This window comes from Sceloporus occidentalis, unplaced genomic scaffold (genome assembly GCF_023333645.1).
Source record: "Sceloporus occidentalis isolate IW3139 unplaced genomic scaffold, rSceOcc1.0.p SCAF_1, whole genome shotgun sequence".
NCBI lineage: Eukaryota > Metazoa > Chordata > Lepidosauria > Squamata > Phrynosomatidae > Sceloporus > Sceloporus occidentalis.
In genome coordinates this window covers 238,988,601-239,110,983 of record NW_028316981.1, presented here as the reverse complement: position 1 = coordinate 239,110,983, position 122,383 = coordinate 238,988,601, and the positions used below count along the sequence as shown (strand labels likewise).

Here is a 122,383-nt window from a genome sequence, read left to right as displayed (position 1 = left end):
GTGCGGATTGGACCAATGATAGCTATGCTAGCTTGCTGGCCATCCATGCTTCATTGTTTACTGTGAAGCATGTGTAACACAGACTTTCACACTGATTGCAAAAGTATTTTATAGCACCTTGAGACAGAGAGGTTGGTATAGACTTGAGGTTACTTTCTCAGATGCAAGTCTAGGAAAACTTAGGCTACAACTTCCTTTGCTCATTTAGTCCCAAAGCTGCTACAAGATCTTTTTACCTACTGGGTTTCCAGATCAAAATGCTATGAATTCTGTCACATGGAAACTACAGGGTTGCACTTTTCAAGAGACATAGGGCTGCATGGGCACTGCATAAATAATCCAGTTTGACACCATTTTAACTGAATGCTAGGGAATTGTGGTACGCTGTAGTTTTGTGAGACATTTATCTTTCCCTGTCAGAGGCCTCTGGAACCAGAAGACTACAGTTCCCAGAATTCCACAGCATGGAGCCATGGCAGTTGTGTCAACCTGAAATATTTCCTCAGTGTGGAAGGAGTTAGTACCCCCTCACAGACACGGGATCCTGTATGCCTGCTTTTTCTGGCCTACATAACTAGGGCACTATTCTGTGGGGAGTAAAATTCAAAGATATAGCCGTGTTAGTCTGTAGGATCAGTGTGCAGAGAGACCTTGTGGCACATTTGAGCCTGATTGAAAGAAAGAAGTTGGCAGCAGGAGCTTTCCTAGACTTTAGTCTACTTCCTCAGATGCATTTGGTGGCGTGGAAAGCCAGGGACAGACACATCACACACATCAGTGGCATATATAAGTCTACCCCTGGCTTTCCACGCCACCAAATGCATCTGAGGAAGTAGACTAAAGTCTAGGAAAGCTCCTGCTGCCAACTTCTTTCAAAAAACACGCAGGGGTAGCTGCGTTGCCCATTTAGTAAATTCAAACAAAAACCCACCAAATGGTGCTATACCTTTAGTGGCCAACTGAAATGCACAATATACTTGTTGCAAGCTTTTGAAGCGCCACTGGCTTCCTCATCAGGCACTGAGGAAATAACCAAACAGGATCAAAATTAGCGATGTTAGTAAGATGCCTGCATTTTGTTGTTTCTGTCCTTAGTTAAAATGGTCCTTAATCCTTAGGTCCTTCTGTCCTTTACTAAGGACAGAAACCAAAGAATGCAGGCCTCTCTAAGTTTTCTCCTATTTGGTTTGTAGCACCTTGCCTGATGAAGAAGCCAGTGGAGCTTCGAAGGTTTGCAACAAGTCTATTATGCATTTTGGTTGACCACGGAAGGTACTGCATATCACTGTTTGGTGGGTTTTGGTTTGAACTGCTTTCTTTCAGTCAGTCTCAAAGGAGCTATATGGTCTGTCTGCTTACAGTGGTTCTCAACCTCTGGCCCTTCAGAAATGTTTGACTTCATCTCCCAGATTCCCTCATCATTGGCCATGCTGGCAAAGGCTTCTGGGTGCTGAAGTCCAAAACAGCTGGAGGTAAAAGCACAGAGGCAAGGGCTGAGAGAGAGCGGCCGGCAGAGGGCGCTGTTAAGCTCTGAGCAGCGCCCCTCCCCTCCTTCGCCTTCTTTAGAGCGCGCGCGCTGCCCCTCAAGCCCCGCCCCCCAAAGCGGCCGTTGGGGCGAGCCACGCCCCCTTCCCCCCTCCCCCGCGACGGCGAGGCGCTCTAGTCTATGGCCAAACGGCGTTCTGAGCCGTTGGCGCTGGGCTCCTCGCCTTGCCCGCGCTTCCTGCCCCCGAAGCGCTCGCGCAGGGAGCTCCAGCCGCCATGGGCCGCGCGCTGGCTGGGAGGCGGCGGCGGGGGCCAGAAGCGCAAGTGGGAAGAAAGTATGGAGCCCCCAGGAGGAGGAGGCAGGAGGAGGGGCAACCACGGCGACCAGGAAGAAGAAGAAGAAGAAGAAGTAACGGTTAACTGCGAGCGTCCCTCCTCTGCTGAAGAGAGCGCGAAGGAGGAAAAAGGGCAGGCACTCCTCTGCAACGCCTCCCTAAAGCCTGAAGAGGGCGCCTCGAAGAGGATAAGCCCGGCCCAGGAGGAGGTAAAGGGGGCGGGGCCTCACTGGGAAGGGAGACGCCATTGGACCCTGGAGGCTCGAAAGGGGCGGGGCCAAAGGGTCCAAAACACACTGCAGGGATAATAATAACAACCCGGTTCGATTTAACTCTTAACTGCAAGGTTTCAGCCCTTTGTCATGGAAATGCTGAGCATGCGCAATCGCATGGATAGTATTCCCAGCGCTGAGCTATGGTGCCAATCATCACAACACAAGAGCTAATTAGCCGTCAGTCAGTCTTTTATCTCTGTGTTGTGTTTCGCTGTCCTCAGACTGTTTGTGCAGTACTTCCTTTTATCTGGGTTAAAATCTCCAGTGAGGAGCCATTTCCAAATTGTTTCCATTCCAAAACAGAGCACTCGACGTGACCTGGAATAACAGCCCCAGCAGCACTGGGCATTTTGTTTTTGAACTCTCTAGGTTCAGACGTCGTTCTTTCTGCCCCGTAAAAAAGGGACGACAGCTTATCATTTGGAATGAAACATCAATATCTATTCTTTTTTCTCTTTCATCAAGATCAGCAACGTCTCTGTAAAAAGTGACATTGCTTGAGTATTTATCTAAACGCCACCCTCCCATGGCTTAGGTCCAAAACACACTGTGGAAATAACCCAGTTTGAGGCCGCTTTAACTGCCCCTGGCTCAGTGCTAGGGAATCCTGGGAATTGTAGTTTATTGTGGCACCAGAGCACTCTCTCTGACAGAGAAGGCTAAATGCCTCACAAAACTACAGTTCCCAGGATTCCCTAGCACTGAGCCAGGGGCAGTTAAAGCGGTCTCAAACTGGGTTATTTCCACAGTGTGTTTTGGACCAAGGTCCTGGGAGAGAGTGCAGTGGAAGGGGCAGTGTTGTGTTGTGGGTCCTCAGAATCCACACAAAAACGGTGCCTTGGCTGGTTTCCAGCTTAAGGAACATGGCTCTGTGAAACCTGCCCTCCTCTGGACAGCTTTCTGACTTTGCCCTTCCTTTCCACACCCAAAGGGCTTTGAATTCAAACTGGCATCCTCACACACCAGTGGCATAAATGGGCCTGTCCCTGGCTTTCCACTCCACTAAAAGCACCTGAGGAAGTAGACTCAGGTCTAGGGAAGCTCATGCTGCCAACTTTCCTTCAGTAGAGAGATCTTTGTTTTGTTAAAAAAATACTTTATTACCTTAAAATATATACATATATACAAATAACAACCCCCCTTATAAACATATAGCACATAACATCCTTACATAACAATACATATACAGACAAACACACACACCCTTGATATTCATCAAGCTTCTTGAACTAATGTTATCTGTAACTAAATTCTTTCCGTATGTGGAGAGATCTTGTCGCACCTTTGAGACTCACTCTAAGACCAACTGAGACCTAGAGATTCCCAGAGAGGCGTCCTCTCAGGTAAAAACATGGTGTTTTTGTTAATTGCGGTTTTTTTATATTCACTGGGGTCTTGTGCCCCTAACCCTAGCGAATATGGAGGGACAAGTGTATTCTCATATATATATATATTATATATGATCAAATGCATCTGAGGAAGTAGACTTTAGTCTATGAAAGCGCCTGCTGCCAAGTTCTTTCTTTCATTGAATCTCAAAGGGGCCACAAGGTCTCTCTACACACAGATCCTACAGACTAACATGGCCATATCTTTAAATTCTTCCCAGTTGGGTTTACCTTACAATCCAATTAATTCTCTTTCTCCCTGTGAATTTTTTATGAGGTCAACTGTATCTTTTCCCATTTTCTACTTCATACATATTTCTTTCTATATTTTTACATTCTATCCCTATTAGTGGTTTCTATATGTAACTGAATTTTTTTATGCAATTCTTGTCCTCAGATGTATTTGGAAGTAGACTTTAGTCTATGAAAGCTCATGCTGCCAACTTCTTTCTTTCAGCCCATCTCTCTGCATACTGCCCTCCTCTTCACAGTCTGTTTTCATCAATAGCTATCCAAAATCCGCCAAACAGGGATACCTTTATGGGGCCAGCCAAAACGCACAATATATATGTTGGAAGCTTTCCAAGCTCCACTGGCTTCTTCATCAAGCCAAAGGTGTTAAAAATCGCACAGACAAGTTGGGGGAAAACTTACGACTATCTTAGTCATAGGCCTGCATTTGGACAAGATGTTGTGGTTGTTGTCATCAGTTTAGAAGGTATGGAAGAGACATTCATGCAGGTGTGTCCCTTCTCCTTCTGGCCATGTGGGTAGTGGCAGATTTTCAAAGTCTCTGAAATAAAATTTAAATTCTGTTTGGAAGACAAAAAGTGCTACTGCCTTTTGAATGACAAGGACCATGCTATTGTTCATATGATCCTAAGGGTTTTATGAACAAAACTGAATGGGCCACTTATGTAAAAATTAACAGGAAGGAGGATGAGGGAGAACTAGGAAGGAAGATGGGAAGAAAATAAGTAGAGCAGAAGCTCCTGAGGCAAAGAGTTTTCCAAAATTTGTATTTCCAGTAAAGGGTGTAGAGCAGTTCCAGGTCTGTGGTGAGATAAAGGTTTGCCAAAAGGTGGAACATGCTCCTTAATTACCTAACTCCAGGAAATGAAAGAGCGCAAGAACAGTTCCTTTGTTGTGTTACCATTGGTCCAAAACATACTGCAGAAATAATCCAGTTTGAGACCACGTTAACGACCCTGGGTAGGTGCTAGGGAATTCAGGAAACAGTAGTTTTGTGATAGAATTCAAAGATATAGCTGTGTTACTCTGTAGAATCAGTATGTAAAGAGATCTTGTAGCACCTTTGAGACAGACAGACAGACCTTTGAGACTCACTGAAACAAATTGGCAGAATGAGTTTTCGTAGACTGAAGTCTTCCTCAAATGCATTTGGTGGAGCAGAAGCTAGGTAGAGACATATACAGTGCGTCCGCGTCATATGCGACTTTCAGCATACGCTGAAAGCCGCGCAGGGAGGAAGGGGTGGTGCGTCCCATAGGGACGAATGGAGCGCACACCAATGGTGCCTCCACGCTGCTTCATGCACGAGCCCCATTCATTTAAATGGGGCTCAAGCATACACGTTACTTGTTTTACATGGGGGAGTCTGGAACAGATACACACCCCCCCCGGTGAAAACGAAGGGTGCACTGTATGTGCCATTGATATGTGAGAATGTCAGTGCAAATTCAACATTTTGTAGTTTTGGGAGACAGTTAACCTTCTCTGTCAGAGGGCTCTGGTGCAACAGTAAACCACACCTCCCAGAATTTCCTAGCATTGAGCCAGGGCAGTTAAAGCAGTCTCAAACTGGATTATTTCTGCAATGTGTTTTGGACTTCTGTCTGTGTGTGTCTGTGTCTGTCTCTCTCTCACCCACCTATATTATAGTGCACAATAGGTAGGAAAGGGAGTTTTGTTGTTGTTTTCTGCCTCATTCCAGATTTTGTAAACTTCTGTTATCTGCCTGCTAATTGCCTTTCTTTTTCTCTAAACTAAGAAGTCCCAAACTTTATTTATTTTTATTTTTTTTTTTTTTTTTTTTTTAAATTTTATTTATTTTTAAAATATCTTGTTTGGGTTCTTCTTTTGGACAAGGGCTTAAGAGCAAACAATATTCCAAAGATGATCACATACAATGTGGCCATAGTACCCACTGAGGTTTTGTTCCAGTTTATACCGAACACAGGTGTAGAGACAAAATAAACCTCCACTCCTCCTTTCTGTCTAGAAAACATAGTATTAATCTGTTGGTTTTATTTGTGCTCATTTGACACTTGAATACTTTGCAATCACCAGAGGCAAAGCAACCCAAAATGTTTCCTTGTCTGAGCTAGAAGAAGTCAGATGGACAAAGAGAGGTGGGCTTTGTGTCTGTTCCTGTCACATTCTGCAGTGTCAGGATGTCCAGCAAATGTGACTTTGCCTCTTATGTCCATCTTGGGGTGGGAGGGAAAAGCAACAAACAAAAAAGGCAGATGAGCTTGGCTTTTGCTTACTTGACAGTGTTAAAGGCCTGAAACAAGAAGGAAGGAATGACAGCTTTTGGTTTTGGTTTTTGAAGAGCTTAGCATATATCAGACTTTTTCATGCACACTCTTTTCAACTTGGTATCTACATTTGATTGCAACTTAATTTTGTGCATGGAATTAGTCCCTGCCCAAATAATGCTTTCCTGCTTTTCTTTTGTATTCCAAGTATCCAGCAGACAGAACCAACCTAGCTACCCATTAAGATGGTCTGCCCCAGGAGGCTTATGGATCCTGATGGATTCCTGATGGCTCTTGGGGAAGTTTCCTGCTGCCTTAGCTGGTGGTCCTGTTGAAGCCCTGGTTGACCTCTGGAATGGAGAAATGACCAGGGCAGTTTGACACTATCACTCCTAAGCGTCCATCTCACGGAGTGGAGCTAAATCAGCCTCTTGATTTTCTAAAGAGCTGGCAGCAATGAAGCGAACAAGACGGAGACTAGAGAGACAGTGGCGGAAAACTCAGAGTGAATCTGACCAAAAACAGGCTAAAATCTACCTGAAGACGTGTGGCGGTGCAGTAGAGGCAGCAAAAAAGGATTTTCTGACTATAACTATTGGAGCTGCACAGAACCGATCAGTTGAGCTGTTTTGAGTGGTCAGGGATCTGTTGTGATCTGGTCCTGAGGAGAATGTAAGCCACTCAACAGCTTGCTGTGAAGAATTTGCCCATCATTTTGCTCAGATTCACTCTGTGTTTGAGAAGTATAGCAGCAACAGCAGTGACATCCACTCTGCAGGAGAAGGGCCTGGTCCTGACAGTCACAAGATAAGCCAAAGTTGGTGGATTGCTGGCAGGCTACAAGATTTAGGTTATTATTTAAAATATTGATTTATAGAATATTATGTTTGTGCTTTAGTTAATCCAGTAGAGGGAGTGCAAGCTAAACTATTTTAAGACAGTTACATTTAATGGTCGGGAAGAATATTTTTTCTCTGTGTCTGTTAGATTGCTAGCCAATAATATATAGAGAGAGATCTTGTAGCACCTTTGAGACTAACTGAAAGAAAGAAATTGGCAGCATGAGCTTTTGTAGATTTTTATCTACTTTCCCAAATGCATCTGAGGAAGTAGACTGAAGTCTACAAAAGCTCATGCTGCCAATTTCTTTCTTTCAGTTAGTCTCAAAGGTGCTACAAGATCTCTTTATGTATTGATTCTACCGACTAACATGACTATATCTTTGAATTCAGCCCATAATATAGTAGATCATCATCCAAGAAACAGCATCTGCCCCTATTTCACTGAAAAGAAGATCTGAAAAATAGTACAGCCCTCTGCAGTGACAGTAGCTAGAAAAAAAACTTTTTCCTACATTTGTGGTACATATCCTTCCTTTCTTAAACCATAGGACCCCATAAATGTAAAGTTTTTATTAATAAATTTATAGATTATCTGCAGAGGGTTTTTTCAGTGTCATTTAATTTATTGCTGCAGTATACCTGTTTATTTTATTTTTATAGAATGAAGATGATGTTTGGCGCTACAACTCTTTCCAGTACTGGAGATCTCCTTTACCTACCATCCATCTGTCTGATATTCTGGATTTAGAAAACAACAAAGCAGTAGATGAAAGAGAGACCAGCAGTATTGGCATGTCAGAAATGGAAACCTGAAAAATGACATTTTGGCAAATCTACTAACATAAAGACTGTACTTCAAAGTTAGTAAACGGAATTTGAATAGTATAAAGCATGCAGCCAGCAGAAATAACATCAATGAGATCTGTACTGTCTTTATTAGAAGTGCTAATCCAATGATGATGATAATGCTAGTAATAAAAATCCACACTTCTGTGCAGAACGAATATTATTGTGGCAGACGTTTTCTCCCAGTAATGACCTCTGTACAAGTTTTCTTCCACTTGATGCTACAATTGATGCTAAGAATTTAGTCAAATACATATACCATAATGGACAAGGAAAGGAAACCAGGGCAAAGAAAAACATTTGAGCACACTTTTCAGAGCTAGGTGATGGAGATGTTGGTCCTGGAGAGTTCCAGTGCTGCCCACTTAAATATATAGGATTTTTTTATAACTTGTATTATATTTTTACATGGACTTTAGTGTAAGTGTTCTTTACTATTGCATCAGTGTGACTCCTGAAATCAAAAAAATGTATCTTTAAACTTCAGACAGTTGTTTCATTTTCAGTCAAGTAATGGGCCATTATTTACAGTAATACACCATAACTTTGGCATATTTTATAAAAGCCTTTGGATGGTATGAAAAAAATTCCACTAGTTTTATTTATAAAGTATGTTGTACTATTTATAGTGACAATGTCATTTTGATAATATTTTCCCTGTGGACATGGATGCGTTGTCAGTAAACATTTTTTGAGGCAGAGGAGAGACTGTTTCTGATATTTGTGTTCAGTTTTGATCACATATGTTTATATTTTTTTCCTTTCTGCATAAAAGAAAATATAGTTAGACTTGTGTGCAACTTGGAACGTGATTTTTTATTTGCTTTCCCACTGTCTAACGGTGCATACTTCTGTTTGTATCTTTGTCCACATGTAATTCAGTGTATACTATGTATATTTATACATTAGAGAGGTTCACTGTGACACACCTTCTCAAAACAAGCCCAATGAGTTCATATTCATAATTTCGGTGATATATGTTCAATGGGGCTTGTTCCTAGGAATTGTGATTGCAACCCAATCAGGACATAGATGTACATGCATATTTATTCTCCTTGTGAGTATAAGAACATGTTACATGTGGATACCCAGCTTCCTTTTCATTACTGTATTGAAGCCAAGCACCCTGCTTTTTTTCCTCCTGTGAGCTGGATTTGGGAAGGAAATGCACTCCACTTTTTCCATCTGTTTCCCTCTTCCTCCATCTGTTCAGGAGTGCGGGATGGCTATTGTAGGATCTCTGGATTGGCTTAAATGTTCTCCTTCTCCCTACATTGGCTCCTTGTTATATCAAGAAAGCAAAAATAATCCATTGGAGAAAATAAACACAGGATACAGAAGTGACAAACATGAGAGTCAAAAGGCCATCTTTGTTGAAGGAACTACTGTTTAATAACGTCACTTGTTTTCTATAGGTAACATGTTAATTGTTCTTGAGCAAGTTCAATAATCGGGATATGTGAGTTGCCACATTTTCTAGTTAGAAAAAAAGTGGTATGCATGCACTGTAATTAGGGCATGGAATTTCCCCCCCTGGTCTCTAGATCGTCATCCAGGGTAATCTGGCAAACTGGTTTTTGCAGTTCATAGATTCAACCTGAACATCTTTGCCTACAACAACAACAACAAAAAAGAACATTCTAGAAGTAATTTTTTCAGCTCATTTTGTGGGAACTACCAACATTTGTGAGCAGTCTCACAAATGTTTCACAGTCTTGTCCATATACAGGGAGAGCACACACATATGGTATATATATTAACTATAAATGACTGCAGTCGAAATTGTCACTTGCTGCATATAAAATGGATATCTATAAACATTACTCTTTAGATGGCAATAGAGAATCCTAATAAACTTCAAATTTAAAATTGTTTTCATTTGAAAGCTTTTGTTCGGAAACAAATTTTTGAAGCTTCAAGCATCACATTATGCATGTTAATAATTCCCCTAATTGTGGTATATAAACTTGAAACCCAATCAAGTCACATGTTCCTGATTACAAGGTGATAGTCTCTTCAGTTTAATTGCAGTACAAATATTTCACCAGAGTTTTCAGAGTCCATCTCTTTCCTCTCTCCCATTAAAGCTTTTAAGTGTAAGCACATGGAAATTTGTAATCATTGCTTTTCAGCATTGTTTCCATTAGCTGCCAGGGCTAAGCATGCTTTATCTGATTGTGAGGTAGATGGAAACTTCACTCTGAAACCCACTGGCTGAAGGTTTCAAAAATGTTATCTTTTAGTGATGAAAATGAAGAAGGTAAGTAAGCAACTTTTCTACTGTACTGTTTGGGAGTTTTGTTACTGAGTAGTACTTTTTCAATAAAAATATTTTATGAAGTGTTCTAACTGGCTTTTGTTTGGGATATGTGTTCTTTTTTAAGTAGAAGTGCATTTTTAAAAATTGCTAATAGAAATTCTATGGGAAGTTAAGGACAAGAAAAAACATTTACAATGAAAACACTCTTGTGCTGACAACGTTGGGATTTTGGTTCAACTTGTAAAGTGATGCGAAAGAGATTGGAAACAGTTTTAAACAACAGAGGAATATATTACCAATAAAAGGAAACATCTTTGATCATCAGAATAGTCCATTAGTATTAATTACTTAGATTGTCATTTTGCATGCCTATCTCCAGTTAAGCACAAGGACCTATTAAGTAGGGTGAAAAATTTGGAAATTATAGTCTATATTGTGCTAGTGATTAATTTGATCCTAACTAAATAAAAAGTCAGTCAGACCTTATGAAAAAGACACTTCAGTCTGGTACTTTTGCTTATGTGTGGCATGCTAGTGGTTCAGAATTCTTTTGACAGCTATTCAGACAGTAAAGCAGTTTGCTAATTGCTAATTTTTCTTGTTAATGTTAAAGCTTTTTTCTTCTGATTTGTTTTTATAGTTCCTTACAATAAAAAAGAGAAATATTTTCATATATAATAGTTAAATCCTGAAAAAATATATTCTGAAAAAAAGTAATTAGGATATGATGAAGATAATTAAAATGCAGCCAACTTTTGAAACTTGTAGAGGAATTATGGCAATGGGATTTAAAAATCTTGAGCATAGTCTGTAGGAATATTGAACAGACTTCACAAGGAAATAAATCTCACTGAACACATGGACTTCCAAGTAAGAATGTAGAATTCCAATGTGTGTCACTAAATATGTGTGGTGTTTTTAAGTGAGCCACATACACATACGTATTGGAAAGAAATAAAAATTGCTACATTTTTGAAGAAATTGCTACTTTTTGTAATGTCAAGGATTAACGTGACATTTATGCAGAAACCTGGGTTATGTGCTTCTCATAGCACATAGAAATCAACATTTGAGTGATTGGCATGCAGGTGTGAACTAGATGAGTAGCTTGTATTTGGTTACTTTTTGATTTAGGTGAATGAGCCGGTCAGATCTCTTGACTGGAAAAATTATGAGTGAATTAACTTGTAAATTTCCATATTTGTTGTTCCTAGGAGATAGGGTAGATCTCTAGTAACTCTAGTAACTTAAACTGTTTCTGGAACCATGCATTACATTCAACAGGTTTTTGGGTTTGTTTGTTTTTAACTATCAATAAGAGGCTATGAATTCATAGAAACTTAGGCAGCATCTTTGTATCAGCTAAACTGGTTGTCCAGTATTATTTATTATTGACTGGCAATGGTTCTCCAGGATTGCTAACAGTGATCTTTCCCTTTTCCAGCTGCTTGATAGCACACGCTCTAATACTGAACACGGTGATCCCAAGTTTTAGCACAAGAAGGCAAGAAGCTTCTTAAACTTTGAATATTTTGTATAGGATGTGGCTAAATGAAAAAGGTTTAAGAAGGAAGCCTCTTGCATTTTATAAAAAACTTAGGATTATAACTGAGTTGCAGAGAATGTACTCTGCACACAGAGGGCTTCAGGCTCAAGCAAAGAGCATGTAATGGGGGTAGTCTGAAGCTGTGGGATCTTGCCCTCACAGGAGGAAAACCATCAGTTTTACAAATTGGAATGCTCAGAAAACAAAATGAAAGGGATAAATGGGTCCTGTCCACTCAAACTTGGGAAGCTCTTGGTTTATTAGAAGTTGTGTTTGTTTAGAGTTTAGATGATTGAATTTTTACCCTAGTGACCAAGATGACAGTTGATCTGTGGAGAAGGAAATGCTCCTTACTGGTTTATTTATGCAAATATATCCCAGGATGTGAGTTGCTAGAGAAGGAAATGCTCCTTGTTTGTTTATGCAAATATATTGTGGCTGAAATGATAAATATTACCGAGGAGTCTTCTAGATGTGTTGGAATGCAGCTCCCATCAGTCTTTGCCAGTATGGCTTGCTAGGGATCATGGGAGCTTTGTAACATGGTAGGAGTTGTCAGATTTTGGACACCTCCTTGACAGAGTTCTTACAAATGAAGCTGTGTGTACACGCACACACCATGTGCTTTCAAGTTGCCTGTCAATTTATGGTGATCCCATGAACTTCATGGGATTTTCTTAGGACAGGAAGATTCAGAGGTGATTTTGCCTGCTCCTTCCTCTGAAATATAACTACTGAATATGGTATTCATTGGAGGTCTCACATTCAAGTACTTAACCAGGGCTGCCCCTACTTAGCTTCCAAGATCAGATGAGATCTGGTACCTTAAGGATACTGAGAGATCCCAAAGTTTTATTCTTCCTTAATCCTTTCATTGTGTTTAGAAATCTCTGCTCTTTGAACATCACAAAGCAACTGTGCCACAGTTCATGGCTAGGCTTTCAAACCATGTGTTGCAGAGAATCTTGAAAACGTGACTGTATCTCACAGGCCAGCTCCCTTTTTAAAGTGAAATCTGAGATTGGCTGGCTGGTTGACCTGACCCAGCCCTGCTTGACAGGTTCGCAATAAAGGCTCCTTTGAAACTCCCTCATTTATTGTTTTAATCTGAGAGTACTGAAGAACTCCACAGTGAAGAAGCAGCATCAGTTGATGATTTATATAGAACAAACTGCATAGAGCAGTGCCAGCCAAATTCCACCATACACCTTGACCTGTCTCTTGCTTAAGTGTTGTGCAGTGAAGAAACTTGGTATGTAATCTACCAAATCCTTTGAGGAACCCAGCCATAAAGACAGCTGTCAATCACTAATAGGGAAAAGTGGAACATTAACCATCCTCTAGTGTGGTGCAAGGATCAACCAACTTCCTTGAGGTTTGAATGGATTTTCTTCCTGTCTATACTGGGGAACCTGCAAGACTGGAAAAGAGACAGAGGGAACAACACTGCTTTATAAGTGCAACCCTGACCTGTCGAGTGCCAGGCTGAGAAACAGCAGAACAAGATGAAAGTCCAAGTGAAGGTAAAATTTGTCCACCTGGCTATGTGGATAAGTTTTAATGGGGCTTTCTAGCTAGTCCCCTTAGTGCCTCTTGTTGTTAACCGCCCTCAAGTTGACTGACTTATGGTGTTGCTATGAATGAGAGACTTCTGATCATATTGTTATCAGCTAACCTGTTCGGGTCTTGCAGACTCAGGGCTATAGCTTCTTTAACTGTCCATCTGGAATGTGGTCTTCCTCTTTTCCTACTGTCTTCTACTTTGCTAAGCATTATTGTCTTAGCAGTTACCAATCCAAGTTGACTTGTGTTTTGGGTAAAATAGAGTGTGTTAATAAACTTGCTGGCCCTTTCTCCCCTCCATGACAGGTAACTTTGCATGGATTATAGATTAGTTTATTGGCATCGCCATTTGTTAACCTTGAGGAAAGAGGAAAATGTAGAAGCTATTGTATATGCATGTGAGTGTTAATGCAATGAGAGGAAGATAAATTGTTTTTTATAATTTTGTGGCTTCCATAGTTCAAGGGGTAATTGAATATATTCAGACTTTTGCCCTTGTCTCTAACCTAAATACGGAGGAAATACCTGTTACAGCATTTATGACTTGGCAGTGTATTTTAGTGTTCCAGGATTGCAAAACAAGGTAAAGGTAAACTCTGAGTAGGTGGAAGAAAGAACAATCTCCTTCACCTGGCACTACTTGTTTCAGCAATGTTAATTTCAATAGAATAGGTATGGGTATGCTCCCCACCCCCCACCCCAGCAGGCTTTTTAATTTTTAGCACCTATTAGCAGATACTTAGTTCATGAATCTTTTGCCACTAATTTGGCTCATTGTGTAGAAAAGTGTCATCTGCCAACTTTTTATGAACCAAATGTAAAAAGAGCAGGATCTCTGCCAGATAAACAATTGCAAACCCTTCTTAAAAATAAAGTTGTCAGTTTTCAAGTCAAGGAACCTATTTATCCCTTAAATGTCCCTTGTACCCAGTTTATTTTGCTGTGGCAAGCAGGATTCTGGGTTTGCCCCACAACAAGGGGAAGAGGAGAGTAACCAAAAGAAATTGGTGCATAATAGGGGTGGAGTATACTGGTTCATTTTTTCTGAAACTCTTGGGATGTTTAAAGGCAGGCTAAAGAAGATCACTGTTTGATCTGGTAGCTGTACATTATAAACACGTACTGTATTTGAGGCAGATCTTAAGTGTACTTATTAAAAGGTAAAGCCCAGTTTATTCAGTGTAGATCAACTTTCCAGATCAGGCATTCACCTGCAAGAAGTGCTAAGCCAGCCAGTTACTGGAGTGCATGTCTGCCTATTAGTTATTGTGTCACTGCAGAAACACAAGGTAAACTATGATGTGAATGCTGGCGCTGTAACAATGTTAAATCACAGCTGCAAGTGCAATTATTTGTTCTGAGATTCTCCCTGCAATCTTTTACAGTATTACCTTTTCAGTCTGTTTGAAACACATATCTGCTACATGACATAAATGTTCCATATCAAATATGCATCTAGATAGGTCCTGTTCCATATGAACAATGTTTAAAGTACACTTTTACTAGACTATTTCAAAGTGTAATTTAGCCTGAAAACAAGAACAAAGGGTATTCTCAGTACAGAATCCCATATTGTCACCCATCTGTCCCTTGTATAAGCAATATGGTTGTCATAGTGTTTTTTCTTCATTTCCTTCTGCTTCTTTCATTTACTACTTTACATATTGAAACCATGTATAAACACAAAAGTATAATGCAAAATGCATAATATAATGTAATAAAGAAGAATTGATTAAACATTTGACAAAAAATGATAATGGAAATAATGGAAAGAATTAGTCTCCTTTGGAGGTCTTTAAACAGAGCCTGGATGGTTATCTGTTGGGGATGCTTTGATTGTGAATTCTTTACAACTGTGTGAGATCATTACAAATTGCTATTCCAACCTGGTGCCACCCAGCTTTTTCAGACTACAGTTCTTTTCAGCCACAGCTAACATAGCTAATGGTGAAAGAACATGGGACCTGACCTCTGAAACATCTGGAAGGCTGCAGTTTGGGGCAGGCCGGATTATACTACAGTCGCCCCTCCTAATTTGTGGATCTCCTAATTGGAATATCTGTGGAGGGGCGACCTCAGCTATTTCCAGTGGTGTACACGCATGGGGGTGTGCCCCATTCAAGCCTATGAGGCTTGAATATGTGCAAGCCTCCATTTTCGGGGGAGGGGGGGCTCCAGAATGGATCCCCCACAAAAATGGAGGGCCAACTGTATATGCAAGTTAATGGTAGTAATATTAGTTGAGCTGCATCTTGCACGCACACAGCCATGCCACAAGCACAAGCCCCATTATATCCAATGGGGCTCGAGCATACTTTTTGCCTTACATGGGGTGGGTGGGTCCAGAACGGATCTCCTGTGTAAGGTAAGGGCCCACTGTAATAATAATTAGAAATGGAGAAAATCATTTCACAATTAGTACATAAAGTTCTGTTGAGTCTTCGTCATGAAGTTGTTACTTCTGTGATGAATTGCTAGTCAGTGGCAGTCAGAGGCAATATTTCAAGATAGGAAAAGGTAGAAAGGTAGCAAAGACGGCTTCCTCCGGAGTTGAATAGCCGTTTCGACTCCTGGGCCTTCTTCAATTGATACAATAAACCATCTCAGTTTAGGAATTCAAAGTTTTAAAGTACAGTTTCCAACTTGCTTTTCCATTTCTCTCTCTCTTGAGACATGCCTTTTACATTTAGCAAAATCAGTTTGTCAAGGGAATTCTGGGAACTATAGTTTTGTGAGACATTTACCCTTCTCTGTCAGAGAGCTCTGGTGCCGCAATAAACTACAATTCCCAGGATACTCTAGCATGGAGCTAGGGCAGTTAAAGCAGTCTCAAACTGGATTATTTCTGCAGTGTGTTTTGGATCACTGTTAACTTCTGAAGGATGGAAGGAAGGATGGAAAAGAGATTCCACCTCAACATTAGGAGGAACTTCCTGACAGTAAGGGCTGTCCGACAGTGGAACACACTCCTCCCTCAGAGTGTAGTGGAGTCTCCCTCCTTGGAGGTCTTCAAACGGAGGCTGGATGGCCATCTGTCGGGGATGCTTTGATCTGGATTTCCTGCATGGCAGGGGGTTGGACTGGATGGCCCTTGCGGTCTCTTCCAACTCTATGATTCTATGATATTGAAAGGAACTGATAGCTTCTATCACAGGCTGAATTTTTTTGATTGGTCCATATAATTTTTACAATAGCATAACACCCTTAGCAGATCTGTTGTGAAAACTGAGCACCCGTAATGTAGTGTAACCCATCTTCTGGACTGTAGATGATTTCTATTACTTAAGAACCATTTGCCTCTGATGTATTCACCCTGGCTGTTTATCGACACAATCAAGTTATTTCGTAATATTGCCCTGACACAATCTTGAACCTTATCTGTTTTGCATTGGGATTTACAGGGCACTTCCCTTCCTTTTAGATTATCTCAGGACAATCACAGGCTGCTGTTCATTTCTTGGAAATTCAGTACATTATTCATTCTCTTCGAGGCACAAAACTTGTGACTGTCATTTAAATGTGAGAATGAAACAAAGATGAACCAAAGGTTCCTGACTTTACCAGGAATTTCCATAACTTACTCTTCTTTGTCTAGCTTATCAGTCAGTCAGTGAAAGGTATCAGAAGATAATAACTATCAAAAGAATAGTACATTTTATTTGGCATACACTTTGAGGAACAGCAACTCCTTGTAAAACTATATATTTAGGATTATAAATCCGCTCAATATAGTTCATTGTTGCAGTTTAAGTAGTGGTCTACATTTGTAGCAAATTAATGACCTCGGCTGTAAAGGGTTGGAAACTGCAGTACAATGCAGCTAAATTGTTCACTGCTTTTTCCTCCCTCTTAAAGACCATAATATTATGGTGAAATATGTTCACTATATTACAGCTGTCTGATAAATCTAGTGTGGTAAAGTGGACAAATAGATGAGACTTAGTTCTGAGCTCTGTTTCTGCCATGGGTTCACTGCTGTTCATTGTGACCTATCTATAGACTTTTGAGGGGCACAGTAAAAGCTCTAAAGTACACTGCAAATGTTTAAAAGTGCAATTTCTGCAATGGCAGCAAGAATGCATGACTTTCCATAGCCATTTGGAGATGCATCGCCGTTACTGATGCAATTTAAATATGTACTTCTGTAAATTACAAAGATGTGTCAAATATTTTACCAGCTTTTCCTAACATCTGGCCATTCTGCTGCTAAACATTAACTGACATACCTAAGTAATCAATAGAGAGATTTTCCTCCTCTCCATACAGCAGGGATGCACAGCCTTCACAGTTATAAGGACTGCATCTGGTGTCAGATGGAGGGTAGGGTTGGAAATGCATCCACAGTTCCACACCCACATAAGTATACAAACAACAGAGCAGGTGATGATCCCCACTCAAATTACAGTTTCCCATTACTATTAAGTGAGGGGGAAAAACCAACCCTAACAATCTCTAAAGACAGGGAACATTTTTTCCCTGCAGAGCTCAGCAGTGGAAAAGGGGTCTCCAGATTTGGAGGTTGACGAAGGAAGGAGTGACCAAAGACTGCAAGATCCCCCAGGATCTCAGAATAGAGATATTGCTAACTAAACAGGGCTTGTTAACACTTTTGAGAGATTGGGTTGTGTTCATTCAGTTATAATTACAGCAGACCCACTAAAACAGCAGGATTTAAGTTAGTCATTTTTGACTTAAATCCAATTTATTTTAAATAATATAACCCATTATGGTGGTGTGTGCTTTTCATATTTGTACGGGTTGCATGGCTGCAATAAATTTCAACATGATTTGAATGTATAGTTTACCTTTCTGGGATTTCCATTTATGCTACACAACATGGCAGGGTATTCACAGTTGATTTAGAGTGCTATTTCCTCAGCAAATATCCCAAAAGTCTTCTACTTGAAATAGAGGAATTTACCAGTATCGGCACCACCATCATCATAATCTGGACACACAAGAATTCCTTGAAAAATTCCACTAGGACATCAACTAGAATCAACGTTAGTTCTGGATTACTCTCTGCAACATGTTCTAGATACCAATAGTGTCACTAGAGTGGTGTGGGGTGTGTGGAACACACCAGATAACACTCTAAGCGAGATTGAAACCACTTCTGCTCAAATACCTATATTTTGGCAGAAGCATTGTGGCATTTGCCTATATCTCTTTAAAATGCCTTAAGAGATGGTGGGAGTGAGGTGAACTTCAGCGGGAGAAGAAAGGAGGACCTCCACAATTTTTTTAAATTAAAATTAAAAAGTCAACATTTTTTTTTATTTTTTAAAATTATTTTTTAAAAATAGTCTTTTAAAATGTTCTTTACAAATGTTACATTTTAACCAAATATTCACTATGTATATGTAAATACATTTAGGTTATGCATATGATACTGTAATTGGAAGGTATAATTTTAATTTTGCTAGTTGTTTATGTCACAACTATTAACATTGCATTCAGTGCAAAAAAGCATAACTAAGGATTCTATATGGTGAAATGGGAGGTGGAAGTCAATGAGGGGAGTGACACTATGAGTGATTGCGCTGGGTGGCACCAACCCTAGGGATGCCACTGCTAGTCACTACAGTGCAACAACACAAATTATGAAGTTCAACGCTTTCATGGCCTGCATCCATAGTTTTCTGTGGGTTTTTCGGGCTACGTGGCCATGTTCTAGAAGAGTTTATTCCTGATATTAAATAATAAATAAAATTTAAAATTTTTATTTGTACCCCGCCCTTCCGGGTGATCAGGGCGGCTAACAAAATGCACCGAAGCGCAAACAAGATACAAGATTAAAAACATACATTAACAATAACAATCCTTAAAAACAATAAAAAATCCCTTAGCCCAACCTCACGGCCACGAGAGAGGAGGGAGGCCCACAGGATGTTTAGTCGGGGAATGCCTGATTAAATAGGAAGGTTTTTAGACCCTTCCTAAATTGGGCCAGGGTGGTAGATGAGCGGAGCTCCGTGGGCAACGTATTCCAGAGGGCTGGGGCAGCTGTAGAAAAAGATCTTCTGGCAGTAGCAGCCAACCTAGCCCCAGGCACCTTCAGGATTTGCTGCCCAGATGTTCTGAGGGTGCGAGGCGGAATGTACGGGGAGAGGCGGTCCTTCAGGAATCCTGGGCCCAAGCCATTTAGGGCTTTATAGGTGATAACCAACGCCTTATATTGCGCTCGGAAGCGAATGGGCAGCCAATGGAGATCTTTAAGCACGGGTGTTATATGGCTGGTCCTGGGAGCACCAGTGACCAGCCGCGCTGCCATGTTCTGCACCAGTTGCAGCTTCCGAGTTTGGTATAAGGGTTGCCCCATGTAGAGTACATTACAGAAATCCAGTCTCGAAGATACCAGAGCGTGTACAACAGTTTCAAGGTCCCTCTGAGCCAGGTATGGGCGCAGCTGGCGAATCAGCCGAAGCTGATAACAGGTACTCTTGACCGTCGCATTCACCTGAGCAGTCAGGTGAAGGGAAGAGTCAAGAAGCACCCCCAGACTGCGCACGGAGTCCTTCACGGGGAGCGTGACCCCATTCAGGACAGGTGGAACCACCGTCATTCCTGGTCCAGGGGAACCTATCACTAGTACCTCCGTTTTTTCTGGATTAAGCTTGAGTCGGTTTTCCCTCATCCAGCCCATTACTGACTCCAGACAGGCCACGAGAGGAGAGACGCCATCCCCGGTCACTGCATCAGTCGGAGACATAGAGAAAATGATTTGGGTGTCATCAGCGTACTGATAACCCCGCGCCCCATATCTCCGGATGATCTCTCCCAGCGGTTTCATGTAAATGTTAAATAGCATGGGGGACAAAATGGCTCCTTGAGGGACCCCAGTTTTAAGGGCCCGCTCGCTGGAGCACACGTCCCCCAGCTGCACCATCTGGGACCTCCCAGAGAGGTAGGAGCGGAACCACTGGAGCGCAGTGCCCCCGATTCCCACCTCAGCCAGGCGCCCCAGAAGGATACCATGGTCTATGGTATCGAAAGCCGCTGAGATGTCCAAGAGCACCAACAGGGACACGCTTCCCCTGTCAATGCCCAGACGGAGATCATCGACCAAGGCGACCATGGCTGTCTCAACCCCGTGACCCGCCCGGAAGCCAGTTTGAAATGGGTCCAGATAATCCGTTTCATCCAAGACCGCCTGAAGCTGGATCGCAACCGCCCTCTCAATCACCTTCCCCAAGAATGGTAGCAGCGACACCGGCCGATAATTATTATGAACCAGGGGGTCAAGGGAGGGCTTTTTTAGGATCGGTCTTACTATGGCCAATTTAAGATCCGATGGAAATCGTCCATCCCTGAAAGATGTATTAATTATCCGGCGTAACAAAAGTGTCACCGCCGGTCCCCCCTGGGCCGCTAACCATGAGGGACAGGGATCAAGAGAGCAGGTTGTTTTCCGAACACTTCCGAGGATCTTGTCCACATCCTCGGTACTCACCGACTCAAACTGATCCAGTATAATATAGTCCACGGAGGCTCTGGACGCTTCTACCCTAGGTTCTGCCATAATGTCGGCGTTCAGACCTTCGCTTATACGAGAAGTTTTATCCACGAAAAAGTCGTTAAACAAGTCGCAGCAGGCCTTAGAGGGTTCAAGGATCTGGTTCAGGGCGGGAGGGAGCTGAGTTAGCTCCCTGACCACCCTGAACAACTCTGCTGGACGCGACTCCGCGGACGCAATACGAGCACCATAGAACGAATTCTTTGTTGCTCGCATTGCCTCTCCATAGTCCTCTAACAGTCGGTCTAGGAGAGTCTTGTCGCTTAAGCGAAGGTGTTTCCGCCAACGGTACTCTAGCCGTCGCAGAGCCCGCTTCCTTGCCCGGAGATCTTCCGTGTACCAGGGCTTGCGTTTGGAAGCGGGCCTGAGAGGGCGCTTGGGAGCGATTCTGTGTATAGCCCCAGAGAGACCGGTATTCCAGATACCGGTAAGGGCATCAACAGAGTCGCCGTCATTTCCAACCGTGAGCCCCTCTAAGGCTTCTTGGAACCTCTCAGGTTCCATCAGCCTTCGAGGGTGGACCATCCTAATCGGTCCACCACCCCCGGGGGGGATCTGGGTAGAAGCCTTGATTATCACCTCTACCAGGAAATGATCCGTCCATGACAAGGGGGAAATATCAACTATTTCCACCCACGGATTTTCCGCCTCCGAACAGAAGACCAAATCGAGAGTATTACCTGCGCAATGCGTGGGACCCTGTATCAGCTGGGACAGGCCCATGGCCGCCATGGTCTCCATGAATTCCCGAGCCGCACCAGATGGAACAGAGCTTGTCGTGAGGGAGATGTTGAAGTCACCCAGGACAAGAAGCCTGGGTGCCTCCAACATCAGCTCAGCAACCAGCTGTGTCAGCTCGTTAAGGGAGTCCGCTAATGCACGGGGTGGCCGGTACACTAACAGAATCCCTAGACTGTCCCTAGCCTTTAGGGTCAGGTAAATACACTCGATATAGGTGGTCTGTCGGAGGTGGTTCCTGGTGAGGGACACGGTGTTCCTATGTACCAAGGCCACACACCCCCCCCCGCCCACCTAACCTGCGCTGGTCCTTCACCGAGTACCCGGCAGGGAGGGCCTGAGCCCACACAGCATCCCCTTCAGGCCCCAGCCAGGTCTCGGTAATGCAAGCCAGGTCACACTTTGAGTCCTCCAGGAGATCCTGGAGGATGTGGGTCTTGTTATTAATAGACCTGGCATTGCACAGGAGCAGCGACAGGGTTTGTGGCACGGTTGGAATGACCCTCAGGTCCTTCAGGTTGGGAGGGGGACAGGAAGGCGAGATAGATATGACGCATCTATCCCGTCTTCCCCTGGAACGAAAGTCCCTTCTCCCACCGCCATACCTCCCCCTGCCCCACACAACCTCGATTGGGGCTCCGCCCACCAAGGTGTTGTCCCCGGCCCAGGCATCCCCCACATCTCTATCCCTCCCCCACCCTCCTATGGCTGTTAATGGAGCAGGGGCTAGCCACTGTAGGCATTCCCAGCTCCTAAGGCTATTCTAGCCTCCTGCACCCGCAGCTGCGCAGCTCGAAAAACCCCGGGAGGAGGCCGCCCGGCGAAAGGCACAATCCCAGCGGCAGCGGCGTCGGCGGCGTCAGTGGTCCCTTGCGCAGAGGAGGCAGAGGAAGAGAAGTCCTCCTGGGCCGCTGCCCAGATGGGAGGGGGGCGAGCGGCAGCGTCTCTGGCGGGGAGGCCGGGAGCCAGCTTTATGGGGCCGCTCTCACCGGCCCCGCCCCTCCGAAAACGCCGCTCCAGCGGCGCAGAGAAGTCCTCCTGGGCCGCTGCCCAGATGGAAGGGGGGCGAGCGGCAGCGTCTCTGGCGGGGAGGCCGGGAGCCGGCTTTATGGGGCCGCTCTCACCGGCCCCGCCCCTCCGAAAACGCCGCTCCGGCGGCGAAGAAAAGTCCTCCTAGGCCGCTGCCCAGATGGAAGGGGGCGAGCGGCAGCGTCTCTGGCGGGGAGGCCGGGAGCCGGCTTTATGGGGCCGCTCTCACCGGCCCCGCCCCTCCGAAAACGCCGCTCCGGCGGCGCAGAGAAGTCCTCCTGGGCCGCTGCCCAGATGGGAGGGGGCGAGCGGCAGCGTCTCTGGCGGGGAGGCCGGGAGCCGGCTTTATGGGGCCGCTCTCACCGGCCCCGCCCCTCCGAAAACGCCACTCCGGCGGTGCAGAGAAGTCCTCCTGGGCCGCTGCCCAGATGGGAGGGGGCGAGCGGCAGCGTCTCTGGCGGGGAGGCCGGGAGCCGGCTTTATGGGGCCGCTCTCACCGGCCCCGCCCCTCCGAAAACGCCACTCCGGCGGCGAAGAAAAGTCCTCCTGGGCCGCTGCCCAGATGGGAGGGGGCGAGCGGCAGCGTCTCTGGCGGGGAGGCCGGGAGCCGGCTTTATGGGGCCGCTCTCACCGGCCCCGCCCCTCCGAAAACGCCGCTCCGGCGGCGAAGAAAAGTCCTCCTAGGCCGCTGCCCAGATGGAAGGGGGCGAGTGGCAGCGTCTCTGGCGGGGAGGCCGGGAGCCGGCTTTATGGGGCCGCTCTCACCGGCCCCGCCCCTCCGAAAACGCCGCTCCGGCGGCGCAGAGAAGTCCTCCTGGGCCGCTGCCCAGATGGGAGGGGGCGAGCGGCAGCGTCTCTGACATCTTCAGATGTAAGTACTTGTAAGTAATGGGACTTGCACCCACGGCGCGCACCCCATTAGATCTTCTCAGGCGCGTGACGGGCTCTTCCGGTGCAGCTTTCAGCGTATGTGCGTTGTAGTGTGAACACTGGTACTTGAACTTAGATATGTTGTTACATTATCATTGACTGATTTGCCAAGCAAGACATTAGTGTTGGGCCAGATCATGGGATTTAAAGAGAATGGCATACAAGTTGTGACAGTCAATGTTATATGAGCGTATTTTGCCAATGGCTCTTTAAAAAATGCATGGCTCTTTTTGTCCAGTGGCTCTTCTTGTCTTTTTAAAGTTGCCTTCCTCCAACCTAGACTTTTACCTACATGGGCTGTTGCTGTTGTATGTCTTCAAGTCATTTCTCCGAGGCTGAAAAAGTGTGACTTGTCCAAAATCATCCAGTTTTCAATAATCTAGCACTCAAACCACTGTGCCACTCTGCCTCTTACATGGACTACTAAGGCCATAATATAATATTTGCCTAGGTGGGAGTTAAACATTTGAGGGAACTGACAGGTGGGGAAGACTGTCCACAAGCATTGTACAATTTCTCAAATTCGCTTGGTCATAACTGCACCCCTCTCTTCTTTTCACCCCCATCCCCAACACATACACACTACTAACTTTTCAAATGCCTTGTTTGTTAAAGGTTGATAAAATGATTTATTTCAGTTGGGGGGCATTGATCCACTGCAAGTATAGCAATGATATGATAGCCCTGTATTAGTATTTAAAGGGGTGTCATGTTGAGAATGGAGCAAAAAATTTCTGCTGCTCCAGAGACTATGAATGCAAGCTACAGGAAAAGAGATTCCATCTCAACATTAGGAGGAACTTCCTGACAGTGAGAGTTGTTAGACAGAGGAACACACTTCCTCAGAGAGTGGTGCAGTCTCCTTCATTGGAGATTTTTAAACAGAGTCTGGATGGCCATCTGTCGGGGGTGCTTTGATGTGTGTTCTGCATGGCAGGGGGTTGGACTGGATGGCCTTTGAGGTCTCTTGCAACTGATTCTATGATTCATATGGACTGGAGTGGAGAGGGCTGAAAAGATCCCCCCTCAAGGCTCAAGGGCCTTGGTTTTCTGCTAAATAAATAAGCCACTTCCTCTACTTCCATACAAGGCTCACTACTATTACTCCTCCTTCTTCTTCACATTACATATTTTTTCTTCTTCCCCAAACCTAGCTTTCCTCTGTTCCCAAAACAAAGTTATTTGACCTGGACTCTCTCCCTCACTCCCTTGCTCCCTTCTCCCTGCCAACTTGCCAAAATGATCACAGTTTGGCTGCTGTAACAACAGAAAACAGGATTTGAATCTCCACTCAGCCACAGAAACCCACTGGGTGACCTTGGGCAAGTCCCACTCTTTCAGCCTCAGAGGAAGGCAAAGGCTTGGTACAAATCTTGCCAAGAAAACCTCGTGACATGTTCACCTTAGGGACACCTTGGAGAAGGACTTGAAGGCACACACCAACAAAGAAGGCATGTTTCAGCAGTTCTAATATATCTTGTCCTAAGGCACCAGACGCTCCCAGCTAAATGCATGAAATGTATTATCAGTGATATCATCATCATCATCATCATCATCATTCAATATGAGAGAGGGAAGTGAGGAGAAGGAATTGGGAACAGTTGCCTGCTTCATGGTAACTTTGCTAATTCAAATTGTGGCGATAAAAAAAATAACCTACTAGACATTATTTAACCTTATTTTCTCTCCTCAAAACAACAACCCTGCTCATTTAGAAGCAGGGAAACCAGGTCTGACTGACTTTAAAGCCAACCCATTGGCAACCTTTTCTTCACCCCAGGATAAATCAGCTTGTGGTATAACAGGCCTAGAATACTAATACTTGTAACCTGGTTTTTTCCAGTCCACCAGTCAATTTCTGAACAATGCTCATTTATATCCATACTCGTGCAGACATGAATTTATCAAACTTAATTCCAGAGCTGCTAAATACTTGTTATCCCTTGCTTATCAGTGTTTAATTAGTGTACTGCATCAAAAAGCTCTGACTTCCGGTATAGGATCACCATTGTGTCAATTACTTGTATGGTTTAATACAGAAAGTCTAAACAATGAGATCATGTTAGGACAGAATAAATGGCATAGTGAGGTTCAGTACATATGACCTGCTTGTTTGCAGTGGCTTTTCCCTCTCTTCTGCCCTGACAGCCCTTGGGGTTGAAATTTAGTTTCAGAAGCAGCACATGAGATGGTAAACCTGTGTCTGGATGACACCACTTCAAACTAGATAGCAACTTGCAGGGCTGAATGCTTATCTATATGTATAAATATTCATACATATAGGAAGACTCCATGATATATTTATGTGAGTCAGTCCCAATCACTATTCAGGAAGTATCTCATGGGATATTTGTTTTTCTAGACTTTCTTGATGTGAGATTTTAACTGTCTGTTCATTGCTTTTTCTTACTGTGTTCTTTCTCCTACCCCATGTCTGCCGTCTTAAATAAATAAATAATAAAAACTTTATTTATATACCGCCCTTCGAAACATCAGGGCGGTTTACAGCAATAAAACTACATTCAATACAATACAATTTACAATTTAAAAACAATACAATTAAAACAATAAAAGAACTTGTGCCAAATCGTAAGTTGCTAACAGAGGGGGGAGGGCTCTCAGGGGAAGTATCAGGGGTAAGCCTGTTTAAAAAAGAACGTTTTCAGCCCCTTCTTAAATTGGGCCAGGGAGGTTGCTGAACGGAGCTCGATGGGCAGCGAGTTCCAGAGAGTAGGGGCCGAGGTGGAAAAGGCCCTTCTGGTGGTGTTGACTAATCTGGTCTCTGGAACTCTTAGCAGATGCTGCCCAGTAGATCTGAGTGTGCGGGGCGGATTGTACGGAGAGAGGCGGTCCTTTAAGTACTCTGGGCCCAAGCCATTTAGGGCTTTATAGGTTATGACCAACACCTTGTATTGCGCCCGGAAGCGAATAGGCAGCCAATGTAGGTCTTTTAAGACCGGTGTTATATGACTGGTCCTAGGTGTATTAGTGACCAGTCTTGCTGCCATATTCTGCACTAATTGCAGCTTCCGGGTATGGTACAAGGGTTGCCCCATGTAGAGCGCATTGCAGAAATCCAACCGAGAGGTGACCAGAGCGTGTACCCCCCGGCTCAGGTAGGGACGCAGCTGGTGTATCATCCGAAGCTGATAGCAGGTGCTCCTGACCGTCGCATCCACCTGAGATGTAAGGTGGAGCGATGAGTCAAGGAGCACCCCCAGACTGCGTGCAGAGTCCTTCACGGGAAGCGTGATCCCATTCAGGACAGGTGGAACCACCGCCATCCCTGGGCCAGGAGGACCTATCACAAGTACTTCCGTTTTCTCTGGATTCAAGCTGAGTCTGTTTTCCCTCATCCAGCCCATTACCGACTCCAGACAGGCCTCGAGAGGAGAGATGCCATCCCCGGTCACTGCATCAGTCGGAGACATAGAGAAAATTATTTGGGTGTCATCAGCGTACTGATAACCCCGCGCCCCATGTCTCCGGATGATCTCTCCCAGCGGTTTCATGTAGATGTTAAAAAGCATGGGAGACAGAATGGCTCCTTGAGGGACCCCAGATGTTAGGGGTCTCCTGTCGGAGCACACGTCTCCCAGCTGCACCATCTGGAACCTCCCAGAGAGGTAGGACCGGAACCACTGAAGCGCAGTGCCCCCGACTCCCACCTCTGCCAGGCGCTCCAGAAGGATACCATGGTCGATGGTATCGAAAGCCGCTGAGATGTCTAAGAGCACCAGCAGGGACACGCTTCCCCTGTCAATACTCAGACGGAGGTCATCGACCAAGGCGACCATGGCAGTCTCAACCCCGTAGCCCGCCCGAAAGCCAGTTTGAAATGGGTCTAGATAATCCATTTCATCCAGGATCGATTGGAGCTGGATCGCAACCGCCCTCTTGATCACCTTACCCACAAATGGCAACAGCGATACAGGCCGATAATTATTATGCATCAGGGGATCAAGGGAGGGCTTTTTTAATAAAGGTCTTACAATGGCCAATTTTAGTTTTGATGGAAATTGCCCATCCTTAAAAGATGTATTGATAATCCGGTGTAACATTGAAGTTACCACCGGTCCCCCCTGAGCCGCCAGCCATGAGGGACAGGGATCGAGAGAGCAGGTCGTCTTCCTAACACTCCCAAGGATCCTGTCCACATCCTCGGTACTCACAGACTCAAAGTGATCCAGCTTAACCAAGTCCACGGAGGCTCTGGGCACCTCTATTCTGGTCTCTGCTCTAATACTGGCGTCCAGACCTTCGCTTATCCGAGAGATTTTATCCACAAAGAAGTTGTTAAATCGGTCACAGCAGGCCTTAGAAGGTTCAAGGATCTGGTTCGGGGCAGGAGGGAGCTGAGTTAGCTCCCTCACAACCCTGAACAACTCTGCCGGACGCGACTCCGCGGACGCGACACGTGCACCATAGAACGAATTCTTAGCTGCACGTATCGCCTCTCCGTAGTCCTTCAAGAGATGGTCTAGGAGAGTCTGGTCAGATAAGCGCTGGTGTTTCCGCCAGCGGTGCTCTAGCCATCGCAGAACCCGCTTCCTTGCCCGGAGATCTTCCGTATACCAGGGCTTTCTTTTGGAAGCAGGTCTGAGAGGGCGCTTGGGAGCGATACTGTGTATAGCCCTAGAAAGATTGATATCCCAGATATCAATCAGGGCATCAACAGAGTCTTATATCAGAGGTGGACAAAGTGTGGCTTGTGGGCTGCATGAAGCCCTGGAAACCCCTAAGTTTGGACTGGGGGACCCACCAGAACACCTGTCCAGCTCTCTGTGTGTATTGTGTGTTGTCAAGTCACTTGACAAGTGTATGAGTATGTGACTTGACAAGTGTATGAGTATGTGATTTGCCAAGACTACCTAGTGGGTTTCATGGCCAAGCAGGGAATCGAACCTTGGTCTCCACCGCCATAGTCCAACACTCAAACCATTATGCCACTATCTCCCCCCTTCCCCCTGGCCAAACCTGCTGTAAAAAGCAGTGATTCTCTTCAACTAATCCTCCCAAACTTCCCCAAAACACCAAAAAGAGGGGTGAAATTGCCCTTAAATTAGCCTAAAGGGCAGCCAGAAGTAACTAGATGTGAAGAAGTTACTACCGGTTTTAAAACAGGTCTCCCTTGGGCCCAAAATGCCCCCTAAACCCCCTAGAATTTGACTTCTGAGGTTGACAAAAATGGCTGATGGGCTGCTTTTTGTCCACTCTAGTGTAGATCTTTGGGGAAAGGCATTGCCTCTGTTCCACTTCCATCACAATCATGTTGGAAAGAACATGAGAGAAAACCTTCCTGGGGACTGCTTCCAGATTGTGTAACTCTTTCCCTCTCTTTCCATCAGCAGGCAAAGTACTTTTTTATTTTAGACAGGTCTTTGACTCTTAGGCTGTATCCAAATGGCAGAAATAATCTAATTTGATATCACTTTAGGCTCATTCACACTATGAAATAACCCGGTGTGGAACCCAGGTTATTTCATAGGCATTCACACTGCCCCTGACTGCACTCAGTGCAGTTTGCGGAGGGGGTCCCCACTTGACCAGAGACATTTGGCATCAGGTCATCCAGTGAGTCCTTTTCACGGCGCCACAACAATCCGGATCTTTGGTAGTGAGAATTCACTACTGGATTGATCTGGATTGCGTGGGATCATTTTGAAAATGGAGGTGCCTCCATATTTAAAATGATCTGGTGTGTCTACCACCTCTTCTTCCTCCTCTTCCTCTCCCTTGCCACCGCTGCATCCTCTTATGTCCTCCTTCATCCTCCTTCCTCTTTCTCCTTCCCCCTCTTTCTCTCTCCTCCTCCTATGAGCTTCTTCGTCCTCCCTACTCTTCCTCTCTCCCCTCCTGCCACGATTGAATCTCTTGTGGCATATTATCCCTATGGCCATTCCCCCAAGTGTGGATGGCAATATGGATTAAATGCCACAGAGAGTTTTGATCGTGGCAAACCATAGTGGGGACTTTGATCTGGTATGGGATCACTGAGGAGACCCAGATCTCCTCGCTACAAAACATAAGTGTGAATGACCTCTTTAACTACCATGGCTGAATTCTATGAAATTCTGGGAGCTGTAGTTTGTTGTGACACCAGAGTTTTGCTGTCAAATCTCTGTTAGGAGTAAATCCCAGCACCTGGATTGATCCCACAGAACTTGGAGCAAGTGTGAGAGGACAGCCATAAAGCTGACATTGCATTCATTGCCTCTTTGGAAATTAGGGTTGCCAGGTTAGGCCAAAACCTAAGATCTAGAGATGTCCTACTGTGATGTTACAAGGCTGATGCTACATGGGAAGACCCTGGTGATGTTACAAAGGGTGATATAAAGAACAGCCCCTGGTGATGTCATTGAGCATGATACCTTAAGCACAAGACTTTTAGCATCAGTCTCAGTTGCAGAGACGAGGCTATTCAAATAAAACATACCAAGTGTATCAAGTGAGGACTATAGCCAGCCAGCCAGCCATATATACATGCTAATCTTTCAGGGCAATATTCTCACCCTGATAATTTCCCCCACTAACCCTGAGGACAGGAGAAAAGGTGCCAAGTCATGAAATCTGGGAACCTACTGGTAACAGATTCACCAGCTCCACAGAATTTTGGAATGCTATGCCTCCCAGTGAAAATGCAGGGGGAGGGGGATTAAAAGGCAAGTAGCCTAAATATTCCAGAGACACCAGATCCTGTCTGATCTTGGAAGCTAAGCAAGGTCAGATTTGGTTAGTACATGGATGGGCCAACAAATCCTAGATGGTGGAGGCTTTATTTTAGAGGAAGGAACTGGCAGAACCCCCTTTGATATTGCTTGGTTAAGAAATCCCTATGAAATTCATGGGGCCTCCATAAGCCATAAGGCAACTTGAAAGAATATACAGACAAGTCGACACCCGTAGGAGTCATTCAAACAGGAAAAAGAAAAGATGGAAAGGTTAAAAGGCCAGTGAAGCCTAAGTCCACATTTACTGGTTAATGCTGGAATCTGATGTTCAACCCTGTCTCAAACTATTTCTGGAGAATAATGAAGACCAGATAAAAACACCAATAAAACTTTTTTTTCTTTTTGCCTGCAATGTTAAATTCTCTCTCAAAAAAAGGAGGGGAAAATATGTCCATTCCACAGAAAACAGCTACAGTGATTACAACTAAATTTAGACCAGGAATGGGAATTATGCAGTCCTCTAGATATGTTTGGACTGCATGTTTGGACTGCAACTCCCAGCAGTCCTACCCAGCATAAGCAATGATGAAAAGGGGCTGCATTAGTTCTTTCCTTAGCTAATGGCTCACAGGAGAAGATAACATCATCTGGAATTGTTCAGAAATCTGAAACACTTTGTTAATCCATTGTCTGTGCCACAACAGTTACAGCTTTTTTCTGTTTTTTAAGATTAACTGCACCTATAACATTTGGCATTACTTATTTTTATTTGTTCTCAACTAAATGAGCAAAAGAAAGATATAATGTAGAAGAAAAGGAATGGGAGTGAACTGCTGTGTGGATGTCCCCTGCCTTTGTACAGATTACATAGAGCTACACACCTTAAACTTCTACCATTCAGAGCCAGATTGTTGTGGGGAGACTAAGCAACAGTGTGGCTGAGGGCATTCATAGATTGTGTGAGGGAATTAATTCAGAAAGCCCTGTGTATATGGTGTTTTGTGGGGGGAGCTATCCAGCTTTTTAAAATGTTTCATCACTTGCAGAAATAAATAGTAAATTAATATGCATTTCAATTAGATGTTAGGACTGATAGGTTGCATTTTTTTTCTGTTTTCCTTTCATTGTCATTGCTACAGTAATAGCAGGTGGGGGTAGAATGTTTGTTAGAAAATAAGACTGACACCTCTATGTAATAGGTGGCACCATGTTATACACTATAACCATACAGTAATTGCTAGGCATTAATAGATCATCATCTTGCAGGAATCAGTTTTGTCAATTCAGCATTTCCCAGGCAGAGGATGGTGAAAGAGATTTCTAGACACAGAGTCAAGTCAGCGCAGACTAAACCATCTGAGGTAGTAGGCTCAAGTCTATGAAAGCTTATGCTACCAACTTCTGTCTTTCAGTTAGTCTTGAAGGTGCTGCAAGATGCCTTTGCTTACTGACATAGCAAAGAACAAGGTTGTATAAATCGGTGTAATTCACTATATTACAACTGTGTTCAAGCCTGGATCAAAATGCAAACATCGCAAGAAGGTTCCTATGATCTAATACTGTAGAACATCTGTTTTTTAAAATCTACTAAAATCTACTAAAGCATAGATAGCATTTGAGATGTAATATTTGTGTTCAGTCCCAGAAATCCTGGATTGAGGCCGTCTTCAGCAAAAGAGAGTGTACAAGAATTGTACCAAGTTCCAAAGATCCTCACAGGTACTTTGCTTCTTTTTCTTTATTTTGACTGAATTGTACAAGCAGCGGTAATAGAAATTTTATTTTAAAAAACCACATTACAGTACTAATATGCACTGTAACAATGTTAGAATTAGAACAGCCATCTTCTAACTTGGTATCCTCTTCTTCTTTTTCTTTCCCTTAGAGTGGCAAGCACCCTTTATAAACTGCTAATTTAATCAGCACACAGTTTGTAATCCATGAGTTATTATATTGCCATAATACCCATCCAGTTAGATCTTGCACTACTATTTGCTTAAATATTGAATGAAGAGAGAGATCTTTATCACAAGTGCCTTGTGGAATTGTGGAGCAGTTTTAATAGCACTACAAAGTGTGGTAGTTACAAACTAGAAAGTTCAGCTTGACAGAGCTAGAATAAAGCCAGGGAAGACATGATGATAACTATACCGTATATACTCAACTATAAGTCGACCTCATGTATAAGTTGAGGGCAGGTTCGGGGGCCAAAACTATGGATTTTGATATGACTCATAGATAAGTCAAGGGTAAAACCTAGGGTCATGTAACAAACAATCTAAAGGATGAAAAAAAGAAAAACAATGCCAAAGAACTTAGAAAATTCTAGCAGGCATAACTGCACTCATACTAAAGACTGGATGGATGAGAGAATGGAGGGAGGGGGTCAGTGGTGCAATACTACAAACAATACTATAATATGAAAACTGTGCAACACTGCTTAATGCAAACATCAAAAGGGGTTGCATCCATTCAGCTTTGCATGTAATAGGAAATGGACAATTAAAAAGTACCCACAGCAACTTCAATAACACCTGGGTCTGCTTGTTTGATAATCTGGGCTAGGGTAAAGTAAGCTTTTGCAAGGCATAGTCTGCTGCTTGACTGTGAATGAGAAAGGATTTAATATTGCCTGAAGCGGCTGTAGCTCTTTCCATGGGTACATAGACTTTCTGGGGGTATGAATTTTGGAGCTGTGAATTAAATGCTCAGAATTGTTTTTAAAATGTCAGCAAAGAATCACCAACAACATTGTTAGATGTCTCTGCTGCTCAACATGAACTATGTTTTATGAACATCAACTATATAGAAAGCATGTTGTCTATATACTAGTATTTTATACCTATTTCCCCTCTCAGGTGTCCTGCAGGCTGTCAAGTATGTCAGAATTTAATCCGGTAAGTCCATGTACAAATGGAGACTGTACTTTGTAAAGTAAGCAATAGGCATTGAATGTTTATCATTGAAAATGCAATCACTGTATAACCTTTCCTTATTAATCAGACTTTCAGTTCAATAAGTTACTGACAAATTCACTCAAGATTCACTTTGGAAGTTAAACTAGATGCTAGAATCTGAAGACCTCTATGCAAATAGGTATTGTTTGTTGGATATTGAAGAAAAACACAAATAGAGAAAACTGTTACACAGCTGCCAGTAAGACAAAACTGTATTTTAGAGAGGTTTGGAATAGAACAAGGGTGGCAATTTGTGGCCCTCCAAATGTTAATTTCAATGGGGTGTGCATCACCTCTAGTTAGGTTTTCAGGCTTTCCTTTTTCACTGAACAGTAATGGGAGTCTGGAAACTCCCAGGTATTACTGTACTATTTAGATATATTAGGGAGGAAATCAATATTTTCCTGTGCTTTCCTTGAATACAGTCTGATCTTTCCTGTCAGAAAGGTATGAACTGATTATTGATGTCAATATGTTAATATATTAATATTTTAATAATCTGTCGATTACTTATTCAAGGTTTCTGCAAAACCTGATCACCATGCAGTACATTAATGTGGTTGTTTTTATGTTCAATAGTTCAGAATAACACTATTTGTTAGATTGAAGCTATTTTTATTTGACTTTTTGTTTAAGATGTTGCTGTGGGCGGCTAATTGGTGACCATCCAGGGATAGATTATAGCTGGCCTGTCTTTCAGTCTGCAAAGGAGAAAGAGAATGAGGAATGGTCTGTTCAAAAGGATACAAAGACAAGCCCAACTGATGCATTTGGTACTATCAGTTTTCAAGATGGTGATCATACTTACCATGCTAAGGTTTGCATACATTTTAAAATGGGATTCTAATAGGTATAATTGACTTAGGGTCCAAAGAGACAGGCCAAAATAAAGTTGCTTTGGGTCACTTTGGAGGTATGCTGTTTAAATGACACACACATCTTAAGAGGTCAGAAGCTGTTCCAAAGCTGTGCTCCAGTTCTTAGGAGTGGATCGTGGGTTTGGCATGGCTTCCGGCCTCTTAGGACACATGCAGCATTTAAACAGCATACCTCCAAAGTGACCCAAATTAGCTTTATTTTGGCCTCTCTGTTCAGGCCCTTAGTTATATAATATTAAGACTGTAAAAACTTCAGGTACTGATACCTGTGCTAAACATCAAACTGTTGGAGTTAAATATTTAAAGATACGAGAATGTATGAATTTTCTTCATGATTTCTCATGAGCCAGTTTTGCTATATCAAGGGAAAACGAGCATGTGCAAAATTGATCAGACACTTCACAACATCTCAAGAAAATACTCTTTCCCTTCAGATTGTATACATTTTTCACCATTTTCATAATATTTTGTACTGAAAGCTATCGCTGTGTGAACTCTGAGCAGAGCCCAGAAACATGGCCAACTCCCTTGCTAGTGGGGGATTATTCGAGCTGTAGTGAAAATGTAACTTTTCCAAGCTTTGGCTCTGAAACATGAGTCAAACTGCATGCCAATCTATTATTTATAATCTCAGGATTTTAAGGATCAGATAGGCCAGTTTGCCCCACTTTTGGTATGTTAGACTCTGGCTATCATTACCTGCACTGGGGTGTGCAAAGTATATTCCCAAGGGCTGTTTTTGTGACCCCAGGCCCTTGTGGTGTATTAAACAAAAACACTTTTGCCCCAAATGCTCTTTTGAAGGTTGTGGGGGCATTCCCTCACTTGTTAAAAAGGCCTCCCCAGAGCCTAAAATGCCATGGGGGAGTCCAAAGACAGGGCAAAAACACCCCTGGGATGTATTTAAGAGCTTTTGGGGCCAAAAAGGTTTGTTTTTTTTTTCAGTTGCCCATCCTGACCTATACAGAGGCCAGGATGTTGGGGTGGTAGTTTGGAGGATGGGCAGGATTAATTTTGACTGTGCCAAAATTAAATGACATCTATGACAACACCTTTTAGGGAAAAAATCATAAAAGAATTCAGTTCCTACTTGTATTTTAGAATTTGGGGTGTGTGAAAGGCAACTTTACATTATGCTAGCTATGAAGATTATTCCTCCTCCTCCTCCATAGCACAATTTTGGCAGCTGATGACAATTTCAGGCAATTGAAAATTAAGACAATTGACTAAATAGTGTTGGAACATGCCTCAAATGGAAGTATTTTCTTTTCTCTCTGTATGGATATGCATTCTAATAATCCTCCAGTACATCAGAACTTCTTGGGATACAAAATTGGACCACTTGTTGCAGCTCATGGTAAATGAATGGCAGATGGAATTGCCAAAACTGGTCATTTCTGTTCATGGTGGAATCCAGAACTTCAAACTTCCTGCTAAACTTAAGCAGCTTTTTAGCAAAGGTTTGGTCAAAGCTGCTGAGACTACAGGAGCATGGATACTGACAGAAGGCATCAATGCTGGTACAGTAATATCATTTTTAATTGTAATATTCTAGAAATATAATAGAGCTAGCATGGTAGTAGTTTATACATTGGACTATGACTCTGGAGGGCAGGGTTCAGATCTCTTCTTGGCCATGGAAACCTTTGATCTTGAGTGATTTTGGGTAAGTCATATGCTCTCAGCCTCAGAGAAAGGCAAGGACAAACCCCCTCTGAACAAATCTTGCCAAGAAAACCCCATGATAGGTTTGTCTTAGGATCCCATAAGTTGGAAATGACTTGAAGACACACAACAACAAGGAACAGAGAAACATACATAGCTACTTAATTTTGAACTTTGTGTTTTCATTAGTTTAGACAATTTATAACTTGTACTTCTCCACTGTAATAATCACATCTCCTTTAATATTTATTGTGGATGCTTATAATGTGTTACTCAGTTTGTAATTTGGAAGTAGGCTTATGTTCACTAATAATTTTTAGAGCTACATTCTATGTTACCAAAGCCAACTATCTCATAGTGAAGTTGTTGACTTTTAATAGCAAAATAGCCATTTTTCTGTTCTGAGGTGGAGGAACCAGACTTAAAAACAAAGCCTCTCCACTTGATTTCTGTTTGCTGGAGCTGTATAGGCAGACACATTTTTGATGAATTTTTAAAATCTGAATCTTGACAGATGGAATATGATAGTCTTGTCCAATCACTTTTGTTCTCCTATAGTTTTAGAATTAAATGTTTCCCCCAGTAATGAATACACTATGTAAACTGTCAGTATATAGGATATCATTTTACTTACAAGAAGTAATGCTATACTCTGTATGATGCTAAAAGGATGTTTTAATTGAATACCCTGTGACCAGAGATTTTGTCTTTGTAGTTCAGGATATTTATACACTTGCTTCTGTACTGTAATTTCCCCAAAGGATGATTATAAAGATAGTTGCATCCCATTATGGAAGGTTCCCTGGAAGATCTGATTCAGTTCTTTTGAAAATATATTTAAATGGAAAGAAACCTTTTATTCCTAGTAATGTTGGCAAATTATTGTGGTTGATACCAGGCCTAGAGATCAGCAGGCCTTGGAAGATCATTAGTTCTTGGAGTGATTGGCCCCATAACGGCTGTTGGCTTTCTTTGCTATGATCAAAATAAATAAAACATTTTTGTAAGAAATGCTTCTTCTTATTTGTTAAGGTGTGTCCAAGCATGTGGGAGATGCATTGAAAGTCCATGCCTCCCAATATTTAAGAAAGATCTGCACAGTTGGAATCCCCTCTTGGGGTATAATTGAGAACCAGAAAGACCTCATTGGAAAAGATGTGAGTTAATGAAGGCTCTTTGTTTTGTTTTGTTTTTATCTAAAAGTGTTGTTTGCCTTAAACCAAAAGCATGTACAATGGAGAACTAGGGTTCCATAGGTACAAATGTGCATCATTGGCAATAAGGGGCTGGCATAACTTGTAATCAGATGCATGCATGTCTGTGAGCCAGTTTATGTATACAAATAGATACATATACTGATGTAGGAACAGGGAACCGATTATTGTGTGTGTTACCCATTTCCCCTCTATAGTTCAGATGAAACTGCACATCTTTGTTTATTTATTGACATAGGAAAATAAGTCACTTTATTTCAAAAGACATGGCACATTTTAAAGATAGCTGAGGTTTGCAGTTTAATCTGCGTATTGAACTGAATTGTTTTCTTTGATAATTCATCTTTTTAGGCAAATACATAGCAATAGCATTTAGCATTTACATTCCTATACCGCTTAATAGTGAATGCATTCATCTACAGAACTGAGTCCTGCTTTTATACTTATGAGCTTTACTGTGAGTTACCTGCAATCTCACAGTACAGAAAGTACAGAAAAAGTATTTGTAACTCAGTTTTTAATTATACAAGCAAGCACATTCTAATAATTTTAAATATAGTAGCCAAATAATCCAATTTGAAGTGTTTAATTTATATATTTAAACTGAATTATGATAAAATAACTTCAGTTTCTAATACACTCAGAAAATGAATTAATAGTGTCCGTCCCGCACACTAAGGTCCTCTGGAAGAAATCTACTACAGCCAAAAAAATCTAGGCTAACATCTGTCTCCCAGAGGGCCTTCTCTACTACTGCTCCTAAACTATGGAATGTTTTAATATTATTACTGTTTAATTCTGTTTTAGTACTGGGAATGGGGGTGGTGGTAGGTCTAGAGTTTGATTTTTTAACTCTATTGTAATTTGTTGTATTTTATTGTTGTAACCCACCCGGATTCTTTGTGATTGGGCGGGCTAGAAATAAATCTATTATTATTATTATTATTATTATTATTATTATTATTATTAGCAGCTAGTAGCACTGAAATGCATTCTACTAGGTTCTTAAAAGGACAGGGAGAAATATTGTCTGTCACCATACATATGAGGGAGGGAAATCCGTCTTCATCTAGTTTCCATAGTTTCTATGCTAGCTTCCTCTGAAGAACAGCCTTCTTCCGTGATAAAGGGACTGTATGTGTGTGTCAAAAGGCCTGCCTTCTCCCACAACCTAGAGTTACCCTGTTTAGATGATGCAGATCAACAGCCTTGGCCTGGGGTTGGACAGACCAGACATCATTCTGGCAGACTCAGCCTGACCCCAGACCAGCCAGTCCTTAGCACAGTCTTAAAGAAATGGCTGTCTGCAGAGGAGTTTCCCAGAAACTCTGTCGCAACAGACAGTACACCAGGTGGCCAAATGCACCTTACCATTCTGCTTACAGCCCCCATTTGCAGTCTGTGATGTTGCAAGGTGATGCCAGGCCACATGAGATTTCACTTCCCATGGAATTATGCCTGACTGCACGGATATTTGCAGACAAAAAAGAATGCCCTGAAAATTTAGCTCACAGTAAAATGTTTTGCTGTAACAATAAGACCTTTGTGAGAGAAATACTTCCTTTATTAGACAAAGAGATTACATGGTGGATGTCTCACCCTCTTCCTCACCTGGTTCCATCTCTGACCTAGATATTAGGGCCCCACCAACACATTTTGCTGCCTGATTTGACACATTCTGTGTAGAAAAGTCAACTATGCAGGAAAGTCAGGTGGGGTACAGACCACCAGAAAGAGGTGGCAGGGAGCTGCCTCACTTTTTCATGTAGCTGCGCTGCAGCAACAAAATTGCACGGCGCGGTTGCGTGAAAAAAGGAACGCTGAAAAGCCGCTCCTTTTTGCGCCGTCACAAACGGCCAGTGGCGGCTCGAGCACATCGCTGCTGCATGGGCCCATCTGAATGAAGCGCAGCATGACGTCATAGCTGTGCATGCCATCTGGATGATGCCGCACAGCTATGGCATCATGGCGACGTGGTTAGGGTTGCGGGGCATGTTCACGCGCCACCCCAAGACAACTCTAGCACATTGCCATGACTCTGCAAAGGGTCTGTCTGTACAGGGCCTCAATTTCCTTCAACACAATCCTTAAGTGTGGTGCCCTACATTGTTACTGAGGGGAGTAGGCAGCTTAAGGTCTGCATGACAGGTTGTGGGGAGCACAGCTCTCTTTTTCAACATGTGCTTGACACCTCCCATTACCTGCTACTGGAGGTGATCACCTCACATCATTTTATGTTGAGGCCACCCCTGTTTTAAGGGCAATCTTCAAGACAATATTATAATGTTTTGGAGGAGCTGTCTTTAAATTTGATTCTTCTCAGGTAGTCTGCCTGTACCAGACACTGGGCAACCCTCTCAGCAAGCTGAGTACACTCAACAGCATGCACTCCCATTTCATACTGGCTGATGATGGCACAGTGGGCAAGTATGGCAATGAGATGAAGCTTAGGAGAAATCTGGAGAAGTACCTGTCACTTCAGAAAATACACAGTAGTAAGTAATGCTTATTCCACTTTTTTTCCTATAAGTTGTTTCTCTCAGCACTTCTTTTAGGGGAAGGTGGGCTCTTTGACCCTCCAGATACTGGAATGTCCATCAATCCTAAGAATCAAAGCCAAGGGTGAGGGCTGATGGGAATTGCAGTTTCATAGTCCTTATCCTTGGTCCAGGAAGATAGAGCAATATGCCTTTGAGTATCAGCATGACATATTTTCCACATAGGTGATTGATAACTGAGGCATGTTATAACCTTGTTTGATAAACACCTTGAGTATTTTCAACCCTTGCTCATTATATGATCCTCTTTTTGCACAATGTATATAGTTCACCATTAAACTGACTTAAAAGTCATTTATACGTGTATTATAGTGGGAGAGATCATCCAGAGACATGGGGATCATCAGTACACTGATGACACCCAAATTTATTTCTCTATGCCCCCGACTATTGCAGTGACTAGGGATGGCATCTCTCCTCTGGATGCCTGTCTTGGATCGGTAATGGCTGGATGAGAGAGAACAAACTCAGACTGAATCCAGAGAAAACAGAGGTACTTGCGATAGGTATCCCAAGTCCAGGGATGGAGTTTTGTCACCCAGTCCTGGACAGGGCCACACTTCCCCTAAAGGACAAGGTTTGCAGTTTGGGAGTACTCCTGGATCCGTCCTTACAATTGACATCCCAAATAGATGTAATGGCCAGGAGTGCTTGGTATCAGCTTTGGTTGATACGCCAACTGCGTCCCTACCTGGACTGAAAGGACCTTGAAGCAGTAGTACTTGCACTGGTAATCTCTCAGTTAGATTTCTGCAATGTGCTCTACTTGGGGCTACCCTTGTACCAAATTCGGAAGCTTCAATTGGTTCAAAATGCAGCAGCCAGATTGGTCACCAGAACATCTAGGTTTGACCGTATAACACCAATACTGAAATTTCTTCACTTGCTGCCAATTAGCTTCCGGGTGCAATACAAGGTGTTGGTTATTACCTTTAAAGCCCTACATGGCTCGGGCCCAAGTTACTTTTGGGAGCGCTTCTCCCTACATAATCTGCCCCACACTCTTAGAACATCTGGGAAGTTCTTACTAGAATATTATAATACCAGGTTAATGACAACTTCACATAAAGCATTCACTGCCACGGCCCCAAGATTATGGAATGACCTACCGGAAGAGATCCATCTCATTACTACCTTAGAGGCCTTTATGAAGGCACTCAAAATGGATCTCTTCTGGCAGGCTTATCCAATGAATTCCATATAAAAAGGTTATGATGACTGCTCTTCCTTGACTCTGATTGTTGGCTAATGGATGAATTGTAATTTTTAGAGAACTAATAGGAATTCTTGGTAAATTCAGTGTTAGTATTTTATTGTTGTATTGATTGTATATTATACTTTTAAGGTTGTAATCGATCCGTGGAAGAGGCAGGAGATATAAATAAACTATATTATTATTATTATTATTATTATTATTATTATTATTATTATTATTATTAATGTAATCCCACCTCAATCTGTGGGAGAGGTGGGGAATATAAATTAAAAACATTATTATTATTATTTGCAATTATTTCAAATATAGCTAAACAAAAGTTAGTCCTATATATCCATGAAAAAGATTTTCACCTGAAAGCAGCTGTTTATTTTAGAATCTCATCCCTTCTCATCTCTATATCTGAAAGCTTTTTTCATTTCTATCTTTAAGTTCCTCTGGACAAGCCAAAAGCCTTGGAAACAATTATACCTGTACTTATTTGGATTAGCAAAAGATATTCATATCCTTATAAGGATTTTAAACAATATCCAGTCAAGGGCAGGAGCTGGTTGGTTATTTATTTATTTATTTATTTATTTATTTATTTATTTATTTATTTCCCCTTTTTCTCCCAAGTGTTTTTTATACAGGCAAGAATAAATTTCCATGTCTGTATCTGCTGTCTCAGTTTCACCTGTACTGTGTTTAATGTGTTATTAATGCATAAGTGTAGGTTACTGCCCAACAGGATTCCAATTGATTTCTTTACTTATATTCAATTTTGTGGAAATTTAACAGAGATTAGTTAATTTAATTGACTGAATGTTTTATTAATCAGCTAAGGTTTCTTTAACCAGGTAACAGCAGTCTTTTCTTCCATTTCTCTCCCTATTCCCCCTGATGGGGATGGCAATGGATTATAAAGCTGTACTAAGAAACTTTGCTTGATATTACTGGTTACAATTTGTGCTGTTTTGAACAGGAATGGGACAAGGAGTACCTTTAGTTGGGCTGCTGGTGGAAGGTGGTCCAAATGAGATCTTGACAGTGTGGGAATATGTGAGGGACAAACCTGCCATCCCTGTAGTAGTTTACGAGGGAACTGGGAGAGCTGCTGACCTCCTTGCTTTTACCCATAAGCACACAGCAGATGTGACGTGAGTACTCTCAAGTTATAGATTTGTTTTAATCTAATGTATTCAAATATTTAGAAAAGTAACTAAAATTAATTTTGCAAAGTAGGGGAGCTGAGAGAACTTGCATTTAGTACTAATCTAAGCTTTCCCCTTAAATTATGTGATAAATATGCCTCTTTGAATACCAGGTGAATGCTCCTTCCTTGTGAGCATATTGACCTCTCCTGGGGAATGTCAATGTAGGAGCATAGACAAGTTTTCAGAGGGCTTTTTAAGTGGTCTTTTTCTGGGCTTGCTGCTGATATTTACTTCTTTGGCTATATCTTTATTATGTATTCATTTATCATGTGTTGTTCCTGTAATATACAATTTCTGTTGGATCCTGTAAAGTTAGTTTTCATAGGAATTAATTTTTGGCTTCATTCACACTCACGTTTTTGCACTGGATTGGTTCATATCGCACGATCGATTTGACACTGAATAGATAATAATAATAATAATAATAATAATAATAATTTTTATTTATATTTCCCACCTCTCCTGATGGATCAAGGCGGGATTACAACCATAAAACAGCAGTTACATCTGGATTACATACAATAAAACAATACATCACTCAGAAAATGCAATTTAAAACGATAAAAACATCATCTAAAATGCACAATTACAGCCAGAGTGGAAATTTTTTAGGTTCTTTATAAAAGATTGGGTGAGTAGGCCCTCCAAAAGAAATCAATTTTAAGTGCCTTCTTGAAGGCATCTAAGGTGGTAATAAGACAGATCCCTTCCGGCAAGTTGTTCCATAACTTGGGGGCTATGGCTGTATACGCTCTATGGGAAGTTGATGTTAGCCTGGTCTTTGAATATTGCAATAGATTCTTCCCAGATGTTCTGAGAGTGCAGGGTGGATTATGTAGGGAGAGGCGTTCCTTCAAGTAACTCGGGCCCAAGCCATGTAGGGCTTTAAAGGTAGATGTACACACTATGCTTGCAACAATTGAAGCTGTCCGTGTTCGTATTAAAATTCACATTTAAATTTGTAACCAATTGAATATCGCAATTGGATCTGGCACCCAGGAGGGAGGGGCAGTGGGCAGAGGGTGGGCAGAGGGGTGGAACATACCCATCCCACAATTCTTGCCAAATCACCAGTATTTTTCCCCTCTCAGGGCTCGTGGTTCCCTGGGGCTCTTTGTGATTTCAAATTTCCTATGCTGTCAAGTGGTCCCTTTAAATCACTGTGCAGCTGTTTTCTGCTTCTGCCAGTAAATTGGTTTCCTTTTCCCTGTTGGCCAGAGGTTGGGGAAGTCGGGGGAGGGAGTTCCTTAGAGGTGCATGGTGCGCCTTTAAAAACAACAACAACAACAGCTTCTGCGCACTGTCGCATTTGCGTGGGTTTGCTGGGGCAGGCCATGGATGCTGTGGGGGGATTCTTCCCTGGCATGCATGGATTCATGCGTGCTGTGGAAGAATTCTTTTCTGGCATGCATGGATTCATGGATGCCAGGGAAGAATCCCCCATGTCACCTATGGATGCATGCATGCCAGAGAACAATCCCCCCACAGTACCCATGATGCCCTTGTGAACCCACACAAATGTGACAGTGTGCAGAAGCTGTCTTAAAAAAAAAACAACATGTCATACCATGCCCCCCCCAAGGAACCCCTCTGACTTTGCTGACCTCTGGCCAACAGGGAAAAGGGAACCAATTCACTGGCAGAAGCAAAAAACATCTGCATGATGATTTAAAGGGACCACTTGACAGCGTGGGAAATTTGAAATCACAAAGAGCCACGAGCACCAAGAGGGAAAAAAGAATGGCGGTTTGGTAAGACCTGTGGGATGAGTATGTTCCACGCTTCTTCCCACACTCTGCCCATTGCCCCTCCCTCCTGGGCGCTCCAAATGTGATTGGCAGCACATTCACATTTGTGGCAACCCGTGTCTTTTCAAAAGAGTTGATAAAAGACCCAGAATCAAAAGAACTTGTTCAGGCAGGCTTGTGGCGATTCACCCCGAACACACTAGCAGGTGTAATTGACTAAAGTGTGAACAAGGCACCTATAACCTGGTTTGCAAACCAGGTTAAATCATAGTGTGAATTAGGCCTTAAGTGCCATTCTGGGTGGGAATGGGTCTGAGAGCTGCAGTCCAAAAAATAACTTTTCCAAACTACTTCCTGCTGAAGGTTGGTGCTGAGTACATGTTATACCCGGCCAATTTAGGATTCTTTGGTTATTCTTTGGCCATTGACGTTTACATCTTTATCTTCTAATTTTGCAAGATGATTCCAGAGAAGCACAGGAGTTAGCTCATCTAGCAGTAACACTTTTAAAGCTGATTTGATGGTCAAGTTGTGATCCCAGTGGTGTTATGGCTACAATATTCCCAAGAATCTGATATCTCATTTCAATCGTTTCAGGATCTCATTTCAATCACCTTCCTCCAGCTGGCTGCCCAGTTTTAGTACATATTTCACCACTTAGTTTGGAAATATTTTCTGATGAAAATTGATTTCTCATCTGGTTATGTTATATTTTTGGCAATATCATGAAGCCATTATTTTTTCAGTACCTCTCTCAGTACTTCAGTACAGAAGGAAGGGAAAACTGCTGGCGGCACCAACTGTCTATTTCATTCACATTTAATTCTATCTGGCTTGTGCCCAGTCCACCAATAAAAACAAGCAAGTTGGACTTAGGTCTTCTTCCTCTGCCAGCTACGCATATATCAACAAAAGGAACTGGCAAATAATTTACTTCTGAACCAGTCCAGTTGCTAATCACTGTTGGGTTTATTTACTGGTACTTACTGTACTTTGAATTCCCATAACTAGCCATGTACAAAGCTGAATTAATTTAAGTCAGAACCATTTGCAAGTAATCCAGAGATGCATCCTCCATCACCTTTTGTGAGCAACCTGTTTAAAGATGGGATGGAGATTATGCTTTAGGTGTTACTAATTTGTTCAAAAATATTTATTGAATACAGATCAATGACAATAAGAATAAATGATGTAATATTATTATTATTGTATATATATGTCTTTCCAGGAATCTGAGTCCTCAGTTTAGAGAAGAGATTTTATTAATGATTCAGAATATGTTCAGTTTGGGTCAGAAACAATCCCATCATCTGTTCAAAATTTTAATGGAGTGTATGGAATACAGGGATTCTGTAAGTGTGATGAATTAATTACACCCGTTGTTATTGATTTCATTCTCTGCAATGCCATTACGTTTTTACTTAGGTTGAGTGTGGTTCCACTAAAGTTATCATCTTGAAACGAATTATCATAGTGCAAAGTTTATCCATAATCAAGTCCTTTTAACAGCAATGTGATTGCATACTTGAAGATAACATGAGGTCATTTTGTGGCAGAAATAATAACTGTGAATACCTATTTACTGCATGCAAGGCCTCTGAGTATTATAGACAATTGCCTTCTCATTTCTGACAAGGTTTGATAAAAACTGTTGCATGAGTTACCAACCGGAATTACACAAGTTACCTGGATATGTGCTTTTAATTTAGAACAAAGGGCAGTGTTCTCATAGTAACCTATCAAAAGGCTTCTTTCAACCTTATGCTGGGAAGAAATCTTGTCTAGGAGTTTCTCGTGCTGTTGGACAAGCATTGTTGCCTTTCTTTTCCTTTCTATCAGTACAGGACCCAGCCAGAACTCTATCTCTCCCTAATCTTATCCCTAACTCCCAGGAATGGTTCAAATATAGTCATCTGCGCATAGTTACCACTGAAGAACTCTTTCTTGTGTTTCCAGTAACAAGTGATGAGAAACATGTGCTGCTCCTGATGTTTCTGACTATAAATCCCATCAGTTCTAGCCAACATAGTAAGGGATGAAGGGAGCTCCAGTTCAACAACATCTGGACTGTCACATTTCCCCCATTCTTGTCCACTTGTTAGTTACCTTTAAATTGTGTGCTCTACAATCTTTCTCCAGCCAGACAATGCAGCCCTTGATTGTCTTTTTGTTTGTTCTTTTCTTTCCCTCAGTAAGATGTTTTCCTGTTTTGACAGATAACAATATTTGATGCAGAGTCAGAGGAACATGAAGACATTGATCTGGCCATCCTGATTGCACTATTGAAAGGTACCTACATGCCAGCATTGCTGCATCTTCCTCCAAAGACATGCAAGTGTACATTTAAATCTAAGAGAAGTTTTGTTTGTTTATAGGGACAAATATGTCAGCCCCAGATCAACTAAATCTGGCACTGGCCTGGAACAGACTGGACATTGCTAAGAAGCATATATTGGTTTACGGACAGCACTGGAAGGTGACATTTACTTTCTTTATTCTGTTTGCAAATACTTATAATTCTTAGTTTTTTGTGGGTTTTTCAGGCTACCTCTTCTAGAACACGGCCACATAGCCCAAAAAATCCACAAAAACTATGGATGCCGGCCATGAAAGCCTTCGACTTCACATTTATAATTCTGCTTTATTGTGACTTATTCTGCTTATCTAGTCTAAAGAGCATCTTATATCTGAGTTTTGTCCCCTGATTTTGGACCCTAGCATTTTAAAATATAATAATATAAGGAATAAATATTTTTCTTCCTTTGTATTTTCTTCCATTATTTGAAGGTTGGGTCATTAGAACAAGCAATGCTGGATGCTTTGGTAATGGATCGTGTAGAATTTGTCAAGCTGCTGATAGAACATGGAGTAAACCTACACCGTTTTCTTACCATAGCCCGACTAGAGGAACTGTACAATACTGTGAGTGCCTGGAATTCACCCAGTTAACTTGTGTGTGGTGTGTGTGAGTTTGTGTTTTAAAGCAACTCTACAGTGTAATAATAGAAAACCAGTTCTTAGTCCATTGATTTGATCCAAATGGGGCTATTTGAAATGACAAAGACGTGAGCCTGCCAGACTTTTAAAATCTTCAGGGGAGGGTTTTCTCTCCTTCCTGTCATCATCCCAGGGCCATTTGATGAAGATGTGGAAGAGGGCCTTCTTAGTGGCTCTTGTCAAATTTTGGAATTCTCTCAAATGTGGCCTCCTTTCTGTCTTCTTTCTACCAGCAAACATTTTATTTAGGAGGCCTTTGTCTTCTAACTTACTGTGGCATAAGTGTCTTTTAATGGGGTTTGCTGTTCTTTTATCCTTTTTACAATGTTTTAATGTGTTTTTTAAGCAGCTTTAATTCAGCATTTTTAGTAGAATTGTTTATTTACTGGTTTCTAAACCTTTGTTTCAAATAGGCTTTAACTGTACTCTTTTTAAAATTGTTATAAGTCACCTTCAGTCATGTACTGGAGAAAAGGAGGATAGAAAATAAATGAATGAATGAGTGAGTCAATGAATGCTTGGACATCCCCAAAGTTAATATTAGGAAAATGACAACCAGACTTCCAGAACATTTGAAGAGGAGTTCATGCAAGTCCCAAAAAACACTGTAAAATTTATAATGATACAAGATGATGCAGTAGGGATGAAAATGAATGTATTGCCATTTACACTTAGTAGCCCACTTCTTGCTTAATTGAAATAATCCCCTCTCCCCACAAATAAGCAGTAGTAGACAGTAGATGGACAAAGCAGTAAAAAGGAATCTGCAAGAATGATGAATTTCTAACCAGTCTTAGCGAGGTGATGAAGTTTTCTGACATGTTTGTTTGGAAAGTGGGTGAGGAGTGCAGTTGAACAATGAGCTGTGAAGTTTCTTTTATAGAAGTACAACTATTTTCTGTCCACATCTTAAACCAGAATTTTGTATATTATGACACAGCTTCTGATAAGGGTTCATGTACACAGATACAGGCTGTTTTGATGCTCCTGACTTATTCTTTCATATTTAATTAATTATATCTTATTTTGTTTCTTATATTTGTTTCATTTATTGTGTTCTTATTTTTTACTAACTCCAGAAACAAGGGCCAACAAATCTTCTTCTGCGCCATCTTGTCTGTGATGTAAAACAGGTAACCACCATTCCAAACAATGAGGAGCAAGGACTCTTTTAGACAATAGCTTTTGCACTGGAGATCATTAATATTTATCACAGTTTGCTAGCTGCTGTCCTGTACAGCACCATGAAATTCCTGATTCAAACTCTGATTTAGCTGTGAACATACTAGTTGGCCTTGTATACTGGTAATTCATTGTCTTTAAACCTAAAACTCTCTATTTGCAACATCAAGATAATAATATGAAAAATAACCTAAAGGATTGAAAAGATTCCTGAGAATATGTGACACCTGACTAAAACTCTATAGGTTTGCTAAATATTTATGTATTGCTACATAAAATGTCAAAAATTTATCTTGCAGAGTACTCTTCCAGTGGGCTATAAAATATCACTGATAGATATCGGGCTGGTAATAGAATATCTGATTGGTGGAGCTTATCAGAGCAGCTACACAAGAAAACATTTCAGAGTCTTATACAACAGCCTTTACAGGAAACACAAGGTACATTCATTGAAAAAGCAACAGTTATTTTAATGTAGGTTTAGAGGAGATGGCCAACCTATTAGTACAATCTAGGATGGAAATGGGATTTTATTAAGCAAACAGAACTGGAATACTGGTAGTCCAGCATTCAGATGTCTTCCAGAGGAGTGTTTGTTGTGGAATCACCAGAGCTAATTCACTCACATTTTACAAAGGATCCATATGCCATTTTAATTCATTTGTAATCCTCTACTGCTGCCCAAGTGCTGCTTCTAAGTTTTTTATTGCCCGAGAAAATCAATGTTGTTCTCCTCCTCTTCCTCCTCCTTGTTTGCACCACCACCACCACCACCACTACTACTACTACTAGTAGTTGTTGTTATCTCTTACCTGCCTCTCCCTATGGATTGAGGTGGGAACAATAACAAATAACATTACATGTAACATCAGTTAAAAGAGCATATAAAACTAATGCATATTAAAAATCCATCAATGAAGACTTTAAAACTCATAATATCAAAATTATATGGATAGACCTGCGAGGACTGGCCTTTACTGCTGTTTTAAACTCAGTGCCTCAAGCTGACAAACCTCTCCCAGCAGGTCATTCCACAATCTGGGGATGGCCAAAGAAAATGTTTCCTGAGTAACTGGATGTCCCTCAGAGGACTACAGTGTATAGAAGGGTATAAGAATACTATATCTCTATAGGTGTAGTTAGCCTTAGTGACATCCCCTATCTCTCCGTGTGTGTTTGTGTTTTAAAAGAGAAGCAATTTTGATCTGGACAGTGACATATCGATAGGTGAATATATTCTACACAAGCACACATTCAATCTAACAGTCTAAATCAGCAGTGGGAGTTCTGTAGCCCATGGACTACAAGTGCCCCCCATCCCTTTCTGCAGCACTTGCCTTACAAGATTATTGTGAGGATACAGTGGAAAAAGGAAAGCCATGTATGTCTTGATCTTATTGGAGGAAAGCTGTGATATACATGTAATGAATTTTAAAAAAACAACAAAAATAGTTAAAAGACATTGGAAGAGCAAGTAATGTAATTTCATCCAGTTTAATCACATTTATTTTCAGTCTGAAAAATAATGTTTAAATAGAATTGTGGAGATCAATACTTAATGGATGTCAGTTGGAATATAATTATTTGTTTGCAAAAAAAGCACTGTCTGATTTGTAAAACAGGATCATTTTCATATTGTTTGTTGACACACTGACCTATAGACCTAAAAATACTATTTAGGAAGCTATCTATCTGAGCAAGATAAGATGAGGTGCACACCTAACACAGCATAGTTGCGCTGGTTCTTGGTGTTGCTCAACCAGTTATGCAGTAAGCACCAAGAACATGCTATACATCTGTTATACAATGATTAAATAGTTCCCCACCACCAAGTCAAAAAGTGAAGGCCATGTGTGTCCTTGCAGAAAAATCAGCTGCATTGTGGATCTATGCACACAACTATTGTGCAAGTGCTTGTGCAATTATTTTATTTTACAGTAGTGTAGTTCCTCAGGAGGAATCCATCCCTTGCATTTATTTCTTTCCTGTTTAAATAGAATCCTTTGTCTATGTGTAATTTTTCTTTCTTTGAACTCATGGGTTTGGTGGAGTTATCAATTACTGCTAGTATATCCCCATCATTGGCCTGCAGTCATTTGTTAAATAACTGTGTCTGGCAGTATTTTAAAGCATTCTTGTGGTAGAGTGATGGTGGTTCTGAAATCTGAAGTAAATACTTTTGTCCTATATGAAAATGGTTGGACAGGGTGTGCTTATAAAGTGAGCAAATTCTTTTGATAAAATACACAGCTATAGAAGTGAAGATAAAATTGGTGTATTTCAGAAAACCAAATGTAACCATGAGTGTTTTAGAGCAGTTGAGGTTTTTTTTAGTTGCAAAAGAGCAGAAGAGGGAAATGCTGATTTTTAGACACTTTGGAAGTACAGTTATAAAAGAAACAGAAGTCAGTATAGAAATATAAAGATATTTTAAATGTTTGAAATCATTGGTGAAAAAGAATGCTAAGGCACCTAATTAAAGACAACAATAATAACTCTGTAATTGCAGGATGTTTTTGTTCTAAGAATGAAAAGAGGTTTTCTTCCCATTTTAGTTTCATATTATGCAACATACATTATTTTTCATACAAACATCATTTTTGTGAAGAATTGCAAAATGCAAAAAATACGGACAAAATGTGCAAAATCTGTCATGATCCTTTCCAGCTAGCAGAACACTTCTGTGTGCACGAATGAATAAGTGAAAGTTTATAAACGTAATCTGACATATAATTTTGATCCATTCTTTAACACAGTGTGGCTTAACTTAGATTGCAATGATGATGATGATGATGATGATGATATAATGCTAGCACATTCTATACCTAATATATTTCTTTCTCTTTCTTTGTTTCATGCAATTTCTTTGGAACCAGAGAGCTGTCACCAGTCTGGCACAGAATTTCTCCCTCCACCATCACAATCCGATGGGGAGTAAAAATGGATCTGCTGAAAATACCTTGCATTCCCAGTTCATCAGAACAGCACAACCATACAAATATAAAGTACTGTGGTGCTTTGTTTACTCATACAATTTGCTAGAAAAGCACTTGATGGGGGTGGGGGAAATAATGTTTTCTTACCCGATTATTTAGACAGATTCAGTGTGTGTGTGTGTGTGTGGCAGCTCTGACTCCAAGGCCTACTACAGCACATAGAGGTTCAGACCCTTCCCAAATCCCATCACATGGTGCACAAATATTTATTGGGAAGGGCAAGTGGCAATTAATGGGCTTCATCTGTTGTTCCTGGCAATTAACTGCCACCTACCCTACCAGTGAGAATGATGCAAATTATGGGCAGAAATAATGCTGTTATCTCCAACAAGAGAGATCAGTTTCACTCTTTATCTTCCTTCCTTCTGTGAGAATGAGGAAAGAGAGAGAGAGAAGCTGGTCATTCTCAGCTGGCATTTGCTGGTGCTGCCTGAAACCCAATGTAAGATTGAGCTGGTACCAGAGTCTGTTCTTTCCTCCACATTTCCACATGCAAAGAGGGAGAAGGAATGAAACCCTGAAGTATCAGCTTGAGAGACTGTACACAACCCTTTGGCTGGCGACCTGATAATGTTGAAGTTTTGGTTATGTTTTATGACTTAACCAGTCCACAGTAGATGAGGAGAATCTCCATCATGATCATTTGCCACTAGTGTGATGAGGCATTAGTCTGAGGGTTGAATCAGATAAAGTTGACAAAGGCCTGTTACAGACAGCCAAAATAAAGCTGCTTTGAGTCACAGTGGAGGTATGGTGTTTCAATGATGCATGCGTCCTAAGAGTCCAGAAGTCACACCAAAGCCACGCACCAGCCTGGAGCGTGGCTTTGGTGCGGCTTCTGGACTCTTAGGACGCATGCATCATTGAAACACCATACCTCCACTGTGACTCAAAGCAGCTTTATTTTGGCTGTCTGTAACAGGCCAAAGTATGGGTGGCTCCCAGTACTCTGCATAGGGTGGTCCATAGTGTTTAATGTTGAAGGTTGAAGGCATTCAGGTAAATGAATGACTACAGATCAGTGGGTTATTGAAAACATTTCAGATGACTTTTCTTTATGGAGATTTCGGCACCCCAATGGAACACAATTCTTTATTTTCCATAGTTCTATAATCCAAAGAAAGTTCTGTAGGCATCTCATGCTGTTTAACAATTTAACATTTTGACAGCAGCACATTGTTCCTCTTTAATTTAAGGATTAAAGGACCTTCCAAGAAGTCAAAATGTTTGTTCAGTTGCAAATGTGAAGAAAGTCAGTAGGAAATACAACAAAACAAATATGGGTGGAGGCCTGTTGCTGTCTAGCCATGAAGGGGCTCAATAGATTTTGCCTAAGTTCTGTCTATACCATGACATGTTTCCTTGTCTTTGCTGAGTGAAACAACATTTCTTTACTCAGCCTTTGTATCCCAGCTTTTCCAGAAAGGAATTCATGTCTGATCTTTGATTACTCTTTATTCTTCATACTTCTTGCAGTTTCAGCTGGAAACAACACTAAGATACTACAATGTCTGAGAACCCTTTCAGTAAGCAAATCCCTGGTTGCCTGAATCTCACTGAGTAAGGGCATGTTTTCCCCACCGTCATGTAGCCATGTATAGATGACTCAGAGCCAAAGGCCCAATTCAACTGTCTAAATGTTGGAAGGGTAGTTTCACAGTGAATCTGGTTCATACTTCTCTTAATATGCTTTTTAAAAACCCATACATTTTGCTCTAGATCTTCCCAGAAAACTGGGAGCACTCTGGAATGATGCTGGGCAGATGTCTACACAACATCCTACTGTGCTGCTTGCTGCCAGCACCACCAATGCAAGTCACTCCACTGAGGCCAGAATAATTTTTGTTCCCAGAGGGAGAAACCCATACCACTGGTGGCTGCAGCTGTGGAAGGTGGCACAGTGGGACACTGTGTAGACAACCACCCAGTGTTGCTTGGGAGTATACAGGTAAGAGGGGGAAGTCAGGGCTAGAAAATTCTGGAGGCAGCCCAGAGTATTGTCCTCAGTATAGACCCACCCTAAGATTCAGTGCAAAGAAGCTCATGACGACTTTCTAGTTGTGAAAGGTGCAGAGGTCCTACTACACTGGAAGGGCCATTAGTTTTCTGAACCATAAAAGTCTACATTACCAGAAAGGCCATTTACAGTGTTAGACATGTCAGGAGCACAGATCGCAGAGGTCCCATGTGGGGTTTCTGTACGGCATGAAATACTGAACTTAGTGGATTTTGCTTCTGAGTCATTTGTCTCCATCATCTAGCTAATAGCTATGCTGTGTGCTTTAAACATAACAGTTAATTCCTACTTTGTTTGCTGTACTTGTGAAAAATCATACTAAGGATAGTGTTTACATGGCTTAGATTTTTTTTAAAAAAACCTATTTGATACTGTTTCTTTTGTTTCTTATAATCATATGGCTTAAATGGTAATGGCAGAATACATTTTATTTGCCACTACATGTTTCTGACTACCTCCAATTTTTAGTCCCAACTAGAGCAAAGTGATCTACTCTATGGGAACTTGGCAAATCTATACTTACATAAGTTCTATTGATTCAATAGATCTACTGGAAGTGGGACTAACAATTTGATTTATTTATTTATTTTTAACATGCCCTCTCCACAAAGACTATCAAGGCACTGTACAGTAAATCATTTTTAAAAAATGTAGGCCTATCTATTTTTGGAGAATTCAAAACAAAGATTGGTTTGTTATTGTTACAGCTTCCAAAGGGGTGAGTGCATTGGTTTATCATGCAAACACACCTGACAAACATTTTTTTAAAAGTAGAATTCAAAGACATAGTCATGTTAGTCTTGAATATCAGCATGCAAAAGGATCTTGTAGCACCTTTGAGATGAAGGGGCAAAGCAGATCACCCTGACAGAGCAGCTGAATCAGGCCCGTGGCAACCACATGCTGTGGGCCTGATCTGGTGCTACTGCTCTGGATCTTCCTAAAAGATTTGGAGCAACAGGTAAGTTATAAAACTGCATTTTAACCTTGTTTTGCCCTGTTTCTGGTTTGGGACATAGTAGATATTGTCTGGACTGCCCACACCAGAACTGGGGTTTGTGCTATCAAAATAGAACAGGTGGCAGGGAAGAACGGGCCTTTTGGCTCAAGCCAAAAGCTAAAGTTACAACTTCTTTCACTCATTTAGTCTCAATGGTGCTACAAGAACCCTTTGAAAAAGTATTACTCTGGCGTGTGTTAAACATTGCCTGAACTGTCTAATATCTACAAAGTACAATGAAAATGTGATATTGATCACTGTATTCTGCTTTGCAACTTTTACAATTCCCCCCCACAGCTTTTGCAGATTTAAAAAAAAGAATGTAAGATTCTCCAAATCTTGTAGTTATTATTTTATAGGATTTTATGAACCTGAATTTTGTTGTGGCACACACATATCCCAAAAGCACGCAAACTTAAGCTGAAGTGAGAAAATATAAATAGGGACAGATTGCTAGCTCTTTTAGTCAATGACTTAGATTTTTATTTATTAACTTACAGGAAAAATCAGCTGTTCTTCATAAGTCCAGGAAGAAGCTCAAAGATGAATTCACTGTTTCTGATGACCAAGAGTCTGTTGGTTTTATTTACCCATATAATGACCTCTTGGTTTGGGCAGTGTTGATGAGAAGGCAGAAGATGGGCATGTTCTTCTGGCAGCATGGAAAGGAAGCAATGGTCAAGGCAGTGGTAGCTTGCAAACTCTACAAAGCCATGGCACATGAAGCTAAGGAAAGCAATATGGAAGATGATACATCAGAAGAGCTGAAGAAGTATTCAAAGTAGGGGTTCTCCCTTCACTTCAGATAATAAAGATCTACAGTGCTTAGAATGGTTAGACATTTTTCTCTCCATCTCTATACCATTATAGCTGGTGGTATAGCAAGCAATGTTGTTGGCTGACCATAAATGTAAACCAAAGGGCTTAAATTTACCCACAGTAATGAAAAGATAATTACATGAGAAAAAGTTTGGACAGTAGATAACTGTTATGCCAAATAATATGAGATTTTTCTATGCAATTCCAGTTTAATTAAACAGATTAACTCAGTATCATCTTCAGTTTCAGTAATTTAGTTATCAGGCCATTACTCTTGCATTTTATGAACATTTGGATAAAATGATAATGTAGTACATCTACCAGGATCATCAAATCTAGCAAGGTTGTTTCTCTGGTTTTTTAAAATATAATTGTAAAAGACAATGATTCTCAACTGGTCTTTTTACCTTTTTAGAATTATGCTGCCTTTTATGGCTGAAATGAAACAAAGATTTAGAATGCTTTTCAAAAACTTTTTACATAGATGTTTTCTATTTTGTCTGATTGTTTTCCCCTTTCAATATTATATTGGACAAATGTTGATATAAATTTAGTATTATTTGTGTAATATTGCATTGATATTATTTATTTATTTTCTCTGAGAATCAGATAATTATAATTTCCATTATAAATTGATATTTATTATCCATTTTACCATAATTTTTAAAGTGTTGCTTACTAAAATGCAAGAATTGCATTCTGCATGAGTCAGCTCCCCATTTAAATCTGCATATGGGGCTGTGGAGAGGAGTGTTCATCTCCTCCTGGATCTCTTCCGAAGAGGTTCACAAAATTTTCTAGGAGCCCTTTGTGTAGGCCCAGTCCTGTTTGGAATGGGGGGGGGGGGGGAGCACGAGAGTCCAGTGCAGACAAGAGGGACGAAGTGTTCACTGTGGTCCGCTTACAGGACTTAAAAACATTCCTCCCTCACTACCTGTGTGTGTGTGTGTGTATCGTGTATGTATATATATATATATATATGTATATATATATATATATCATATACATGAGAGTCAGCATGGTGTAGTGGTCTGAGCATGCAATTGTGGCCTGAAACAGATGGGCCAAAAGAAGCAGGTTCTGGCTGCTTCAGTGGCATGGCATTCAGTTGGGGTTGCCATATCCCGCCTGGGGGCAGGACATTCCTGTTTTTCAACTGGGCGGGGTCATCCCATCCCGGTTTCATGACTGAACCGGGTTTTCCCCGGGTCAGCTGCTGCTGCGGGCCGCAGGTGGCTATGACAGCTGCTCCTGCTGTGGCCCTTGCGCTGTGTGGGGGCGCTCACACAGGGCCGCTCGAGTGGCCGCCACTGCAGCCGCCACCAGCGACGCGGCCTTTGCTGGCTGCCCGCCGGCGCTTCCACTGGCCCTGCGCGCACCCTTGCAGAAAATTAACATTTTCTAGCATAGGTTTGAGCTTCACCTTTTCTATGATTTTTCTTCAGCAATCCAACTGCATTTAACTGGACTGAATTAATAGAATTTGGTGGATGTTTTAAGTTTAGAAGCCTGAAATCCATGAATTTTTTTAATCCATGGATTCAAGCATCCATGGTTTGAAACTATTTTAAAAAAATATAAATTCCAAAAAGCAAACTTTGATTTTGCCATTTTATATAAGAAACACCATCTTACTATGCCATTCTGTAATGGGACTTAAGCATCCATGGATTTTGGTATCCACAGGGGGTCCTAGAACCAAACTGTTGTGGATACCAAGGGCCACTGTAGTTGAACACAATGCATGTTTTAACTTTAAGCATGCCCAGGATTGCAAATAAATAATTCCAGAGTTTCTGTATGATACAGTACTAACATCAGTAGGAGTGTTGCTATTGACGTCATTTACATTGTTGGTTACATTTTAGTATGGGAACGTATAAGGTTGCTAGCAAAATAGAAAGGTCTTAGCATTTAGTGGATTATATTATATTATTTTATTTATATGCTGTCTTTTTCCCAGAAAGGGACCCAGTGTGGCTCACACATAAAATCATATAAAAACTGTACAATAAAAATGTAAAAACAATTCATGGCGGGATACAAACCGCCGCTTTGCGGTGCTTCCCTGCTGGCGCCATTTGCTCCGTGCGGGAGCCGCAGCAGCCAAACCACGCGGAGCAAAAAAGAAGCTCCATTTCGGAGCTTCTTTTTGCGGCGCCTCTATGATGTCGCGAGGCGCCTGGCGCGGACTCGCGACGTCATAGGCGCCGCGACACGTCTGGACGCTATGCGTCCAGTACGTAAAGATGGCGGCGCCCATGTAGAAGGGGCGCCGCCATCTTGTACGTATAGGATACGTACTAGGGTTAGGGGGGTGCGGAAGCACCGCCCCTTCCTAACCCTAGTACGTATCCTATACGTACTATATGGCGGTTTGTATCCCGCCCATGTTAGTAATTTAGTAGAAGAATGTCAGAATGATCAGACTTTCTCAGAATAAAGAGTTAATTGCAAACAGGAAGGAAACCCTAATATAATACATTGTTACACTCTTAGCACACATGCACACTTGGAGCAATTCCCATTAAAGTCAATATTTATGATCAGAGAGTACACATGTCAGGAATTTTATTCAAGATATGTTGCCTGCCATGGTTGGTTTTACTCAGTGAGTACTCTAAACCTGGCAGCATCTTTTCCTCTGCTTGTTTTCTTTTACTGTCATAGTGAGTTTGGGCAGCTGGCTCTGGATGTGCTGGATACTGCATTCAAACAAAATGAGCAGATGGCCATGAAGCTGCTGACTTATGAGCTGAAGAACTGGAGTAACTCAACCTGCCTGAAACTGGCTGTGTCAGTGGGTTTGCTACCCTTTGTGTCTCACACATGCACACAGATGCTGTTGACTGATATGTGGATGGGCCGCCTGAAAATGAGGAAGAACTCCTGGTTTAAGGTAAAGTTCCTCCTTATAGAACCTTATCTAAACAGTTAGAACTTGTTTGGTTTTTTGTTGGTTGGATTATCTTTCAGCAAGGTGGAAAACCTATAGCTCTTCCAACAACCCAGTGACTAGTTTTTTGTGGGTTTTTCGGGCTATGTGACCATGTTCTAGCAGAGTTTCTTTCTGACGTTTTGCCAGCATCTGTGGCTGGCATCTTCAGAGAATCTAACATGGCTAGTGATCACTGACAATATCTCAAAAACCTGAAGTTGCTTATACCTCTCTTATATTGTGACTCCATATGGGATATTTCTTATTGTTTTTATGGAGACTTCCCTTGAAATTGAAGCTCATTCATATCATGGAAAAAGCTTGTGTGAGTTTCAGAATATTGATCATGTGAACAGTATAGCATGGGTGAGGCCTGCTATTGTCAGTCACACAAAATACTGTTTTCTATCTTCATATAAGCAGGTCTTTTCACCACTGAGTATATCCATGTGTAGTGAGAAATATACATGTACACCGATTCAGGTGACCATGGTTACAGTCTGGTGCAATTTCTGTGACACTACAGTATTTTTCTAGTCATCCAAACTTCTGCCAGCTTCATTTGCCACAGCCTGGCTTATGTTATTATCTGTGAATGTCCATTTACAATAAAATGACTTGTGCAATATCTATAGACCAGGGGGTGGACATCAAGCTCAGGGTAGTACTTGAATGGAGAGCCATTGTGGTGTAGTGGATTCTGCATTGGACTACGACTCCAGGTACCAGGATTTAAATCCCTGCTCAGCTATGGTAACTCACTGGGTGACCTTGGACTAGTCATACTGACTCAGCCTCAGAGGAAGGCAAAGACAACCCCCTTTGAAAAAACTTGCCAAAAAATCCCCATGACAGGGTTGCCATAAGCTGGAAATCACTTTAGGGCACACAACAACAATAACGAACACTTGACTCACAGAGACTGGATGCTCCTGAAAGTGGTCATCTATTTGAACTGCTCTGAAAATCATTGTTGTTACGTGCCTTCAAGTTGGCTGGGGCTTATAGTGACTCTACCACAGTACTTTTCTTGGCATAAGCCATCTTTCAACTTACCGGTAGGCTAAATAAAGAATAAATCTTTCCTCTTAGGCTGAGAGAGTGTGACTTACCTGTAGTCACCCAGTAGGCATCCATAATTGAGTGGGAACTTGAACCCTGCTCTCCTGGAGTCCTAGTTGAACACACAAAACAATGTACCACACTGGCTCTCAAATACCTTATTTGAAAGCTGGTATACACATTGCTCAGGCCAGCAGCTCTAGTTGTCTTCCTCCTGTTCAAAACACCATGAAGGCTTGTTTTTCAGATTTTATATAGCAAAATGTTTTTAAAAAATGCAACATATCTCTGATCATGAGAGAAAATGGGCAGGAGAGAAACTGCACATAGATACTCTATCATAACAAAGAAACTGACAAGGAGTATATATCGGTGAGGCCCCCAAAGTAAATTGTATCTATCAAGCTCATGTACTCCTTCCTTTTTTCTCATATATTAAGTTGTTTATTATCTTTTTGAAAGCATTTTCTCTTAAGACTATTGTGGGGAAAGTGGTGTACTTTGCACTCTCATAGCCAATAAAAACCCTATGCTTCACAAGTCCACAGAAGCAACTTGGCTCTTTTTCTGCCTAAACAAACATAGATTTAAAGATTCATGCATTTTATGATGTTATTGACATCTTCCAAAGTCAATAATGACTGCTGAATTTACTGTACAGGTAGAATGTTGCAAAACACCACACTGGCTGAACAAGTGTTATACAAGTGTATTTTCACCTTAAATCTCCTGCCCTGTTTCCATTTTATGGTCCTAGGTAAGCAACTGGTATCCATATAGTCCAGCATTCTGCCTCTAACCATGTCTAGCCAATACCTCTGGAAAGCTTAGAATCGGGACGTATGAGGGTGGCAGCACAGCCAGGTGATATTCAAAAGATATTCACCTTTGCACTTTAGCTTAACTACAAAATTATTTATTGTATTAATGGCTTTAAACTAGACTGGAATACTTGTATGAGGTGCATCAGTGGCTTTTTAACCCCTTTGGCCCATTGTGGTCCTTCACTGGATTTGTCCCTTGTCATAACCTACTAGGTGTATTAGAAGAAAACCTTCGATTTGTGCAAATGGAACTTTTCATTCCCAAACTGAGATCAGGCTTGGAGCAGCAGGAACAATGTTCTAAATTGTCTTTGCCCTCCATGCCCTAATTCAGATTAGGGTCCACTATAATTGCTGTTATTAACTGACTTGGAGGTGGTCTTGACGCTTGGAGATCCCATGTGTGAGACATTTCCAAGCCCCCCTTTCCCTTCCTCATCTGCTCTGTTGAGGTCCTGCATACTCAGGACCATGGCCTCCTTGAGCGAGTCTATCCATCTGGTATATGTCTCCCTCTTTTTCTACTGCCCTCCACCTTTCCTGGCATTATTGCTTAATTTTTCAAACCATTCATGCCATTACTGAAGTATCAGATGTTTTTTCCAGCTTGGCCATTATTGGAAGGATTTCTCTGGAGAAAAGCTGATTTGGAGCAGGTAGGAAGAGTTTTGGGTGGTGAAACAGTATGAAATTATGCCAAGAATAGTTTGGTCATGTTGATAGGACTTATATCATCTTCACCTGCTCTTGTCTAGTTCATTATCAGCATCAGCTGATAATGAAAGCAGCAACAGCTGCTGCTGACTAGCTAATCATTTGTAGTACAAGGTCGTTATAGATAATAATTTTGCATGAATTCTAAACAACTACATGATGCTGTTTTAGGTGATTCTAAGTATTCTTCTACCTCCCACTATCTTGATGCTGGAGTTTAAAACGAAGGCTGAAATGTCCCATGTGCCTCAATCACAGGAGTTCCACCAGTACACATGGTATCATGGTGATCCTAGCACCATCACTGTTAAAGATGACCTTTCACTGGTTAGTATGATACCAAATTTAGATTTTGTTTTACTAAGTGTGGGCAATATGAGATTTTGTTATTAAATATTTTGTTTTAGATGCATATGTGAGGGTAAAAAAAATCAAAGCTAGAAATTTTAGAGTTGCTCAGAACTAGACATTTTAAAGTTTATGTTTGTAGTCTTAATATATATTATTTGACACTGTATGATAACAAATGGAAACTGCAATAAAAGTTGCAATGTGGGGTGCTTCCTATCCAGTTCTTCAACAAGTCACCCTAGGAGATTCTTGTTTAATGATTTTCAGCCTGGAAGGTCTGTGTACCACTGGTGAGACACAAAAATAGTCAAGTTGACTTGATTATGGGATACAGGATTTTTATAACAGAGACTAAACTAGAAGAGAAAATTGCTTTTGATATGGAGTTTAGAAAATGTTTATCTCCCACACTATTTTACTAATAAATTCAGTTCTGTGAGAACATGTCTTCTAGTTCTCATAAAATGAAAGCAGGATATAATTATGTTTAAATCAAATGGGCAGAGATAACGGTATGAAAGATAAACTGCATGTACATGTTTTTATAGTGTATATATAACCAAGGCAGAACAACTGTCCTTTCATGAGTGAGGAAGAATCTATGGTACGGCTTTTGCAACAATACAAAGACCTGCTGGAGCCATGCTGGCCATAGCAGAAGAAGAGGATCCCTTTTAGCCTATTCATTTTTTTTGCACACCATCCCCATTTGATGTCACTGGGAAAGAATTAAGTATAGTGGACCCTTGTTATATGCCTGGATTTGGTTCCAAGATCCCCCATGGATAACAAAATCCATGGATGCTCAAGTCCCATTAAATATAATGACATAGCAAAATAGTGTCCCTTATAAAAAATGGAAAATCAAGGTTTGATATTTGAAATTTATACTTTTTTTGAACATTTTCAAACTTGGATGCTTGAATCCGTGTATAAAAAGTCCATGTATAAGAAGGGCTGATTGTACATCAATTCTAGGGTGGCATGCCTTTTCACCTTTTTGGAGGGTGAAGGGATGGCTGGGCAAAGGAACAGGGAACTAGGAAATTCAAGACTCCTCTCCAGAATCTGGCAAAGTTATTGTTTTGGATGATAGCTCCAGAATCTTACTTTTGGCTGGGGGATTCTGGGAATTATAATCCAAGAAGTAATTCAAAGAGAGGTCAACCCCTCTCAATATCTATCTTCCTAGTGCTGAAGTACTGACAGTGGAGGTCAGATAGTAGTGCAGATTCCCACTGCTACAAAGAGAAGGCCTTCAAGAGCAGAGAGGAAGACCTGCTTAAGATTGCTCTGTTAATATATCTTATTCCTTCCTTTTCAAAGAAACCTTGGTCTTAGTGTCAGTTTTTCAGTAGAAGAGTCTGGAATCTCATTAAATATTAGACTTGAGAATTTAATCAAGGCTTCTGAAAATCCAAAAAAAAAATACTTCTAATTATAGTAATTTATAATTTGATATTGAAGGCTAAACTCAATATATAGTTTATTATAAATAATTAGTTTTTGTGCTTTTTGAAAGGCAAATAGTAATCGTTTTTGTTTTTGTTTATAGAATACAGATTATTCTAACAACCTGCTGTGTTAGATTCCTCTTCCTTTTTGTTTACTATGTAGGCTAAATTATAGAATTTTGCCTATCTACTAAATGATCACTAACCTGAAAACCTTCTGTCTTTACAAAGAACAATTATGATTTAGAGAAAGGAGCTGAGAATCAAGATGAAAAACAGTCATTCTCCACCAACATTGAACAGGGACGCCTTCCTTGGACTAGGAAAGTCTATGAATTTTACAGTGCTCCTATTGTCAAGTTCTGGTTTCACACGGTCAGTCGCTGTGGATATTGTGAATACTTTTGACAATATGCATAACAAAATAACTGTATTTACTACTGAAATGGGACCAATCTTGACAGAGAATCAGAAAGTGGCAAAATTAACTGTAGCATTTGAAGCAATCAGTCTTATGTACTGCCTTTTTAGGAGGCAAGTCCAGAACAACACAGAGCAAGCAGGCCTTGTGGCAAGATAGAAAGGAATGTTTTAAGTTTGGCTCAGAAGGTGGAAGTGTTAAGCCTTGCTCCATTTTCTTAGAGCTGAAGGTCTTCCTATACAACAGTTTTATTTGTGGAGAGTTCACACAAGTGGTGATACAGAATGTTGAGTTGTGCAAACTGTGACTTTCTAATTTTTAATCAAAACATTTTACATGGAGTGTGTACTGTGTAATTTTCAGATGGCTTATTTAGCATTTCTCATGCTGTTCACTTACACGGTCTTGGTGGAGATGCAATCAGCACCCATTGTGCAAGAATGGCTTGTGATCATCTACATTTTCACCACCTCAATTGAGAAAGTCAGAGAGGTAGGTCCTTTATTTCAACCTTATTTTGCTGCTCTCCATCTCAAATAGGAATTAAGAATAATATGACATATGTACAACCCGGAAACATCACCCAAGGAGACTTTCCACTGTGCTTTCTGCAACCAGACCTGTTTGTCCTGGATTGGCCTTTTTAGTCACCAACGCGCTTGTACAAAGCACGGGATGAATCCTTCCTGAATCTTTGTTCGTGAAGCAAAGCCATCCATATATATATATATATATATATATATATATATATATATCTCACTATAAGTTTTAGTGAACTGATCATTTTCATTTCCAAAAATTAGGACAAACCTTTTGTTTTGAAAACAGAGGCTTGAATTACTTTGAAACACAGTGTTGGTGTGGTTCTTTTAAAAAACAAACTCATGTTCAGAATTGTGCACAAAATTACATACAAATTACATTAAAATTCTGAAATGTATATAATGTATATAGGACTTTTGCTTGCATTTCTTTTTTTCAATTTTTTTAGGCATCATTTTTGTTTTGCTTTCTTACACTTCTTTTTGAAAGCACATTTTATCAAGAGGGTTTGGCAAACTTTCATTTTATAACTATAGACCATTCCGACCATTTTATTCAAATTAAGTAACTTCTCATATCTCTTGAGTCTTTTTCAGATTATGTAGCCCAATATTTTAACCTTAATAATGCATGTGAGCTAAACTCAGTTCAGCAGAAGTAACATCATATATATTCTTTTTCATTGCCATGTAGGAATAGATAACTTTAATATGGAAGGGAAAAAAAACTGTTCTTTCAACCCTCATATGGATGGCTACATAATTCCCACTCCATCCTTAGATGAGTTATGCTCTAAATGTTTATACTGATGAAATTTTGACTGGAGATCTCTCTTGCATGAGCATAAGAGACTTTGGTGGAATTTGGCAATTGGTAAAATGTGCAAGGAATCACATTTTTTTTTTAAAAAAAATACTTATGACTGATTTTATGGTAGCTGCTGGCTCATGCAACTGAGAGGCTTTTCTTTTATGAAGCAATTACTTGACTCATGTACTGGTTCTGGTCTACTGAATTAAATTTTGCAGGACACTGTGTCTTACACATATTTAATTAACTTCTTGGAGGTTATGTGCAGTGCAGCAATTTTTCCCCCTCTAGATCGTATCAAGTAATTGCTACACCCTTAGGCTTTCATTTCTTTACATATTGTTACACTTCTTAATAACATCATTTAGCTCAATGGGACTCATATAAAGGAACTTATTTATACATGTCTTTTTTCCTAAAATCTGGAGGCTAGCATTTTAGCATGACGCTTTCACTTGTTGCTTATCACTGTGATCACAGTAGTGTATAATTGGGCTCTGCCACATAATGTGTACAAATCCTTTTATGACCTTTCAAAAATTCCAGCCACAGTTAGCTTAGCAAAGCCAAATAACGCTTTGGGGCACTCTTATTGTTCAAGAAAGAAACATGTTATTTTCCATCTTACTAATTTCCAAAACTTTTTTTAAAAAAGGATCTACATGCCCTTGATAAATAACAAAGATTTGTTCTCTTCTGCTTTTTCCAAAAGTAATTTGTCACTTCCCTTGCATAGAGCTAGTTTGCTCCCGCCACCATTTGTCTAACAGCTTATGCCAGTGGTTCTCTAACTTTTAAACCTTGCGACCTACTTTACATCCACATGCAGATGTTGCGCCCCCCGATATAGTATATGAATCAAAATATTTGTTTGTTTAGTGTGCATATTTTTGTTTACATATTCATGTAGATTCATATTTTATCATTTTATAAGGAAATAACATTGTTAAACCTAGGAAAGTTTTATTTAAATTAATTCAATACTTATCATTTGTGTGTAACATTTACAGATACTATCTCACACACAGCCACATTTGTATGCACTACTCCTTATAGATATGTGTACATCCAAGCTGAATCTGCACTGCAGAAACAATGCAGTCTTACACTGCTTTAACTGTCATCCTATGGAATCTTGAGATTTGTAGTTTGTTCTGGTTCCAGAACTCTCCAACAGAGGCGAAATGTCTCACAAAACTACAAATCTCAGAATTTCATAGTATTGAGCTATGGCAGTTAAAGTAATGTGAAACTGCATTATTTCCTCAGTGGAGATTCAACAGATTCATTCTTTCTTTCACTCATACTGTGTTGCTCTCACACAGAGCAACACAGAAACATTGGCGCCTTACAGACGGGCCTAAGCGGCGCCGTTGTTGCGCCAGGAATACGCGCGAGGGGCGGTGCTTCCGGATGCGCCTTGCCCTTTGCGCATATTCCGTACGGCAAGATGGCGGCGCCCTATACAGATGGGTGCGGCGATCTTGACGTAATGGACGCGCAGTGTCCGGACATCTAAACCTGGAAGAGACGTCGCGAGTGCGCACTTTGGCACTTGGGACGTCTCTTCCGGGTTGCTGGAAGGAGCGCGATTTTCACTCTCCTTTTTTACAGCGTGGGGGAGTCACACGGTTTGGCTGCAGCGGCTTCCCTGCGCTGCAACCGGCAGCGGGCCAAGACTGCCCCTTTTGGGCGGTCTGTAACAGGCCATTCATTCATAAGGCAATGATGGGATGGGTTGGGGGAAGAAGAAGCAGTGGCTTTGGATGGTTCCCACCAGAAACCATGATCCAGGAGATTATCGCATGGCTCCCACCCCCCACCTGCCTGATCTGGGCATGGGCTAGGACCATGTATAGATGGATGTTATCACTCCCCCACCGATCTGGGCATGGACTTAGACCATGTATAGACGGATGTTATCGCACAGCTCTGTGCCCAGATCAGAGGCATCCTGTACCCAACTGGGACTTCTCCCATATTTAGCAATTTAAAGAAAAGTATTGTATAAGGGAGATTCTAGTTCATATTTCTGTTTCACTGGACACATAAGGAGGCTTCAAGATATTTATTTGTTATGTTTATATCCTGCCTTGCTACTTTAAAAATGGCATTTAAAGTGGCTAGTAATATCAACACGCAAAGGAAGAAACAAGTGGCTTAAAAGCACACTTAAAAACACATCAGTAATAAGAAATAGCAGCCCCCTTTTCAGCTTAGATGCCAAAAGCCTGCCTGAAATCATGATGATGATGATGATGATGATGATGATGATGATGATGACGACTCCTTATTGCTTGGGTGCGGATGAAATTAAAATATGAAAATGGAGCTAACTATGTTGTTATCTGGACTGTGGCAGTTCATGGACAGACATGTGCTTCAGCTAGGCATCAGGAAAAGTAATATTGGAGTAGGATAAATAATTTAACTTGTGGGAAGACTTTTAAGTTCCACTTGTTTTCATAAAAAAAAAGATTACTTCTCATAAAGGGCCTTCCCTCCACTAGTCTGGTGAACCCATTAAAAGCAGACAGGGCATAATGAGGCTATAAAAGAAACAAGTTGTAAAAAGTTCAACTGGAAAGGGTAAAACACAAATGACATTATGTCCCCCATAAAGGAAATTCTGCCTAGTGACAGTGCTAGAGTGTGAGGGTAAGGAAGCTCTTTGTTAATTTGTTCTCAAAAGAGGCAACAAGAGGTTTTAGCAACTCTCCTTCCAATGAATGAATGTCGTTGTTGCTTGTTAAAATAATGTATTTATTTATTTATATTATTATTTTTAAATTATGCAACAATAGTGTATGAGAACCAGTGTGGTTCAGTGATCTGAGCACTGGATACAACTCTTGGAGACCACGGTTCAAGTACCCACTCAGCCATGGAACCCCACTGGGTGACTTTGGGCCAGTCACACTCTCTTTGCCTCAGAGGATGGGAATGGCAAATCCATAGGTTCATCTTAGGGTCACTGTAAGTCAGAAATAACTTGGAGGCACACAGTAACAAAATAGGGTATATGGTGATTTAAATTAAATATTCAAGAACAGTAAAAATGAGGAATAGAGACATAGGATACTTCCTGGGGTTTGACCTAGAAAAATCTAGAGAAAATATTCCATCTGTTTGCTGTTTCACATCTCTAATTAACCTTTATGGAAATACATAATGTACTTTGCATGTTCATGCTCATAAATGTTCATATTCATAAAAAAATAAATAAAGTGACTTTACTTCTGCTTTTAGATATTCATTTCAGAGCCAGGAAAGTTCAACCAAAAGGTGAAAGTGTGGATTTATGAGTACTGGAATTTTACAGATTCTGTTGCTATCATCTTATTCATGATCGGTTTTGGCTTGCGCTGGGCTGATCCTCCATTGCAAACAGTGGGAAGGTTGATTTACTGCCTTGATATAATATTCTGGTATGCCAGGCTCCTTGATTTCCTTGCTGTGAATCAGCGTGCAGGTCCCTATCTGACAATGATCGGGAAAATGGTAAGTATTTAGTTAGAGGTCACCTTCTATCTGCTTGGAATGGTTTAGCTGGAGATCTTGCATTGAGCAGGGAGTTGGACTCATGCGGCCCCTTCCAACTATGATTCTATTCCTAATGAGGATGTCACTTTTTCTTCTGATAGAGCTTTAATGAGAGTGGCAGAATTTAAATCTTAAATCTTCACATAATGACTTTTTCTTGTCAAGTACAAGTAGCCAAGCCAGAAATAAAGGGAGAGAAGGCAGGAGGGGCAAACACTAATTTGCCTATTTCTCACATAAAATCTTAAGTACTCCTGGTGGATAAGATAACAGCTATCTAGTCCAGCATACTATATCCAACAATACCCAAGCAGGTGCCTCTGGAAGTTTGAATTCTCTGTGGTTGGACCTCAGCCCTATAGGAATACAGTGGGACCTTGTTATCCGCTGGGGTTTGGTTCCAGGATCCTCCGTGGATAACAAAATCACTGGATGCTCAAGTCCCATTAAATATAATGGCAGAGCAAAATGGTCCCTTATATAAAATGGAACATCAAGGTTTGCTATTTGAAATTTATAGTTTTTTGGAATATTTTCAAGCCGTGGATGCTCGAATCCATTGATAAAAAATCCGTGGAAAAGGAGGGCCTTCTGTACTAACTGTAGTGTATTCTGTATTGCTGTAGTGCAGCGGTTCCCTTTGCTCTTGGGGCTATAGACCTTGATAAACCTGTTCTTCATGAATTAAAACACAGTTTTAAAAATTATGTAAGCCAAATGGCTATTGTCTGCTGTAACAGTAAATTCCGTAACGTTCAGTAATTACTGAACTCAATTCAATTCAATTATATTGAGTAATGCAAGTATCTCAAGGAATTACTATTAAACAGAATGTTTGCAAGTGGACTCAAACTGATGTAATCACATGGAACGATGAGCCATGGTTCTGGAAAGTGGCAGCATACACAGTGCTTTGCTTTTACTCTTTACTCCTGCTAGCTTCTGTTTGGCTTCCACTTGATGTCTCCTGCTGGTGCAACATGCTTATTGCACCATTTACTAGACAGGATCGTAAACCAGGGTTTGTTCTTGGCTTATGAATGTGGGTTGATTAAGAGAGTAAAGTGAAGATTTCCATAGTTGAACAATACCCTAAACCACTCCTGATTTCTTCAGCCAGTCACACTAGCAGAAGGAATGAAATGGGAGCAAACAGGGTATATGTACGTACTAACATGCAACTCATTCACAATGAACTGCAATTCTCCAGAATCCTGCTTTATCATTCTGTGTGCATGTATCCCATGGCTTAAATCCAGTTGGCACTGATGGGATTTCCTCAAATGTTGACTTATCATCCAACAGTTGATTCAGTGGCTCTATTCTAATTGGATTTGGATTTAGGCCTACAATTTGGGCTTTTGAATTGAAAATGTTTGAATTAGTGAATGAACAGATACATTTCCTCTCTTTGTAGTTCATACAACATTTGCTACTATTCATAATAGAAACTTTTATTACAATAAAAATGGTTTGGTAAGAGATAGGAATATTGGTACACTGAAGGCTTCCCCCAAGATATTACTACTGGGACAGTATAATTAATATTTACACAATAAATCCAGTTAGGAACCCAAATCAAGTAGGCCCACTGAATCACTGAAACTTCCATAATTCTTGATTTGCCACATTCCCAAGGATTCATTGGGTTTACAGTGGTGGGACTTAAATTGGATGGAGACTATTCAGTAGTTACTGGAAGGGAGCTGGCACCAATTTTTGACATCAGTGAGCACATGGTTACCTTGCCTCTCTACTCAGATCTCTTTTAAAAGAGGGAGTACCTAGACCTTCATTCCAGCAAACAGTGCAGTATAAAAATGCAGCATGCATGGTGTGCCCTTGCTTTGTTTCTGCTGGAAGTGTAGGAGAAGGGAAAAAAATCATGTTTTTTTCATGTCTGGTTTACATTGAAGTTATTTCCTTCCTTCCTTAAGATTGGATACTGACGTGCATGGTTTACTAACTTAAATGTTGTTTTACACAGACTGACATAGCAGCATTATTGTTATTTTTATTTTTGTTATTTTCTCATGTATTTTTTCATTACAACAACAGCACATGGTGCATGAACCATTTGGAATGCAGTCCTTTTTGATTTAGGTACATCTTCTTAATTTGACTCGGGCTTGTGCAGATGTAAAAATTGGAGCCAACTGAGTAAATGAGCATAAATGTATCTCATAAGATATAGTACATTATTCCTCTGAGAGGTGTCCAATCACACTGATTATATTAAAAAAAGACAATGCTTTGTTATTCTCAGAAAATTGTATATTTTTTCTTGCTTGACCATTCTGACCACTGTGTTTTATTGTCTATGTCATGCAGACAGCAAACATGTTCTACATTGTAATTATGATGGCCATAGTATTGTTAAGTTTTGGAGTGGCTCGAAAAGCAATACTTTCTCCACATGAAAAACCATCATGGACTCTTGCACGAGACATTGTATTTCAGCCTTATTGGATGATGTTTGGTGAAGTATATGCATCAGAAATTGATCGTAAGTTTAATTCCATTGAAGGTCTGTATGGGGCATCAATGTTAATTGTAACAATATGCATCTGTTAACACAGTCACTCCAGTCTAGTAAGGGGAAGGAGTGGCAAGAGGTTGTCTCAACGGCACCCTGTGAGATGTTAATTTGATACTTCCATCTTCTGTGGCATGAGTAGCCATCTCTATAAGGTACTAATGAGGCAAGTGGTAAATCATGTCTGTTCTGCTAATCCTATGAGGGAGCTTTTCAAGCTAAAATTCTGTGATAAAAATATCATTGCTATCTGACTGCTCATAGAGTCAGGATGACCAGGTCTTTTGAGCAGTGGACAGTCCAAGGAGGATCACATACATACTAATTCAACATACTTTCACTCAACAGAAGAAAAAAAATGCACAATAGTAGCTTGAGACGAGAAGTGTGATGTTGCATTACTTCCAATCACCTTTAGGGCCAGTTTGAGACATTAGATGATGCTGTCTTGGCATAGATGTTCCCCAGACGAGCATTTTTAAGCACCAGGGAGCTGTTGCAATTTCTTTTGGCCAAAAATGATGGGTTTTGGCTGGATTACCCTGAAGCGTTGTATGTACCACATAGGTTCATGGTTCCCACCCCTGCTGTACAAGAACTGAGGACAGATATCTTGACTATACTACAGCCTAAGCTTTAATACACAGAGTTCTCCAAAGAATGCATTATTTAGCTCAGTAGTTTATCAAATGTTATCTTCCCTTTAAAAGTTTTTTTTATTAGTATAAATTTTGGTAGTATAAATGGTTGTCTCTAAATTTTAAAGGCAGAATTTCTCTTTCATTATAGAAGGTAGACCAGAGTAGAAGAAATCATATAAATGGTTGGAGATGCTGTGTTTATTGCTGCTAATGGTTCATTAGTATAAAAAGCAAATGAACTTTATTCTCCTTTTCATTCTCACTGAAGCTCTTAGCTTGGAAGCTACATGACTGATTAGCTGATTCATTCCTATGCCAGTTATATATACATTTTCCCTTTTGAAATTTACAGCTTGCGAATCAAACCCACACTGTCCTCCAGGTTCCTTCCTTACACCTTTCCTTCAAGCTGTCTACCTCTTTGTGCAATACATCATCATGGTCAATCTGCTGATTGCTTTCTTCAAGTAAGTGCATAGGGCATTTCTATTGAGCTTATTACTAATATTAATACAGAATAAATTATATCAAAGTAACCCAGTTTAGAGGCTTTATTCAAAAGGGAAATGGATAAAAGTGAACTTTCTGAACCTACAAGATGAACATGTCCATGCCAAAAAACAGAAGAAAAAAATGGAATGCACAAAGGGGGCATTTTGGTGCCTTAAAAGATGTTATCTGTGCCTATCTGTTTAACGGCTGTTTAGATTGCAGAGATTCCTACTTATCTGTACTGAATTTAGATACTATTTTTAACACATTGGATATAATTTGGATACAATTATTTTCAGTTATGGACAAAATAAAACCTTTAGACTTGAACGGCAGCACTCATGATCCCCACTGGGAAAGTCACAATTGTATGTCCCGACCTTGGTAATTGAACTGTTGTGCCATGACATAAAGTGAAGTATATATGGAAAAGATCCTTATATAGTAAAGTTTTTCTATGTCAATCGGTATGCAAAGGAATCTTGTAGCACTTTTGAGACTTCTTTCTCTCAGTTGTTCTCAAAGGTGCTTACAAGATTTTTTTGCATACTGATCCAGACTAACATGACTATGTCCTTGATATATGCAAGTCATACAGTCTTTGTTCTGAGTTGTATGAACATCTGTTGCAAAGAGATAGGGCACAAGTGTTTGATTTTATGTGTAGCATGGTTTCTTAGTGAAATCTTTCAGGAGATAATCATTGTTTTTCTTTAGTATGAAGTAATAGTCCAAAACCCTAGCAAGATTAGCAAACTGCAGCCTCTCCACACATTATTATGTCTTTGCATTTTGGGTCATACTTTTCTTAATTCCCTTAATAATAACTACACTGAGATAGATGTCCTTTGAAGGTGATATAAGCATGGTGTGGTTTTAGCATGAGACTATGACTCCGGAGGCCAGAGTTTGAATTCCTGCTTAGCCATGAGAACACACTGAATGACTTTGGGCAAGTCACATTCTCTCAGCCTCAGAGAAAAGCAAAAGCAAACCCCCACTGAATAAATCTTACTAAGAAATCCCTGTGATACATCCACCTTAGGGTTGTCATAAGTTGAAAATAACTTGAAGGCACACAACAACACCAAAATGTTATATGTATCTCTTTTGTCTTTCCCTCCTTTTCCCTTGCATTTGCAGTAATGTTTATTTTGACATGAAGTCCATATCTAACAAACTCTGGAAATACAACCGCTACCGCTACATCATGACATATCATCAAAAACCATGGCTGCCACCTCCTTTCATCATTCTCAGTCATATCAGCATCCTCATAAATCGCCTCTGCCATCACCACCGTAGACTACCAAATGAACTGGATCAAGAGGAGGGGCATGTTGAACTGAGTAAGCAGAACTGGGACTTTCCAGTCTTTCTTGCACATGGACTAAACAATATATAAAGTTATAAAACACAAAGCTTGTTAAAATAATAGCCTAACGATGCTTATATTTCTGAAAGCTAGGTTTGTTCCATATACTTGGTATGTATGATTTCACAGCACCTTTTTTGGGATGCAATCTGCAGAAATCCCTCCCTCACAAATAATTGCTGTTCCTATATTTATCTACATGTCTTTCTTTTAATGAGTGAAGTGTTTTAATACTGTAATAGTTTAATCCTGTTTTCATGCTCACTTTCGTAAGTTTTTAATTGCCTTGTTCTTTAAACTGTAAGCTGCTTTGAGTCCCAATTTTGGGGAAAAGCAGGATGATTATTATAATTTTCTGGAACGACACAGGTAGTAAGATGTAAGTGCGTAGCACCACCAAGTGGAAACTGGCTGCAAATCCAGTATCATTACATGTGAGAAAAGGGATGTTTTCAGAAAGGATGCATTGCATGTTAAAAATAGACAACAACACTGTGAATTCAACTTTCACTAATAATTTGCAAGGGAGAGGGATGCAATTCTCCATTAAGTTTCTTCTTAAAGGCAGCAACAAGTAATTTCAGTGATTTTCTTCCTACTGTGAGAAAGTCTTCAAAACCACACAATTTTTGAAGGCTATTCACAATTTTAAAAAAACAGAATTTTTTTTTGCAGAAAATTGTGTTTTCTATGCCAATAAACTATACGTGACTTCTATAAATAAATAAATAAAAAACAAATACCCAAATTACATTTTTTCTGCATAGAAAATATTTCCTGTGCAGGAATTAATATTTCTGCATTGAAATATTATTTTCCACAGAGAAAATGCTGCTTCCTGCTGATAAAATGCTGTTTTCTATGCAAAACAACCACAAACAAATTTGGCACAGGATATATCCTGAATTGCAAAGATTCTCACCAATCCAGGATTCTTCTCATCAGGGTTTCTTGACACTTGAAAAATGTTTTCCAGCTATTTTTTAAAAAATATTTTCAAAATTCATTTCATCCCTATCAGGGGAGTAGCTGTTTGTGTGTCAGGACAAAATGTTTGCCAATAAGAATTATGCTCTCCAATGAAAATTCCCTTGAGTTTCAAAATTTCTAGCATTGTGGAGGGTATACATTGAAAATAATTTGCACTTAGTACTGTATTCCTATTTGCTGTTTTCACATTCCTTTCATAACTTTGCCTGTCCATTTACTTTGGATGCCTAAAGTCTATTTCTAGTTACTTCAATGCTAGAAGTTTGGGGAGTGAAAAAAAAAACTTCATGTAGGTGGAATTCTTACTGGGCTGCAACCATGTCATTTTGCCCATCTTCTGACTACACTCCTCATTGTCTTCTTAACATTTTTATCTAATCACCACTGGTGATTTTCCGTATATAAACAGTCTTAAAGTAGTGACTAGATAGCCTTCTGGAAGCATCATGCCAACATAGTGTAGATCACAATGCCAATGAGCAAGAGATAGAAATGTATTGTACATTTCCTCAGTTATGATTAATGATCTTGGATCTGCTGGGGACTTGATAAGCAAACCGCAGAAAACTGAGGGCTGAGGAACAAATTTAATAAAATAGAATATATGAGGCCAGGATCAATTGTAAAAGCTCTCAACAGGACCAGCCTAAGATTCCTCCCCCCCCCCCAGTAGTAAAACAGCAAATTTCTCATTACCACCATGCAAAGTACTCAAAGCCAGCCAAATTATTTTAGCATGCTAGCAGAAAATCCCACAAGTAGGTCTCTCTGTACATGTTAGTAAAAATATAGTATCAGATTAAATAGCTAACTATTTATTTTTCTTTTGTGTCCACTTGCCTTGCTTAATCAATTGGCCTGGCACCTGATGAGGTTTTTGATATTTTCCCCCCTTTGAAAAATCAAGTCTCCCTTACTTCAGATCTAAAACTTTATTTGGACATATAGCTTGCTGAAACCATGTGTTCAGTGAATGAAGGCATATTTGTGAGTGTCAGAGTTTGTGCTTGCTTTCTCTGCTCACAATGTTCACATGTTCATCTGAAGGACTGAACATCACTTCCATGCAAATAATTCTCCTTTTGGGCACACAAAGTATTTGTTATTCCAGACTTAGTGACTGAATATTACACTACACTGTTATAGCACTATTATTCCACTTTAACTGTTATGGCTGCCTCCTGTGGAATTCTGAATTTTGTAGTTTAGTGAGGCTTAAGAGCTTTCTGGCTGAGAATTATAAATGGCACTCCCTATACTACAAATCCCAGAATTCATAATTAGTGAAAAGTGTCCCTGCAGCAAACTACTGGTCCCCCCCAACAAAGCAAATAACACACACACACACACAACAAGCACAGAAAGGCCTACTTCCTTAGCTTAGTTACTCAGTTCATGCAATTTGTATAATAGTTGTTTCCATTAGCATAGAAAGACTGGCAGAAAATCTCTGCGGTGAGGAGAAAAATCTGTCAGTTTCTTGTTTTCACATGTGCATATGTAACAATTGATGGCTTATATCCCTAGCCCAAGATTGGCAGAGTCAGGCTATCCAAAGCTTCTAGTGCTGTTAAATCTAAAAAAATTGATGTGAATGCTAGAGTTACTGATAACAGGCACTCTTGCTTTGCTGTTATAAATGCAAAATCCTGAAGACTTGATCCCCCTTTTACCATTAATTTTTTTTAAAAAATCATAACACAGAGAAGATAATGCTAAGATGTTTCAGAAGGTGTATCACTGTATCACAGGAATTGGATAAGGCCCATGACTCATGTGCCAGCCAGTCATTAAAGTCCCATTGATGTGATGGCCCAAAGCTTCTATTTGGTACTAGTGGTAGCTTTCTTCTAGTGCCAAATATCAGCTGGAGGTGAGAGTGGGGACTATGTTTTGTTAGGACTATATTTCAGGAGGAAGGGATAAAATCTTTCCATTCCACATGCTGTGGCTCTGATTGTCTCTCCCCTTCTCTGCATCTGCTGTCTAATATTTTTAGATTATACTAGTTTAGTGCCAATGTATTTGGCTCTGACTACCTGCAATAGTGTGGCCAAAACCACCTTCTTCTTGCCATTATGCAGAGCTGTACCTGAGTGAAGAAGAATTAAAAAAGCTTCATGACTTTGAAGAACAATGTGTGGAAAAATACCTTCATGAGAAGAATGAAAACCTTCATTCCAGTGACAGCGAAAGGATCCGAGTTACCACTGAAAGGTTGAGAACTGATTCCCATAACAATATTGCTTTTACTGCAACCCATGAATGACCTAGGAGGGGTTGTATGAAAGTAATGTGAAGTTCAGGATCTCAGTTCAATTTATCTTACTATACTTAATTATACAGTATATGCTCAGGATTATAATTCTGAGGGGAAAGCCATGATGGTTCATATGTACATTTGTTCAGACTGGTAGCTCTTCTGGATAAAACCAAACCTTTTGAACTTTCTTAATGTAATTAAGCACAACAGTATATTTCATTATTTAAAGATGCATGAGTATCACCTGAATCCTTACTGGAAAATGAAATGAATGAATTTTGAAGATTCAATCCAGTAAGGAAAAACTGGCTTTTCAGCCTTTGCTCCCACAGTATAGGGAAAGGGTAGGTAACTTGAGGTCCTTCAGATGTTACAAGGCTGCAGCATCTGTAAGTCTTAGCCAGCATAGCCAGGGGTGAGGGATGATAGGAATTGTAGTCCAACAAAATCTGGAACTTCAGAAGTTATACACTTCTGCTATAGTAAAAATGTATACATGGGTGATTTTCTATTATATGTGTATTATTTCCCCCTTAGAGTTGAAGATATGTTTTCACAGCTGAAGGAGATGCATGAGAAAGTGGTTTACGTCAAAGATGCTTTGCTTGCTCTGGACAGCCAACTAGGACACTTACAAGACCTCTCTGTTTTAACTGTTGATACTTTGAAAGTCATCTCAGCTGTGGACACCTTGCAAGTAGAAGAGGCTCTTCTTGCAGACAAGAAACATGAAGCCTATAGGAAACTTCCCCATAGTTGGAGTAATGCTGTGCATTCAGAGATTTTGAGCAGCATGGACAATGTGAGCGATAAGAAGTATAATTACTATAGCATGCCACCCTCTCTTCAGAAAAGAGAGGCAAGAAGTCATTGGCAACCAAGAGGTGATCACTACATTCTTAATGCCATAAACCACAATGAGGTCAAATCAGCAGACAAATATCAGAAACAAGAGACTGAAAATGATACCTTTGCTTCTGGAGCACCATCAGAAAGTAAATCCACCGCCAGGTATGGACAGTTTCTTCTGGTCCCTTCTGGTCAGCGAGGAGTCTCTGAAGATGATGGCTTAAGCTTGGCGTTTTCAGGTTCTTTGAATGAGCTCCATAGAGGTGGACCAAATGCTAAGCCCCCAAGCAGGCATGTCCAACCAAATGTACATGCTGTTGATGATGAGGAAGAAGGAAAGATCAGTCAAGGACCAGAATTGGAACTTTTACAACCCAAGATGCCTGATGAGACTCTAGAAGAAAACTGTACTGCTGCCCAAACATCTAGCATCGCCAGTGAGATCACTCAACCTTTTCAAAATAACAGGGAAGAACTTGGAGGAGGTTATGTGAACTGGGGGTTCTTGGAAGATGAAGACAAGAGCGTTTTTAGTGAAAAGTCAAAGGAACAGCCAGGCATACCTTCTGCTAACTGCAGATGTGGTCCTCATCATGTGCACATAAAGGAATCAAGTTCTGACAAATCAGGATACAGCAGTGACAGCTCCCAGTATCATCTACCACTCCAGTGCAACAGCTCATCGATTTGGATCAATCCACTTAGGAAAAGCTGGCCATTCAACAAAACATTATACTCCCACAGTGCAGAGAAAATGAAGGAATCCTGCAAAATAAAAGGCAATAACATGCTGTTGTTTAGTCAGCACTATCTCATTTGCTTTTATTACTGTTCTTCTAGCTTCATCTTCCAGTCTTCTGCATGTTTCTCCTAATCTTTTATTTATTTATTTTTAACAAATGATGGTTTAGTGCTTTTTTGGGGGGGGAGGGGTTATTTAGTACTTTAAATGTTGTTTCCATAGATGCAGTTCTTGTTTTTTCTTAGATACCTTTAACTTTTACGAGAGGTAGCATATAAATGTTTTAAAAGCAAATACAGAATAAATGTTACACTGTATAAGCGCACTTAACACTTTTCACATTTGTTTGGTGGTCACAGAGTCAGATTGTAGCTGTGGGCTAGTTCAGAGCTGGGAAATGCTGCTTTTCTGATGACAGTTCCTAGAATCGCCTAGGAAACATAGCTGCTGTCTCTGCACTAGATATTGTCCTCTGTTGCAGTTCTGGAACTATGCCAAATCTCATCCATTTTCCTGCCATTTACTTCTCAGTTGTAAGACATATGCAAGTTGAAAGACATATATAAGTCAGAGTTGGCTTGTTGTTATGTGCCTTTGAGTCAGCTCTGACTTATGGAAATTCTATCATCGCATTTCCTTGGCATGATTTACTCAGAGAGGTTTGCCATTGCCTTCCTCTAAGGCTGAGAGAGTGTGATTTGCCTAAATTGGTTTACACCAAATGGATTTTCATGGCTGATTGAGGATTCAGACCCTAGACTCTCAGATCCCAGTACAACCCTGAAGCCACAACATAATGCTGCCTCAATGGCATATATACCATATATATATATATATATATATGGGATAAAAATGTTCCATATCCAGAATCAAGAACATTCTGCAATACCAGACACCCACAGCCAGAAAACCCACATTGACATGAAAAAGAACATATGTTTTGTGTAACAGTTATAGCCTGTAACTGTATTGTTAAAATGGTACTGTAAAACTGTAACCAGCACAATTTTTGTGTCTTAAAAATGCTGTCATTTCTTTTGTAAAATCAACCAACCAAACTGTCTATGGACTGAAACTCTGAGGATATTGTGAAGTCAAAGGCTTTCATGTCCGGCATCCATAGTTGTTTTGTGGATTTTTGGGGCTATGTGGCCATGTTCTAGAAGAGTTTATTCCTTAGGATATTGTTTATAACTTTTCAGGTCTTGTAACCTTGTAATCCTAGTTCTTTGTTACTTCTGCAACAGAATGTGACTCCAGGGGGATTAAATGTCTCATCTGGCTGGATGATAATTAAATGTGAAATTTCATGCAGCTATTTCTTTACCATATGACTGTCAATCTTTTTCCTCCCTTACTTTTATTCTCAGAGTCATCAAAGCATACTGAGCCATGTCAGACAGTATGGGCAAATGCAAAACCAGGAAGCAAAGGAAAGAAGTCTTTAAAGAAGAAACAAAAACCTCTTCAGGTGCCAGTAAGTGCCAGCAGAATTAGAATTTCATGCAATAATTATACTCTTCCTCCTCCTCCTCCTCCTTCTGAAAAAGCTTAATAAGAGTTTAAAGGTTTATGAATAAACAGAGTTATGCACTTTCTGTGGTGGTGGGATTGCATGCTCCTGTAAGGCCAGAGACTATGCTGATGGTAGTAGTGCTTCTGGTGGAATATCCCATGTCAGGCAGTCTTTTGCTGAGGAGCCAGACTAAATGTGCCAAACATATACCAGGCAGCAGCAGTAGTGGGCAGTGACACTGGCAGAGGATCTCGGAGACAAGGAAAGTGACACCATAACTAACACTTGTTAGTACTGCAGAGAAGGAGGCACAATAAATCATTAAAAAAAATTAAACCATGAAAATCCTGTGATGAGACAATCCGAAATGAAGCAAGAGATATTGCCAGAAGGCACTCACAAGCTACTGGGGACAACCATGAGTAGCACTGTGGCTAATGATTAGACACCCCTGTGGCAAAGTGGTTAAATGCCTGTACTGCAGCCACTCACAAACCACAAGGTTGTGAGTTCAATACCAGCCACGGGCTCAGCCTGGCATCCTTCCAAGGTCACTAAAATGAGTACCCAGCTTGTTGGAGGCAATTAGCTTACAGTTGTAAACCACTTAGGGAGTGCTTAAGTACACTGACAAGCGGTATAGAAATGTACTTGCTATTGCTATTACTATAATGATGTAATTGGACTGAAGCTGAAAGGATGTTCAAATATTGATGTGCTCAGAGGTGAAGGAAAGTTGAAAGCTGAACAGCACTAATAATAATAATAATAATAATAATAATAAATAGAATTTATTTATATTTTCCCACCTCTCCCAGGTGGATCAAGGCGGCATTACAACCCAACAATAACAATAAGATACAAGAATAAAACATATAATTTTCAAGCATTAAAACAGTTAAAAACAGTACAGTCAAACAATTATAAGATATAATATTTTGATCCTAAATAGAAGAGTGAATGATGTCTTTACAGAAGATTGCGTGAATAGGGTTGCTGGAAGCGATCTGTCTTAACTGCCCTCTTGAAACCCTCCAAGGAGGTAATAAGATGGATCTCTTCCATGAAATTGTTCCATAGTTTAGGAGCCACTGAAGTAAAGTTCTTTGAGAAGTTGAAACCTGTCTGGTTGGATGTACTTCCGACAGATTTTCCCCGGAAGTTCTGAGAGTGTGGGGCGGATTATACAGGGAGAGGCATTCCTTTAAGTAACTCAGGCCCGAGCCATGTAGGGCTTTATAGGTGATAACCAACACCTTGTATTGCGCCTGGAAGCTAATAGGTAGCCAATGAAGATCTTTCAAAATGTGTTATATGGTCAAATTTTGAAGAACTAGTGACCAATCTGGCTGCCACGTTTTGTACTAATTGAAGCTTCTGAACTTATTATAGAACAGGGAATGTGAGAGAGCATTAATCAGGGGAAGCTAGACATTGTAAAACAAGAAAGGTATGGGGCATATAAACATTTAAATATGGGGTGAATGAGCTAAAGTGGACAAGAATGGGACATTCTGAGTCAGATAATTACACTGTGTTTTACTCAGGAAATGAAAAATCTAAGAAAACAGGGTGGAAATATTAGCAAGGAGAAATGTAGAAAAAATTACTCCAACTTAAATTGAAATAGAATATATTTCCCCATGATGAAGAGTCTTCAGATCAGATCAGATAAGTAATTTCTTCAAATAAGGGAGTGAGCTTTGCAAAGTAGAAGACAAAGCTACTCTGTAAATCACTGATGAAAGTGTTTTCAAGAAAAAGCATTTCATCTCTATGAACAACTTTTAAATCCTGATTTTAGGTGGGAGTGTGGTGCAGTTAATCCTGATCTTTCTGTAATGTTCATCTTCTCAGCCTTCAATAATATGATAAAATGGATCATCTTAGAAATTTGAAAGGCACAGCCTGTAGTTGGCTGAACTCTAGACTTGAGAATGCACTGTGTGCTTCAACTTTTAACAGGACTTTACCCTTGTTTTCCAAGTATGCAATGACCTATCTCACATTTGCGCAAATATTTGGTTCTTCAGCAGCACTGAACTTTGTGTTAATCCTGCAGCCCTTCTTCACATAATCTGCTCTTGAATACTGAACAAGAGCAGCCTGTGCACCAAACAACAAGGCATCTCCTCACAACACCATTTGGGGTTAGTTCCTGCTGCTTGGTTTATAGTGAACTGCTAATACGGTACTGAATCCATGAACTATGCCAGTCTCATTTTTCAGGGGAAAAAAAGTAGCCTTGACTATTTCTTTTTAAAATTTTATTTAATTTATTAAACAAAAAGAAAACACACACACACACACATGTAAAGCTTCAATTATACGTATGCATACATATATAAATACACATACATAATCATACAAAAGAGGAAAAAGGGAGAATCCTTCCATACCTACCGTCTATCCTAGCAGTACACATAGTGATTGATTATCTTTGTGTATTTATTTTCGTCGTCCTTTTTCCCCTCTATTTTCTACTTTCCTATCTTTCCTTTTAATTCTATCAAATAATTCCTTTCTTTCTCTTTCAAACTCTCTCTCTTCTTTCTTTCGTCTAATTCTCCATTCTTGACTCTACCAGCCTACTCTTACCCTCTGCTACTTACTTTTACTTTCTAACTTCTTGTCTTACCATTTCTTTCTTTCCTCCCTCTCTGAAATCATTCCAAAGATTGTGGAATAACAAGATACAACAATAATCATTCAATCTGATTAAAATTTCACTTCTATAATTAGCTTCTTTTTCAGATACCCTCAGATGTCTCCCTGTCTTAATACAGTGCGTCCTCGCCTTACACGGGGATCCGTTCCGGATCCCGCCGCGTAAGGCAAATTCCGCCTATGCTCGAGCCCCATTGTTTCCAATGGGGCTCGTGCACAGTGGCCGCAGCGGCGCAGCGGCGCGCGGGGCACAACGGGCGCGCGCGCCCATTCAATTGAATGGGATGCGCCGCCCCTTCCACCCCGCGTACCCCCACGTGGCTTGAGCGCGTATGCTCAAGCCGCGTATGGCGCGCCTGCGTATGGCGCGGGCGCGCTGTATTTGCCTATATCATTATATCTTCTTATTACTATCTCTTTTGTTACTAGAACTTTTTTTAACTAAAGTACTCTCTATCTTCTAAATTCGATCATGGTAGTTTTCCCTCCATCAGATATCAATCAATCAGTCAATTGCTAAATCCTGCATATATGACTCCAATAAAATAAAACAAACAAACAAAAAATTTAAGTTTCATATATGATTCTACCATTTCCCAATCTTTCTCAAATTTCCCCATATTCCCCTTTGATAACCATCTTGTTATTTTATCTAATTCAGCTTTCTCATAGATCTTGAGGTGCCATTCTTCTATTTCCAGAATTTTTTCTCCATTCCATAATCTTGTGTAAATCAGTCTTGCAACCAAAATTAAATAAAAAAAGGACCCTTCCATATTTTTTCTCAATATTATTATGAACTATATTCAATAGAAATATTTCTGGTCTTAATTCTATTTTTATATGAAGTATTTTTTTTCCTATTTCTTTAGGAATGCTTATCCAGAAAGTCTTGGCTTTATCATATCCGCACCACATATGGAAAAACGTTCCTTTTTCTCTAAGGCACTTCCACCACTTGTTTCCCATTCCTTTATACATTTTAGATAACTTCTCTGGTGTCAGATATCAGCAAAACAGCATTTTGTAGTAATTTTTTTTTTTATGTCTTGACTTCTGTTATATTTTAGTGTTTTCGTCCAAGTGTTTTCCTAATGTGATAAGTCTATTGTTTGGCCTATATTTTGGGACCACGCTATCATATTTGACTTTACCACCTCTTTCTCTTGGTCTGTTTTTAAAAGAAATTTATATATTTTAGATAACAGGCCTTTGTTTTTGGAATCTAATATTTTTTCTAGTTCTGTTTGCTTGTTTAATACATTGTTTAATTTATTGTCTATCTCAGTTGTCTATATAAATACCAATGTAGTTTTATTCCTTCCTTATCTACCATATATACTCATCTATAAGTCTAAAAATTTGTGCCTAAAAATTGACCCCAAAATCCCAGGTTGACTTATTTTTTCTTCATTCCATAATCAGTATGGTATTGTGATAACAATATGGTATTGTGATAGCAGCTCTTTCAGATTTGTTAATGCAGTGAAAACATACAGACTAGAGCAAAGCGTTCATATGTGCCCAGCCATACTAACGGCACCCGTGCAGCATCTTGTGGCAGTCCCGACCACACGGGGCACACGACAATGTTGCGTGGGTATCCGCGCACCCAAATGGCACTTTCTGGAAGCGTCGTTGTCAAGGTGTGTGAATACCATTATGGCTCTCCTAAAAAGAAGCCGTTCTAGTTTCTTTTTCCTTTGTGCCAAGCAGAAAGAGTCCTGTGATTAATTTCTTTTAAACAAACAAACAGACACCCTCTCCTGCCCATTTTGTCTGTTGCTGTCTGGGTGAAGGCTGAAACCAAAGTTGAAACAAACATTCTCAGTTAGAGAGTCTCTCTTGCTGTATACACACATACACACACTGAAGGGGCCTCCAAGATTTTCTCTTGGCCTATCCATGGGTCATGGCAAAATTCCAATTTTTGAAAGGTGTTTCATTAATAATAATGGGAGCTGTTTGAATAAGTAATAGAATTTTCAGTAGCACTGTCATCTTTATAGCAGAAATCCTGCCCAGGAGTGACAATTAAATTTTTCCAACTTTTAAAGTTTTTTTCTTTGTTTCTGACCAAATTCTTACATAATAGTTTCTTAAATAGATCTAGTCTATTTAGACTTGTTATTTCTAGTCCAAGATATTTTACTTTTTTACTTATAACAAACCTTGATTGTTTGTCTAATTCTTTTTCTTCCTCTTTTGACATGTTCTTGGTTAGGACTTTTGTCTTTTCTTTATTAATTTTTTAATCCAATTTTTTTTAATCTGTCAAAATATTATTTAGAAGTTTATACCATTTAAGGGATCTTCAATAAATAGCATCAAATAATCAACAAAAGCCCTGAGTTTGCATTCAAATCTTTTGTACTTAATCCCTTCAATAGTCTCATCTGATTGGATTTTCTTTATTAATATTTCCATTTTTAGCAAGAAGAGAAGAAGTGAAAGTGGACACCCTTGATGGGTGCCTTTCTGAATTTTTATTGGTGAGGTTTTTACTCCATTTATTATAATGTGAGCTTCTAGATTAGAGTATATTCCTTTCATCCAGTCTATCAAATTGCTTTCTATCCCTAAATTATTTAATATTTCTAAAATTAATTGCCAATTAATGTTATTGAAGGCCTTTTCCAAGTCTATAAAACATAAAGCCATTTTTGTCACAATTGTTTTCTAAGTGTTCAATCAAATTTATTACATGTCTTGTATTTTGCCTAAATAATCTATTTGAGAGAAATTGACCATCAACAATCAAACTCTTTTCAGAACTTATCCTTAATACTGAATCTTTTGTCCTCATTTTAACAAAATATATTGTGATGTCCTTTGCAGATTCCTTTCTTTCACTACTTTGGCACTAATCCTAAACATCTTATGTATTTATTGCCCCATTTCCCCCCATAGAGGTTTTCATGAAGTCAGCCAAAATCAGAATAAGAAATTCAAATAATTTTTCATCTGGAATTTATTTTAGACTGTGAATCTTTACATAATGTTCTCTAAGTTTTAGATCTGCCATAGCTCTTGCGTCTAGCTCCTGTTCCTGGTTCAGTGAAAGTTTGATCACCTTATCTTCCATTTCTTTTGTCTTAAATTCTAGGATTTCAACTTTATTTTCTGTTTTCAGGTCCTTGATTACATTGTCTAGTGTCTGTGTAGCATTTTGAAGTTCTGTTTTAAAATTTTGTTTTAGCTCCACTCTAAGGGCAATCATTTCCTGATGTTGTCTCTTTATTTTATCCAGAACTATATTTTGTTCTGTTTATTTTGAAGAATACTCTATAGAAGGTCTTCTCTTTGTTTGATTTGCTGCCTGGTCAGCAGCCTTGGACTTTGAAGTAATTGACATGATTTAATATTTGGTGGCTTTCGTTTTCTGCTTTGTCACTTTCACCCACCAGGTGTCACTATTTCAATTCTCTAATTTTAAATTGTATTCTAAAGTCTTATTTCAAGTTCTGCCCTTGATCTTCTCCACTGTCAGTAATTATTTTGTCTACTTCCTCCTACAGAATGTATATTTTATCCAGCTATTGTCGTCTCTCTGGTTCAGGGTCTTGAATTTATAGTTGATCTGCTATAAAATAAGTTCTGAGAGGGAAATTTCTTTTTCAGCAGAATTAATTCTTCTTTTCTTCTTCTTCTTCTTCTTCTTCTTTTTTAAAGAGTCCAATGTATCACTGCATCAAAGGATATAGGTTTAATTTATTGTCATTGATTAATTAGTTTAATTAGTCCAATGCTCCAAAGTTTCCAAGGTTAAATACAATATAAATCTTTCAGCTGTCAGAATTGCAGAGAATAGTTACATGTATTAAAAATAAGTTCATCAGGGTGGAAAGAGTCTATTGTAAAAATCCTTCAATTCGTGCTTTTAAATATATCACACTTAATTACTATTTCAGATTACTGTATCTGTCATGTTTTACACTCCTCCACTTCTTTTCACTTTCTTTCCTTTTTATTTTGTGTATTTGTCCACGAAATTTGTGATGTTTAATATCTGGATTTAGTTATCCTTGGGGAGTCTAATTCTCTTAATTGGTTCTTAATTAGATGAATGGTTTAATCAGGTATGTTTTCTCTTCTATAGGATTCCCTCTCTGTTTCTTTTCTCCTTCTTTCTGCTTTTTTCTACCACTCACTTTCTTTGTGATCACTTTCTTTTTCTCTCAACTTGACTTCCCTTTCCCTGTAAGCACTATTTACTTGCCACATAGAGAATACCTAAGTTGCTCTCATTTGTTCTTTGTTGTCTAATTTTAATACAGATTCGTCTTCCTTTGGGTAGCAAGGATTTTCTTAATAAAGTTCTTTGAAGTAGTTGTATTAAAGTAAAGCGATAGACAGCCGCGCTTTTACCTTCCTGGCTGAGTAAACTCAGTGCCGTTTCACCCACGGTGCCTTCAGACTCTGGGACTCCAGCTCTCTCGCTGCCAACAAAAAGATATCTGGCAAAAAGATGTAAATTTGAGTGGGTTCCTGTATGGAATGTGCACCTCTACGAGCCCCTTAATCTCCTCCATTAAAAGTGGGGATTTTCATTCTGGTTTTTCTAGTTCTTCTCCCAGGATTTCACTAAGAATCACAACTGTCCCAAGCCTTCCTAGGGACAAGTCTTTACGCCACCATTACCATCTGGAAGCTCCAGTGGCCTTGACTTCCAACAAAAATTAGATTGTTCTCTCTTTTCATTTTTGTTAATGTTTTGGTTGATTCATGTGATATTTGTAACTAGTTAACATTTCCCTTAAGAACAGTGGGCATTCCTTTTGGGCTGGTTGAAAATGCAGCCCCTGTTGGTCCTAGCCTGAATACTCATTTCTCTTTTCTCTTCACAGATGATTACTGTAGACAGTTGTCCACAGAGCATGCAAGTTAGTTCAGAGCCATTGGAAACCTTAGGAAATAAGCAGAAACACAGAACCATCTGGCCAGCTGAGTCTCACTCCAGTCAGCTAAGTATGTAGTCCTATGTAAATAATGGGATGCCATGGCAGCCAGGAACCATACTTGGTGTCCACAGCTGAAAAGAACAATTTTTAGAGAAGATTGTTAAATTTCTTGTGAAGGACTGTAAATGTTCAAGGAACAAGCTAACAGAGAATCACCATGGTCATGTTTTCAAACACCACTGGTTCATAACAGGCAAGCTTCCAAACAAATATGTAGGATACTAGGCGTTGAATAGTGTATTCTACTTTTCTGCAGGGCTAAGGGTGCCTGCTTCTAACTGCATCCTGTGATGTGCGCTTGTTGAACAATTATTTTGATTTGTTTTCCAGGATTAAATTCTACTTGAGCATTATGAATAGAATAATTGATTTATTTCAGCTATAATGGCAGAAGTCTGTCTGTTCCTTTATGACAGTACTTGAGTGATACAATATGCTTCAGATCTACTCCATTAGAGAACACTGTACTGGGAAGAATCTGCATATTGCTTGGTAGCATACCAGCAGCTTTTCCACACTGTAAAAATAAAGCAGTTTGATGCCACTTTAACTGTCATGGCACCATCCTGTGGAAACCTGTGAGTTGCAGTTTGGTGAAATATTCAGCCTGGTCTGTCAGAGAGATATTACAAATTACAAATTGCAGGATTCTGTAGGATAGAATCATGCCAGTTAAAGTGGTGTCAAAGTGTTTTATTTCTTCTGTGTGGATACAGCCCTGGAAACTTCACAGAATTTGTTGAGAAGAGTAGTGATGGAGCTAACCAGTTTGGGACAGAATGTTCAGAAATAAGAAGAGCAACTTGTCTCCAATCCAAAATGGAAAATAGCTTCCATGCCAATCTGAGTTTGACCTACCCCGTTCCTGTGACCATAAGGCTCCATTAGGCCCATTCTCTAATAATTGCCAAAATTCCTTCAGTAATTCCTGGATGATCATGGCAGATAGAAGCATTCTGGCAGTGGTGACAAGCCATACAGAGAAGGAAAGGCGAATGAGACCTCTTTCTGCTTCTCTCATCAAGGGTGAGACATAATGCATCAACTCTCAAGGCCTAAAAGAGCCCTTCAGATATGCTGCTTCTTGAAGGGCTATTGGGCTGGAGATGTCTTTGGAACAGCTAAATATCTCAAGACAGAGAATAAAACACACTTTCTTAGGATGGACTGTAATGCTGAGTTTTTTACTTGTTTTTTGAACAAAATTGTGTGGGTATTGTTGTTGTTGTAATTCCACATGTGCTCTTGCTATGCCTGTTTCCTTGGCTAGGTTTGGATCACATCAGTGGTATACATGAGAAAATGAAAAATCAAGAAACTGTGAGACACACAGTACAGATTTGTGACTACCTGAGACAGTCACAAGAGGTAAGGCTGGATGATGTATTGGAAGATAGGCCTTTACATTCTATAAATCAAGTCCACTGGATTGCTTTGCCACTCTAGTCTGAATCCATAGCTGAACACAGTAAAGAGACTTTTCTTGAGAAATTCCATTTTGTGCAGCAAGCACAGAAGATGCTGGGGAAGAAATAAGGAATTAACATTTAACCTTCCGGAAAGAATAAGAAAAAGACATTAAACTATTGAATCATGAAATGGGAATATATGTGAAGAGAATAGTGTAAAAACTTGAGATTTTATAAGGTAATTCTCTAGACCATTAACAAAATAAAGTGAGTAAGGTTGGATATTTATTAATATATTAGAACGTATTTCAGCTTCTTAGCTATTTGGTGATGATATTATTGCTTACAGTATAGGGATTAAAACATTTATGGATTAAACTCATCAATGAGATGAGGAAAAAAATTCTACTTGCATTTTGTATTATAAACTATTTTTTGGTAGTCATTTGAACTAATTTTTCCAGACTAAGGTAAAGTGTTGTTGTTGTTGTTTTGTTTCGGTTGTGTCATTACCAGCTTGGACAATTGTATAGTCTACTGATCAAAGAAGAGCTGAGTATAGAGTGGAATCCCAGCCCAGGGTGGAGCAAAAAGGGCACTTCCCCAACTTGTTGCTGTGGTGCATAAAATGGTGCCATGGCAGCGAGGTGGGGTATGCTTGGCCCTCCAACAGCCCTCCTGGCCTTCCAAATCCTGTGTGGCCATTGCTGCATGGTACCTGGAAGGCAGGAGCCCCACCAAGTGTCACCTGGTACTGTCTGCACCATTGCACCCCGACGTGACACCACTGGAGTGTACCAAAGTTTGATGAAAATAGCACATCCAGCTAGTGAAACATCACAGCTTTAGCAAAATATTCCATCCCATCCCTACATAGTATGCCTAAGCATCCTGGCAATAATTACAAACAAAGGGCAGAAAATGTTTGTTTCCTCTTGGTTCCATGCTGATTCATCATGAGGTGGAACAGATGGGCAGGAAGGAGCAACCAGAGGCTGCTTCTTTCCAGACTGCCATAGGACCATGGCAACCACATGCTGTGGTCCCGGTGCTGGCCCCTGCCATGCTCCCAAATGGACCGTGGCAATGGTTGGATGCAAGATAAGTTCAAAACATTAAAAAGCCTGAAAAACCCACAAAAAACATTAAAAACAATTTAAAATGTATAACAAAAAGTTTAAATAAACAGTAATAAATACATAGATAATAATAGACAATGTTAGTAAATTTTGACTCAGAATAGGAAGTTGATAATTTATAATACTCTCCAATCCAACACAAGCTTTACCAAATTGTGGGCCAAACCCTATTCGTCAGTCCCAGTGGAGTAGACCTATTGAATCAATTGTTGAATGGTGAGTCAACTCATACGTAAATTCCACTGATTCAATGGAATTAATCTAGTTAAGATTAACAATAGGATTTAGCCCTCTGAGTTTATTCCATTATGAATAGTAACCCAATCTGAAGAATGAATCCTTTCTTGCTCAACTTACTCACTAGGCCTAACATTTCATGCTTCATCCTTTCTTCTCTTATTTGGCTATGACAACAGCAGGGGCAGAAGATATTGTTTCCTCAATCTTTGTAGGTGGTTGCTATTATTTAGATTGTAGCATCTAAGATATCAAGGACAGAAGAAAGACCTAACAATGGCCTCTATTTCTGCCATTGTTTCAGTTGCACAAGCATGTAAATGGGAAATTGGAAATGCTGTCTTTTTGGAATTACAATTCCCAGGATCTATCACTGGGCATGCTGCCTAAAGGATTCTGAAAGATGTGCCTGAAAGGCATTTTCACCATTCTCTTTGAGGGATGATTTACAAATTAATTAGAAATTAATTAGAACTTGCTTATGTTTTTTAAAAAAATGTTGACATTTTGGTTGACTTGCATGATGAAGCAGGCTATAAGTATGAATGAGAAATGTCCAATCATAAATTTAGGGTATGCTGTCATTTAGAAAATGTGTAGAGAAAATGATAACATTTGCCCTTTATGCCCCTTTTCAGGATTTAAATAACAGCATAACTTGGACTAGGAAAAACAGGATGAATAATTTAAGCAGAAGCCACTCGTAAGTAGTCTTATTTGTATATCATGCATGACTTCCTTTGTTTCCTTATAAGACATATTTCCGCGACTGCTTATCTGAGTTATCCATGTCTCCTTTGGTCATCTTTATCTGATTACCTAATTGAGATACCTATGAGGCTTTTAATCAAGGGTGGGGTATTTTTTTCAGCCCAAAGGCTGCATTCTCAGGAACTGTATTCCCATGGCAGGCCAGGCTAAAAGGATAAATAGCTGAGCCTTGTCCATCAATGTCCATCTTTTAGAATGGGAGGAAATGGACAAAAATTAGGAAGCCTCTCAAAGATGATATTATTGAGGAGGCAGTGCGGCAACTTGGGGAAGCCCAGAAAACTGGATAGACCATTGTTAATTCTTGTAGTTATCCTGTGTGTGCCAATCCACTGATCATGTACCTAGTGTCCCAGTACCGAGCAACCCTGGCTTTCCTATGCAGGATTATAAGGGTACATTTCCTTATAATGCATGTGAATTTATATTAATCTGTGATGTCTGTAAATTTGCATGATAGCTAGAATTTTTAGAATACAGGCATCTCTATATAGAGTTATAAAGAACAGTGCAGTTCTTTGTAGCACAGTACAGTTGAAAGCTCAGAACAAATAAAAAATGAATGAAAGGTGGGAAATATATGTTTTCATCAGTAAATACGAGAGTTATTAAGAAATCTATGTGAACACATTAATGCAACACAAACATTTTTGCTATTTGCAAAACAAAGATGATTTTTTTTTCTGGCAGTTTTTCCAGTGCCTTCAAACATTAAATTAATCTACCTTATATAATTATTTTTCTTCAGCCCCAAACCATAGAATCCTAACTGTACTATTTGATTTTGGACAGGTTGAAAAGTTCATATGGAAGTGACAGTAAGTTTTTACATTTTCTTATTTGTCAATTGAATAGCGAACTGCATAAGTGAATAGAGATCAGCCCGAAAACCTCTATTAATGCCCATTTACCATTTTGCCAACCTTTCTGTTTTGAGTACCATGTTAATCCTTTAGTATGTTTGTTGTTTGTTTGAAAAAAACCCAACACATTTTACTGAACTGTTGTTCAACCAAAAAAGGAGGGGGGGATCAGTTCTTGTTACTTACATAAATGGCTTCATCACAATAAAAAAGTCTGAAGATCACAAACATTTGCTGCTCATTGGTCAGATGAAACATTGATTTTCACCTAATTTGAGAAGCACATATTAGGATGAATTATATGTTCGATATATACATGATTATTCACATGCACATACAATTTAGAACCATTTGTCTTTAGTGTCCTCTCTAAACCACTGGCCTATCTCTAATTTCTAGGAGTCCGGTCTAGTGTAGGATATATTTTTTAAAAAATCCAAAAATTTTCTTTTTGTACTAGTCCTGAAACACACAGGCCAAAAGTGATGGCTTCGGGCCAGTCCGAGAGCATGGCACACAGATGATGCATGCCCCCGGATCAGGTTGAAGTTGCACTGCAGCTCCTTAAGGCAGCCTTGGGTCACTGGCAAAAGGAATGCAAAAAAAGGTGCTCCTTTCAGCTTGCTGGTGGCCCATTTGGGACCATGCTGGTGGCTGGCCTTGGGACTGCAGTGTCTGGTTGCTGTAGTCCTGTGCTGATCAAGGAGTGACCAGGGATGGAGCGGCAAGAGGCCGCTCCAAGCTGCCAGTTTGCTTGAATGACTAGTTTCTCTTCCATTTGACACATTTTCAAATCTTCTAAGACAAACTGTCCCTTCCATACTTTTGTCACATCTTCTCTGCTCATTTTGTTTTCTATTTATGCAAGATACCTCTGAGCTAGAGCAGTTGGGCAAGAAAGAATGGCTCATTCCTGATTTTTCTGAAAGCGGGTTGAAACTGCTCTGTCTGCAAGGCTCACTTCCAGAGTAGGTAGAATATTCATGGCCCAACCACATAGTGTGGCATCAAGCCATGCCGCTGGGTAATTTTTTTGTTGCCTCCCCACCATGCATGCACAGTGTGCCCAAACACACTGTTTGTGACCTCCAAATAACTCCTGTGTCTGCCCAGATCAGTCACACAGTTGCATGTGCAATGCTACACTGATTCAGGACATTGGTGCGTCGGTGTGCAAAAGATGCATTGGCAAAAGCACAATCACGGAAGCCCCACATACATGCCCCCTGTACTCTATGCCCCCCTGTTGGATTGTCTGGTTTGTGTATGTTGCAATTATATCGATTGGATTTTCTCAATTTCATCCCACACATGCATTGGAGTGTTTATATGCAGGTACAAAGATGCACATTTTCTGGGATAAGCCAGAGTATCCTGACCTTTTTGCTCCAGTTTTTATCCCCAAAGTGTGGCCTCATTTTGGTTTCCACCCACTTTTGAGGCATGCATCATAGATTCTCCTCCTTCAATGCAGCTGAAAGTTGCTTTATTTTGCCTGTCTGTTTCACCCCTCTGTCAAAAGCTGTTTCAATCGGTTCCCTCTGCTCACACTATGTCCCTCCTTCTCTAATTTCCAGTCATATTCCTTTTCATTTTTCTTCATGTTTTTAAAGCTTTCTGCCCTGATTATGTCCATCTTTTCTTGATTCCTTTATTTTATCCAAATTCTTCCATGCAAAGGGATGCTGTAACACCTTTGAGACTAACTCTGTGAAATAAGTTATAATGTAAGCTTTTGCAGACTTGATCTACTTCCGCAGATGCAAGTCTACAAAAGCTTGTGCTAAAACTTCTTTTACACAGTCTTAAAGTTGCTAACAAGATTCCCTTACCTACTGATATTCTCAACTAAACACTGCTATGTCTCTGAATTCTACCCCAAAGTTTGGCATGTCCTGATAGTTTCTGCACCTGAGAGAGCATTTGTCTTCCTCTCTACCATGCCTTCTTATTATCTGCATCTCTTAATAAAGCCTTATGCATAGTTACTCAAACCAAACCTTCCCTCAAGTTGCCCTTAAATTATTCTGAAGAGTCAGATTGGAAGGATCCTTTACATATTTTACACCTACAGACATTTCAAGAAATAAAATATTTCCCACAAAATTAGCAAAATGAATAGTTTTGCTAATTTCTATTTCCTTCTTTTTCAGCAGATTCTGATAATTTCAATCCATAATGTCCTTTTAACAGAATCCTGTTGGTTAGTCCTAACTAGGGTAGACCCATTTTTAACTTCTGTATATTTTTATGCAATTTTATATTGTGTGTAGATGTTTTTAATTGCTTTGAATTTTAGTGAGATTTTAAATATCTTGTCTGTGAGCTGCCTTGGGTCCCTCCGGGGAGAAAGGTGACATATAAATGAAATAAATACATAGATAAATAAATAAAATAAGTAATTTGTATCAGTAACCTTCATTTGGTGAGGGGAATGTAATAGCTAGGAATACTTCTCTTGTGGTCAGTTTAGTTGTTATTCTGCATCATGGTTTTCTAAGTAACCAGAGTTTAGAACTAGAACTTGGGAAAAGATTGGACTTTATTTCTTTTTGGCACCACAACTCCCTAAATCCTACCTGTGTTGTTTCTGAATACCTATATTTCAAAAAGTAACTTTCCAGTCTCTGTTTAAAACTTAAAGCATGAGTTATGGGGCTTACATGACTGTATGCCCAAATACTACAACTTATAGCGCTTCTTTTCTACTTGACATTTTCATCTGCCTGGAACTCTTCTTCTTATGGTACAAATGTCACTTATGGTGATCCTAAGGCAAACCTATCATGGGGTTTTCTTCCAAGGTTTTGTTCAGAGGAAGTTTGCCATTGCCTTCCTCTGAGACAGTGAGCATATGACTTCCCAAGGTCACCCAGTAGGTTTCCATGGCCAAGCAGGAAATTGGTCTCCAGCGTCATAGTCCAATATTCAGACCACTAGGCTACACTGGCTTTTTAAGAGGTGTAACTAAGGTTTGTGAATTTAGACATCATGCAGATGATGATCAGCCAAAACATGATTTACAAACCTACTTGAAACCATAAATTCTGCTTTGTCAGCTCAGTCTACATGGGTCAGTTAAACTGATTTATCCTACCTTTACCCTCACCACAACCCATCTACACAAAGCAGGGCCAAATTCTTGATTCGAATGCAGACTGCCTTTATGAGGGAAAGCCAGTTTTACACCAAATCTTTCCTATCCCTGCCTAAATCAGTTTTTGAAAACTTATCTTTTAATCTGGACTTTGCAGGGAAATCCAGAACACACCATAGCAATGCCAGGGGGCTGTTTACATGTCCCACTGTATTGCATGGCGCTACCACCCCTGTCATTAGTCTCTCTTTTTGAGGTTACAGCAATACACCCAGGCATGTGATCGATGCTGTGCACCTTGTTTCTGATCTCAGAGGAAGCAGCTGATGCCAGAGGTGGTGGTGCTGGATGGCACAGTGGGACATATGTAGACACTCACCCAGAATCACTATGGAGCACAGAGGTAATCGGGGACATCCAGAGGAGCTCTATGGCCAGAATACTCCAGTAGCAGCCTAGGGTATTCTGGCCAGAGTAGATAAGACCTTAATCATTTCAAACTACACTTGAGCATTCTTGACCATACTTTGACATAGTGTTTGACACATCTTTCTTTGGTAAGAGCGGAGCTTGACTTTGTCCAGTGCAGATTCTAAACCACTTTATAAGTGCCTCTTTAAATTAGATTTCAGTTATTTGATTGTTGGGTTTTTTAGATGTCATGGATTAATGAACCAGTATTGCTACAACACCAGTGTCATAATGTAGTTAATGGGATGCATAATGACTAGGGATAGATTTAAGGCAATCAAGGCTCTGTGATCTCATGAAGCATAGTGAACAGTAAAAGGGTCTTTAAGTTTTTACCATCCCTGAACTACAATTACTGTCTCTTCAGCTTTGGGGAAATTCAATGTCCTTGACTTGAATATTAGTGTCATTTTGCAGTCCACAGTATAATTGTTTGTTGTTTTACTGATAGTTTGCACAGACCATATTTTGAACTTTATAGCACAAGTTTAATCCACCTCTATAAAAGGCTAAATCAGCTGCTTTGTTTCATAACAGTCTTGAATATGTGATACCTGCAATGGCACATTTGTCTCTCTTCCCCCGGTTAAATAATAATATATATTTTTTATTCCTCCAGTAATTTCATTGTCCTTAAAACCCCCTCAAGATCTGCACCATCACTACTCAGGTAAGTAGTGAGTATTCAAATGGTAGCTGAACCACTGCATTAGTCGATAAGCATATTAATTCTCTCCCTCTGTCATTTTCTGATAGTCTCACTTTGAAGTAGCTCTTTATCATGAACAGTACATTAAGATTATTCCTAACACAGAAACCTGAGAAGATTAAGATTATTTATTATTTTAGCACTAGCTTCTGCATATCAAGTAGTTATTGGCTAAATAATTTTAGGAAGAAAAAAATATGAAAGGGAATAAATGATAGATTCACAGCCAAAGGCAACACTAGGAGATGACAGAAGATTCCTGGGAAACACACAAACAAGAGTGTGCTAATAGCCATCGTCTCCTACTTGTGTGAAAATACAATGTATACTTTTTTTCTATCCAGCTTGTCTAATTGCTTATTATCAGTTGGTTCCCCCCCTATCAAAAAAAATCTCTAGGGAAATTAATCTTAGATACATGGTAGCTGTGGCTTAAATACTCTGAAGGTGCCAGATCTTGTCTGATCTTGGAAGCTAAGCAGGGTCAGTTTTATTTAGAATTTTGATGGGGAACTGCCACCGAATACCTGCTGCTGTAGGCTATATTTCAGAAGAAGGAATTGGCAAAAACCACCTCTGAGTATTCCTTAACTATGAAAATCCTATGAAATTCATGATGAATGCACACGTGCGCACATACACACACATTTTGTGTAAGAAACCAGTAAGTAGAGAAAAACAAATTATGATATACAGAGGAATTGAAGTGGGCTAGGCCATACAGGAGAAACCTCATGTGCCATGCCATACTTCAAAAAGAGATAGTTTAGGGGCAGAGTTTTGGAATGTTACTTTTTTAAAGTAGAACAACCAGAATCCTCCACCCAACAACAAAACTAGTTTTCTTCTTTGTGATTCATGTGCATTAAGTGTGTCTTATCCGTGAGCAGAGCCATGAACAGAATTTCCAAAGTTGAGTACATTTCAGTGGGGGGGGGGGGAGACACTGTCCCCTTTCCCAAAGGGCCATGCTCCACCTTGCTGAAGCTATTCTCTGCTTAGTTTCTCTCCATCCACCGCTGCAGTGACATCATTCGGAGTGTTCTCTTTTTTGCTGAGTAGCAAACCCTTCCTTTACTTTTCATCTTCCTTCCTTCTTTTCTTTTATTTCCCTCTGTATTTCATTAAAACGTTATTACTTTAGAAATAGAAGTATTTATTTATTTTCATTAAAACTATCCTCACAAATATCAACAAATCTTCAGAGGGCCTTTTCCCAGAGGGCCTTTTCAGCTGCCGCTCCAAAAATCTGGAATGACATGCCAGTGGAGGTTCGTCAGATCACATCTCTTGACGCTTTTAAAAAGGCGATAAAATGACCCTCTTCCGGTGGGCCTTTCCAGACTAACCTTCCTAAAACAGAATCAACCACCCATATTAATCAGCCCCCCTCATTATTGTCATATTGCTGTCATTTCTTGCCAAGCTGTTTTAACTGATGTTATTCCAGTTAAATATTTTTATTTTTATTTTTATTATTTTGTATTGATAGGAGGGAAGGTAGAAGGGTGGGGTTTTTTGGTGACTGTTTCATTATTTTTTTCCTGTGACTTTGTATTTAAAATTTTCCTTGTTGTTACCCGCCTCGAACCTCAAACGGGAGAGATGGGATACAAATAAATATTTATTATTATTATTATTATTATTATTATTATTCAGCACATAGGAAGTTGACAATTAGTTACAATTAGTTAAAAACCCAGGGGTTCGACAGATGGCGCGGCAATGATCCACTCCCTCTCGGGAGCAAAAAGAAGCTCCTGAAAGCAGCTTCCTGGAAGTGGCGCCATCATGGTGCTCATACACCATGATGACGCCCTTCCAGCCAGCGCCGTTTGGGCACTCTGATGCCCATGCATCATCATGGCATGCCCCATGTGGATGGGCACATGCCATAATGGTGCACGGGCGGTAAAAGTAGGGCTGGGCACGTGTGGATGCCCAGCCCTATCTAGCCCTATTTTCGGCCCCAGGCTGGCACAAAGTGCCAGTCTGTTAGGGCCCCAGCCCTCTTACTATAGCTTAAAACATTCCTAAGAACGATGACTAACACCATATATATAAAAAAAAGCTAGAAAGGAAAACAAACTTAAAACCCCAAACATTAACAAAATTAAACTTCCTAGATTCTTTTTTGTCTGTTAATCTGTCAAATTTATTTATTTATGCATATCATACAGTTCGCTTCGTATCTCCACGTAATATATTTTGAACATCCTAAGTATTGTTATATCTCAGTCCAAGCCAATTTTTTGCCCAGTTCCTTTTTAAAGTAAGTTGTCGATCCCATTCTAATTTAAACTTGTTCAATAATTTACCTTTTAACATTTGTTTCAATTTATCAGTTCCTATATAATCATACAACTTCATTCCTTTTTCTCTGTTCACTTGCATATCACATTTGAGTGGCATAAATCTTAATTTCCAACTTAAATAATTTAATGAGTAATTCAGACATTTGGGCACTAATCACTTACAACTCTGTTTTGCTTCATTTAGTTGAATATGCACTGTCCTATAAAGTGTTTCTTTCCACTCTTTGTGGGGATCATGAAATGTGCAGAACTTGCCAGCAGATGTCCTTATAGTCCACACTTACTAGAGAATTTCACACCTTTCTTTGCAAACTTTGTTTAGTAAAAAACACAGTTAAATTAAATTCTTAAGAGAATTACATACAGAGTCTCTCTTATCTGGAATTCCAAAGTCTGAAATATACCAAAACCCAAAATGTTTTCCATGAGTGGCTGAGATAGTGACTTTGTTTTCTGATGGTTCAGCATACACACTCTTTGTTTCATGCACAAACCTATTTAAAATATTGTATAAAATTACCTTCCGACTATGTCTATAAGGTATATATTAAACAAAAATGAATTTTGCATTTAGACTTGGGTCCCATCTCCATGATATCTCATTATGTACATATATACAAATACAAGTATTCCAAAATCCAAAAATATTTCAATTCCACTACACCTCTGGTCCCAAGCATTTTGGATAAGGTATACTGAACCTATGTTTGAAATAATGGACAATTCTCCACTTTCAGCCCTACATTATTCAAATATTATATCATAAATAGGTGGGCGGGGTGTCTCTTTTTCTGGATGTCTTCAAAAAGAGAGTGGACAAGTACCTATTGGGGTATGTTCTAGTTGGAGTTCTTCCACTGAGCAGGGGGTTCAACCCACTGGCCTGTGGGGCCCCTTCCAATTCTATCATTCTGGGAGTCAAATTAATGTATAGGCAAAAATCAACACATTTTCAGCAAGTCAGACATGACAATGAATGCCATGGCAATGTAGTATGCACTCAAGACAGGACAACTGTGTTTGGAGTTAAGAGTTCCTTCCTGGGCATTTTATCAACCATTTTTTTTCACTTATTTTTCACTTATTTTTTCACTCATTCTTCATCCACACTAGTATACTTTGTCAGTAAAGTAGTCATTAAAATTTATATTTCATGCTGAGACTTGTATTCTCTACCATTAAGATAATCCTTAAAATCCAATATTTGGTCTGAGAAATGGATGCTTCCTGGCTTCCCAGAATTCTTCAATAACTATGAAGATTTTGATTGTGTTTAAAATTGTAGGTTGGAAATACAGACTATATAGCCTAGCCCACTTCAATTCCATTCTATATCATAATTCATTCTTTTATAACCTCAGGCAAGATTATTAAACATTTTATGTTGAAAGGCTAAGAAATTGTAATAGAGTGAATTCAACACTGCTACCTAAAGTAGTAGGAGGAGATGACATCTTGAGGATAACTCAGATACATATCCATATGATATCCTGCAGAAGGGATGCAAGCTATGATCACTCTTCATTTTTTCAAAGCAAGCAATAATTTGATAAAAGCACTTTCTCACCTTCCTACATTGTCTCTAGTATATAAAAGCTGCAAGGTGAAGTCCTTCCTATCATTTCCCATGTAGCCATACACCATTAATGGAGGGATCTAATAAATCTTATTCACCTGAACCACTGGGGAGCTGGGATTCTAGGCTTTTAATAGTTGTGAGGCTTATACAACCCAACTGCTACTTGTCTGTCCTTCCTTCCTTCCTTCCCTCCCTCCCTCCCTGCTCCTTCTTTTTTGGGGGGCGGGTGGCAGGTGGCGGGGAGGAACTTTTTTAAAAAGTGCTGGTAGTGGTAACAGTAACTAAACTTAGCATTGTTCCAAAACAGAGAAGGCAGTTTATGTCAGATTTGGTTTCTCTTCATTTCTCACTTTTCTAATCTGAAATTAATCTATCTTGTTTCTGGATCAATTTGCAATTTTTGAAAACTGAATGGAAGGTTGTAATTGTTTTTAAAGTTTTGAGAGCATAAGGGCAAGTTTTTCACAGTATCACACAGAAATTGGTAACAGTATTATTGGTATTTTTGTGGCTATGAATAATATTTACTTGATACTCTATGGTACTGGTTGGAGTTAGTTTTGGCTATTTTCTGGTTTTAAACATTCTTTAAAAATTATTTTAAAAGTAATGTAGTAGTTACTAGTATACTACTAATAATTAATGCATTACTTTTTAAAAAGCAGAAGTACAGCTAATTGTAATATACTTTCTTTTTAAAAGTATTGTTCCAAACGATGTCTTAAGCTAATGTCTTCCCCCTTCTGGAATCATACTGGAGGAAAATGATGCAGCATTAAAAAAAAGCTTTAAAAAAGAAATCCAAAAGATAACTGCTGTCCCTGTCACCATGCTGAGCTCAGCTAAACAATTGTCCCAATGAGATAACAATTCTTCCCTCCCTGATAAGTTGTAAAACATCCCACTGCCCTGCCTTAGCAACTATGAATGGATGGAGTGGTGAATTTCACAGGGCTGCCTCCCTTCAGAAAGGGACAAAGTATGTCCAAGATGATTTCATGAGCAGGAGAATGCTGATGAGTGGAAAGTCTATAAGTATTATTGTAACTTGGCCCTGTATTTAGAAGCTCAAGAACTTGCCAATACATATTTTTCAACAAATATAAACAATGTTTCTGGTAGAAAAATATGAGTAAATCATATCACTCACATGTCTTTCTCTTTTCAGCTGTGGAAAGAAACAATTTAATGAGACTGGCTCAAACAATACCTTTCACACCTATACAGCTTTTTTGTGAGTACCTTTTTGCTTTGTGTTGTAGATACAGTGGTCCTTTGATAACCACTGGGGTTGGGTTCCAGGACCTCCCATGGATGCTCAAGACCCATTATACACAATGGTGTAGTAGAATGGTGTCCCTTATATAAAATGGAAAAATCAAGGCTTGCTTTTGGGATTAATTATTTTTTTGAAATATTTTCAAGCTGTGAATGGTGGAATCTGTGTATGCAGAATCCGTGGCTACGGAGGGCCAACTACATTAAGACACATTCATTTTGTAACAGTCATGCATTTTTAGGATTGCAGTGTTACATTGTAATAGTAAGGCATGCATATACATTATCTTTCACTTTGCTGCAGAACCTAAAAATAACTGCTTTGTAAATACATTGCATTTATAACATAAGCTCAACACATGGTATTGCTTTTCTATTAGTCAGTATGACAGCATTCTTTCTAAATAATGTGTCCAATTTCCTTTGATCTCAGCTGGTGAAGAAGTGACAATCTATAGATTAGAAGAAAGTTCACCTTTGAATCTTGATAAAAGCATGTCTTCTTGGTCACAGCGTGGTATAGCTGCTATGATTCAGGTTTTGTCTCAGGAGGAGATGGATGGAGGCCTGCGGAGGGCTATGAAAGTAATCTGCACCTGGTCTGAGAATGATGTGCTAAAACAAGGCCAAGTCTTCATTGTAAAGTCTTTTCTTCCTGAGGTAGTTCAGACTTGGCAAAAGGTTTTCCATGAAGGCACAGTTCTCCGTCTCTGCCTCAGAGTGAGTACAACTTGACCAGGAATTCATAATGACTGCATGTAAGAGGAAGGCCCTACATGAAACTTGTTGATAGAAATGTTTCCTAAAGTTAAATATCTAGGAAAACACATACGGGAAAAGAAAGAATCATTGCTGTCCCCTTCTACTGCACCACAATATTGAGCAAAAATATGCCAGCTGGTGAGGTGGACAGAAAATGATAACATAAAAAGTATTGATCTTTAAAATAGATCCACCCATGTTTTTCAGAGGTCATTACACTCCAGACAGAAGGCATCCCAAAGATGTTTGTGTCTTTGCAGCAGAAATGAAAGAAGTCAAAGAGAGAAAGTTATTTGTTTTATTTACAATAGGAAAAGGTCAAACCACCTTTTCATTTGACAGATAAGACTCTCATCTTCTCTTCATGTTCTGTGTGTTGTAGTTGGCCCATCTAAATTATAATAGTGATGAAATATAAGCATGATTTTGAGCTGGAAGTTTACATGTGTGGAGTAAATTTATTTCTTACCCCAACCATAAAAGGATTCTTTGGGTGGTCTTTGTCAGGCCTCAGTTTCTCAATAGCGGAAAACAGATAATACAAACCTAGCATTACAGGGTGGTTGAGACAGGATGACCAGATGTCATAACTGCAAAGGAGGACATGGCGCCTCAAAATGTAGGACATTCAAGCAAAATGTAGGCCATCGCCGAATAAAAACTAAAAACACTAATATAAATGTAAATCCATGCTTCTTAGTCATATCAAAATGGAGAATATTTTGAAATTTGCCCTGGACAGAAGGTTGAAGTGTAAGATATGTCTCAGAAAAAGAGGACATCTAGTCACTCTTGGTTGAGTAATGGATCTTTGTTGTTGTTAGCTGCTCTTGAGTTGACTCCAACTCATAGAGACCTTGTGAATGTGACACCTCCAAGACTCCCTATCCTTCACTGCTCTGCTCAGATCCTGCAAAACCATGCCTGTGCCCCCCCTGACTGAATCCATCCATCTGGCATGTGGTCTTCGCTTCCTTCTTCTACCTTCTACCCTTTCTAGCATTATAGTTTTCTCTGGTGAGCCATGCCTTTTCATTATGTGGCCAAAGTACATCAGACTCAATTTGATCATCTTTACTTCCAAAGAGAGTTCTGGTCTGAACTGTTCAATTACCCGTTTCTCTTTTTGGCTGTCTGTGGTATCCTAAGCACTCTTCACCACCACCATATCTTGACTTTCTTTCTGTCTGCTTCTTTTACTGTCCTGCTCTGACATTCATACATGGTGATGGGGAATACAATGGCTGAAAACAGCAGTTCTTAACCTGTGAGTTGCGACCCCTTTGGGGGTGGAACAACCCTTTCACAGGGGTCGCCTAAGACCATCAATGAAAATAATTTTATGGTTGGAGGTCACCATAACATGAGGAACTGTATTAAATGGTTGCAACATTAGGAAGATTGAGAACCACTGGCCTATATGATTCTGACTTTGGATCTTTAGTGAGAAGATTTGTACTATTTATATGAAAAATGCTATATAACTATTCATTGTTCTTGTTAGGAAATACAACAGCAAAGGGCAGCTCAGAAGTTGATATACACCTTCAATCAAGTGAAGCCACATTCAATTCCATATAATCCAAGGTATGCAAGATGCTTTTCAGATAAAACATGGAAAAGACGAAATCACTTCATTCTGTATGATAATCATTGTTAATAAATACATAATTATGAGTCAGTAAATAAATTATAGCATGCCATGTAGGTCTTGTTCAGAAATTAAAGAAGCATTAGGCACTTCATGAACATAGCTTACATCCCAATTTCTACTATAAACCAAACTATATTAGAATTACAAAAATAGCAAATTAAAACATGTTTTTATGGTGCATGGGTTGCTTATAGACTATGCTGATGACTTGTTTAAAAGATTCATAAATAGGCAAGTATTAGCGAATATCGTTATTAGAGGCAAAAGCTGCAAAGTCAGAAATAGGAGCTGGAGGATAGTTTATGCTCATAAGTAGCAATGCAGCTTAGTGAAGTTTATTAAGTGAATATTAGCCTCTGTTATCCATGATAGCAAAAGAGTCACAAAGAATTGAATCTATCCAAACAGGTGAATATCAGTGGACAGAGGTTGTTGAACTCTCTCCAATAACTATCAGTAGCTTCTCCCTACATGCTTTCTTTTCCCAGCCAAACTCCCTTGTGATAAAAGCACCAGCAGTAACAGAAATGGCATTGATAAAGAGCCTGTGGCAAGTTAAGATGATCTGTCACAACCATGCAACATCTTAGAATGGTATTAGACTGTCTTGAGCCATAATTTTTGTCCTGAAAAAAGTCCAGAAATCTCATATCAGCTGTAGGCAAAGACCATTTTAGTTTTTGACAACATCTAGAAGCTGACTCAGGCCCGTTACAGACCCCCCAAAAGGGGCGGTCTTGGGCCGCTGCCGGTTGCAGCACGGAGGAGCCGCAGCAGCCAAACCGCGCGACTCCTCGGCGCTGCAAAAAAGGAGTGCAGAAATTGCACTCCTTCCGGCAACCCGGAAGAGCCGCCGCAAGTGCCAAAGCGCGCACTCGCGATGGCTCTTCCGGGTTTAGACGTACGGACGCTGTGCGTCCGTTACGTCAAGATGGCCATGCCCGTCTGTATAGGGCGCCGCCATCTTGCCATACGGAATATGCGCGAGGGGCAAGGCGTGTCCAGAAGCGCCGTCCCTCGCGCGTATTCCTGGCGCAACGATGGCGCCGCTTAGGCCCGTCTGTAAGGCGCCTCAGTGTCTAGGATATTGTGTAGGGAAAAATATAGCTGCTCCAAACTGAGATAACCACATAAAACCCTGAAGATCCCCCAAACCCTAGCTACCCCCCCCCCCCCAATTTTAAAAGAACACAATGTACCACTGTTTTTACCACCAAAAATTTACTACTGTTCTCCATAACTCAAGACTTGGAGTTAAGACATGATTAGAACCCCTGCTTTTGCTTTTAAGGGGAGCCCCCAGGCCAGTCTTCCTATGCAATTTGACCATCTCCTGAGTATTAAAAAGGGTGCCAAAATGCAGCCTCTGGACTGCATGTAGCCCCAAGTGTAGTTTTTGTGGCTACACAGGGATCCACTTTTTAAGTTTTTGCCCCCAAATCCCCTCTAGAGGTTATGGGAACAAGTTCCCCATGTTTTTGAACCACCATCCCCTAGCCACGTTAAGCCTAGGGCAGGCCTTTATGAAAGACAGAAAATGACCTCAAAATGCTTACAGGCTACTTCCTGTTAATGAAATACCTCTTTGGGCCAAAATCACCTGGCAGAGGCAAAACCATAGTAGAAACAGTGCCTAGAGAGCATCTGGGAGCATGTGAGGACAAGTATCCTTTTTTGTGGTGCATGTGTGCATGTGCATCATTGGGGATCTGGCTGTCCAGGGATCCTGCCAGACAAATGCAGTCAATGCTGTCAGTTGTCCACCCCTGGTATGAACAAATAAGTTTGCCACCTAATTTTTACAGACCTTGTGTCATGTTACATAGAAGTGCACATTATACAAAGCCTTGTAACAGAGTTGAAACACTGTGACCCTCCAGATGTTTTTAACCTTTAACACAAATTATTCCTAGCCATCACAGTGAGTGGTGAGGGATTTTTGAAACTACAATCTAAAAATACAAGGAAGGCCATACTTGCCTGCCATGCCGTAGAAGAACATAGACTGTCATTCTAAACATTTTTTCATGGAAGTAAGTTAAATCTGGGGGAATTACTTCTAAACAACAACTTAGGGGTGAGATATAAAGGTGCCACTATAATGGGTCCTGCAACTTTAGCGTAGCTCAAAATGTCTGGGTTGTTCAGACTACAGTTTTATTATGATTCTCTAATAAACATTCAATGTATCCACCTGGAAACATGCTTTCTTGTCATCTTATGATCTGTACTACTGTCAACTTTTGGCTTAGAAGTTTTCAGTAGGAGCTTTACAGGCAGAAGCTTTAATATGGGACATCTACTTCTGCTGCTGTTCTGCGATATACAAAGCTATGCTTGCTGAGATTTTGTTCAGGAGAAATTCTACAAATGTCAATTTGAGAAACTTAAGTGTTTTTAGGTACATATAAGTGCCTGATACGCAAGTCATGTATATAATTTAGTCATTTGTGCAGGACACAGACACCAAAATGTATGCCCACAAGGCTGTCCACCTTTTCCTTAATAAAGGCAATAGCTCTGTATGCACTCCATTTATGAAACTGGTCCATTAATGTTAATGGGGGAAATTATGCAGAGGTTCCATGTGCACATCAGAATGCATATGGGAATCTGAAATGGAGCAATGGTGTCAGCTTACCAAGTGTGCTACTTTGACACATACAGCAATGTTTTAAATGACAGAATTGTTAAAACCGCCAGTGTAAGCTTCAAGTAAGCAGCTTGTACAAGTTGAAGTTCTATACTTATCTGCTGAATGTGTTGACAGTGTCTATGTTTGGTTTGTACCATGTATCTGTGTGTGTGTGTGTGTGTGTGTGTGTGTGTGTTACAGGAGTCACTCTTAGCCAGTTTAATAGAAACTACATTGTTTCAGAGTACCTCTAAATGAATTCAAGCATTCATTTGATGTGGCATCCAGCATATGCAGGGATTATCCTTTTGAAAGCTGAAGTTCCTTTCTTGGCTAATTGCATGATATGTCAAGTAACTATAATTTCTGATGATTAGGAACATAGTAGCTGAGGTTTTACATGTAAGTTACTGAGTGATAATTACAATTAATGGTGGCTGTGTTGTCAAGAGATGCTTTGTGTAGCCTTAGTGTGGAAAGGTGAGATATTAATTATTTTCATCAACCAACCATTTCATCAATCAATAAAAGCATTACCTGACATAATAACATGTTCATTGACCCTTGGAAACTAGCATGTAGGATAAAAAAAGAAAGGGGGAAGCAGAAAGAAGGTAGGATATATTTCTTCCTTTTTGGTAGCATCTGAAGAAGTATATCTAGGTATATAAGGCTTCACATCTTTGCTCACTTCTGTCCCTTCTGAAGTGTAGCCCTTTATCCTCACAAGCATTAAAGTAAGGGAGACACTTTCCCTTATACCATAGACCAAGAACTCGGCAGAAACTCTTGGCACATCTTCTGTTTTCAGGGTGGTCTCTTTTGACTTTAATCTTCCTGGTTAGCTACTGGAGTAAACTGTTCACCTGTGGTACAGCAAAGCAGGCCTCTAAATCAGTTGCTAAATAAGAAAAATAGCCCTCCTGGTCCTGCACTTCTCTCCCCCCCCCTCTCTCTCTCTTGTCATTGCAGAGGTTAGTATTCCTTTTCACCTTCCTCAGTGATGCAAGCCTCCCTGGGCTGACTATTCAGCTACTTCAGCACCCACGAGCCATTTAGTGTCTCGAGGAGAAGCATCTAGCTATGTCCACATAGCCAGACACAGAATGATTACATTTTCTACTGATACCCAAGAGGGCTCTGGCAGATCTCTTGCTATGGGGGCATAACCATGTGCTTCTCCACCCCCCCCCCCACACTCTTCACCAATTATGGAACGGGTGCGAGGAAACAGTAGCACCTCAACAATAAGTTTGGATGTTGAATGGTCAGCATGCAGAACTATTATGCCATACAGGCCAAGGCTTCATAGTAGGACTGGTTTTGAAGTCTGACCCAAAGCTCCAAGGCGTTTCTACTTACATTTGTACTAAAATCACCCTCTGCCCCATTGAACCATAAATCCTTTCCTGGCACAGGCTGTTAAAAGCAGCAGAAAATCAGGGCTAAGGCCAAACTTGATATAGCCATTCAGCCTTCTACATTTCTCATTTCAGTTCAAAGCAAATACCACTGTAGCAGCATAAAATCATTTCAAGTTTATGTATTAATTTTCCTTGCCATGTAGAAGGACTATATTAAAACAACCACCTCCTCAGTGACTCTAGTTCAGATTTCCCCATCCGTCTGTATTTATTTGATGAGAGAGATCATAACTTCACTCTGAGTACTTAAAATAAAATTTTATGATTTGTTTTACAAGCAATTTTATAGAGTATCAAGAGTAACATTGGCCTTTCATGCAATTAAAAAAAAATCTGAATGCTTTATCTAAGTGAAAATCAGCCTTCCATTTCAGAACAATTTAAACCTGATTTTTATTAAAATGGACAAACTTGTGAGGAAATAGACCAAATCTATGAAAGCTTATGTTACATTTTTTTTGCACAGTTAGTCTCAAAGGTGCTACAAAGCCCCTTTGTCATCATTTGTTTGGGACAACTAGAACAACAATTTTGCTGTTTTCTTTTCCCTCTCATGGCCCTGGTATGTGCTTCTGCATCAATGGCTTTATACAGGACTTGATTGAAAACATATTACAGTAAATGAGAGTGTTATCATTAACTAAAGAAGAGTAAAGAATTTAGTTTTTTAACAGAAGGATAAAAAAAAATGGGGCCTCTTTTGTTTTGCCTTGAGAAGAAAGTGCAATTTATAGCCATTTATTAGTTCAGATTAAATTGCCCAATAAATAAATGTTACCACAACCCCATGTCAAGGTGGCCAATATAGAGATACATAATATGAATTAAACCTATTTTAATTCTTACAAACCTTAATATGGATTTGGGATATACAGTATCACAAGAGTCCATCAGCATAAATATTTTTGTGGAATATTCTCTCAGAGGAGCAGAGTATACTGGAGTTTACACTTTTTCAAGGCAAGCAGACAAGAGTGCACAGAGTGCTGCCTGCAGGCCACATGTGGCCCCAGAACCAATTTTATAGTCCTCAGGGCTCCCTAGAGATCAACAGTTTTAGCCCTTGCTCTGAAAATGCCATGTAAAAAGAAAAGCCCATGATGGGATTGCTTTAGGGTTGCCATAATTCAGAAACAATGGAAGCACACAACACATACACACACAATAATCTGAATGCTTAACTGCCATCTTCACATTAGAAGCAGGTTGTTTTGAAACATGATTTCAATAATTACTGCTGAATCTTAAGTTGGGAACAGTGAATATGTTATGAAATTCATATTTTATGAATCTTTACGGCATCTTTTGAGTCAGGCTTATTCTTTAGGCTGCAGTTTGGTACCCACTCATTTTCTTGCAAGTAAGAACTATTGAAATACTTGATACTTGGCTGCTAAGCAGACATGCATTGTATTGTGTTGCTAATAGAAATATAAATAATATGAAAATGTTATTGTCTGTTCTCAACAGAATTGAGTTGGATAGAAGTTTCAGGTGGGAGCACTGTTCTGAGTTAAGCAACAGTGCTGTAGTTTGTAGAAAGTCAACTCCCTGAATGACAATATCCTTTTGTTCAGGTTTCTGGAGGTCTTCTTAATTTATTGCCATTCAGCCAATCAGTGGCTGACAATAGAAAAATACATGACGGGAGAGTTCCGCAAGTACAATAATAACAATGGTGATGAGATAATGCCTAGCAATTTGCTGGAAGAAATTATGCTGGCTTTTTCTCACTGGACTTATGAGTATACGCGAGGAGAGCTCCTTGTACTGGATTTGCAAGGTAAGTGATGTCACACTGTGAAATCTGTGATACTTTTAACGTGTGCCATGCACATGAAAAATGGGCTAGATCCAGCTTTAATTTTATCATGGTTTGGGGAGAGCCATCTCTCATGTACAATACTTTATGTAGTTTAAAATCTTGGCAGGTAGTTTGGGACTTAAAGTAGTTTCTCTGTTCCCTGCCTTAAAGTTGTTTGGTTCATAATTCCAAGGCGATCTGATCCATTTAACACTCTGATAGAGGAGCAAATTGAGCCATTGTATCTCCGTCCTGCTTGTCCAATATTCTCTTGTCTAAGCTTTCATTGTGATTTTGGCTGCTGTCTGGGTAGTGACACATTTCTTTTCAGAATTGTACCAGCTGTTCACCTCTGATGCCTTTACCTTTCCCCTAAATCAGGACTATTCAAAGTGGTCCCCCCTGGACTGGTGCTGGTATCTGAGCCATTGACAGCCAATCTCTGGCAGTCATCCAGAAAAGAAGGATAGAAATTGGGCATTAATATGATGCAAGTCCCTGGAACACAGGCAGAAAACAAATGCTGGTTTCCCATATGAGAAAGCCTGAGAAGTACTGTCCTAAACTAATTAACCAAATTGGGAGGATGAAAAATACAAGGGCATAGAAAACCATGTTACATACATCTCTCAGGTCCCAGGATGCTTCCAGACGGGTGGATCCTATGGTTACTGAACCGTTAGACTTATGTTGCAGAATTATAAACCAAAATTGTAACTTCATTTTAAAACTATTAGGAAAATCACACTTTTTTGTGTGTCTGTTCCGCTATGTTTTAGCCATATCAAGTGACATAGCTGCTGTGGGCATGAAGGGAAAGGTCCATTTCATCAAAGAGGCCATATGAGAAAGTAAACGACTAAGGCAGGTTACAGACCGCCGAAAAGCGGCGGTCTGCTGCCACCGCCGGTTGCAGCGTCCGGGAACTGCAGCAGCCAAACGGCACGGTTCCCGGACGCTGCAAAGAAGGAGCGTGAAAATCGCGCTCCTTCCCGCGTCCCGGAAGAGACACTGCAAGTGCCAAAGTGTGCACTCGCGGCGTTATTTCTGGGGTGTGACGTGCGGACGCAGTGTGTCCGCTACGTCAAGATGACGGCGGCCGTGTGGAACGGCCGCCACCATTTTGTACGGACTCAGTCCGTACTAGGGTTAGGGGCATCCGTACTAGGGTTAGGGGCATTTTTAAAAAATATCTGACAGAATATGCACATCCAGTTGATATGGGAATACAAAGCACCAATGGCCCCACAAATTAATGGCGTCTAGTAATATTGCAGCCATATGGAAAGTACTGTCTGAGGATGGAATGGGGAATGACATCCTGCAAGAATCAACACACAAATCTCAGATATTGAGTATTCTGTCAGTGAAAAGATTAATAAATACATGTCACCCAAATGACCACCCTATACCAAAAATTTGCATTATCTATTTTTTTTAAAATAAAAAAAAAAAAAATCAAAACCCCAAAAGCCGGCCCTAGCAACATCTGAGCAAAAAACACATATATGAACTTTTGGCTGCAGTGGTGGGAGAAAGTGAAAGGAAAAAAATGTGATAGCTCAAAAATTGCATATTTTATCAATTTCAATGGGTCTAGTGACATCCTCCTGTTATAGGAGTAAAGGGATTGTATGGATGACAGTTCAGGGGTGGGAAATCAAACGGGCACCCAGCGCTTGCAAAAAATGGCACCTGATGTCAGAGATCCATATGTCACATTCTCTCTCTTTGTATCTCTAACATACACACACACTGGAAATAGTGTGTTTTGACTGAAATATTAGGCAGTATTTGAAAGATGAACAACTACCTATAATGTAAATTCAATATAATTGTTTCCCATTTGTGTCAAGGAAATGTATACTGTAAGGTAGAAGTTTAATTTATTTACAGCATTCAAAGAGTGTGAATATCAGGATGCATTTTTCAAGCAAAATAAACCTTCCAGCCCCCTAACTTCATTTATTGCTATCGTTACATTCAACACTTGAGAGACAAGCATTCATACAGAAAGTGAAATGTTTAGACAGCAATCTAAAATCACAGTGTAGGTGGCTTTTTCTGGAAGCTTAAATAAATAGGAATAGGAAAGAACTGTAGAAAAATATGAGAAAAGGTATGACATATTTAGTTCAGCTTCATAGGTTTGAGTTTTAGATCCTAATATCCCTGCTTATTTTGTTAATAGCATGATACAAATATATTATAGTGAAAGCATAATAAGCAGTTAATGAGTTATACTGATAGGAAGCAAGTATTGCTGTGGAGAAGTAACCTTGGTCAGAGTTGGGGATACAGTAGCACTGAGCAAAATATTGGAAGGAAGGAATGGTATAACAGTTAACCTGGCTTCCTACCTGGGCAGGGGCACCTGTTGTTTTCAACCATAAACTCTATGGTCAAAACAGTGCCTCCAGCTGGAAAGTAGAGTAGTTCTATACAACACTTTTAGGCAAGCAATAAAGCAAAGCCGCATATAGAGTAAGGAAGGGACTTTTGTGAACAACAGATCCCAGCAGCAACAGCAACAAGAACTGCCAAAACAAATCAGCATAAGCAGTATCCTTATTAGAGGAACAGATGCAATCATTAATGCACATCAAATGCAGCAGTGGATCTAATATGGCAAAGATAGATTAAATAGTAGGCTAAGTGTGATATGGCACAAACGTTTTTCTTGATATCTAATGCTTCCAAAATTATTTGGAGCCTTTAGAGCACACTGAAACTTTAGGTCTGAAGGGTATTGATCCATGAATTTTTGTATCATGGAACTCTCCATGGACATCATGTGGATGGGTTCCATTAGCTCATTTTTCAGTCCTGAAATTGAAATATAGCTTTTACTCACATATACCTGCACACATGCATTTGTTCCTCCAAAGCACTTTGGACAGATGCTCCTAAGTTTTGTGGCATTACAGTGAAATGGAAAAATAAGTATTATCTTAATGTGATGAATGTGTAGTATTTGTTTGCCAATGGCTAATGTATTTCATAGCTCTAATGTTGGCTTTTCAGTTTATTTTCTCTAAAGGAAAAGATTAGATAACTATAAAATAATTGCAAAGGTCACTGTTTCCCAAATGGTTTTTTAAAAAGGCAATTTACCTTCTAACACTATTTATAAATCTAACTTCTGCAGGTGTTGGAGAGAACCTTACAGACCCCTCTGTCATTAAACCTGAAAACAGGCAGTGAGTATCTAGTGTCATTTTATCATACAGCATGTCACATGTTTTGTGTGATTAAGCTAATATACAATTTTAGCTACAATGCGTATATTCATATTTTACATGCTGCTGACACTGGTGCCTTTGTGTTTTGATTAACATTGCAGTTATTCATATCCTTGCTTAGGTTGGTTTTTAGTGATGCACAGTACTGTAATGCACAGTGTTCTCAACTTGGTGTAGAGGTCACCACTATTTATTTCTGGATAGATAGATATATCTATTGAAAACTCTTGAGTATGGGGAAGAGGGAAGGATGAACACATTTTGATTGCTCAGACTTGATCAAATCCTGCTTGACTTTTAACATAATTGAAGATACAGTGGCCCTTGCTGTCTGCTGGTGTTTTGTTCCAGGATCCCCCTTGGATACCAAAATCTGTGGATACTCAAGTCCCATTAAATACAATGATGTAGTGAAATAGTATTGCTTATATAAAATGGCAAAATTGCTTTATGGAATGTATATTTTTTAAATATTTTAAAACTGTGGATGGTTGAATCCCTGGATAAAGAATATATGGATATGGAGGGTTGACTGTACTAAGTTTAATACACAGTAAGTTGTAGACTTATTCAGAGTCTTTTTACCTTAGAATTTATTCCCATGCATCTTCCTCTTTAATAATAATAATAATAATAATAATAATAGGATTTATTTATATGCCGCCCAATCACTGGGAATCCAGGCAGCTTACAATAGAGGGGATAATAGACGGTTCCCTGCCCTCAGGCTTACAATCTAAAAAGACACGAAAGGAGAAGGGAATGGTGGGGGGGGATCAGGTCCAGCATTCTTCTCTCCCTCTGAGGCCTGGGCCAAGGCAGATGGACTGGAGGGAGGGCTTTCTTTCTTTCTTTCAAATATTTATACCTCACCATATATCTGAGTATATCTTAGAGCACTGTACAATGGAATCAATTTAGGACACTAAATAACAATAATTTTAAAACACTAAAATATATTAAATATTATAGGCCGCAAGAGGCACAGGGTCTTTTGAGTTTATTGAAACTAAGCACTGAATACTTACATTTGTGGGTTGGGCTTGTTAAAACTGGATCCCAAAACACTTATGATTGCACAAGAACCTGTGACAATATAATGAATAAAACTCGCAAAATTAAAATTAAACCTTTAAATTACAATGTCATATAAATAGCTTAAATGTATTTACATGTACATAGTTTTATGTGGTTAAAGTGAAAAATTGGTAAGAGGGGGTGAGTGGGGCAAGGCTCAGTGGGAGGAGAAAGGAGAGGCCTCAGGTTTTTTAAATTACATTTTAAATTAAAAAAAAACTTTTTAAAATACTATTTTTTCAAGAAATACATTTAAAATTTATTTTAAACTTTTCTTTAAAAACACAGCACCTTACTAAGTTTTCGCTTTAAACACATGAAACAATGTACATGTAAATGCACATAGGATATGCATAAGATATTTTCATATATTGCCATAACATTCAGTGATATACAGGAAGCATTATTAATGAGTAATATTAGTACAAAAAACATTACCCAGGATTCTGTATGGTGTGCTACGGGAGGAGGTCAATGGGTGTGTGTGTGACACTATAAGTTACAGCATCCAGTGATGGCACTGACCACAGTTAATATGTTTCTTGTGATATTTTCAAATATGTTCTACTGAGAAAGGAAGAACATCAGGTGCTTCTTTAGCTTTTAAGTTACAAACTTTTTTTTTAAAAAAGAAAATCCATATCATAACAACATTGAACATATATCCCTGAGCATATATTTTCAGAAATCCTGGACTTATGACTGATATGCCAATTGTATTCTTTAATAAAAATTGTAATAGCATTCAATATTTATATTTTGGTGGGCCAATATCTTATTTCATTTATAAACTGATAATTGAGAAAACCTTTGGGCAAATCAAAGGTTTAAAAATAATTTGCAGACAAATTTTAACACAAAAATCTCAGCTAAAGCTTGGCACACCATTTGGTCAACATTTCCTGCCCTTTCTAAGGAAAGTGTGTAAAATCTGCATACATATGGCACCTTTATCCGGTTACGTTGCATTGTATTAATAAAACTTTGTCTGACAGATGCTGGGGAGTTGTGAGGCAAAAGAGTCTCTAGAACAGTGGTCCCCAAACTGTGCTCCTTAAGGGATTTTGGACTTCAGCTCCCATAATCCCAGACTATGGGCCAACATGGCTGAGGCTTCTGGGAGCTAAAGTCCAAAATCTCTTAAGGGGCACAGTTTGGGGACCACTACTCTAGAACATAAGTAGATTCTTTCTCCTAGGACAGTGGTCCCCAAACTCCTTTGAGCTACTATCCCCTTTCTTCTTGGATAGGAAGCTCACATTACTTTGACACAGTCTAGTAGAGCCCATTCTTTCTTGGAAAGATAGAAGGAGAGGGAAGAAAAACTGTCTCTTTCCCTGGTTTTGAAATGTGGTGTTGCACATGGAAAAAAAAATGCGCAAATTTTGGGAAGCATTTTTTGTGTACACTTTCCTCGAGAGTCTTTATCAAATTCTTAAGAATATAATAGCCAATTGTATTAAAAATAATGAGTATTGATTGTATATTTATTTAAAAATTATATTTATATTTAAAATATATTATAATTATTCAGTGGTGGTACCACATGCTTAGTGACATGATGCCACAGGCTTAGTTTTCTTTTTAACAAACTAAAGGTCAGAATATCAGAAAATAACAAAACTGGTTATGATTTGAAGGATCTTGTATGACTTAATTTACTTGTAATGCACTTAAATATCGAGCTTATTGCTTTTTATAATGATAGTAGACTTTCCTACTATTTCAGGAGTGTGTCAGTCCAGCTAATTTTTCCCCAGTAGAACAGATATTTTCAATGAAGCAAAGAGGAAGCAAAATATATATTTTATATGAACAAAGAAACACCATAGCTTTTTCTGGGTTTTTCAGGCTATATGACCATGTTCTGGAAGAGTTTATTCCTGACATTTTGCCTGCATCTGTGGCTGGCATCTTCAGAGAATGGTGGCATGGAGGTGGTGGCATGGAGGTGGTGTGTGTGTGTGTGTGTGCGCACACACACACACACGCTATATTTGTATAATTAATCTTAAGGCCATTGCTTTATTTGACTTTGCAAGGTAGTAGGTAATACTGTCAGTCCTCCATATTCACGGGTTTTACATCCATGGATTCAACCATCCATGGCTTGAAAACTGAGAAAGCAAATATTTTATATAAAAAGACCATTTTACTACACCATTATATATAACAAGACTTAAGCATCCATGGATTTTGGTATCCATGGGGGGTCCTAGAACTAAACCCCAGCTGATACCATGGGCCCACTGTATGTAGAACATAAGCTACACATTCATTGGAACTCTGTTATTTCTTTCAGATCTAGAGGGATGGCTTTTGGACCAGCAAACCTTGGAGAAGAAGCAATCAAAAACTTCATTTCAAAGCATTGCTGTAACTCTTGTTGCAGGAAACTGAGACTTCCTGGTATGCATTACAAAAACTCTGCATGCTTCTGAACAAACTATTCCTGAGAGCAACTTGTTCTTGAATCTAAAACCTTTGACGACATGCACTCTATTGGTCACATTCTGATCTCTGTCTATTAATTTTGTATTATTTTCAGCATCTTGTCTTTCTACTAAACTTCTAAGATAACAAGACAGATCAAACACACACACACACACACACACACACACACACACACACACACACACACACAATTTGCAAATTTGTATCAGTTAGAAATACAGTTTTAAAAAGTAATAAATAGTATCAATCAGTGGAAACTACTTTGGCAAAAATGTTAGCTTCAAACCCAAACTCTGGGCTGCAAATTGTTGTTGATGGTGTTCTTGTTCTTGTTGTGTATATTTAAGTTGTTTACAGTTTATGTTGACACTTAAGGCGACCCTATCACATTGGTTGGGGGGTTGGGATGATTTTTTCTGAGAGGGTTGTTCTTGCTTTCCTTTGGAGGGGGAGAGTGCGATTTGCTCAAAGTCACCCTGTGGGTTTCCATGGTAGAGCGGGGATATGAACACTGGTTTCCAGAGTGATCCAACCATGCTGGCTCTAGGGCTGCACCTTATTATCATCCCTGTCCCACTGCATGGGGCACATGTAGCTTTTACAAACGGGGTCTCCTACTTTTTGGGTTTGTATTTTTACCCCATTCTGCCATTTGTAATGTTTTCTCATAGCTGGGAAAAACAAAGATGGTATCCTGAAAGTCACCAGGGCTCATAGAGTAGGGGGAAAGCCAGATTTGTTTGGGGGGAAATGCAGTCCCTCAGCAAGTGTTTGTTTGTTTGTTTCATTTATATCTCACCTTTCTCCCCAGAGGGACCCAAGGCGGCTCATAGATAAAACCTTTAAAATTGTTATAAAATTCAAACAATTAAAATGTTTATATTTAAAATGACATAAAATATACACAATATAAATACAATATAAAATCACCTAAAATATACTCATGTTAAAAACAGACTAAAAACCCACCTGCTCCATAAAACCACTCTGCTATGTATTATGCACAGAAAGCCTGCTGGCATAGAAATGTTTTTACTTGGCAGTGAAAGGCCATCAGCCTAGCCTCCCAAGGAAGGGCATTCCAGAGGGTGGGAGCAGCCACCAGGAAGGCTATGTCTTGTATCCTCACCAGGTGAGCCTGTGATCTTGAAAGGACTGAGAGAAAGCCTTCTCCTGCAGATCTTAGGGCTCTTGTATGGATAGAGACAAACCATTTGGACACTACAAGCAACTTGAAACATCATAAACTGATAAAGAGAAGATGACATTTTAGATACATATGAAATGGAGGTTAAAAATTACACATGTCTAGATTCACTGCAAGAATTCTTTTTGGAGTTATTTCAACTTTTTGTAGAATTGGCTCAACATTCAAGTTGTTGATTTTGCAAACTCTTTGAAATATCCTATCAAGTTTAATTGTTAGTGCAATAACTAAAGCAACAGGTTTAAATGTTGAAATAAGCAGCACAAAGAACCCTATTTAATAGATGTCATCTAGTGGTGCAATGGAAGCAGGTCTCACAGATTCAGATTGTCAGGACTTTTTGATTACCAGGAACAATGACAACATCTGTGACCCCACCTTGTTGCTGATTAAGGTTCATTAGCTTTAGAGAAGACCTGTTCCTAGTAAGGATGAAAACAGGCAGACTTGGTTTGTTCACATGGAACAACTTTGGGGGGTTATAGCCATTGGGATTGGCAAGATGCCCTCAAAAACTATTCTTACACCATTGCATGATTCATATTACTTTTCATCTCATTAATAATGGTTATCTTCTTTTATTTGAATAAGATTAAGAACAGAACTGCTTCATGATACTCTGTTTTAGGATTGATTCGGTGTACTTTTTTGCTCTTGTTAAGAAAATTTCTCTTCTGGGTGACACTGACAACTAATATATATGGTGTTCAGAATAAACTGTAAGGCAGACAAATGTTGTCCACATATTTTCCAGCTGAATTTATAAGACTCCCTTAAAATGGAGAGTTGGCAAAGGTATGAAAGAGCTACACATTGTGAATTTAAGTGATGTAATAGAGTCACGTTGGGGGAACTCAGGGGAGAATATGGAAATACCTGGGGTTCCTACTTGTGGAATAACATGCAGAATTATGTGTTGAATGTGCTGTGCAATGCATGTTGCATGTTAGTCTTGTCAATCAAATGCCTAATTGAATGCACACATAAAGGAGTAATACTAAATACCTTGAAGTCAACAGATTGAATCTGATCTTGGAAGTTAAGCAGTGCCAGCTCTGGTTAGTAGGATGGGAGGCCACCAAGGAATACCAGGCATGGAGGTGCAGTAATTGATCAGCAATGTAGGAAACACAAGGACTCAGCTCAGCTTTGATATTTTTCTGGTTACTGAGCATGATGCACAAACTCCTGGTGCTTTTCACACCTCAGGATGTAAATTTGCTATTATGGACACTTAGAGAAAATGGGTCAAAATATCCACAATATAGCTGGAATCAACATACTTATTTTGATAGATATTATGTTCTACAAATCTCTATGGGGAGTCTATAAACGGGTTTTTCTTAAGGTGGCCCCTCAATGGCCATCTCTACATTCCTTTCTTACAGCAACTTCATCAACCTCAATCCTATTACTGTTTTGAATTTTCAGCATTGGGAGTTCAAAACTTACGATCTTCCAGCTGTTGTACTTCAAATCCCTAAGGTTAATGGGATTTGTAGTTCAGAAAACACCTGGAGGATCACACCATTCCTACATCTGCTGCACCCTGTATTTTAAGTTTCATGGATGTAGCAACAGGAACGCATAACCTACGTCATTCATAATGAAAGGCCAAGTGAGCCTAATAAAAGGTTGAAAGGCACAAAAGAAAAAATCCACTCTTACATCCACTGAGAGATTACTTTCTCTACATTTTTTGGATTTATCATCTATCTAATGGAACATGGGAAAGACAACAATAGAAGCATCTTGCCTTTCTCTTCTGTACCATATTTTAGGGTGACTCCTACTTCTTATTCTCAAGAGCTGGCTCTCTATGCTGGGTGATCTGAGTTTTTTGTGATTTCTTCACAGATCTGAAAAGAAATGACTACACACCTGGGAGGTTCAATCCAGCTTTTGAAGCTGAAAATGAAGCAATGGCAGCAGCAGGAGATGAGACTGTTAACAATTGCAGAGATGAACCTGTGGAATTTTGTACCCGATTCTAATGCTAAGAGTTAGCAGGTTGGTTCTAGCCTTTTGAACACCTGAATTATACCTGATACCTGGTACTGAATCTGTATGTGGAAAGAAACTTGAGGCACCCAAAACTTTCCACCATCCATTTATTTGTAAATGAAAGAAGTGAAAGCCATTTACACATATGTGAGTGTGTGAAGAAATCTCCAGTGAAAAAGGAACCACTTTAGTTACTGCCACCGGAGCACTTTGTTTGTATAGCTTTCTTCACAGATTATCATTAAAGCCACTGAGATCACTTGGATGTCTGTGACAGCGATTGAATTTATATAGGTTTTCTAAATGTTGCTGGTAATAAGGTAATAGAGAAAATTAGTGGAATGATTATTAAATGGACATTTTCCTCATAGCTGCTGTTGAATTCTCTTTCTCAGCCTTCCTCCCAAATGAATCTCCCTTATGCAAAATGCTTGGGACTAGAACTATTTTGGATCTGAGAGTCTTTCAAATTTTGGAATATTTGCATTTACATAATGAGATATCTTGCAGATGGAACCCAAGTTTAAATATGCAAATCATGTATGTTTCATATACACCTTATACACATATCCTGAAGGTAATTTTGTACATAACATTTTTAATGATCTTGTTATTAAACCAGGTTACACAGAACAAAAGTGTCGCTATCTCAGCTATCCATTTTGGGATTTTGGTGTATTTTGGCTTTTGGAATTCTGGAGACCAAGCATGTAGTTCCAATTGAAAATTGTTAAGGAACCGTAGCAAAAACTCTGCTGGTTCCACTCCCTCCCTTCTCCTTTGCCCTTTCCTGCTGCTCTTCCTCCTTTTCAAGCTTGAATGCATCTGAAGTGTAAAATACAGGAAGTTGGATTTAAACACAGACTATCATAACTGGCACTCCATCATGCTTCTTACCCTAAATCAGCATGTTATTCTGCATATGTTATATATGTAACAAATATATATTACATGTATAGTTGTGCCTCAGAGGGTAGAACTAGTTCTAATGTTTTTAAGTTGCAAAAGGGTAGATGTTGATTGAATATTTGTATGAATGTCTTGAATGGAACCAATTGCCTAGAGCAGTGGTGGAGTCTCCTTTGGATATCTTGAAAAAGAGGCTGGACAGTTATTTGCTGAGGATGCTCTAGCTGAAAATCCTGCATTAAGAATCAGGTTGGATCTGATGATTCATAGGGCTCCTTCCAACTCTATGATCATTTACACAAGTAGGATAGTATTTTCCCCAATATAATTATTATTTTCTTTGAATGTTAACTGAAGCAGGGCCACATTTACCAAGTGTTTTCTCTTGTTGGTCCAATAGTGTAATGGGAGAAGATGTACTTGTGGAATCTCTGCCTTCAGTCAAAGTTTTATATGGACAGAAATGCTGTCTCTTTGGTAATACAGACATGTTTCCATGGCCCAAAATGAACAGGGTTCTTAAGCCCTTCAGCATTTTGATTAAGATATACTGTACATTGTTTGATATATTTTTCTAGGATGGTTTAATCATTGCAATGAAAGGACAACAAAACCAAACACAAGAGAATGCAGAAAAAACATCATGTATACAGTTATAGAACCATTATCCCACCTTATCTGGCATGGCTGCATCCTAGTGTTTTGTAGTTTTGGGAGGCATTAGAGCTTTCTAGCTGAGAATTCTAATTACATCTGGCTAAACTGCCAAAAGATTCAATAGGATGTTGCCATGATAGTTAAAGTGGAACCATGGTACTATAGATGTGTAGTGTGAAAAGACTCAGGAACTGAAACAGTAATATTAGTGCTGCACAGAAAGGGGCAATTCCTTTGTTATCTCTACAATACAAATTCCCCTTTAAGGGAATGAGACCTCACTTCCAGATATTTCCAGTGGGGATGGCTGCAAATTGAAAAGCAAAACAAGAAGCAAGTAAAAACTGAAAGAGGTGTTGATTATAATGGGGATGTGAGGTTAGTGTTTCTATCTCTCTGCTCCCAGCTTTCAGAATGCTTTTGGATCACAATTCAACAACAAAACAAAACAAAAAACTCTCTAAAACAGAGAGTTTATTAGTTTATTACCTTGGAGAAGGAGCAAATTCTCTTTTCTAATCATTGGTTGTCAATGGAATAAAAGAAAGTATATAGTGGTAGAATTCAAATATATAGCCATGTTAGTCTGTAAAATAAGTATGTAGAGAGACCTTGTAGCACCTTTGAGACTAAGGGTCGGAACAGACCAGTAAATTAAGCTGTCTTCTGGGTAGCTTGGGAGCATGGTGTTTACATACCGCATGCTTCCAAGCTGCCTGGATGCTGCCCAGCCAATCACACAGGGGTGGCTTCATGGCACTGCAGTGACACTGCATTTACACACTGCATGCCACCAGAGTGTCATAAAGCCAGCTTCTGGCTGCAGTACAGGTGGCAAAGCTGGCTTTTTGCTGCCCAAAAAAGTGGCAGCTCTTTGTCACTCCTTTTTCGGGCAGCTTCAAAGCAGATTGGGGCAGTGACATGTGTTCACTGTGGCCCTAATCCATCTTTGGAAGGGGCAGCTTCAAGCCGCCCCTTCTGTCCATCTATTTTGCCCCAAACTAAAGAAAGAAGTTGACAGCATGAGCTTTTGTAGACTTAAGTCTACTTCCTTATCTGAGGAAGCAGACTTAAGTCTACAAAAGCTCATACTGTCAACTTCTTTAGTTAGTCTCAAAGGTGCTACAAGATTTCTCTACATACAGAAAGCATATAGGGAGACAATCATGGTAGCACTAATCCACCTCCTTCATTGTAAGAGACACCTTTAATAATGTACACATACATACATACTTTATTGCTTTTGGCCAGTGGCCATTGCAAAACCTTTAATAATGTATGTTTTTGGAGAATGTCAGGCTCTTCCTATTATCATTCCCAGTCTTGACAAAATCATCAGCAATGAAACCTTACATTATTCAAAGTATGACATTGTTATCGATAACTGTGAACATTATTCTGTGTTCAAACATTACCTTAAGGGCTTTTAGAATCTTTTCCCCATTGTACTGATTTTGTTTTGTATTTGCTTCAGTCCTCTAATTTACAGGCATATTTTTCTGATCAATATTTGAACAGTCTGTAAAAGCTTTGCTAAAATGGGAAATGGGGAAGGGAAGCCTCTTGTTTGCCTAGTGGGTATTAATTATGTTAACAAATATATGAAAATACATTGAGGTTGCCAAAGAATAGATTGTATGGAAATGTGACTTCCCTTATAGAAATTTTAAAAATGTCCAGTTTTTACAATATGATACATTGAATTTTAAAAAGGGAAAAAAACACACACACATTTGTATTGCAAAAGCACCAAGAAAAAAAAGATATCTGTGTCTCCACAGAATGACTGTGGAGGTGTTCAATATCTGCATAGAATGATATTGGAGTGGCAGCGGATGATTCCAGTTCATCCGCTTTGCTCTTCTCCCTTCACCTGGTATTTTGGGGTACAACACATGCTGCACTCTGTTTTACAATTCTCTCTCTCTGTATGTGTGTGTGCACATGTGATTACTTGAGGTTTTGGAAAGGATATAAATTCAAGAGAATGTCAGATGCAGTTTTAGAAATAGTCTCTTTATATTTGATGTGGAATAATGCCAGGGAATAGGTTGTTTGCCTATACATTAAATCACTCCAGGTAATACCTATTATGTGAATAAACTCCCTTAGTGCCATTGGATAAGCTACTTTCTGTGAAATTGCACATTTTGTGGCCACTTTGCTAAATTGGATGCAACTCAGCTAGCAGGCAAATAAGTCGTGATGTAAGAGTAACTATTTACATAAGTAGCCTTTTAGTCTTAATATATACTGCACAAATGAGGACCCTGTGGAGAATCTTAATTCATTTCCTACACTGAGTGACCATAATCACTTGAAATGGTAGCCATGTCAACAACTAACATTGGGGGAGTAGGGAATGTTCCCATTTATATGCTGCACTGAATTATGTGAACCTTAGTTTTATATACAGCAGCTAATTATCACATGTCCTTTTGAGCATGCTTTCCGGCCTCTCTTCTTCCCAGGTTTTGATTTCAAACCCAGTGATGATGCTACAATGAGAGAGGTAGCTGAATCCACAGAAATGGTTATTAATAACAATGTTGACCACTACCGCTGCTTTAAATGGTGCCAGGAGTATGTTGGACACAGTTAATGTTGTTGCTGTTATTATATGTGA

At 39.8% G+C, this 122,383-nt stretch overlaps 2 protein-coding genes across 2 annotated transcripts; both read left to right on the top strand.

Annotated features, from left to right (window-relative positions):
• The first annotated feature begins 1,626 nt into the window (after positions 1-1,626).
• Positions 1,627-10,015, top strand: CUNH9orf40 (chromosome unknown C9orf40 homolog). The gene is made up of 2 exons (XM_089490734.1): positions 1,627-2,029; positions 7,487-10,015. Exons 1-2 carry the CDS (start codon positions 1,667-1,669, stop codon positions 7,637-7,639), a joined length of 516 nt encoding a protein of 171 aa, XP_089346860.1. The 5' UTR covers positions 1,627-1,666; the 3' UTR covers positions 7,640-10,015.
• A 21,214-nt stretch (positions 10,016-31,229) lies between these two features.
• On the top strand, positions 31,230-118,659 carry TRPM6 (transient receptor potential cation channel subfamily M member 6). Its single transcript, XM_089480182.1, has 39 exons — positions 31,230-31,286; positions 31,565-31,644; positions 32,784-32,822; positions 33,519-33,699; positions 35,067-35,280; positions 36,458-36,582; positions 38,963-39,134; positions 41,378-41,552; positions 44,586-44,709; positions 45,574-45,646; positions 45,733-45,833; positions 46,145-46,279; positions 47,434-47,487; positions 47,836-47,976; positions 50,413-50,541; positions 54,050-54,330; positions 57,039-57,267; positions 60,078-60,233; positions 61,943-62,086; positions 62,496-62,624; positions 66,735-66,986; positions 69,360-69,534; positions 70,558-70,672; positions 71,841-72,046; positions 75,147-75,279; positions 75,863-76,953; positions 78,287-78,393; positions 85,947-86,067; positions 87,331-87,428; positions 89,484-89,548; positions 90,409-90,434; positions 94,667-94,717; positions 99,819-99,884; positions 100,362-100,648; positions 102,195-102,277; positions 107,981-108,186; positions 111,356-111,407; positions 114,829-114,935; positions 118,045-118,659. The coding sequence occupies exons 1-39, from the start codon at positions 31,230-31,232 to the stop codon at positions 118,179-118,181; spliced, it is 6,117 nt and encodes a 2,038-aa protein (XP_089336308.1). The 3' UTR covers positions 118,182-118,659.
• Positions 118,660-122,383: the final 3,724 nt, after the last annotated feature.

Excerpts from the sequence above, each read along its gene's own strand:
- CUNH9orf40 (XM_089490734.1), top strand. The coding sequence starts at position 1,667 with ATGGCCAAACGGCGTTCTGAGCCGTTGGCGCTGGGCTCCTCGCCTTGC. Across the intron at positions 2,030-7,486 it reads TAAGCCCGGCCCAGGAGGAG|AATGAAGATGATGTTTGGCG; the intron begins GTAAAGGGGGCG and ends TTATTTTTATAG.
- TRPM6 (XM_089480182.1), top strand. The coding sequence starts at position 31,230 with ATGGTGAAAGAGATTTCTAGACACAGAGTCAAGTCAGCGCAGACTAAA. Across the intron at positions 44,710-45,573 it reads GTATGGAATACAGGGATTCT|ATAACAATATTTGATGCAGA; the intron begins GTAAGTGTGATG and ends CTGTTTTGACAG. Across the intron at positions 72,047-75,146 it reads GGAGGGGCATGTTGAACTGA|AGCTGTACCTGAGTGAAGAA; the intron begins GTAAGCAGAACT and ends GCCATTATGCAG.